The following is a 137,657-nucleotide window of genomic DNA, read 5'->3' on the forward strand; positions in this document are numbered from 1 at the left end:
CAATGAAAACGTTGTACTGTTTTCTTTTTCCTATACTGCAGTGTAAAGTATGGGAGAGAATCAAAGCAGCAATCCCAACCTCCCAATATAATTGCAACAATGCTAAAGTCACTGACCATATGACTTCTCCAACACAGGAGACAAGAAAGGCAGTCGGAACAAGTATAAATGAACAGCAGGTATGAATTATGCAAAGGCAGTAACTTCAAAACTAAACCATATATAAAGCTGACAGGACCCCCATAGAAAGAATCAAAATGTGGCCTCTTAACGGTGTTGGTTAATGTCACCGCAGAACAGAATGGCCTTAGTCCTGGGGCCCACCAAAACCATGTCCTTCTAGCAAGGTACTACACTTGCAATAGGTCTGCAAAGGGGTTTTCTAAGACTACAATATTGATATCCTAAAGGCCATTTACACAGCCCGATTGTTGGGCACGAACATTCGGCCATGTAAAAGGGATAGCAAACAGCTGACATACCAGCGAAAGCTCATTGATAGTTGGTTTTCAGCACACATAAAAATGCTCACCAATCAGCTATACCGTGTGAACGGGAAGATATGCATCAAGCTTTGACGGTAAACGATTACGAACGTTCGATTATTGTGATAGTTCCTCTCCATACTAGTAATTCTGGGCCTATGCAAAAGAAATGTAAATGAGTGCGGATCAACATGCCTTGTCCATTGGCATTCATTACATTGAGCCAAGAATTGGCCCATGTAAAAGGACCCTTAAGATGGGCCATCGAAATGTGATCTGTGGGAATCCAATTCCATCCACCTTCCAGTGAAGGAAATGCACTACAATCGCTGCATCCCTTTTATGGTTTACGGAGCACAGCACCATACGTTTGGTTGTGGAGTGTCGTGGCCGCAAACTATTACAGCTAATTCGTAGTATTGGTTTTCCTCTATTGGGCAGAGGGACATTTTGGGCGGATGTAACCATAACAGTTGCACCCTTATAGCTACACACCTGCTTCCTGTCATTTCACCAAGGTGAAACTGCATGTACAAGCCCAGTACATTAGCACCTGGAGACCCTATTGTTCTGCTTTAGGAATCCGTGGCACTCTGTGTGCAGTCGTATGGTGCCTAAAGGAGAATAGCTCTGTAATATCACATGCGTTGGAACCATTCCATAATTTTACTGTAAGATAGACTACTATGGGTCGGTAGATAACTCCCTTGAGCACATTTTTGACTCAGGTTGTCATCTTTGAAACAATATGCAAAGTTGGGCTGGAATGACTACTCCAAAGATATTAATGTGTAGGAGGAACTTTTGCACAGTAGAAACATAAATTGCTTTTATGGTTTAGGAAAATCCAGGACTGACAAATTCCAATCTGTTGACTACCTTTACTACTTATACAGGGTGTTTGAAAAAGATGGACCCAATTTCAAAGCAAAGTATGCTACAATTGCACAAAAAGTTAAAGATGGTTTAATGAATTATGAATAGAGATGAGCGAGCCTACTCCCTAAGACAGTTACTCGAGCGAACAACGCTCTTCTCGAGTAACTGCTTAGTGATCCGAGCAGGCTTGGGTGGGAGCAGGGGGGGGGCGGAGCGGGAGGAAGAGAGAGAGAGTTCTCTCTCACTCTTCTTCCCGCACCGCTCCGCTCCCCCCAACCCAGCAGAGCCTGCTCGGATCACTAAACAGTTACTCGAGAAGAGCGATGCTAGCTCGAGTAACTATCTTACCGAGTAGGCTCGCTCATCTCTAATTATGAAGTTTTACTGATCATATGTAAATGCTCTATGCACCCTCCGCCTGCTGTATGGACAACATTGACACGACATTTGAATTAGTCCCAAATGCCTCTCGAAATGTCTTCTTCCACTGAGGTCAATGCTGTTGATATTCTTAATTTGAGGTCATCTAGATTAGTCACTAATGGTGGACAAAAACAGGCTGTTCATGTAAGGGGAAGAGCACAAGGCAACCACGCATTTCAGAGGAAAACGTGAAGAATTCAAGAGACTTTGTAGTCTGTGCAAATTCACTAATTGTGCCATCTGAGGGCTTGCAATACCTCATACAACTGTGTGGTGTGTATTAAGGTGACGTTTAATCATGAGGTCATATCAGCTGCAACTGGGACAAGCGCTTCGTGCAAGTGATGAAAGAAATCCTAGTCATGCGATGTTACAGAACATAGAGGATCACAGCTTCTTACCACCTCAATGTTGGATAGGTCTTATGGGACTTGGCGCTAAGTTCTTGGCCCCCAAGATCCCCAGACATTACACCCTGTGACTTTTTTCTTGTAGAGATACGTTAAAATCTGTGTTTCCTCAAACTGTTGGTATAAATGACGAATGCTTCGTCATCGATAGAGAAAGCAAAATGCCTTGTGTTGTGGGGTCGCCATCCTGTGATTGACTGAGGCAAGGGCTGTTTGTGCATTGAGGGAGGCACCTAGTGGTAATCATTTGAAACTCTATCGCCTGCCCCTCCAAGGGATAAGTATTTAATTCATGGGAGGTTCACCGTTGCAGAGATATAGCGATTTCAAATTGGGTTCATCTTTTTGAAACACCTTGCATATCTCTTTAGTATTGGTTTCAACTTGTATTTTATCATAAGTATAAGCAAGACCTAATAGTCCAGCCATTACTCTTCAGTCTACCATCCAGACTGGAGATGCTGTCTCGTCTTCTCTCTCCCAACAAGCTAGAATGAGTTAGGGTCTAACCGGGGCTCATCCCCATTAGCCTAGTTAGCCTAGCATTAACTATTGGCTTTATCTGGGTATTGCCTCAGTGTAGTTTGGGATCCTTCCAGGTCTGATACTCTTTCTATAGCCAGCAAGTTTGTATCTTGAGGTTAGAATAGCACCTTGGAGGTCATATATGAGGGCTCTTAGTTAAAGGCGACCAATTCAAAACATTGGTTATTTGTGGCGCCTTTATACCGATACTAAAGGGCACCTTTAAGTTGTTTATGAGGGCTCTCAGTTATAGGTGACCAATTCATAAATATTTGTTGTTTGGGACGCATCTATATCAATACTGAAGGGCACCTTTAAGTTGTTTATGAGGGCTCTCAGTTATAGGCGACCAATTCATAAATGTTTGTTGTTTGGGACGCATCTATATCGATAGTGAAGGGCACCTTTAAGTTGACGTGTAACAGCCACATGCCTATTTACGGTGATTCTACCGAATTTATTAGATGACAGTCACTTTGTATCTGGGTTCCTGATGAGTCAATATTTGACAGAAACGCGTTGAACCAACTGAACCTACTTTGATTGAACAGTTAGGTTGTTGATCAGTTCTTACTGATTAACAGCATACTAGTCATCGAACCATTCATATTTTTACGGTCTGGGTACTAACCGTAATTGAACCTAACACTAAAGCCCTAACCGACTAATCACAAGTCAGTCATCTGTTGTTAATTAGCCCCTTAAGGTGACCAATATTGGGTCACGAACCCCGAACCACATAATTAAGGGTATATATTGCAATTTCTTCCCCCAATCGGTTTCTGAAAGTGTAACATTACATCCGTTACACTGGCATTAAAGATTCTGGCGGCCAGGAGAATTTTGTAACCCAATACCCCTTTTTCGCTCACCCAGTCGGGTCAAGGGCTGCCACCTAGTGGGCTTTAGCTTTTATCTTCATTTAATCTTGTCCTCTTTTTTGTCCTTTTGTTCCTTGTTGTGTCTGTGAGGCATTACATTTTTAAGAAATTATTTAATAAAAGTTATATTTTAAAGGACCCACACAGTGAATTAATAGTCCAGCCATAGTTCTAAACACAATCAGTGTCAGGACATGCGTACCATAGAAGTAGATTGTACAATTGGAATGGAGCCTTTCAAGAAAGGGGTCCCAACCCTAGTTGGCCCTATTCCTTTGCCATGTCGGTGGCAAAAAGTTGTCCAGAACTCCCCTCTCCAGAGGAACTGCATTATTAGCAAGCAAGTCAGTGGGCATAGCCCCATGGGTCGTAGTAAAGGAAAAACGCTTAGACCTTCTGTCCTGGGTGAAAAAAATCGGCATCATAATGGGGCCCCGAATCTACTGTGTATACCATTGATCGCCAATAACGATCAACCAGTTTGTAGCTCGTTTGTCTAGAAATCAAAAGATTCAATTGGTTTCTCTTGTCTCTCCAGTTCATTCGCATATATACGAGGCCCGGAGACTGTAGTTAATACCGTGTCACAGTGGAAATCAAAGTCGCAGACAGCCTATGTAGACTAAATATAGCTAATCACAGTTTTTGTGCCCCAGGGCCCTGAGAACTGGCAGCGGCTGCAACTTCTATTCCTTCCACAGAATGTCATATATTCTGCCAAGAAATAGTGTGCTTTTGTTGCCACAACAATCAATGTGGAAGTGTAAGCAACACTATTAAGGAGATAGATTACCAGACAGAACTGTGCATTAGAGATGAGCGAACGCGTTCGTCCGAGCTTGATATTCGTGCGAATATTAGGGTGTTCGGGATGTTCGTTATTCGTAACGAACACCATGCGGTGTTCTGGTTACTTTCACTTCCTTCCCTGAGACATTAGCGCGCTTTTCTGGCCAATTGAAAGACAGGGAAGGCATTACAACTTCCCCCTGCAACGTTTAAGCCCTATACCACCCCCCTGCTGTGAGTGGCTGGCGAGATCAGGTGTTCGCCTAATATAAAAGTCGGCCCCTCCCGCGGCTCGCCTCAGATGCGGTGTGAGTTAGATGAGGGACAGTGCTGTTTATACCGGAGCTGCTGTAGGGAAAGAATTGGTAGTTAGTGTAGGCTTCAAGACCCCCCAAAGGTCCTTATTAGGGCCACTGATAGCTGTGTGTTGGCTGCTGTTAGCAGTGGCATTTTTTTTTTCTCAAAATCGGCTCTGCAGAGCGTTGCACCTGGCATTAGGGACAGAAGTGCTGCATAGGCAGGGAGAGTGTTAGGAGTGAGTGTAGCCTTCAAGAACCTCAACGGTCCTTTCTAGGGCCATATTTATCCGTGTGCAGTACTGTCCAGGCTGCTGTTAGCTGTGCTGCATTTTTTTTGGGCTTCTCAAAATCGCCTCTGCAGAGCATTCCACCCTCCATTGATACTGCAGGGAAAGAATTGTATAGGCAGGGCCACAACACAGTTATTATTCATTGAATATACGCAGTGCGGCCTTTTGGTGGAAAAACAAGTGGAAACAAATCTATTTGTCCAGCCTCTGTCCGTCCTTACGGGCGGTGGACACGTGTGAGCTGCGTGAAAAACATTGCTAAATCATACGCACCCAGCTACGCTTTACTGCTGGCTTCGCCATTTGCTTTCCTTAATTGGGAAAAAAATTACCTGCTCTGCCAGAGTTATAATAACTCTGCTACCCTCACATTCTGTGACACATTAGCAGGGACACAGCACAGTTATTAAACTTCTCATGTTCATTGAATATACGCAGTGCTGCCTTTTGGTGGAAAAACAAGTGGAAACAAATCTATTTGTCCAGCCTCTGTCCGTCCTAAGGGCGGTGGACACGTGTGAGCTGCGTGAACAACATTGCTAAATCAGACGCACCCAGCTACGCTTTACTGCTGGCTTCGCCATTTGCTTTCCTTAATTGGGAAAAAAATTACCTGCTCTGCCAGAGTTATAATAACTCTGCTACCCTCACGTTCTGTGACACATTAGCAGGGACACAGCACAGTTATTAAACTTCTCATGTTCATTGAATATACGCAGTGCTGCCTTTTGGTGGAAAAACAAGTGGAAACAAATCTATTTGTCCAGCCTCTGTCCGTCCTTACGGGCGGTGGACACGTGTGAGCTGCGTGAAAAACATTGCTAAATCATACGCACCCAGCTACGCTTTACTGCTGGCTTCGCCATTTGCTGTCCTTAATTGGGAAAAAAATTACCTGCTCTGCCAGAGTTATAATAACTCTGCTACCCTCACGTTCTGTGACACATTAGCAGGGACACAGCACAGTTATTAAACTTCTCATGTTCATTGAATATACGCAGTGCTGCCTTTTGGTGGAAAAACAAGTGGAAACAAATCTATTTGTCCAGCCTCTGTCCGTCCTTACGGGCGGTGGACACGTGTGAGCTGCGTGAAAAACATTGCTAAATCATACGCACCCAGCTACGCTTTACTGCTGGCTTCGCCATTTGCTGTCCTTAATTGGGAAAAAAATTACCTGCTCTGCCAGAGTTATAATAACTCTGCTACCCTCACGTTCTGTGACACATTAGCAGGGACACAGCACAGTTATTAAACTTCTCATGTTCATTGAATATACGCAGTGCTGCCTTTTGGTGGAAAAACAAGTGGAAACAAATCTATTTGTCCAGCCTCTGTCCGTCCTTACGGGTGGTGGACACGTGTGAGCTGCGTGAAAAACATTGCTAAATCATACGCACCCAGCTACGCTTTACTGCTGGCTTCGCCATTTGCTGTCCTTAATTGGGAAAAAAATTACCTGCTCTGCCAGAGTTATAATAACTCTGCTACCCTCACGTTCTGTGACACATTAGCAGGGACACAGCACAGTTATTAAACTTCTCATGTTCATTGAATATACGCAGTGCTGCCTTTTGGTGGAAAAACAAGTGGAAACAAATCTATTTGTCCAGCCTCTGTCCGTCCTTACGGGCGGTGGACACGTGTGAGCTGCGTGAAAAACATTGCTAAATCATACGCACCCAGCTACGCTTTACTGCTGGCTTCGCCATTTGCTTTCCTTAATTGGGAAAAAAATTACCTGCTCTGCCAGAGTTATAATAACTCTGCTACCCTCACGTTCTGTGACACATTAGCAGGGACACAGCACAGTTATTAAACTTAGATTATTCATTCACTAGAGGCAGTGGGGCCTTTCGTTTTCCAAAAAGGGAAAAAATTATATTTGGCCTGCAGTCTTGCGCCAATTTATTTCCTGCCTGTGAAATCAAATCACTGGTAATACAGCATGCTGAGGGGTAGGGGTAGGCCTAGAGGACGTGGACGCGGCCGAGGACGCGGAGGGCCAAGTCAGGGTGTGGGCACAGGCCGAGCTCCTGATCCCGGTGTGTCGCAGCCGACTGCTGCGCGATTAGGAGAGAGGCACGTTTCTGGCGTCCCCACATTCATCGCCCAATTAATGGGTCCACGCGGGAGACGGTTATTAGAAAATGAGCAGTGTGAGCAGGTCCTGTCCTGGATGGCAGAAAGTGCTTCGAGCAACCTATCGTCAACACGCAGTTCTGCGCCGTCCACTGCTGCAAATCCGAATCCTCTGTCTGCTGCTCCTCCTTCCTCCCAGCCTCCTCACTCCACTACAATGACACCTGCTCAGGAGCGGGAACACTCCCAGGAACTGTTCTCGGGCCCCTGCTTAGATTGGGCAGCAGCGGTTCCTCTCCCACCAGAGGAGTTTATCGTCACTGATGCCCAACCATTCGAAAGTTCCCGGGGTCCGAGGGAAGAGGCTGGGGACTTCCGCCAACTGTCTCAACAACTTTCTGTGGGTGAGGAGGACGATGACGATCAGACACAGTTGTCTTGCAGTGAGGTAGTAGTAAGGGCAGTAAGTCCAAGGGAGCAGCGCACAGAGGATTCGGAGGAAGAGCAGCAGGACGATGAGGTGACTGACCCCACCTGGTGTGCAACGCTTACTCAGGAGGACAGGTCTTCAGAGGGGGAGTCAAGGGCATCAGCAGGGCAGGTTGCAAGAGGCAGTGCGGTGGCCAGGGCCAGGGGTAGAGGCAGGGCCAGACCGAATAATCCACCAAGTGTTTCCCAAAGCGCCCCCTCGCGCCATGCCACCCTGCAGAGGCCGAGGTGCTCTAAGGTCTGGCAGTTTTTCACAGAGACGCCTGACGACCGACGAACAGTGGTGTGCAACCTTTGTTGCGCAAAGCTCAGCCGGGGAGCCAACACCAACAGCCTCACCACCACCACCATGCGCAGACATATGATGGCCAAGCACCCCACAAGGTGGGACGAAGGCCGTTCACCGCCTCCGGTTTGCACCCCTGCCTCTCCCCCTGTGCCCCAACCTGCCACTGAGATGCAACCCCCCTCTCAGGACACAGGCACTACCGCCTCATGGCCTGCACCCACACCCTCATCTCCGCTGTCCTCGGCCCCATCCAGCAGTGTAGTTCAGCGCACCGTTCAGCCGTCGCTTGCGCAAGTGTTCGAGCGCAAGCGCAAGTACGCCGCCACGCACCCGCACGCTCAAACGTTAACCGTCCGCATAGCAAAATTCATCAGCCTTGAGATGCTGCCGTATAGGGTTGTGGAAACTGAGTCCTTCAAAAGTATCATGGAGGCGGCGGCCCCGCGCTACTCAGTTCCCAGTCGCCACTACTTTTCCCGATGTGCCGTCCCAGCCCTGCACGACCACGTCTCCCGCAACATTGTGCGCGCCCTCACCAACGCGGTTACTGCCACGGTCCACTTAACTACGGACACGTGGACAAGCACAGGCGGGCAGGGCCACTACATCTCCCTGACGGCACATTGGGTGAATTTAGTGGAGGCTGGGACAGAGTCAGAGCCTGGGACCGCTCACGTCCTACCCACCCCCAGAATTGCGGGCCCCAGCTCGGTGCTGGTATCTGCGGAGGTGTATGCTTCCTCCACTAAAGCACCCTCCTCCTCCTCCTCCTCTGTCTCGCAATCAAGATGTGTTAGCAGCAGCATGTCGCCAGCAGTCGGTGTTGCGCGGTGTGGCAGCACAGCGGTGGGCAAGCGTCAGCAGGCCGTGCTGAAACTACTCAGCTTAGGCGATAAGAGGCACACGGCCCACGAACTGCTGCAGGGTCTGACACAGCAGACCGACCGCTGGCTTGCGCCGCTGAGCCTCCAACCGGGCATGGTCGTGTGTGACAACGGCCGTAACCTGGTGGCGGCTCTGCAGCTCGGCAGCCTCACGCACGTGCCATGCCTGGCCCACGTCTTTAATTTGGTGGTTCAGCGGTTTCTGAAAAGCTACCCACGCTTGTCAGACCTGCTGGTAAAGGCGCGCCGGCTCTGCGCACATTTCCGCAAGTCCCACACGGACGCTGCCACCCTGCGCACCCTGCAACATCACTTTAAGCTGCCAGTGCACCGACTGCTGTGCGACGTGCCCACACGGTGGAACTCTACGCTCCACATGTTGGCCAGGCTCTATGAACAACGTAGAGCTATAGTCGAATACCAACTCCAACATGGGCGGCGCAGTGGGAGTCAGCCTCCTCAATTCCTTTCAGAAGAGTGGGCCTGGTTGGCAGACATCTGCCATGTCCTTGGTAATTTTGAGGAGTCTACCCAGGTGGTGAGCGGCGATGCTACAATCATTAGCGTCACCATTCCTCTGCTATGCATCTTGAGAAATTCCCTGCAAACCATAAAGGCAGCTGCTTTGCGCTCGGAAACGGGGGCGGGGGAAGACAGTATGCCGCTGGATAGTCAGGGCACCCTCCTGTCTATTTCTCAGCGCGTACAGGAGGAGGAGGAGGAGCATGAGGAGGATGAGGAGGAGGGGGAAGAGACAGCTTGGGCCGCTGCTGACGGTACACCGGCTGATTGCCTGTCATCCTTTCAGCGTGTATGGCCTGAGGAGGAGGAGGAGGAGGAGGAGGATCCTGAAAGTGATCTTCCTAGTGAGGACAGCCATGTGTTGCGTACTGGTACCCTGGCACACATGGCTGACTTCGTGTTAGGATGCCTTTCTCGTGACCCTCGCGTTGCACGCATTCTGGCCACGACGGATTACTGGGTGTACACACTGCTCGATCCACGGTATAAGGAGAACCTGCCCACTCTGATTCCCGAAGAGGAAAGGGGTTCGAGAGTGTTGCTATACCACAGGACCCTTGCGGACAAGCTGATGGTAAAATTCCCAGCCGACAGCGCTAGTGGCAGAAGGCGCAGTACCGAGGGCAAGGTAGCAGGGGATGTGCGTAGATCGAGCAGCATGTACATCCCAGGCAGTGCAACAGTCTTTAAGGGCCTGGCCAGCTTTATGGCTCCCCACCAAGACTGTGTCACCGCTCCCCAGTCAAGGCTGAGTCGGTGGGAGCACTGTAAAAGGATGGTGAGGGAGTACGTAGCGGATCGCACGACCATCCTTGGTGACGCCTCTGCCCCCTACAACTACTGGGTGTCGAAGCTGGACATGTGGCCTGAACTAGCGCTGTATGCCCTGGAGGTGCTTGCTTGTCCTGCGGCTAGCGTGTTGTCGGAGAGGGTGTTTAGTGCGGCTGGGGGAATCATCACAGATAAGCGTAGCCGCTTGTCAACCGACAGTGCCGACAGGCTAACACTCATCAAGATGAACAAAGGCTGGATTTCCCCAGACTTCTGTTCTCCACCAGCGGACAGCAGCGATACGTAAGCAATACGTAGGCTGCACCCGCGGATGGAAGCTACGTTCTCTCTCACCATCCAAAACGGGGACATTTCTGCTTCATCAATCTGTGTCTAATATTCCTCCTCCTCCTCCTCCTGCTCCTCCTCCTGAAACCTCACGTAATCACGCTGAACGGGCAATTTTTCTTAGGGCCACAAGGCTCACTCAAATAATTTTTCAGAACAATTTTTATAAGTTTCAATGCGCTTAAAAGCATTGGAACTTTAACTTGAACCAATTTTTCGTTACACTGGGCTGCCTCCAGGCCTAGTTACCACTTAAGCCACATTAACCAAAGCGATTAATGTGTTTCACCTGCCCTCTTGGTTGGCCATGGCCAATTTTTGGGATGTACATTAGTACTGTTGATACAGCAATTTTTGTGGGCCCTCGCCTACAGTGTAATCAAATTAATTTTTAGGCCACCTGCATTACAGCTGACGTTACCTCAGCTGTGTTGGGCAATGCAATGGGATATTTTTGTGTACCGCCGGTGGGTTCCAGGGAGCCACCCATGCTGTAGGTGCACACTGAGTTTTTAATACATCTGTACACTTCTAAAGAACCCGTCTGACTGGGGCATGCAGTGTGGGCCGAAGCCCACCTGTATTACGCACGACATTACTACCTCAGCTGTGTTGGGCAATGCAATGGGATATTTCTATGTACCGCCGGTGGCTTCCTGGCACCCACCCAGGCAGTGGGTCCACAGGGAGTTTAACCTACATGTGTCCACTTGTAAAGAACCCCAGTCTGACTGGGGCATGCAGTGTGGGCCGAAACCCACCTGCATTAAGCACGACATTACTACCTCAGCTGTGTTGGGCAATGCAATGGGATATTTTTGTGTACCGCCGGTGGGTTCCAGGGAGCCACCCATGCTGTAGGTGCACACTGAGTTTTTAATACATCTGTACACTTCTAAAGAACCCGTCTGACTGGGGCATGCAGTGTGGGCCGAAGCCCACCTGTATTACGCACGACATTACTACCTCAGCTGTGTTGGGCAATGCAATGGGATATTTCTATGTACCGCCGGTGGCTTCCTGGCACCCACCCAGGCAGTGGGTCCACAGGGAGTTTAACCTACATGTGTCCACTTGTAAAGAACCCCAGTCTGACTGGGGCATGCAGTGTGGGCCGAAACCCACCTGCATTAACCCTTTCCAGTCCACTGTGTGACCTGTGAAGACATTAGGGTTTAAGGCTGTACAGCTCCGTTGTTGGTAGACGTCCGTCGGGGTTCTCTTACTGTATATTGCCAGCCTCTCTGCTGTCGGAGCCTATCCTACGTGTCAGCTCATGCAGTACTGGCTTTAGCCAGCATATAGCGCCGTTGTATAACAGCAGAAAAAGAGTAAGCCCCCTAGGAAAACCATATACAAATTGGATTGGAAAGGGTTAAGCACAACATTACTACCTCAGCTGTGTTGGGCAATGCAATGGGATATTTCTATGTACCGCCGGTGGCTTCCTGGCACCCACCCAGGCAGTGGGTCCACAGGGAGTTTAACCTACATCTGTACACTTATAAAGAACCCCAGTCAGACTGGGGCATGCAGTGTGGGCCGAAGCCCACCTGCATTAAGCACGACATTACTACCTCAGCTGTGTTGGGCAATGCAATGGGATATTTCTGTGTACCGCCGGTGGGTTCCAGGGAGCCACCCATGCTGTGGGTCCACAGGGACTTCACAATAGGGAGTTGTACCTGCCTGTGTCTATGAATTAAAAAGCCCGGTCTGACTGGGGCATGCAGACACCTTGACAGAATGAATAGTGTGTGGCACATAGGTTCCCCATTGCTATGCCCACGTGTGCAGCTCCTGATGGCGGTGGCACAGGATTCTATTTCTCATTGCTTCTGTACAGCATTGTGGGCTATCGCTCCGCCACTTTTAAAGAGGGTCGCTGCCTAGCCGTGCCAACCTCTGCAGTGTGTGCCTGCGGTCCCTCGTCATGGCAGACGCAATTCTAAATAGACATGAGCGTGGTGTGGCATGAGGGCAGCTGAAGGCTGCCCAGGGACACTTTGGTGTGCGCTGTGGGGGGGGGGGAGGGGGGGCGGTTGGGCAGCATGTAACCCAGGAGAAGTGTCAGTGGAGTGTCATGCAGGCAGTGATTGTGCTTTGTTGGAGGTAGTGTGGTGCTTAGCAAAGGTATGCCATGCTAATGAGGGCTTTTCAGAAGTAAAAGTTGTTGGGAGGGGGGGGGGCCCACTCTTGCCGGTATTGTGGCTTAATAGTGGGACCTGTGAACTTGAGATGCAGCCCAACACGTAGCCCCTCGCCTGCCCTATCCGTTTCTGTGTCATTCCCATCACTTTCTTGAATTGCCCAGATTTTCACACATGAAAACCTTAGCGAGCATCGGCGAAATACAAAAATGTTCTGGTCGCCCATTGACTTCAATGGGGTTCGTTGTTCGAAACGAACCCTCGAGCATCACGGGAAGTTCGTTCCGAATAACGAACACCCGAACATTTTGGTGTTCGCTCATCTCTACTGTGCATCGACCTTTGATAGGTTTATACATATACAGGGTGATCCTAATTCAACTAGAGGCGTTCAGATGTCTCTAGTGACGCCAAATATTGATTCGATTTAGACTTCTCTTCTGTTCTTTCACTTTACATTTTGTTAATTGCTAAAAATAAACTATTAACACTTCTATTTTTGAAAGCATTCTTACTTTACAGCATTTTTTCTGTACTTGCCTAAAACCTTTGCACAATACATTTTTTTTAACATGCCCGTAGACCACAGGTGTCAAACACAAGGCCCGCGTGCCAAATCCGGCCCACCACCTCATTTTCTGTGGCCCGCCGGCTGTGCAGCAAGTTCCCTCACCCTCTGTGCTGCTGTCAGTATGCAAGTATAAAAATGTGCATAAAAAATGCAGAAGTGTCCTTGTGTGCATATGCATATATATATATATATATATATATATATACATATTTATGTGTGTGTGTGTGTGTGTGTTCGTTTAACTGTGAGTGGATGTGTATGTATGTGTTTGTATATATATATATGTGTGTGTGTCTGTGCGTATATATGTAAAATAGTGTGCGTCTGTGTGTATGTATGCATAATAATGTGCTTCTGTGTATATATGCATAATAGTGTGCATCTGTGCATATATACATTAGAGATGAGCGAATCTACTCGGTCCGGGTGTTTTTGAACTCGAGCACCGCTTTTTCCGAGTAACTCACTACTCGGACGAAAAGATTCGGGGGGCGTATAATAGTGTGTGTCTGTGCATGTATGTGTATAATAGTGTGCATCTGTGCTATATGTGTATAATAGTGTGCGTCTGTGCATGTATGTGTATAATAGTGTGCGTCTATGCTATATGTGTAGAACAGTGTGTGTCTGTGTGTATATGTGTAGAATAGTGTGTGCCCGTGCCATATATGTAGAATAGTGTGCGCCTGTGCTATATGTGTAGAATAGTGAGCGCCTTTGCGTGTGTGTGTGAGTATATATATTTATATATATATATGTATATACATATATATGTGTGTGTGTATATATATATATATATATATATATATATATATATGTATAATAGTATGCGCTACTGGCCACTTTGGGGGAGCTTACTACCAATCGGGCCACTATGTGGTTCACTTTTACTATACTGTCTTACAATTAGAATCGGCCCTTTGAAGGCAACCATAGGGCTGATGTGGCCCTCGGTGAAAATGAGTTTGACACCCCTGCCGTAGACTTTTGTAATTAGATATATTATTTCAGTATCAACGTTTTCTCAAATTATCAGTTACTGGAATGATGAGTAACATAATCCAAACTATCTTTCCAGATTTGTTACATTCTCAATTCCCGAAATAGAAATCAAACTTCTGCTGAAGGTGAAAAAAATTTTCAAAATCATCAAGTCCTCATGATAAGAAACTTGATCTATTCCCAAGTGCAATTCACTCCCTGCAACTGAATATTTTCCTCTCCATTGTAGAGAGAAGGAAAACAATTTATCTGTGGCTATAGCAACCCAAGCCTTCTTAGAACCATAGAATGGTAAAGTTGGAAAGTACCTCCAGGGTCATTGGGTCCAACACCCCACTTAATACAGAATTCACACTGTTGGCTAAATGACTGCAAGAGCACTGACGACACGGCTATAGTTGATGTGGCTCGTGGAGAGTGTTTAGACAGGCAGATCGTTGCTATCCCTGATTTCTCATTAAGTGTTTCACATTCTATATGAAGCACTGAGCGTTTACACACAGCGAGAAGTCAGCAATTCAGAGATGATTTTTATGCTGGTTGAAAGTGAGCGATAACAAACAATAAACGAATAGCAAATGATGTTCTGCATGTAGACATAATGAATATCGTGCATTTTTGATTGTTCGAACAGATTTTGCGCAAGAATCATCCCATGTAAATGCCCCCTTAATCATTCCAGACAGATGTCTGTCCAGCCTCTGAAGCTTGAAGACTTCAATTGAAGGAGAACTCACCACCTCCTGTGGTAACCAGTTCCACTCATTGATCACCTTCACTGTCAGGAAGTTTTTTTAAACTACTAACGACCACTTGTCTTAATGTATGTGTGTGAGTGCTTCCGATGCTCTGCCCCCTGATGACGCAATCAAAGGTCCTATAACATATATAAAAAACAGAATCTGACCGACAGAAGAACAGCACAGTTAGGGCTCTTGGTAGGGGAGGACAAAAATAACACTCTGAGAATACAACTAAGCTGTTATTATCTCAGAAGACACAGCTCAGCAGTCCTGACCGAAGACACTGATCTACCTCCACCACAGAGATCCAGTGGGCTGTAGGACATGTGGTGATGTCACTGCTGTGGGAGGAGCCAAGCTGTGTGTGTGATGTGTGGGGTGTAGTAGAGCTGTGTGTGCATGTACTATGTAGCAGAGCTTTGTAGTGCATTGCGCCACCAGAAACACTGGTGCTATAATTTCCTACACAACTCAGCAGTCCTGACAGAACACACTGACCTACTACAGAGATCCAGTAGGCTGAAGGACATGTGGTGATGTCACTGCTGTGGGAGGAGCCAAACTGTGTTTGTCTTTTGTGGTACTCAAGCTACTGTGTGTGTGATGTGCCACCAGAAACACTGCTACTATAATGTCCTAATAATTACTAGTCTAATATCCAATCTGTGCCTCCTCCCTTTCCGTTTCATCCCATTGCTTCTGGTCTTTCCTTGTCCAAATGAGAATAAGGCTGATCCCTCTGCACTGTGACAGCCCTTCAGATATTTGTAGACCGCTATTAAGTCTCCTCCCAGCCTTCTTTTTTGCAAGCTAAACATTCTCAGATCCTTTAACTGTCCCTCATAAAAAAAGATTTGCAGACCACTCAACATCCTTGTTGCAGTTTGTCAATCTGGACTGTGTATTCCAAATGAGATCTTACCAAGTATAAAGGAGGATAATTACTTCATGTGATCTACACCCTATGCTTCCCCTAAGGGCTTATTCACAAGAGTGTATATCGGCCGCCATTTTTACAGCCAGCTGATATATGCTATCATCTGAGCGGTCTTCCCCCTTGCCTCCCTTTCTCTCCTCCCCTCTGGCTGGGGAGCGGAGCTTACCTCTGTCCCCCCCCCCCTCGCTCCCTGGCAAACAGCCAGAGGGTAGGAGAGAGGCAGAGAGCTGGCGAGGCAGAGGAAAGGGGGAAGACAGCTCAGATGGTAACGTATATTTGCTGGCCGTGAAAATGGCAGCCAATATACACTTCTGTGAATAAGCCCTAATGCATCTAAAACTGTGTTTGCCTTTGTTGCTGCTGCATCACACTGTTGACTCATGTTCAGTCTGTGATCTATTAGTATACCCAAGTCTTTTTCACATGTGCTGCTGCTTACCCCAATTCCTCCCATTCTGTATGTGCTTCTTTCATTTTTCTTGCCCAAATATAACACTTTGAATTTATCCCTTTTTAATACCATTCTGTTAGTCACCATCCAATGTTCAAGCTTGTCTTCAAACTTTTTGAATCCTTTCTCTTCTTAGTGTTAGCTATCTCTCCTAGCTTCGGGTCATCGGTAAATGTGAATCCACCTAACAGTTGCCTTGTAGATCCCATATTTGGTCACTTTTCAATAAGTATTGTATGAGATACTTTGTCAAACGCCTTACTTAAGTCAGTATATACTATATCTCCTGCATTTCCCTGATCAATCCAGAGATTTTGTCATACAAGGAAATTAGACTTGTTTGTTACAAACCCATGCTAGCTCTGATTAATTACCCCATTTTTATCCAACTACTTGCATACATGCCATTTAATAATTTGTTCAAAGATCTTTTCCGGTATAGAAGTCTGGCTCACAGGCCTGTAGATTCCTGCATCCACGCTCTTCCCTTTTTTTAAGGATAGGAACAACATTTGCCCTTCTTCAGTCTTCTGGGATTTCTCCTGCTCTCCAGGAATTTTCAAAGATGATGGTGAGTGGTTCAACAATTACCTCTGCTCCTTCAATACTTCTTGGAAATGAAAGAAGTTAACCAGCAAAATGAAGGATGGGTGGTTATAACATCAAGCTGAAGACCAAAGCACAATAGGAAATTAAGTAGGAACATTCTGATTTGCCAAATTTAAATAGAGATACATACAGACTTGGCATAAACTACTTTGAGAAAAGATTGAGGGCCAACCATCAGGTGCATGTCCTCTAACTTTATTTTAAAAAATGACCCTCCCATCCTGGACAAATAAAGATGGCCGCACCAGCTTCTCTGATGCACACTGTGTATTAGTATGCATCATTAGTCTAAAACGCCACCGATTTTGATTAACCAGTGCTATCCAAATGAGCAGCATGTAGTGTCTTAGACTAGCAATGCAAACTAATGCACAGTGTACATCAGGTAGACAAAGAAGCGGTGCAGGCATGTTTGTATGTTCTCTGCTGGATCTCATGGGTCCTGGGATTTTTGGAAGCTCTTCTGTGCTTTGGTGGGCCAGTTCCATCCTAGATACATAAGCATATTGTTTAGGAAACACCAAAGGCTTGGAAAAGGATACAATTAGCTCACTGTGGTCATGATGTTATGATTAAGAACACTGTGTATCTGAAATGTATAAGTATTGTGTTTTTGGCATACTCTGGTTTGTGGTGTTGGATTTTATATCCCTTTAATAAAGCCTTGATTATGAGATCCTGCCGTATTCAACGGCAATTTTTCCATTCTCCGGCCCCAAAGTCTTACAATGTTGATGTAGATGTAATCTAACAAACTGTAGTTGTGGACCTCCTTCATAGAACAATGGTAAAACCAGATGTAGATGTATTTCAAAATGATCAAACTGCTGTATGTTCATAGCATACATACAAAAAGAAACTCATAGGGAAACCTTGCTAAACGCAATACCACTATTCTAGCCTACAAAAATTGGCCAGTTTGACCAGTTTGTAGAATGTCTAAATTCCAACAATTTAAACTTGAGATTCACCTCCACAATTGATGAAACCACCATAGAGTTCTTGGATGTGACAATACAACGTCAGCAAGACAGTTCTATTTCACCCAATCTATATAGAAAACCCACGGCTACTAATAATTTACTCCGCTGGGACAGTTTCCATCCGATCAACCTAAAGAAAGGCATTCCAAAAGGTCAGTTTCTCCGAATTAGGAGAAACTGTTCAGACATAGCATCTTTTGATAACAAAAACAGTAAACTCCGCAGGAGATTTCAACAAAGAAAACATCCTTCTGAATTTTTGGATCAGTCATACAATTTTGCTTGACAGCAGAACCGTGAGATATTATTGATACCGAAGAAACGGGAGGAAGCGCCAAGCATGAGAGTAATTGGCACATACGACACTGCCAACAAGGTGGTCAAAGATATACTAAAAAGATACTAGGAGATTCTGACCAATGATAAAGATCTAAAAACATTGATACCAGAGACGCCATCTATCACCTACAGGCGAGGTATGAATACCAGAGGCCACCTGATAGTCATTTTGTTAAAAAAAAACAAGAAAACTGGTTGACTAAGTTGATACCGGATGGAGCCTTTCCATGCTCCAATTGTGCCGCATGCACTTTTGTTTCAAGAAACAAACAATTTTCATCAAGGAAAACATGGGATAACATACCAAATGAAAAATTTTATCAATTGTACGACCAGGAACATCGTTTATTTGATTACGTGCGTATGTCAAAAACAATATGTAGGAAAAACAATCCAGGAGTTCAGAAGAAGAATTTTAGGACACGTTGGTACAATCAGAAGAAAAGAAAGCACTCCGGTAGCAAACCATGTATGGGAATACCATGAAGGGAACCCAGATTGCTGAAAATTTCAAGGCGTAGAATTGGTGAGGAAGGATCCAAGAGGTGGTAACATCGGCCCTTGGTTATTGCAAAAAGAAGCGGGCTGGATATTCCGCCTAGACACAGTTCAACCTGAGGGTCTAAATGAACAGCTTCTATTTAATTGCTTCCTTTAAACAATCTGCCAGCAAAATACCAGATACGAGTCAAGTAGATGCGATTAACACTAAATTAATAACGACCTATCGTCTTATTCATATAAACAAGTGTTCCTATACTATCAGAAGGAATATGCGCCATTTTTGAAGTATCCATAAAAAGACCCTAGTTCCCATGTGTATAGTATTAACAACTATCTGAAAGCATCCTATCTGTAATGTACTAACTATAAGTATTTAGAAATATGTTCAATCATGCACCTTTAATAATAAATCACCCGAAAACCTTACCTTATTCAAACAATTTTTTATTATCAGCATAGTATATTTTTTGCTCTGGTTGAGAATGACCGTTACCCTGGCAACTGATAATTCAGTCATGATGGAGCACCTACGTCACTATGAGCGACTCCCTCCGGCATTGATACATCCAGTACGTCACAGCTTGTGTCATGCGACCGACGGCGCCTTGACGTGACGGCCCGCATCAGCACGCCGAGCGTCATGCAGGTCACGTGTCGTTCTACCCGGAGCCCGGACCGCCCCCTTACATCAGGGCGGCGCGATACACGCCAGATGATTGGAGGTTGCTCCATCACCTTGGTTGCAGAGCGACGCCAAGACGCTACTACGGGCTCAATATCTGCCTGGTTATGGCTAAATTGTCAATCGGCTATCTGTTATAGGTTTATACTTGCTTGATATTAGCACACATGCGGGGAAATCTTAATATAAAGGTCTGTGAAGTTCTAATATAGTGATATCTTGGCTTGACTCCCTCTAAATGGTTGGTGACAAGGCACTCCCCCCAAATAGGAAGCTATGGGCCTATATACTGTATACTAGGGCTATCCAGGCCACTTCATACCGCCCCGACCTACCATCAAGGCCAGAGGCTATGCCTTTCTAACTACATCTATCTATCACTACCCCTAGAGGCTAGCTTATTGCTCCTGCTATATTAACATCAGGAGAATAGGCTGGCGTATGTTTCAGTCTTACAACCTATCTCCATACTAGTCTATTAGACTTGCTAACTAACCTGGGTAGTGTTACATCCCAATGCAGATACTTGAGTGTGATATGCACCCTATGCACTCCTGTATGTCTTACACTACCGAGCTAATTTCCATACTCTTATGAGCATGAACATCTGTCCACCAAATCTACAATCGGTCTAGATGCTAAATCTAAGCACCGTATTTAGACCTATTGGTGTGACAGCGAGCCTCTACAACAAGTTCAAGCTTGTCAACAATGTCTAAAGGGCATTGACTTGGGCATTATAAGTGACATTGGTCTCACAACTTGATCGATGCGACACTTTTTGCTGCAAATCAGGCATTGTATCAATAGGATAGCATCAATTGGGCGCGACTGTTATTAATTGAGCACCAATACCACTCTCTAGTATGATAACCACTCTGTGTACAATACTCCTGATGATCCGCATAATCCAGCGGGGAAACGCGTTGAGTAATACACACTACAGTAAGAGCAAAAACCACTTGAACAAGTGAATACCTTTGAATTGAAAATACTACCATTCGATATATAAGTGGATATAGAGTTTATCATTACTAAGCATGAACATCTTAAGTAATAAGTGGATACAATCCGGGCTTGAATAGAAAGATAATCTGAGATCACAAATATTAGTGTATACCAATATGAGGTGTCCGATACCAGTTCTGTCCTATCTGCGTAGCAGAGAATAGATAAGAATACATCATTCTCATAAAACATTCAGACACTCTTTGGTAATACACACTAACAGTGTACACTTAATGTATGTTTTGTCCTGTCCGTCAGATATATGTTTCCGAGTATCTACAACACTGGAATCAGGGGCGTAACTAAAGGCTCAGGGGCCCTGATGCAAAAAATGAGCTGGGGCCCCCCCTCTATCTGTATCAGTACCCGTACCCATACCTAAACCATGCTGCACAGAGGCATAACTTGAAGCTCCCGGGCCCCAATGCAAAACCTGTAACAGGGCCCCCAACTATAATGCTTTATTCATAGTACTGGGCTCCCTATATGGAGAAGTGAGGCCTCATGGGCCCCCTAAGGCTCCTGGGCCCGGGTGCAACCGCATCCCCTGCACCCTCTATAGTTACACCCCTGACTGGAATATATGTTAGGTGTATGTGCCCTAGTGATTAAGCTTTTTAACAATAATTTAATAAATTGTGTATTTTAAACTTCAGTCCTTACTGTGAGAAACATCCGCTATATGTGCCCCATCATTAAAACCCCAGAACTATGTGCAAACCAAGAAAATAAGAGAAAACACACATTCCAATAGATATACCTTGTTTTCCTTGTTTTATTAGGTTGGAAATATATTCAAACTGTATCAGTGTATTGCGATTTCCTTATTTGAAACCAATGTATTATTATAGTACAAAAAAAAGTAGATTGTCAAAAACACTAAATCATGACAATTATTTGATCCGTACATTTCAGGTGGCAAAAGGAAAAAAAAATAAAAAATTGTTCGTAATTTTATTTTATTTTTTTAAATTGACAACTATATAAAAAACAAAAAAAACGTACAAAACAAACATTTGTGAACCATAAAAATATAGAATATTGTAACAAGAAATGATTAATTTAGAAAAGAGATACAATGTAACAGAAGTTATGCTACTAATACACCGGCATGCCAAAAATAAACACACTACACATACGGATTTTCTAATGTAAAGGAAAAAAAAATAAAAAAATAAAAAAGTACTATGTTCTATTCAGTGATAAATTACATACAACATAATGGTGCACACTGGGGATACCGATACCCTTTATTACCATACAAGTTTTTGACATTCTCCTTATTTCACAGATTGGGATACATTCCAATGGGATCAAATGAAGATCTTACTAAGGCATCCGACACAATAGTTTTTTTTTTTTTTTTTATCCATGTTTCGACAACATACAGACCCATATTATCCAATGAGGCAGCACAATACTGAGTTTTTTCACGCAGATACGGACGGCATGAAAAAAATCTCATCGCATGTCCTATTCTTGTCCGTATGAAGGATGAGTATTAGGACATTCCAATGTGTTTAACCATCCGTATATTGGACATAACAAGGACAGGTCTCCGTGTGGTTTCGGAGGAGAGTTGCACCTAAGCCTCTCTGGCACATGGTAAATGTCATGGAGGCCTAATGACCTCTTCAAGGGCCATTAAAACTCATCATGTAAATATAATGGGTTCAAAGTGAAAATTGCAATAATCTTCGGAAGCCAAAATTATAAAAATATCAAGTCCAAGAGTGAATTTTTTTTGCGTCTGTATTTAACATATTTACATTTTTCTTGGGTAAATGGTTTTAAGAAAAGTTTGTAAAAGTTCCAGCTTATTAAAACAAGCCAATAATGGTCAATTAACCAGATACTGTCTAGTGTATTCTCTCAGAAGGTATGTCCAGGTCACCATACATGCCAAAAATATACAAAAAAAAGTCCATCACTATCCAAGCGCAGAAACCCACGATCCAAACAAGATGCAATGTGAATAACTATCTGATCCATTAACCCCTTGAGTGGCACGCCCGGAAATTTTCCGTGACGAGCTCCACTGCTCATAGTGACATAGCCCGGAAGATTTCCGGGCTATGTATCACTATGGGAGCTGCAGAGCACAATGCCACAAGCTGTGACAGTGTGCTCTGCCTGCACAGACCCACACACAGCAGTGCAAGGGCATTGAAAAACCAGCAGAAGATATTGCCGGCATATCGGCAATGTCCTGCTTTGTTTACAGGTTGCCATAGAGACCATCGGCTTGTCAGAAGCTAGCCGATGGTCTCTGTGGCAGAGAGAGCTTGGTGTTTGGCTGTCAGAGGACAGCTAGGTACCAGCTCTTAAAGCAGAGATCAGAGAAAACCTCCGATCTCTGCTGTGTTAACCCTTTACATGCTGCAGTCTATGTGACTGCAGCATGTAAAGGGCTGTCACTGCAGCATGTAAAGGGCTGTCACCATCGGACCCCCAGAATGTGATCAGGGGGTCCTGATGGGTCCCTGTGGAAGTCCCCTAAAGGGACAAAAAAAAAAAAAAAAAGTTAAAAAAAAAAAAAAAAAAGTTAAAAAATTATTTTTAAAAAATTATAAAAACACTTGTCTCCCTTTACTTTGTAAAAAATCAAAAATACAATCACACATGTGGTATCCATGCGGCGTAATGACCCAGAGAAGGAAGTTAATACATTATTTAACCCCTTAATGACATGGCCCCTTTTTTTCTTTTTTCCCCCATTTCTTTTTTTCCTCCCTCCTGTTTAAAAAATCACAACTTGTCCCGCAAAAAACAAGCCCTCACATGGCCATGTCAATGGAAAAATGAAAAAGTTATGGCTCTTGAGACGCAACTGCAAAATTAGTTAAAATTCATTGATTGGACCATTTTAAAAAACCTGCCCTGGTGGGCACAACAGGGTGGTAGGAAACCTGCCACTCAAGGGGTTAAAGGGGGAGAAAGCAACAATCAAATTGGACATTTCTAAAATAGTGCAGCAATCTGCGCTACTTCATCCAGGAAACTGCTGGAGGGCATAGTAGAAGCCAGACAGACTCCATTATGGTCAATGGTATCCGTTCGTCCACGTTTATCTCTGGACAGAGGCTTTCATTTTCCAACTCCGTTATGGGAGCAGGAAACCAGAAACCCCAACAGAAGTCCCATGCAAAGTGTGAACCAAGCCTAAGCCAAAAGGCAGGAATGGTTTAGCTGCAAGTAAAATTGTTCAAAGTCAAATTATTAAAAAAGTTGAATTAGAGCAGGGCGACCACACAGAGGAGGGTGCCTCTGCAAGCAAACAAGAAACAGGGCACTTTTATTAAGTGCCTATAAAAAAAAATTGGATGTTTTCCTTTTTTCCGCCCTTTTTAAAATCGAGAAGCTCGTACAGAATAGGAGCCCGTTTCAGAGTCAAAATCCATTTTTAGGAATCTGGAAAGTTTTTGAAAAAGTTATTTAGAAAGTTTTAGGCATTTTAAAATATATTTTCAGACTCCGTTTTGAATAGAAAGGAAGCCCAAAAAGAAGTTGACCCAATCTAGGATGACTATCAATTATTTGCATACTGCTGAGAAACCAGACAGCTAGTATCAACTTCCCTAGCAGCAGCACAATCGGTAAGGCCCCATTCCCACCTTTATCAGGCCTATGGCCGATTTCCATTGCTCAGCGGAACAGAAGTACCCCACCCAGCATAGATTGGAGCCAAATAGATGCATCCAACTTCCAACGCTCCGACCATCATTTTACCAGATGAAACAGGTCTGCATGCTGCACTACTTCACCCGGGATTTGCACCCGAGACTCCGAATGGAACCTCTGAAGCGGATGTGAATGGGGCCTTAATGAAGTAATACTTTGTGTCCCTGGAAAAAATTAGCTGCGGGAGGCCAGAATCAGGCAAACCACACAGCCGCTACTTAGGGCGGATTCACACGGGTGTATTTGCGCATGTTTTTGCATGTACAATACGCAGAAAATAGGACCCATTGATCTTAATGGGTTAGTTCACGTTTCCTTTTTTTTGTACATTTGGTGCAAAAAAGAAGTGCGTGCTGCATTTTTTTTCCCAAAGGTCCCCACTGAAGTGCATGTAATATGCTGCAAAATTCTGTAGGAAACACATCTGTAACTTAGAGTAAGTAACCATTTAATTCAGGGCATGGTTGTGCCCCGTGCGCCAAAAGAAAAAATCTGCCATATGTTACGTAAAGTTGTGCGCAACTGCGCATACGCCCGTGTGAAGCTGCCCTTACTCTGGAAAATAGATGAATTTTTTGAAAGAGGGACCGTTGTGTGGATTTAAGAAAAAATATATATATAAATGCTGGGCAGTGGAGGAAACAAAAAACACAGTATTATTCCCCTATTTTTGGCCCCTGGGACCAAGCTAAATTGCTCCCTTGCCATCCGTGGACAGCCGTCAGGAGTCAGGTGACCACTGTGGATAAATAGAGGCTGCAGCGTACCATATGAACTCCTGGCATCAGCGCTCACATCCTGGGCGCCATGATGCCAGGAGTTTGCTGAGGCCTCATATTAGCCACAGCGGTCATCTGACCTCCGGCGGCCGTCCTGGAGGGGCTGAAGACAGGTGAGTACAATCTTATTTTCTCACATTTTTAGTATAACCACATAACCTCTTTAAGCAGTGCGATCATCATTCCTCCAGACCTATAGACCATTTATGGATGGTTAATCCTAAATTAAACACCTTAATCACGAAGTAGTCTTCAAACAAGACTCTAGTTAGTATTAGCTAATGAGAGACAAATGTATCAGATATTTAGGTCTGCTGGATCTCAATAGTATGGAGCAGGTTCAAAAGAGAGATCATGTTTTACGGCCTCAAATACCAATTCTGGTTCAGGAGAACCAGACAGAAACAGAAAAAAAAATCTATATATTGCTAATCCTGTATTTTCTGTTGCTTACAAAATGCCAACATATGCTACAGAACCGTACAAAGATGGTCATCATTCACACCAATCCTAGTCCTTACTGGACAATCTAATGGACTCGTTAAGGCTAAATTCATAGAAAGTTAATTAACCCCATTATTTTCGTTTTTGTGTAACGAGAACATACGAATCTATGTATATGTTGGCCATTTAGCAGATCTGAACCCATGATCCCGGTACTGCAAGACAACACTGCAATACTACACTGCAATACTACACTACATGGCAGTTGTAGAGCTGGTAGTAGCAACCAGACACACAGATATGGACAGAAAGCTAACTTAAACCGTGATCTGTGCTAGTAGCAGATTTTTCTACAAGGTAATACCCTCGATTAGCTATTCAGATTCCCTCTGGGAAGAAGCATTGACTTTATCCGGTCACACATGCCTAGATGGCTACCCTACCGCTAGTGCAGTAGGGTAGCGATCTTTCGACTACCCCTGAGAAAAGTGAAGCATTGCTTATAGACACAACTTATTGTAAATTTCCCATCAACAAGGCTGACCAGTTATGATCATCAGCCTTCTAAAAGTAAAGGGCAGAGAGCTGTCAGTCATGCTGTGGGCGGGGAGAGGCCTGCCCGGCCGGCTTCCATGACTTGGAGCTCAGCTCAAAGTCAAACTTCAAAGTATGTTTTTTTCTGACATGCCACAGAGTTTCAGAATAAAACCTCCATGGGGGCATACCGGTCCCGGGTTCATGCTGACCGTTGTTCGAGCCGCATGAGCCTGATAACAGAATCCCTTTAAAAGTGTAACTAAACTGTCAAACAACTTTGGAATGTCATAGTGACATGTTAAAAGTTTTGATCTGTGGTAGTCCAAGCGCAGAGACTAAAGCAGTGGAGCAGGAGCGCTCACCTAGGTGCCGCTGAAAAGTCAGTCCGAGTCTGTACACTACTTGCTGATCAAAGTTAAAGGGAAAAACTCGGAAAAACTTGTCTCTTCCTTCATTTCAGGGCTCAGTCACACGGGTGTATTTTGTGTCCACATTAGATTCAAATTTTTTACGGTCCGCATGCACCACCATTAATTTATTTTGATTTAGGGCTTTTTAGGCACGTGAAAAAAAAAATTGCAGCATGCCTTATTGTGGGCGATATGACGGATCAAAATCCCCCATTCAAGTCTATGCATATATACCTACATGTGAATGGACATAGGGCGGATTTGCACACTCTGCACGGAAAGTCTGTAGCATTGACTTCAGCAGCGAATTAAATGATATTCAAAATCTTGTCCAAACGCTGCGGAAAAAACAATCAGCCCAAAACCCACGCAAAAATGGACAGGTGGTGCACAATTAATCTCCGTAGCATGTCAATTTTAGCACCGGACACGCTGCGGAATCAAACTCTTCTGCATTAAAAGCCAAATGAGTTTTGTTGCAGAGTCATGTGCGGAGCTGCTGCAGAATGTCCATCCCGTGGGAACACACTCTTAGAAATCATTGGGGGGCGGCCTTAGCACGTGGAACCTCCCAGCGGTTCAAAACTGGTCATGTCACTAGATGTCAGTTAAGGTTTAGGACCACTATTCCGCCTGACTCCACCATATACAAACATGTTTCTTAATGTGGATGGGGGTTAAGTATACTGCTGCCAGACCCTGCCCAGATTCAAATCAGGCATGTTGAAATCTATCTGGCCCGATTATGCCCCCTTCCCCATCCCGATATCTGCCACCAACACTTGTCCAGTTCAGCCAACATTTATATAAAGTGTAAGGCCAGCATTAAGCGATGTTCACTGTGTGCACACCTGATGCCTGGCAAACTCTGACAAAGAGGTTGTCCAGTTCTAAACTATTGATAGACTATAGCATAGATCATCAATAATAGATTGGTGGGGGGAGTTGTCCAGGATCAGCTTTTTGCCAGACCGATGCGTTTATGTACAGAACCAATTTCTACAGGAAGCAGACAGTGCCGTTCCTGCTGCAGTGGCCTGGCTGGGTATTGCAGGCATTGAAATTAATGGAAACTTTTTAAATACCAAAACTGGCAACTGCTTTAAGAAGAGAGCTGTCCGTTTCCTGCAGAAATCATCGCAGTGCGCAAAGGGCGGGCGAAAGTTGATCAACGGGGTCCCAGGCAGCCATCCCTCATCGATATACTATTCATGGTCTATACTAAGGATAGCCCATCAATAGTTTACGACTTGACACTCCTTTAAAAGGATTCCACATGTTCAGTAAAAAGACAAAAATGATTACTTATGACTACAAAAAGCAAAGAACACCACAAAACTACATTAAAAAAAAAAAAGACAGATGACATGACAGACAAGAGGACACCAGTATTATAAATTGCACATAGTAGGCGGGAGGCCCTGAAGATTCAACTTCTACTACTGTTGATAGGTTTCAAGGTTCCAGGAGTATTTGCCAGTCAGCCAATATGTGAAGTCATAGCAGTTGGGAGTACAGTCAAAGTTGGCTTCCGGGTAAACAAAAGAGAAATTTAGTAAGACAGTAATTCTTTCAATTAACTATTTGTTTAATTTTCTAATAAAAACAATTAGGTGTACAATAAGAAAATCATTTAATAGTCAATATAAAAAATAAAAAAAAAGTTGGGCAACAATTACCCATTCGCAAGGACACAGATGGTGATAGTCAGGTTTAAAAGAAGAAAACACACAATTCGCTTAATTTGGAAAAGCAATTCTACATGTAGATCTATTGTACTGATGGCCAAGGGATGCTACGGGGGGGGGGGGGGGGATGGGTGGGAAGAAAAAAGCAATTTGGGCAATTTGTTGGCAAGAACACAACAACAAAAAATAAAATAAGCCCTTGAGACGGGCGATATATATACTAGACTTTTGAAGTTCATGTAAAAAGACACATCTTTAACTATAAAAAGACAGGAGGTAGGTGGAATGATTTGTTCGATAAATGTCAAAAAAACCTCATTTTCTTTTTGCCAGTAATAAAAAACAAAAACAAAAAAACACATCCTAAAAACCTCTCTGGTACCACCTCCGATCCACATAAACGTATAAAAACATCATAGAGCACATAGTGGCACCTGCTGGCGTCATCTACATCGTATCAGCATTTATAAACAAGTACTACATTACAGAGCCGTTCAATGTAGTGTTCAGAACCTTGCACAAACCCAACAAACGACTTATTTTTAACCAATATACCAAGAAAAAATGTCGACTTTACATCAAATACACATCATAATAAAGCTCGGTACTTCAACTCTGGATTGATACAGGACTTGAGATTGCCTAGGATTGACTTGAGTTTATTGGATTATGCATACCCCCAAAAAACTAATTGACTATTTTAGCTTTAGGGTTTCCAATGTTTCGGATAAGAATTTATATGGCTAGAAAGATAATTGGATTAGGTGATGTGCATCAAGCCAACCAGAGATGGGAAGATGACCCCTAGTGAGACATCGGCCCAACCTCAGACTCGTTGGGGAATAGCTTACCACCACCTTCTTGGCTTTGATTTAAGTTTTTTTTTTTTTTACATAAGAGTCCAACCATTGCTTATTTTGGTTGCCTTAGGACAGAATAAGTAGAAGTTCTTTGGACATAGCATATCTCAAGACAAAAGAAATTTAACACTGGTTCATGGAAAAACTACACGGGGCTTGTAAAAGCCAATAAAACAAAGTCTTGTGAGGTTGTTCAGCCCATTTGAGAAATAAGATGCCTTATTAGACAGGGTTGTAAGAAAAACGGTCGGGGAAGGAAGGAGAGGCGGTGCCACCATATAAGAACTTACATATATGAGTAAATATCTCGTTCTTCCCTGGTAGGGTAGCTAATAATGTCAGTAGAGAGTGGGAAGCACACAGTTACTGCATATTTACAAAGTGGAGTATCTACTTGTAGCATGTATTGCTTAAATTCTTCCCATTCACTTCACATAAAAATACTTAAAAAGAGGCAGCTAGGAAATTCAAAAATGTTGATATCTCAGGCTCTCAAATGGTGGGAAAGAAAAAAAAAAGTGTTTGTAATCAAAGCAGCAATGAGTGAGAAGAAAATACTAGAACGAGAAAAAAATAAAAATAAAAATATTGTAAAATCAGTCTTTGATAGTTTGTCCGGAGCGCAATGCGATAGTCTGACACATGGTCGGGTTAGGTTCGTAAAGTTACAGGCACTCTTGATTGACAAAATCCTCCTTTACAAGATTTTGGAAGCAGTTTTCTAGAGGCCTCTATAACCATGTGAGGAAACTCTCTTTATCCAGTTTCGTGCCTGCAAGGACAGACTCCATGTCATTAAGGATATCAGAACTCAAAGCTTCTTGTAGACTTGGCATTAGTTCCTCTCCTTCTACGTTCATGGCTTCCCCCTCAAGTGTACCAAGGTCCACATTAGTTCCTGGAAGTGCTTCCAAATAGTCAGGGAACCGATTCTGTTGGGAGGGCATACTGCTTTGGTTGATTGCATCACCTGCACAATAAAAAGGAGAGAGTTTTAGGGGGAAATATAATCCTTCAGAGTAATCAAGTGTACAAAAACAGGCAAAACAAAAAGTTGGAGCCACGTCATCACCCCAAGGATGCTCCTAGCAGATGCAACTCGTGTTTTGGTCATTTTATTAACTGGTGACCATTGAGTTAACATTGGCTCCAAGTATGAAGTTGTTTCACAGTAAAGCCAGTCAGATTAATAGTACATTTCTAGGACATGGCATAAAAGGATCAAACACTGAAAATTGTCAATCACTAGGATGGTGGCAGCAGTGCTAAGGAAACACAGTGACACTGTCTCCTATCAATCTTCCCAAGCCTTCTCCGAGAGCCTTTTACAGTCAATGGCCACCCCCAAGTAAGTCAAAAGAATCAGCTGTCACAGTGGTTAGACTATGGGACTGATTGGACATTGATTGTACTTCTGCCATAAGTCAGCCTCTTAAACACTGTCCAAAAAAGCTCCATTACTGGGGTTACATGGAATGAGAAAATGTCTTCTAAAATAGGCTACACACCTGTCAATAGTTTGTGTGTGGTATAAGGGTTCAGAATTATTCACTTCAATGGAACCAAGGTGCAGTATTAGACACAATGGACAAGTGCAGTGCCATTTCTGGAAGAAAGCAGCCATACTTCCCAATCCTGGGCAACTCCTTTAAGAGTTTTTTTGAGAGGTCAAAAGCCATAATGGTTCCCAGTGGATAGGGAGAATACTGGAAGTAATGTTAATGCTGTACACACTACCACCATGTTTGAAAAACAGGTCTAAATGTTACATGGCAAAATCACATACAATCTTATACACTCTGAACGAAAAAAAAAAAATTAAATTTTTGAATGTACCTACAAAAAAAACTGACCTGTGTCCATTTCATCAACGCTGTTAAGGAAATCATCAGGGGTGCGGGGAACACTGTAACTACTCATGCTCAATCCACTGTCCGTACTTTCATCTCTGGAGTGATACGTGCCGCTGCAAAAAGAAAGTTCATGTCACAACTTAAAAAAAAAAAAAAAAAGGGAAAAAAAAAACAAACCCCAAAACAACCAAAATAATTCTGTATATATGGCCTCTAAATAGGCAAGTCCAAAAATAATCCTATGTAAATCAAAAGAAAACCCAGAAAAAAACCAAACAAAAATACAAAAAACACAGCCCTTCCGATAAATCTCCAATAGGATACATAAACATCCAACCTACAGAGTTACATAATCAGTTACTTATTTGGGGGGAGATGGTTGCCATAAACACACCTATTGAGGAAAGGATCGGAACTGTTCATGGTCATTGTTCTGAGCTCTTGAGTGATTCCGGAAGAACACACTGGATTCGGGGTTCCACCATCTTGCTCCATGGTCGGAAGTTGACTACGAAGAGCTAGTTCCTGCAAAGAAGAATAAACCTGTGTACTATTAAATTCAACAACAACATGATTAACTTGCATACAAGTCCGACTTTGAGATGACGCCTATAAAATGGCTTACAGTCTTGCTTTTTTACTTATCTCATCTACATAATCTTTATAGGAATTCACAGTTGGCAGTTCAAAAATGAAGGGTGCGGGGGGGGGGGGGGGCGCACTAAGGCTTATTACAGCATACTAGCTATAGCTATATAAAAAGAACAGTGCCGTAGAGAAATGCATCATCTCCATTTTTGCAATGGGCTCAGGTTTGCAGGCAATTTATGACCTCCGTAGAGGCATAGAAGTTGTGTTGACGTTGCAATTTGAGCCTAAACAGCAGAAAACCAAAAGTTGCTGTGTAAGGGTACTTTTATACGGGCCTATAGATGCCCAAAAGAGGGATTACAAGCGACTGTCTTCCCGTATAAACCTGGAACCAAACAGGCAAGTATGAGAGAGAATCGCTCACTGGTCAGAGCCACTTTTGTCTTCAGCTCACCTAAAAACCAAGCAATTGTTGGCCTGTGTAAACAGGAAGTCGTTCACCTATGAATGACTGCCTGTTTACTCTGAATGGAAGGAAGAAATCTCTACAGCAGTCCGCCTCCATACAGTGAGCGAAAGCACAGGAGTAATAATCACTGGAAGATTTCTTAAGTGCCTGGCAGTTGTCCCGTGTAATTCTCCTTCTATACACCGAAGGAGGACCGCACGAGGAGCGAACGAGGTGGTCACGTCATCAACCAGCTGCCTTGAGCTCATCCAGCCAGGTTAGAAAAAAAAATTAAAACCATTGTGGAGAATCATTCACTTCCCGACGTAAAACACTTTACGATTAGAGATGAGCGAGTATACTCGCTAAGGCACATTACTGGAGCGAGTAGTGCCTTAGCCGAGTATCTCCCCGCTCGTCTCTAAAGATTTGGGGGCCGGCGCGGGTGACAGGCGAGTTGCGGCGGGGAGAGAGAGACCTTCCCTCCGTTCCTCCCCGCTCTCCCCCGCCGCCGGCCCCCGAATCTTTAGAGATGAGTGGAGAGATACTCGGCCCGAGTAATGTGCCGAGCATGTAGTGTGCCTTAGCGAGTATACTCGCTCTTCTCTATTTACGATCAGTCTTCAGATAGAACAATAAGTGAAGGCGCCAACAATGATTTTTAGTCCTACAGAAACTGGACGACAAACGAGAAGCAAGCGATTCTGGTCAGTCGTTGGCTCACGTTAAACATTCCCTCGCCTTCATTTGAACTATTATCGTTCCGTCTAAACGTACCTTAAAAAGTACCCTAACTGTAGCCCTTCTGTTGCCTAAAGTTGCATTGGGAGTTTAGCTATGTTAGCGGATAGCAACCCCCTGCCTTCTGAAAAATCAATTTCATTCACCCGAATGGGGTTGATTTGGAATATCACGCATAGATTTCTGCAATCCCCATTCGGATGAATGTTAGAGTGAATGTACAAGTAGCAGATTTTTGGCCAAAATTTCTGCAACGGCCAAAGTAAAAAAAAAAAAAAAAGGTGAGAAATAATACTATAGAGCTCTATGTCGGGAACGCTAAGACAGACTGGTTTTTCAGCCAGAAACTCGTTAGACTGGAGTGGTTTATTTTTTTGTCTTGATGCATATACTGTACATTGCATAAGAAATCTAGAGAGCCAGCAGACCATAGAAGGGAAGGGGAAGAAAAAAGGAAACATTCTACTTATCCTATAAAGCAGTTGTAAAAAGAAGGTCACAGCGAGAAGATCTCAATAGAGGATGGGAAAGTCAGAGTTCCTCCTAGATCCCTTATCCGCATGGTAATGGGGTAGCATTTTGGTATTAAAACCATAGCCGCAGCATATCCCTGAGGCCATACTGAGAGCTGATGGGGTCACACAGGTTACTCTAATGGCAAGAGGTAGTGCTCTCTGCTTTAGAGAGTCTAAAGGTGCTCATAGATGTAAAGGTCTTTTTATTGACTATTCTCGCCTGATGTTAACAAATACTGATCAAGTATGTAGATTGGTGCCAGTTTGCTCCTTTTGAATGGGCCAAAAATCGCTTCTATGGGGATGAATGATTGCTCGCACCCACAAGGTTGGCTACACATCTCCTTGTTCACATTGGAAGATGCACAGCCAATCAACGAACATTTTTATACTTTATACTGGAAACCAACCAAGGAACGTGCGCTCTCTCAGTCGTCAACTGATCATTGACCCTTATGATAAATGGCCAGATTGTTGGGCAAACGAAAGTGGGGAGACAAGTTTTGCCAGATATCAAGCCGTGTGAAGAAGTGTTAGTGTGTGTGTGGATGGGGTGTCTCACCTCTTCTCTGACAAAAAAAAAATATTGAGGGAAAGAAAAAAAAAATAGGATCGGGCATACTGAAACCCAACATGCCCCATTTTTTTCTCCTTTAACATCCGCAGCCATGCATATGTGGGTGGGGAGGCATAGTAGTTTGGCTAACAGCTATCTTAAGTGTAAGAGCAGCTTTAAAGAAGTCCCTCCATAGAGGGCGAGGGCCACGTGTGTCTGTAATTGGGGTTAGAGTAGAGTTGGGTGTTTAGAGGCAGGATGGAGGTCCTCACCAAATTTTTTGCCCATCAACCTTTATCTGGCCCTGTGGGTAGATCATATTTATCATACATTTGATGTATTAGCTAACATAGTTATATCAGGTCAAAGTTGCACCTGTCAGGATGGGGTTTATTATTCCTTCTTTAATTTTTTTAATTGCAGGTTCATGAATCAAGTAGTTTGTGGAAGATAATACATATCTATCCTCATACCCCAATTCATACGACATGGACCTACAATGTAGAGTTTACCATGAAGACTAGGCGTAAAACCCATTTAACGCCCTACTAAAAGGACACACAAACGATAGGACAAACATATATAGAAAGTAACAAAAGGCTGTTTCTAACCTGTGGCCTCACCTGCCGAAGCAGTTCTTGGTGCTTGAGTCGAAGACGTTCTTTCTCTATCTGAAGCTGTTGCAGTCTTAGCTGCTGTTGATTGCCGCCACCTCCCATGACACCGCTCTGTGGGCTCTGAGGCGCTAGCGGTGGAGGGGATTTCACTGGTGCACTTTGACTTAGTCTCTGCTGGTTCATGGCTGGAAGGGGAAAGAGAAAAAAAGTTCACTTGACCTGGTATAAACCAGTAGTCTAATTTATAGATATTACATGTGCATGGTGTATTATACATAGAGTAATATTATATTCACTGGGGGAAATAAAAGTAAAGAATCGGACAAATCAACACATTTTAGGTGCAACAAAATACCATATGTAATAAATTTCTATAATAAAGGCAACTCAACAAAACTATACACTAGTTTTAATTGTGGGATGTATACCATGGAAGGCTAACTTAAGCTGGCCATAAACTGGACAGACTCGATTTTAATGGGATCAGTTGATGATCTCCTGGGTACTGGGGATCTTCCGAATGTCCCCCCAACAGCATAGGTTTGTGAAAAGAAGGGTACTTTCACATCTAATGGTGTACCGGTGAGGAGTGCCAATCAACAATGCCGGCGTTCTTCTGCCCGGCCTCTACACAAACTGTATTGAACCACTAGGGGATAAATAATCGCTCAATATAATTGTTCCTCCCCATAGAGCAGTCACTGGTCAACTGCACATATTCCCACTTAAAACCAGGAGATATGCAGAAGGACTCATGAGCATAAAAGATCCGATAAGCTGAAGAACAAGTGTTTGCTCATTTGTCTGCTAATTGTTTGTTCTTCGACAAGGCCATAAGAGCAGGCAAACATTCTTATCCAATCTTTGGGCCATGTAAAAAGGCCTTTAATTGTGCATGTTGAGTTTCAACAAGTCCGATCCTTAGACTCTTGTGGGACTTCCTTATCCCCACAAGAACAATTAGTGGCTTCTTCCTCCTCCATCTCATTGAAATAAAATGCAGTGGTCACGACAGAGTTTGAGTTCTGCAACAACTGGAGAGTCACAGTATCAAGAAGCATATGGACCATCTTGGGCATGGTTCACACGCCAACGGCCTCTGGCTCTGTGGATGGAGTGGAACAGAAAACAAGGAAATCGAACAAACACTGGACTCGAGCAATGCCAAATGGAAGCCCGTTGACTAATGGTATCTGTCCAGCTCACAGCATACTGGCCAAAGCTTACCCAGATGAAATAATGCAGCTAGCTACGTTATTTTGTCTGGGACTTTCTGCCGAATGGAGTCTCCGATGTAAATGTGAATGTAGACTTAATTCACACTGAATGGATGGGGACACAATACAGAAATACATAAACTAAATATTGTAAGGAGTATTTCTTCTTTCAACCGAAACGATTTCCTCATGACCTGCAGCCTCATCGCTCACTTCTCCTACAGAAATCCACAGTTACTCATCCATTTCTCATAAGGACAAATGTATTTGGGAATTAAGGGACTCCAGTCATGCATTAGAGGGATCACTTCACCGCCCCCATATAAAGATAGAGAAAGAAATCTCTTTCTATAAAACAATGCTCCGTTTCATGGAGGTGGATCAGCCTGGTTTCTCGCTTGCACTTTTATTTTCACCAGGTCACAGTGACATCAGCGGCCTGAACGCACGCCAAGAGGTAAACAGCTGCCTAACTTGGCAATCTCGGGCTCGGCAAACATCTCATTTTAAGAGGCTTTTTATGATGCCATTTTAATGCGAGACCTTTTCAGTGTTTTTTTTTTTTTTAGATTGAAGTGAAACACAAGCTGAGGAGGCTATGGTTACATCAGAGATTTGCCACAAGTTGGGACAAGACTTAAACCAGTTCAAATAAAACTGGTGGGGGTTTCTCATAGAGATTAAAAGGGTATTCCCAACTATTGCAAACATAGGCTACATATTGTGACCGATGGCCGTCTATCCATCGATGCTCCCTGCTGATCCCTAGCAGTGTTCCCCTCCATCCACTGTGCAGGAACTGGTAACACCACTCCATACAAGGGCATGTGAGTGAAGAAGATAGTTTTCTAGTATTATGGAACCTCCATTCTGAGGACCGGTAGGCCTCCCAGCAGTTGCCCCCACATTAAGAAAATGATAACATCCTAGATGATATACCATCACTGGTAATGCTGGGAAATCCCTTTAAAAAAGCCATTCTTCCAAAGATGGCCATAGATATGTTTGGGTTTGTAAAAGGGACCTGGAAAACCCTCATGTTGAGGTTAGCTAAGATGTAACAGGATGGAACTTTCCCATTTACCATTATTTTAACTGTTGGAACCAGAAATGGGACTACGCTGTAAGCCATGTGATGTCACAGGCCACGGAAGATGCTGTTGCACTTGCCTAAGCACCGTGGCCACTTTAAAACAGCTGATTGGTGGGGGGCACTGAGCTTCGAACCCCCAATGATCTGCTATTGATAACCTATATTAAGGAGAGATAATCAATATCCAAGTCTTGGAAAACCTTTCTAATGGGTGAAATGAGACCGATCACACTACCAAACTGGCTAGTCATTTATTAGGTAGACCTGGCGAACCACACATACAAGAGCCATCAATTGAAGTCTTGTGCACTAGACAACAATCTTCCCTGCCCTCAGGCTCAGGACCTTTAGATAAATGGGGGGGGGGGGGGGGGGGGGGGGATGAGCAAACAATTGGAGATGATAAACCTCCAAACATGCTTGCTCCTCTGTTCCCACAATATCTGCCATTGGAAGTTAGTTCAAGGGGTATTGCCAAAACCGATTCTATCAATGATGCATAAATAGGTGAGGTTTGATTGGTGGGGGTCTCACCGCTAAATCTGAAAATGGGGGTTTTGTAACCCCCCCTCCTACTTACTGGGGCTCACAGTCCAAGTTCCCCCTACTAGCATGTTTTCGAAGTGTGCGAGGAAAACTGAGTACTTGGAGGAAACCCACGAAAATACGGGGAGAATAATAGAATTACAACAGGTTATAATCATTAATAACTTCAGAAGGGTCAGTGATCTAGGTAATTTTGCCGATTTCCAGATTGGAGTCGGGATGGACCTTTTTCTCCCTTTAACCCTTTCCAATCCAATTTGTATCCTGGTTTTCCTAGGGGGCTTACTCTTTTTCTGCCGTTATACAACGGCGCCATCTGCTGGCTAAAGCCAGTACTGCATGAGGTGACACGTTGGATGGGCTCTGACAGCAGAGAGGCTGGCAATATACAGTAAGAGAACCCCGACGGATGTCTTCCGACATCGGAGCTGTACAGCCTTAAATCATAATGTCTTTAGACGTCAGACAGTGGATTGAAAAGGGTTAACGGGGGAAATTGGCTTCTACCTCATTGGGTTTTTTTTGCCTCTCTGGATAAACACTGGGAGGTGATAGGCTGAACATGTGTATTTTTTCGGCCCAACATACTATATTAGAACATACAAAGTCCTCCAACACAGCTTTACAGGGTACATTTTATATATCCGTTGCATGCCTTACATTACTAGTTCTCATCGATCTATTAAACGTCCTTTACTAGAAGACAGAGTACCCCTTTAAATGACCAAATACGGCACCAACGCATAACTGGACTTCCAGATGCAATTTTTTTGTTATTTTTGAGTTTCATAACAGTACACCATGCAGAGGCAAAAAAGTTTTTTGGACCCTCCGGTATTATTCTATAGGTTGCAAAAATCGATCCAGCTTGACAGTCCACAACCTGGGAAGCAAGAATAAACTTTGTAAAAGATTTTTAAAAGTTACTAGAAGTTCCCGTTTCCTGGAAAATCCCGCTGCCTTTTGCTCAGAACACGTTAAAAAGTAAATAAGTCAATTTCATATTATTATAAGCCGGGGTTTAGTCTGTTTCCTGTCAGGTTCCCATAGCCCAGCAAATCTGGAAAGCATTTGATTGGCATATGAAGCTGTACCCAGGCAGCTCAGACCTCACAGGCAGACAAACAAAAAAACTTTGTTCTGGTAAAGAGGGGAAATCAGGATATGGGGGCGGGAGGGGAGAGGAGGGGGATTAGATTTTCTTGAGCAAAATATACAAAATAAAGACAACCCACTAATTAAAGCATCTACCTCATGGCAAACATTCTGCACCTAGACAAAAGAATGGAAGGAGGGGGAGTGCAAGTGATAATTAATGCCTACAGTATAGCAAACAGTAATTAAGATCACAAGATAATGAGATGTTAGCAGAAGGGCTGCAGGGAACACACACAAGAGGCACCAAATTCTTCACAAATCTTACTCAAGGGGAAATAGGCCACAAAAGTTGGAAAGGCTGGGAAATGCATTACCGATCCAGCTGCCCTCTGCAGAAAACGTGCCACTTACAGTGGCCTGTACGCCGCCAACCGTGGCCTTAAAAAGGACAACTACCATGCGAATAGTCACCGGAAAGAAAGTGGTTAGCGCAAAAATGACTGTTTGCTGCTTGCTCATTTTCACGCTCGCTCAAGCGCACACCCTCCTGTAAAGTCGCTGAAAGACACACCAGACAATAGTTACAGTATGTTCAGATGTGGATGTTTTACTCATGGATTTTGCCTCTAAAAATCACGGCACCGTGTAAACACAGCCTTACGGAGTCCGGTGTAATCTGTGCACAAAAACTTTCCATTAAACACATAATTCACAGAGTACCAAGTTTTCAGGCTACATTCCCACCAGCGCTACAACATTTCATTATTCGGCTCCGATCTCAGACTGGGCAAAAGAACAAAAGAAAAGGGAAGTGTTGAATCCAGTGCCGAACCGACCACACTGACTACAATTGACTGGACCGTCAAATGTCACAAAATCCCCGATTATTCTGCTACAACAGTACCCCATAAAAAGGGAAGCGTCATGGGCACAACCCCCTTTAAACACACCCCGTATGGGCATGAGGGTGTTGTAGAGGAGGGTCGAGAGCCACTGAATGGCCTCCATATAATATGACATGTCAAGCGAGAGAAGGCTTCTCTAGCAAAGTCAGCCGCATCCCGGAAGCCAGACTGGAGAAATGGCTTCACTATAAGGCCTCATGTCCACGGGCAAAAGAAGAATTAAAATTCGCAGCGGATCACCCGAACACGGATCCGCATCCCATAGGGATGCATTGACCACCCGCGGTAGATAAATACCCGCGGATGGTCAATAAAAGTGATTTTTTTTAAAAATGGAGCCTGAAAAAATCTGGACCATGCTCCATTTTCGTGCGGGTATCCCGCGGGGACGGCTCTCACGGGCTTCTATTGAAGCCTACGGAAGCCATCCGGATCCGCGGGAGACAAAATTCGGAATTTACTCACCCGCTCCGGTTCTTCTCTTCGCCGCGGCTCCATCTTCTCTCCGTCGCGGCTGGATCTTTTTTCTTCGGGCCGGCGCATTCGCGGGGCACGTCACCGACGTGCCCTGCGCATCCGCCGGGCCGAAGAAAGAAGATCCGGCCGCGACGCAGAGAACGTGACGCCGCGGCGAAGGGAAGATCCGGAGCGTGCGAGAGGTAAGTTTATTCTTATTTTCAGCACTCATGTCCGCGGGGCAGGAGGGACCTGCTGCGGATTCTACATCTAGAATCTGTAGCGGGCCTGATTTTCCCCGTGGACACGAGGCCTAAAAGGGCTGGCCTTGGATGAGACACAGTATATAACGAAACCAGTAGAGTAGCCACAAATACTAATTTTACGTCACAATTTTGATATTTTTTCTGCTTCGAAGCGTCAATCATTTTTATAAAAAGTGACATGAAGCGCACCCATATTGTATGGCACTGCAGGAGGTCGTGAAAGGTCCCGACTGTTGGGCGATGTAGTGTGCTTTCGATTGTCCAAAGTTCCATATCAGCCCTCTGAAGCCCATGGTTTGTCCCCGCTTTCCTTAGAGGACATGTAAAAATGTAGTGGCCACCTGTCAGCCAATAGGAAAAATAAACGGTAAGATGGCAACCCCCCCCCCACGTAGTATATATTCCCCAGTTGCTTCCATTTGGGCCTCCTTTTCTAGTTACCTGGGCTCTGGAGGTGTCTGTTCCCACTCTGCCTCCCCACCTTTTTAGTGGAATGTTAGTTTAATCTTTAAGGGCCCCTAACACTTGGCCGCAACAGCAGCGTTCATGCAGATTGTGGCAGTTAACCCCTTAAAGCCCCAAATGGAGTTTAGGGGTGACGAACGACCCCCACGCGATGAGATCACGAGTTGTCCCTAGGGCTGACATATATTTCTCCCTAATAAGACAGGCCTGTGGCCTGTCTTAATAGAACACTATCGAAGTTATATGGTAGGAGTGATCACATAAAAGCAAGTGCAAGTTCCCTACAGGGACTAAAAAAAATAATTATATATAGATCAGAATAAAAAATAAAGGCTATTAGTTTCAAAACGGTTTCCAAATTTAGAATGTGAAAAATTTTTGGTATCGCCGCATCCATAAACGTCCGATCTAACATAACGCATTATTTATCCCACACAGTCAAAACAGTCAGACAAAAAAAAAAAAAAAAGCTCACAATGCCAGACATACTGAACCACAGAATAAAGCTACCATGCCATTCTAGCTGCAGTCTGTACACCATAGAAACAAGACCCCCAAAGACAGCAAATATACTTTTTCACAATTCACTTCACTTACAAGTATTTCATATGGCACAATAAATAGTAGAATTAAAAAATACAACTTGTCCAACAAAAAACAAGCTCTCAGACATCTACAGCAACAAGATTTTGTGAAAGATGAGAGGGAAACCAAAAATGGCAGGCAAAAAAAGAAAAAAAAAATGACCGTGTCCTAAGAGGTTATTGTTTATAATTTATGTAGTGTTTTTGTTTTTACACCCCATGTCACAGTAAGGATTAAAATCTGCCACAGTCATTGGGGGTTCGTTGGCCTTGGCAGACTCCTGCCAGGCAAGTCCACCTAGTGCTTCGACCCAGGGGAAACTTGGTAAAGCTATGAACATTACGTTTAAAGAAAGTTGTTGATTAATAAAGCTGTGGCTGAGATGGGATGCAATTGGATCTTCTTCAGATGTGAGGACAATCAATTTAAACGTTTTCATTCAAAGACTGCTAGAAAAGCTTCAACAGTGGGCGGCGACTAACAGAACGGTATTTAACAAAGAGAAATGCAAACTTCTACATCTGGGCAATAAAAATGAAGAAAGCACATACAGAATGGGAGGAATTGGGCTAAGCAGCAGCACATGTGAAGAGACTTGGGTATACTAATAGATCATAGACTGAACATGAGTCAACAATGTGATGCAGCAGCCAAAAGGCAAACACAATTCTGGGATGTATTAAGAGAAGCATAGAGTCTAGATCTACTCTTCCTTAGTCAGACCTCATCTAGAATACGGTGTCCAGTTCTGGGCCCCCCACTTTAAAAAAAGACAGACAAACTGGAGCAAGTTCAGAGAAGAGTTACCAAGATGGTGAGCGGTCTGCAAATCATGTCCTATGAGGAACGGTTAAAGGATCTGGGAATGTGTAGCTTGCAAAAAATAAGGCTGAGAGGAGACTTAATAGCTGTCTACAAATATCTGAAAGCTGTCGCAGTGCAGAGGGATCAGCCCTATTCTCATTTGTACAAGACTAGAAGCAATGGGATGAAACGGAAAGGGAAGAGACACAGATTGGACCCGATGGCCCTGGAGGTCCCTTCCAACTCTACCATTCTATGATAAGAACTACGAGGAATTGAAAAGTACATTCAAAAGCTGCAGAACTTTTCACCGATACAATCATTAAGCTTTATCTACAAAACACTGGAAAAAACTGATCAATTCCAATTCACTGCCACATGAAGGCCGTTTTAAAAACACGGGGTATGGAGGATTACATTTTTTCAGTAATCAAGCTGTCACATTACAATGACCAATGAGGTCACTGCAGCAAAGGCTGCCATAAAGGAGACACACTGCCTAAAGCTGCTCAAGGGCAATGGTGAAGCAGAATAGAACAAGGATGAGTTCGCCTCTGCACTGGAGGCTCCATTCGGAGCTTCTGGTGTCGATCTGGCATACAATCCCGGATGAAATAGCGCAGCATGCAATAAGATTTCCCTGAGGACACAGCTTTACTAACTTCCATCTGGCATTGATGGACAAAAACACACACAAGCACGCCAATGCTCAGGAATACATATAAGAACCATATGATAAATAGGCATGACACTTAAAGGGGTTGTCCGCGCACTGAAAATGAAAACCCCGGCACAGAAGAGATGGTGGAAAATATAAGAGCAGCTTCTCCACAGACACGACGGCGCTATAGGCTCCGGGAGCAGAATGTTAAATACATGTTAGAAAATGCTAGGATTTCCTATTCTGTAACTAGATAAAAAGCAATATAGACAACGGACAAACCCTTTAACAAGCTGCTGTATTTTCTCTGCTGATACAAGTACCATTGCAAGGAAGATCAATAGTGAAATCTTCACTTCACTTGCTGTTCAAACACCATAGCCGAATGCCTTTCATATTTGGAGTGACTGAAACGCTGGCATTCTAGAAGACAATTGCCCTTTTATTCGCAGCAGATGAGGTTTCAAAAGAGGATTAGACAGAAATCTGAGTTCAGTGCTTCGGGGAAGGTATAAACCAGCGGCGCAATGACCAGCCTTACAGCATCCACAGAATGTATATCATCTATATACCTGCCAAGACTATAGGAGGCTATGGAAGTAAAATAGATCTTAAGGTGAATGGAAGCAAATGACCCCAGTATCCATTTCAAAGGGGTTTTCAGAGAATGTAAAAAATTGTATAAGCAGCAAAAATCATGCTAAAATAAAAAAAACAAAAAATAAAAATATTCATGTGTTAAATCCTCCCGTGATGATGGTCTCTGCTAGGCTTCATTTACTTTGCTGCGACTACACAGTGGATGACGTGCCCATATATCCACGTAGCAAGAAAAAAAAAAAAAAAAAGACTGTGCGGACCATCGACGCGGCTGTTGAATTAACAGGCATTTTGTTTTTGGATAAATATTTTTGCAGAATTCCTGACTCCTACATTCTCGCAAAACCCCTATAAATAACAGCTCTCATATCACAGCTCATATCACATAGCACAAGATTGTATATAGCCAGAGTAGGGCAGTCTTGTGGAAGTCTATGGGGGCAGACAAAAATGGTCAGGATGTTCGAAAACAATCATGGAGATATTCTCCCACAAGTGTCCATACCTCTGTGATATGGTACCATGCAGTACTGGAAGTTCTTACAGCTTATCAGAAAGCTGCTAACCAAGTTCTAACCCAAGTGGTATTAATATTAAGCATATTACCCATGATACTAGTGCACAATAATATTTAAAGGGGTTGTCTGGGATTAGGATATTGATGGCATTCCTAAATCACTCGAATGGAATTGAACTGCTGACAGACCACGTGACCAATGAACATTGCGTCAGTGGCCTGAGAAAAGGCTGAGGTGCTCGAATCCTAGGTGCAACATCATATCTGTAAGGAAAAAAGGAAACTCCTTTACACCAAGAGCTTGATCAAAAAGTGCCTATACACAGATGTAGATTGGTCAAACTTACCAATTTCAGCTGGACCACAGTTCATTTAATGTATATGGGGGGCTACCAACTCTCCCTCCCCAGAGGATGTAGAGGGAGATAAGGATTAGGCAGTGGATTTCCACTGCCCGATCCTTTTGTTCTCCGAGTTGTAAACCCTGCCAGGTGTTTGCCAGAGGCTCTCTCTATATTGAAATGATATGCAAACGCAACTGTTCTGCATATGCATGGGGATACTCTTTGAGATAGCAGTTTGCTTTTTTGGCCTACAACTACCTAATGCATATGGTCAGCCTAAGGCTTCGAGGCGGTTCAGCAGTGTTTAAATAGTAGACAGAAGATATTCAAGTCAACTTCACTTAAATGGAGCAGGCTAACGATTTATCAGAATTTATTTCTACTCTATATGCAAACAAGTCATAATGGCTACTAGCTGTCCGCAACATAAAGGTTGTCCACACGAGTCGACCCTACGAAGCCCAAGGAGCACATCAACGTTTGCACTACATTATCGCGCTCCTAAAAAGTTGCGCTATGAACATTACTAAAAACGTTGATGCAAAAGCTAATATAGAAAGTTCTTACCGAAACGTGGGTCTAGCCACGATGTGGACTTGTTTTTATGATTTATGTAGTAGACTTCCCCTTCAGGAGTAAGGGACTGCTCCCACCCGTCTGGAAGTGGACCTACAACAAAAAGTTTAAAAATAGATTTTAAAGCTTAAATCTTTATTAATATTGGGACAGGGACGAACAATATCTACTAATCCATAATAACCTAAATATTCTAAAAAGTTCCTTCAAAACTTCCCGATGCCAAAATGGACTTACAGGGAAGCCGAACGTCTTTTGTATGAACACAAGTATTACTTATCTTATCTCTAGTTATTATACTTCAACTTATGAAAAGGATATTGAATCACAAAGATTTTCCAAGTATTGATTGAGGGAAGCCCAAGAGAAATCTAATAGAAACAAAGGTCAGATAACGCTGTAGGTTTACAGCAGTTTTTTGGTAGCCATTATGTTGGTACACTGCAAATGATCCGGAGAAAGGCGCATGTGCAGCTTCCATTGGGTAAAAAAAAACATCAAAAAGTTGTTGGGGTTCAGCAAAGCAAATGTGAAAATTGAAGGTAACAAATTTTTGTTACAGGAAGTACAAGCGAACAGTCCATTAATTAAGGTGTGTATAGTGGTAAATGTTCCATAAAGATTACAGTTGAAATCATTATTCAACTCCTATTGCAAATTAGATTTAACAAGCTTCTAAACCTTCAAAAAATAAAAAAAATAAAAAGACAGAATGTAAATAGCGCAGCACAACTTATCTAAAAAGTGGTTTCCAATCATAAGAGCACACATTTTCAAAAACAAGTGTTGTCTCGAACACACCTGATGTAACCATTCAAGGGCTGCTTTTATTGTATCAGGTGTACTTGAGTTAAAACATATCAGATACCTGAACTGGCTTGGACTTTGCTGACTGACATTTGATTACGTTAGAAACATGGCCAAGTCAAGAGAGTGGTCCTAAAAGCTAAAGGGGTATTCCAGCGAGTCAAAGTAAAAGTTATATGCTTCATAAGGTGGTAACACGTCATTTTGCAATATAATATGATAACTGGTTTTACAAAGCTGCAAAGATATTGATTTACAGGTAGTTTTCACAGCTAAACTCCAAGACAAACTTCTCTACTGACAAAAAAAAAAATAAAAAATCAGCTCCGAAAGGCTCAAGTCATTTTGTGATTCTATTCTGTGAAACAAAACTACAGTGTGTATCTGGAAGAAGAATGAGGCAGATATTGTGAAGAACCCCTTGCCTATAGTGAAGCATGGCGGTGGCTCGGTGATGCACTGAGGCTGCTCTGTGTCCTCTGAGACTAGAAACCTGTAGTGTGTAAAGGGCAATATGGATTCAATCAAGTATCAGGAAAACCAAGAGAATGTGTCATGCCTTCTGTGAAGATTTGACGTCATTGGACCTTCCAACAGGGCAATGATCCCAAGCATACCTCAAAGTCCACCAAGGCTTGGTTTCAGAAGTCCTGGAAGGTTCAGGTGTGGTCGTCACAGCTGTCTGACTTGAAGCCCATAGAAAATCTTTGGTGGGTTGCGAAGAAGGTGGTTGCAGCACACAAACCCAGGAATATCAGTGACCCAGAGGCCATTGCCCCTGAAAACTGGGGTAAGACTCCTGAGGTACATTGTGAGAAGCCGCCATCTGGCGATGCATCACGATGGCAGACGGTCATAACAGCAAATGCTGCTCTAAGTACTGAAGACGTTTGTCATAAACGAGGCAAATAATTCTGAGATTGCGGGAGTCATTAAAAATAGCAAGTGTTGAATGTGAAGAAAACACTTGTTATACTAGTTGTGTTGAGCCATTTAAAATTTTTCTGGTTTAATTTTTTTTTTGCAAATAGCTGAAAGTTTGTAAATTTGACAATTAAAATAAAATAAATCTTGTTATTTGTATAGCGCCAACTTATTACGCAGCGCTTTCAGGTAATTTTTTTATTTATCACCCCACCAAGCTGGGTTCTCATTTTACCGACCTCGGAAGGATGGAAGGCTCGAGTTGACCCTGAGCCGGCTACCTGAACCATTTGGGATTTGAACTTGCAACCTTCAGGTCGTGAGCGAGAGCTTACACTCTGCGCCACATGAGGCTCATCATTACACCTAATTTGCAATGTGGGGGGGTGTTAAAAATTTTGATTGCAGCTTTAAGATAGTGCACCTAGTGGACCAACCAAAGGCTTCTCTGCCATAGCAGCTTGTCACTCGTGTAACACAAGCCGTGAATCTGGTTTTCAAGAGTTCAACGAAACAAAAAATTATTGCTTAAGATTGTGTGGAAAATATTTTACTCCATGTCATCATTGTACCAGAAACATCGCCTTCTCAGGACAAAGTCATGGAACAAACGTTTTAGCGCCCAGCGTCAACTTCAAAAAGACACCATAAAAGCAAAGCATTGTAAAATCCCTCTTGGATTGTATTCAGACAGGTCAATTAGTGAGTGCCTGAATAGAACCCATCAATGGGTTCATGCTGCCCGAACCAAAGGGAACATGAATCCGGGATCCCAGGGCATGCGTTTAGCTGAAACACCGTGGCGTTTCAGAATTAAAAAACACACTTTAAAGTTTGATTTGCAATAGAGTCAAAGAGGTGGCCCGCGCAGACTTCTTCCTGCCAACATCACGTAGACAGAGCACTCTCTCTATACACAAAAGGAGAGTGCGCTAAACTTCAAAGTGTGATAACTCTAAAATGCCAGATAGTTTCAGAAAACTCCATATACAGCAATGGGTCTATGTGGTTTGGGCAGCATGAACCCAGTCTGAATACAGCCTCAGAACACACATCCAAAATGGTTCTTCCAACACAAAAGAGACAGGGGTATTTCCAATCTGTATTATAGAATGTCACTAGGGTATGCCAGAACTTTATGATCAATGAAGGTCTGACCAGCAAGGGGCATCAAACCCAGCCAACCACTAAAACAGAGACAAATTTTCATAGTCCACAACCCAAGGAGCAGCAATAGTAGTTCTATCTCTACTGCTTAGGCCCCATTCAGTTGGCCAGCAAGCATTTAGCATCCATAGGACTCCGCTTCCCTGCACGGTTCAAAAGACCCAAAACAAAGAGCGCTGTAGAGCCACAAGGTGATTCAAGTTCGGTTCACTTAAACTGCAGAGTTCCAGGTTTATCAATCTCAACACAGGTGTGAATAGCCATTGCATTACAGCCGTATGGTTAATGGCAATTACTCTTGTTGGAGCTCTAAAGAGAAGTTCCAGGGAACCAAGAGCAAGATGACTTGGCACGACTTACACCCACCATGTTCTTCAATCCTTTTCGAATGAATTAAGGTGCAGCATTAGAGAAGCATGGCAGCTTTTTCCATAGACAACGTACGCTTGAGGGCTCCAGAGTTATTGGGGCTCAGTGTCATTCAAGTCAATGGAGCAGAGCCCCAAAATCAGACAATGTATGGACGGGTGCACTGCAGTTCGTAGTGGAAAGCAGCCATGTTTTTCTAATTCTGTACAACCCTTTGTTTTTGTAAAAACATCTAGGATCATACCTCCAACACGGCTGCTCTAAATGGCTCCATAAGTTAGCAGTGGTTCATCTACCCCTACTCCAGGTTTAATATAATTTTCCTTAAAGGGAATCAGTCACCTACTTTTAGCCCTATAAGCTAAAAGTAAGTGACCCGCTAAGCTTATGGGCTAAAAGTAAGTGACCCGCTAAGCTTATGGGCTAAAAGTAGGTGACCCGCTGAGTCTGGGGATGTGTTAAACTTACCTTCCCCGTCGTTGCTGCCCCACCTCCATGTTGTCAGTGCTGAAAGCTGCCGCTCAATGTATTGAATTCCTTTCTAATTTTATAATGGGCGGACTTCTTAGCAGCGCTGTTCAATACACTGAATAGCGGCTTCTAGTGCCGACACTGGGAAAGCGATGGGGAAGGCAAGTAGGACACTTCCATCCACAGACTCAGCAGGTCCCCTACTTTCAGCCAATAAGCTTAAAAAACCGTGTTGGCTCGCTGGCTTCTCGTCCTGTGTAAACGCTCCCCACTCAGCACTTCCCATAGGAGGTGAAGAGCTGAGCGAGAAGCGGACGACAAGATCACGAGTCGGCGGCAAGTCTTTCAGTTAAAGCGTTCTGCACAAGCGCCGAAGACCTTAGCAGTTAAATCAGCGCTCGTGCATTTGTTTAAAAGACTGTCGGCCCATGTGAAAGGGCCTAAAGTGACCTTTTAATCATCCCTACTCAGTTTATTTAACAGGGCAAGGAGAAGAGACCGTGATCAGCCATCCTTGGCTTCTCCTCTTCCTCTTAAATAGCGAGTGTGTGGTTGATAACCGATGAAGCACTGGGAGCTTTACAAAAGGTAGTAAGAACCAGGAGGTAAAAGACATCACCAAATGGAAATAGTCAGGAAAAGGATATATGTGGGATTGATCTTATCCTCCAAGTACGCCCATAGGGTCGTATTTACAGTAAACATTTTCAGCCCTGTAGATCAGATAAAGCAGCTGAAGGAAAAACACCAGGAAATATGTCCACCTCATTAGACATGCTAGTTATTAAAACGTAGGACAATACAATACTAGATGTTGTTGGAGATTTAAAGGGTACCTTAACTTTTTAGATGCCTTTTCAGACTGCACTGTCATGTGCATGAGAAGTAGTTATTGACCATAATATGACTTGTATCCTGCCTTCCCACCCCCTCCCCCATTTCTCTCTCTGCAGGGTGTATTGCTGAGTCAATTCTCTTAGAACTGGTAGGAGAAGCCTGCGGCTGTGCTGTGTTCTATAGCTTGTGCATAGACCGGCAGATTCTGGTCTGTTACACACACACACACACACACACACACACACACACACACACGGAGGATGTACAGCAGTACTGAGCAGTGGAGATGCGATTTCAGTAGTTAAAACACAGTAAACAGTCACTATTAGCTGCAGGTCCTATTTCTGAGAGTCTCTCCTTCTCTCCCCTCCTATATGCTCTATGAGCAATATGACTCCTCTAGTTCCTGTTCTGCAGTGGTTCTGTCTCCAGTGACACACTTAACAGTGGAGGTAGTGGACAGCCAGGAAGGGAGACCCCTAGTGGACAGCACAGTTATTTGTCAACACAAAGAGGTCACTGTAGGTTAGTAGAGTTAATCCCATTTATGCTAGTTATCACACTGGCTACATACAAGTTGTATGAAACGTTGTTGACCTTTTAAGGCCATTTATGTTTTCTAGGACTAAACTACTAATAGCGGTCTACGGAATGAGCATTCGCCAAACACCTAATTTCTAAAGTTACCTTTAAATGGGGTGATTGTCGAGTGTTAAAGAGTCCGACAACCATCCCGCCATCTATCTCTCTTGTGCTTTCACAAATAAGCAATAATCCTTTAATAAAAGAAGGCGAAGTGCCGAGATATCTGCGGGCCACCAGCCTCCATTCATCACAAACAGGCAGTCGTTCATAAATTTTAATCCAAGAGGAGAGATTAATTAAGGATGTGTTCCAGGTAGCAATGGCGATTATGGTGTTGCTGGTCCAAATACCGTCAGTAATGGGGCATAGCAATGCTTGACCATGAAAAGGAGAAAAATGGCAGACTGTGGGCGCTACCCTAGTAATGTAAGCAGTATTACGGTGAAGGAATTATCCCAAACATTTTTATTAGTTAATTAGTAACTAGCACAGTTACATGTTTCGAGGATGCAGCCCCTTCTTCAGAAAAGCTTGAAAAGGGTACTAGTAAAATAGATTGCTAATAAAAAAGGTAGGAAGAACAACTTAAGATTGACTAAAAATAGTTAAAAAAAAAAGGTAAAAATTAGGAACAATGATAAATAAATGTTTGCCTGTCTGGGGGGGGGGGCGGGGGGGGATATACAATACGTTCATAGAATAGCAGTTAAATCTAAAAAAAAAAAATTTTCAATAGAGATTAAAATACATAGTACTCCATTAACTGATAAGGAAGACTTGGGTTAATCCTTTCGCTACGAGGGTAGTGCCTACAGTCCGTCATCTTTCTCCTCCTCAAGATCAAGCGTTACGAATGACTTGCTATTTATACGGCTGATAGTCACTTGGCTCTTGGGTAAAAACAAAGCAAAAGCCACTCTGGTAAGTGAGCCGTTTCTCGCTCAGTGCCGTGTCTACACGGAACAACTGATCGCCCGAAATTGCTGTTTTCAGCTATTTGGGCGATAATCGCCCCATGTCAAACGGTATCTGAAGGCCACATTAAGATGCACAAATTCCATGACATTATACAATAGATCACAGCTTGATGCCAAATGGCTCTGCTACAATTAAAAGTCATCAATCCCCAACGAAATGTAGACTTCGGAAACCCCAACATACCTGTTGGGTTTATGAGGTTCTGCTGCACTGCAGGACTGGTAGGAGCAGTAACATTCATCTGAGAAAGCATAGCCTTCCGTGGATCCTGCCATGTGGTCGTTTGTTCAATATGGCTGCAAGAAAAGAACAGACTATGTGTGAAAAAGAAGCCTGAAAAACAAGACCCAAAAACACAAAAAGATATCAAACACACAATTATAAGAGACAACTGCATATACAATTTGGCATCTGCAGAAACAGGATTGCAATGCTTAGCCAATATCTGGTAAATGGGGCAATAAAGCAGCAAAATGATGGGCAAGGGTGCAGTTTTCTTTTTTCTTCCGGAGAGGAAAGCGAATGGATCCTATTGGGTCCGTTTAGCGCTGTTCAGTTCCATCCTAAAACGGAGCCGCTTGGCCATGGGGATTCCCCTTTCCTGCTTCCCGAATGAACCAGGGAAACAGAACCCCGAGCACAAATGTGAAGCCACCGTACGCATGATTCCAAGGGGTTGTCCAGAATCTGTGCTCTTCCACATGGAACGATCATCGTTCAAGTAATCGTTGGATCGTGTGAAATTGAATAATGATCATTCAAACACGGACAACGATTGAAAGACGAATGATAATGTGTTCACTTATCGTTCCATGTTCATTGTATGCAGGCATAATACCAGTTGTTGTTTTCCCAGTTTTGTGTTTAAAAAAAAAAAAAAAAAAAAAAAAGTCGTTCGCAGACCCAGGATGAGCAATATTACTCTCCTGACAGGCCAACGAATGATAAAAAAATGTTAATTGTCTGCATGTAATTGAACGTCATTTGAAAGCAAGTGACTGGTCATCATTTGCTTGTTCCAACGATTAACAGCTAGCTCTGTGAAAGAGGACCCTTAGAAAAACATGGCTCCCTCCTGAAACGGCGTCACACCTGTCCATGGGTTGTGTCTCCAATTGCAGCGTCGCTGCATCAAAGTGAATGGAGCAGAGTTATACCACCAGACCGGTCCTGTTTTTGAAAGTAAGCAGCCATGTTTTTCTAACCCTCCTTTAAAGCCAACAATGACTTATCAAGCCATGGTACGGTTTAGATCTAAGAGCAAAATAAAAAAAGTCAAATTGAAAAAAAAGGTTTAAAAAAACTTTTGCATGGGCCAAAATCTAATTCTTAGCTTTAAAAGAATCCTGTAAGAACATTCATTGCTGCTTGAAGCCAAGTCAGCATGAAATCCCACCAGATATCCACAGTACAGAAGACTATGTTCAACTCAAACGCTGCCGCGTTTCAAGCAAAGCAATTTACGAAGCGTGAAAGAACGGCGAGAAGAGTCATTGGGTGGCTTCCTTCCAGAGTCTTCTCGCACAGATCGGCGATTTATTAGCCCCCACCAAGCTGGGTACTCATTTTAACAGGATGGAAGTCTAAGTCAACCTTGAGCTACCTGAACCACTCAGGGATTGAACTCGCAACCTTCAGGTCGTGAGCGAGGGATTAGGACTGCATTTCTGCTGACTTAACACACTGCACCACACATTGCACTTTGTACTGAGGGTGCATGTTGGCATTTCATGCAGCTTGTGGTTTGGGCGGCGTGAACGTTAGACAGGTTCCCTTTAAGACTTGCAAACATTAAAATCCGCTAGCTTACGATAAGTAAATATTCTTGTGAGCCATTTTTCTTGTGTTGTCACATTTTACAGTTGCATCAGTGCAGAATTATAAACATGGATAGAAACTAGATTCTGTTCCGTACCAGTCTGTACTATCCACCAGAGGGAAAAACAAATAAAAACAGCCTGTTCAGCGCACAGGCAGCACAACATTAAGCGTTTATTTACAGTCATAAAAGGCAGACTAGATGAAAGGGAAAAAATAAAGTCAAGGTCCGGCCCTCTTCCCCAAAACAGTCCCACTCTTGTTCATGGACCGCGTTTGTTATTGCAGCTTAGCTTCATTTAATTTGATGGGGATTGGCTCCAGTACCAGAGAGAATCCATGGTCAAAAGCTGTGCTGTTTCTGGAAAAACTAAAAAAAAAAAGTCAGACCCATTTTGCAATTTTTTTAATTTATTTTTTGTTTTATTTTTCAACAGTACACCAAACACACAGCACATCAAGTACACCACAGCAAGTGATAGCTTATCACAAACATAAACTGGGAGCCCCACAGTCTGCAGACCAAAGGGGTTGCTGTGAGGAAGAGGAGGGTGAGGGTCACCTTATCACGATGGTATAAAATTTTAATATTTTAATTTCTTTTCTAATGTCTGTTCCTTTAAAAGTGGGCAGGCTATCGTAGGTGGTTTGCCCAGAAGCAGATAGATTTGGGCACCATTTTTGTGGAGATGGCGCTCAGTTTGGGCGAGCATCATGCAGAAGAAGCACGACACATCGACCAGGCTCCAGAAAGGGTCCAGTGAGAAGTGACTGACACCACTGCCAGGAATCAAAGGCATTGTCTAGTCAACAAGTCAGAAATAATGAGTGTGGGAGTAAGAAAAAGATATTCTGTATATTGTCCACTTTCTCCAGAACCGACTCTACGAGCCACGTCCAACAGAGGGAAAAAAAAAAAAGGAGTTGCTATCGTTTCTCTATAAAGTGCTTGAGAGCACAGAGTTTATTAAAGTTCAGTTTCGAGTTAGAATGAGCTGCGAGAATGAAAATTACTCAGCCTCATGGAAGCCAAGAGTCGCGTCCTGCATTTGGAGTTTTGCCAGACAATACCAGACTGGTTTCAGGAGTGGCGGATATCTTCAAAGTCTTCCTATGGTAACAACCGAGTCCCAGGAGTCGTCAGCAAGAAGCTCCAACTTGTCCGTTTTATTGCCGATTGCAGTTAACATCTCTGCCCAAGTCCCCTATGGTCCATGCCTGCTAATAGCAGAAGTCTTCCCTTCGCCCTGGTCATTCCTACACTGCAGTACCAGTTTACTCCTGCGGACGGCGCTCCTGGCCATGCACCATTTAATGACGTACAGAATACATTGCAATGATGGGAATACCCCTCTAATGTTTCATCCTTGAAACTAATTCCTTGTCTTCACCATGAACTGAAGACAAGTTGCCACATGGCTGCGACTAGTAAACCCACCGGACAGGCTAAAATACCTACAATGATAAATGTCCATCAGTTGGCAGGACTTTCTGGGGCTGACAAGGTTGTGCTGGTGAATTAGCCCAGTGCTGCCCTTAGCCTAAATGGCGCCCTGTGCAGAATGCTTCCCCCACACTGATAGGCAGTCTGCTTGTATTCTGCTTGTGCAAGCTTTCAAAATAAATACGGCACCAGAACTAAGCTCGGGTCACAAATACAACACCAGAACCAAGCTCATAACACGAACCTAGCTTCACAACCAAAGTTCGTAACAAGTACAGTAGCAGAACTAAGTGATCATGTTGCAGGGCAACAGTGGAGCCTTGGGAGATCAGAGGGTGAGGAGTCCGAGCCAGGAGAAAGAGGATTCATGTAGCTACACTAAGACACTGCCTCGCGGAGGAAGATCACATGACCAAGCAGAATTAATGGTATCAATCTCCCCCAGTCTATATTCGCCTGGTGCTACCCAAGCTGGTGGCTACCACCCTGAACGAGTGTGGGTTGCATGCACCAGGCCGGCCATGCAAAAGTGTCACAACTATGAGCTTTCTCTGCTATACATCTGTGTATTCTGTATCACGTACTATATTCACATATGGGTGAAGCTGAACCAGGCTTGACACTTGGCAGAATTGCAAACTGTGGTTTTCCTCAGACTGCCGGCAACACTACACCATTACATGGACTCTAAGACCCATCGATGGAGTAGTCAACGGAAAAATGACCTTTACTACAATTGTACACAATCAATAATGGGATTAGGTACTAAATAGTGCATTTTTGGATAAGCATTCTAATAGGTTACAGGCAGATGTAACACTCCTCCTGCCCGGGTTCATTTCACCTTCCCAGGTTAAGAAAACATTGCAGATAATTACAAAATTCTAAATTTCGCTGGAAATGACATCAAGTTACAGAGCCGCGTAAACCGGTCTTGTCTTATGGAACCATGAGTCATAAAGACCATGCACAACTCAAACAGCCTCCTTGTTAAAGATGCGAAGAGCGAGGCACCTAGACTTGAAGGTACACTAAAACTGTCGATATTTGCTTAGCAAATAAAGGCTTGCTTATCCCAGTCATCGCTTGTGGGACAAAGCCGCACTGTGAAGACGTAGAACTAAACATATGGAGTAAACATGGCGCATAGAAGCTCAGTGTGCTCACAAACCACCTCCGCTGACCATGGGATCTTCAGAGACCTGTACACTTGATTTGGAGAGATATTCCATTCCCGGCACTCCACAATGGAGTCTTCTGACAGAACTAACTCAGCCCGACTCAGGAAACGTTTGGCTTGAGGCGTAAATGTCCAGAAGCAAGGTACCATAACTATGTAACCTATTCCATTTATGAAAATCCACAGTGAAGATTGCATGATGAGGAGAGGGTCTCAGAAAATCGTTTTAGGTTTCAATAGAACCAGTCATGTAGACCATGGTGTCCTATGTACCGGCAGCATGTTATAGAGCAGGAGGAGCTGAGCAGAGCGGTGTATATACACATTTTTTATTTTTGCAAGAAAAGATTCAGCATTACTTGAATTTGTATGGGAGAGGTGTAGTGTCTCCTTAAGGAGAGCATCCAAAAAGTGTGTGGAAATACCTAGGGGGTGAGTGGTTCGGGGGGCATAGTCTCTCCCCAAGGAGAGCACCCACGTAAAAACACCTAAGAGGTGAGTGAGGAGACGTTTACGCCCATGCACGCTCCTCTGGGTAATTTATGCAAATAAGGAAGATAGAACTATACCTCTGCAGCGCCACCTATTGGATAGCAGCATTCCTTCTAATCTATGCAAGACTCTTTATACAGGTCTTTATAACAATGATTGGGAATAGGAAACCAAAGCAGAAAACCATACACAGACAGCTGTTTTAGAGTGTTTGCCCATTTGAATCTGGTGGTTCGGGGCTTACGAGTTCAGCAGGCAGTCCTGCCCCGTGATTGACAGCGCTCTCTGTATGTAGACGGATGAGGAAAGCCATAATTGAGGCTCGTTTTAGATGGGACGACTTGTCTGGTACAGATGCTCCACAGGTCTTACCAGTGATGATCGTTCCTGGACGATTATTTCTAGTGAATGGAGGGTAATAAATGGCTGAGCCAATTTTGTAACTCTTCTAGGAAGGGATATAGGATCAGATATGTTGGAATACCGCTCCTCCTCTCACACGGTTCTCTAAAGTTTAGGGAGGTATTCCAGTACCCTCTTGCGCTCTCATAGGGAGAAAAAAAAAACCATTTGGGTGGCCATGGTGGATTAATATTTGCAGTGACTATCAGCACCAGTTAGCTACGACTTCAGCATGCCCACAGGCGGATTATTCAGCAACAAGTCCAGTGTCCGAATTCGCTTGCTAATCCGCAGCAATACCCACATATGCAATATGCAAATTTGGTTATGGATTTCATGCGTATTTCACCAGTTTTCAGCTTTCCAAGTTGAGGGCTGCAAACCCACAGCAGAAGTTGACACACTGCTGATATAAAAGTCTGTACCCGCAGGTCAATTTCCGCAGAGAAAAAAAAAATCTGGCATCAAGTGGGGAAGTTACTAAACGGTTTTTCTTACATATTTTTGAAAAAAAAAAATTGGCTCATCCAAGAGCAAATTACTGTGTGTCCATAAAAAAAAAAAAAAAAGTTAGCTATTTAGTCAAATAACCTTGCACATAACTTAAAGTTCATGCTGGAAAAATCATAATCAGCGTGAAGGACCACAAGCTGATATTGTAAGAATCTCTTAGGAGCCATTTACTGCGCAATTCATGACACAATGTTCCACACGACTTTTATTGCCCTCTTGGGCCGCCCTTCTTTCCCCCCATCACCATAGGCAAAAAATATAGGTCTCCAAACTTATTGAGGGTACAGCATGGACCCATAGCAACCTACCATATTATGAATCCATAATACGACTATGTGCATGGGACAGCAGCCATGGCCCTTCTCCGAAGGACAGTAAGAACCCATCAATTCCTTCTTAAAGAACTTGAGGTAGTGGAGAAAAATTCTAGGGGTGCTAAAGAAGGTCCAGTGTGGAGCAGAAATGAATCCTTTATTGAAATACAGCCAATATGTTTGTGTCGGATCACTTACATTGGCCAGAAGAAGGTACCGATCCGGCACAGAAACCAGTTGCCTAGATTGAAGTGAAATATTAACTTCCGCTCCACACTGGACCTCTTTTAGCGCCCCTGGATTTTTTTTCTCCATTTCATCAAGTTCCTACATGGAGTCCCTCAAGGTTTCGTGATCCTTGGCCGCACTTCTACAAGTTGTACTACTGCACAACCGGTGCCCACGTTTTATCTATATAACTGCCGATCCCTCTGTACTATGGAGCATTGTTTTGTCTACTTTCTTCTTGATTTAGGAATCCTTCCATGAACATCTTACTCCTTAAGACTATCCACACCCCTGATCCACCCGGAGTGTTTTGGGAGTGTTGGATAAAACCAGACAACTTCCATAGAAACATTGAAAGAACATGGAAACTCCAAGCAGATGTTGACCTTGTGGGTCTTGATACCAGAACTTCAAGACAAAAACCAAATGAGCTTGATAAAGACCGTTACAAAACTTTATTTCCTCACGCATACAAATCGTTGTTTATATGTTCTTTAACACGAACTGCGTCAGTGCGATTAGGAGAAGCGGGATTGAGCAGCAAAGTCGAAGGGGAGATGGAAAAAAAAAAGGTGACTTAGGGAATCCCACGTTTCTGGTCATTCCGGCACTCACTTAAAGAGCATTTCCCCAGAGGCACTGACTCAGCAATTGCTTACATAAAGCGAACCATTTGCTCCTTGTTGCTTTCTTTTCTGCTTTGTTGAACAAAGGCTGTGCCGACCTCCCTGCTGCTATTAGAGCACAAGAGGAACAGCTCTCCTTTTGAGAGGCCCCCTGTGAAGGTCATATACACTAACTCCAAAAGCCTTGATGCCTGACTTCCTCGTGACGCCAGTGTATGGATTCCCTGCCGTTTAACAGAACTCCCACTACACTTCCCTGCCAATAGTGGGACTGGTAATGGAAAGAGACAAAAGACCCTTTAGGCAAAGGGGTGGGAAAAAAACTGGGATGAGATAATCTGCTCTCTGCACACAACTAAGTGACAAGGCTTCATCTTACAGACCACAATGAGCTCTGAAGTTGTACATTTACTGGGAGGGCACATCATACCAGTCTACAAAGTCTACAGATTAGCCTAATTAAAGAGGCCACCCAAAATACACGACCCAAAAAAAAAAGTGTCATCTGTTTATTCAATTTCCTGAAATTAGACAATTAGATTATGGGATCTTTGCATCAGTCTTATTTTGAGGGTATAATCCTAAAATGCCACCATCACTTACTGACGGGTAGGAGTTCAATTCCTGGGACTCACCCACCCCAAAATTAAGGAAACTACATCTGCTTTTGACCTTTCTTTGCAGGGTTGCCTTCTACGGCGCAGAGGACTCCAATAAACCCCATTAGTAGAGAGTAGTCGTCCCTCGACTTCACCATCATCAGATTGTCAGACACTTTTGTGAGGGCGGTTTCGGTCGAATGGAGGGGGCGGAAACCGGACTGGAGGGGGTTGAGGAAAGGGTTGTCAGAGAGAAAGCGAGTAAGGCAGGAGTAGACCAGGCGTTCAAGTAGTTTGAAGATAAAGGGGAGACTAGAGATAGATCGATAGTTGGGAGCATCAGTCGGGTCAAAGATCGGTTTCTTTAGAAGAGGGGATATGATGGAATGTTTGAAAGAGGAGGGGAAAATACCAGAGGACAGGGAAATGTTGAAGATCATGGTGAAGTGAGTGATGACCGCTGGGGAGAGGGACCGGAGGTGGTGTGAGGGGAGAGGGTCACTAGCGCAGTGGGTGGGGCAAGCGGCGGAAAGCAGACTAGAGACTTCTTCCTCTTTTTGAGTACAACTATTGGAATGGCAGCTACCCTAGGAGTCAGACGCTGACCTTTTAACAGCTGTATGTACATGGTTATTCTGGTTTTGCTTACATCCCTATTCGTTATACAAGGTCTGCTAAAAGGTCAACAATTCGAATATGTGGCGCTGTGGAAGATTATTCCATCATTCATTTGCATGGTGCTCAATAAAATCAAAAGGGGTCGTCATACAATGTATGGATGTGTTGAGCTCTTCAGATTGACATGATACTTGTAGCTTCTCTCAATTCTAGCCGATACAAAAGGATCCCGACTAGGACATCCCTCTTATCTTAAAATCCATATTTTACAACAGGTTTCAGAAACAAGACAACCCAGTTAGGACCTATTTGCTTGCCACATGTATTGAGACGTGAAGATGTAAAGACATAAGCATCATGTGTGCCGTCATCAGTACCAGTCACACAATCTTAATTATTCCCTGCATTACATTAGAAGTGGACATATCCAGGGAATTACTTTAGTTGCTTTTAAATGGTTCCAGAGAATTCAACAGTGGTGTGGAAGGGGGTTAGTCACTTCTTTTAGAACCTTTTACCGAAAGGTTTTCAAGGACAGTCTGGAAAACTTTCCATGGAGTTCCCGGAACAGAAATCTGGCAGAAAAAGCTGAGGGTTCATCTACTTCTAGGGGCGCTCTATTTGGTTGAGTAACGAATATGGAAATTGCTTGGCCTCCACTGTAGCCATAGGACTGGAGGAGCATAAGCTGTACCACTCAACCCCACGTACAAGCAAACCAAAAACACAAAACACTTTTCACATGCACAAAAACTGGAGATGGGGACACAAAGGATAAACAGAACATACCCACGCATTTGTGAAGCCACGTGCATATTGAAATAATTTACATAAAGGTCAGCTACTATTAATATATTCATTTGGCGTTTAGTTAACTGGAACAAAGTCATCAAAATTAAACCAGTAGAAGACTAGGGGGAAAAAAAAAAAAAAGACAAAAAACACATTACATTAGGCAATTCTGTCCAACAGACTTTCATGACTCCTAAATACTTAACGCCTCTCATCTTGGTGGCAAAGTGTCCTTCAGTAAAGTTTAGTGTTTTTCAGGCAGATCCTCAGGACAGGTCATCAATATATGATTCACATGGACCCGCCATTTGGGATCGCCGGCTAACTGCAGATTGCCCAGATCAATGCAGTTATGCCGAATGTCATCATCGTTGGAAGCGTCAGAAAACTTCCCTCAAACTGAAATTGATGGGATTCCTGCCTTCTATTCCAGCTCTAACACAGAGAGTGGATGTAGAAGTGTAAGTGCCGGATGTGTAATAAGAGGCTGCACTGACAGCAGACTGCTTAAAGATAGGTCATCAATAAAATTTGCCTGGAACATCCCCTTTAAACATGGTTTCAAACTTTTTCGGTAATTTTTTGAATGAAGCCACCAAAATACAATTTTTCTCCCAAAGAGAGCTGGCAGGCCCAATGCACATAAGAAAACGGCCGGCTGCACACGGACCATCCGCAGTACAGAAGACGGAAGAAAACGACAGGTACGTGGGGTCACCAGCCGGGCACAGGGTCGGATTCCACTGCGGGATCCGGAATCCGACCCGTACATGTGTGTAGCCAGCATATGTATACAAGGACACTTCCATTAGCATTGTCGGTCTTGGTTTACATAGCCACCAGTTCTACTCATCAGACTATTGTAGATCCATCAATATACCCAGTAAAGTAGTCATGATATCTGCCTGCCTACTAAGGAGGACTTTGAATATTTAGGATGGCAGTAGCATGCCACCAATATAGGTAGACCAAGCGACTGCTATTGGGTCCATGGGAAAGGAGATGCTGGGACTAAATGGGCCCCACCCCTTGTCCCACTGCACATTCCCCTACAGGTTCCACTGAATTGACAGCATGATTTCAATGTATGCCTCTAGGAGGTGTGCGTAAGGGTGCACTTAAACTAATTTTTCAGCACTCACCTATATAAACTATGGCGGTACTAAATAGCCAAAGGCCCCCCAAAATTTGTAGCTGATGCCAAACTTTTGGGTTGTTTTCTATTCATATACATAGAAACGTATGACCAGACCAATACAATTAAAAAAATTGCCCGTGCTAGGTTGTCTGTCACCAATATGTCCTAGGCACATTTTTGTTGTTTATTTTCCCCCCTTTTCTTTTACATTACAGTAGACATCGAATTTAATTATATCCGAAATGAGAACCTTACAACTTGTGGCAATGTCTGGAAACAAAGATTAATCTGCGCAACATTAAAATGCTAGAACAGCACGGCTGGGAGTGACACTCATTGAAAGCAGGTTGGCAGATGGGATTTATGTCCCATTGACAAATCCCACGTTATTGTGTTGGGGATATTTACAGGGTCACATGCAATGGAATACTCAAGTTTGTAAAAACCTCCATGGTTAATTGACTCCACACATCATGCTGTATTGTTCTATTTAATCCTTGCAAAGGCTGATGTCCTAAGAATCACAAAACCAAAAAGTTGTACTATGTACTAGTAAAGTAAACATATAGTCATGCCCATGTTAGCCGCCATAAGAGAGCAACCAGAGGTGGAAAGGGGGATGTAAAACAAATACAGCGCAATATATCTTTCCCTTTAGGCAAAACGGATATATTCCAAAATGATTTTAAAAAAAATGTTAAAAAAAGGGTTCTAGATCCCAAAAAATGTGCATTCGCAATGGAAGTATCAAGGGGTGAAGACCCTCCTCCAATCCATGATACATTTTAACGTGGAAGCTGATGACATCCGTAAAGTGCAATTCTATCTGAAACCTTGACTGCACGAGGGTCTCCGTTTTGTAAGGAGCTGTAATAGGGCTGCCATAGAGGTGCTCTACTCTACTTGGTTTCAAGATTCTATACAAGATAGACAAAAAAAAATTAAATCATGGCATGGTCTATCACATGGGATATGCATGGAGGTATTCTGCCCCAAATCTACTACTACTAGAAGGCAATACCTCCGTACGTACAGCACCCAACGGAGCCCCTAATGGTAGAGGCTACGCAGCTTCATACTAGGGCTGTCCAACAGCCATTCACTGCTGTACAGGCTACGTGCATGCAACCACTCCATGTGTATGACCTATAAGACTCATAGCCTGAAATAACTCACCAGGACGCACATGCTTGAATATCAAGAAAAGTAAGATTATGCCAACAGCCATGACAGTACAAATCAAATCCAACAATAAAGAAATCGAAGCAGTTGAAGACTTCATTTTCCTCGGCATTGCAAGGAAATGCTGGTTAGTCAAACACAATCCTCTTACCAATCACAACTTACGGCTGTGAAAGTTGGACATGCTTATCAATAGTCACGACTTACATCCAACCCTCATGGAAGAGCCCTTCCTATACAGTTTTCATCTTGGGTCCTATGGATTAATGGAATTGTACTGCACTCCTGCAGATTGGAAATAGTTCTGTTAGGTTTGTTGAGGCAAGTGGTTGTGTTTTTTGGGGTTTGTTTGGTTTTTTTGAGTGGGCACCACTAAACCTACTATATTTTTTTTTAAATTTCAATTCTCAAGAAATTCCTGAGATAAATCAATCCTGCATTTCTTCCTTCGTTAATAATGATCCGTCTGTAGCATAAGAAGCTCCAATCAAGGATTATTTCAACAAGACAAGTAACTATGCCTCAATCAACACCACATTATCAAACTAGATTAGAAGTTCACCTCTCTGACCCTCCAGTGGCTTAATCTTCCCTTTGATGGGAACAGGAGGGCTATTACTGTTTACCATTTATTGTGCACACAAATGGCCCAAAGGAGACTGCTTTTTTTGGTGGAACAAAAGGGAAGTTTAAGAGTGGAGGAAGAGGTCAACTGTCCTACAGAACTCCGCCAAGACACCTAAATTGTTTTTTGGAATTCTTGCAGGACAAAAACCTAAAGAGATGAAAATATATGGGTATACATTGGTGCACACCTAACAGGAGACCTAAAAAGTTAGATGGTGTTAATGGAATGTTTAAACCAAATGTCCATCAACACTGTACAATTATAGGTTTAGGTTATGCCAAGAGTGTTATGTGCTTATGGTTACTAGCATAATGGTAGGTCAAAGTATGGATTTCTTAAAAAAGCTTTACTGATCAAGGTAATGGGGGGGGGGGGGCATTCTTAAACTGGCCATACTTCAGATTGAGGCCATATGTACAGTATTCGGCAAGAGTGCATGTGATCTAAATGGGAAAAGCCGCTAAGACAACTCCAGTAGCTCTCCCCAACAAAAGAATTGGACATATTGAAATCCAACTGCCCGATCCTTCTTTCTCCAGACATCTGCTTTCAAAGGAGGAGTCAGGAGGCGTTCCATACTCATTAGATGGTCGGCAAGTCTTCCTGTAATTGTCAAGTTTGGATGACATTGGTCTAATGTGTATCACCAGCTTTTGGGTTTGTACAACACTTAAGAGTTCTCTCTAGGTCAATCTGCAACTGTTTCGAAACCTCCCACTTGGGTCCTAGGCGTTACTAGCATTACTTAAGAGCTCTTTAACAGTACCCCTCACAGTTTAAGGTCTCAGAGCCTTGTCCATAAAAGTTATGTGGAGGTGGCTTCATAATATGGTGCTGTAGGCAGTCCTTGTGCCACCATTATGAGCTTTCAAACTATGGAGGTAGCCTGCCGAAGAATAGCTCCAACCGTTCTGTGAACTCAAACGTATAGATGTGCAGTCTGGCCACACAAAAGTCTGCAGGTGCCGTATTATGGCTTCATCTGAGGAGGTAAAGAGCCATAATAAGTTTATGTTCTCGAGGCCTAAGGCTGGATTCCCACAGACTGCAGCACTGGAAACCCTATGGGGATCCAAATTTGGTTCAGTAGAACTGGATTAGGTCTGAGTCTTGCAGCTGTCATCCAGATGGCCATATTACGGCCATGTGGAACCAGTTAAGTGTACTGTGGTCAGGTGGGAGTAGGCCATGTCTAACATTTCAGTGGATTTTCTCATTCAGCAAAACCGGTGGTTCATACATCGGGCTCATTTATTTGACACTTTTCAGCTTCAACACGAAAAGGCTTCCTCTGTCTTGTATTATGAGGTCTATTTCTACATTTTCCATTGTAAGCATGTTACCGGTAAACGTCTATCATAGTGTCAGAATTTTGGATGCAGTCTATAATGCATGCCCAAATATTGCATGTTAGCTACCTTAAATCTATAAATGCATTACATTACAAAAAGTATCCCAAAAGTAATCACTACCATAAGCAGATTTACAATCCATCTCCGAACACTCTACCAAGTACATTGTATCCGAACAACCTGATAAGAACAGAACAGCCATGGAAGGAGTAAAAAAAAAAAAAAAAAAAAATCCCAAAAAGATACGCTGGTTAAGCTGAAGGGGTCTGTAAATCCTTAGACTTAAACAATATGGATCATATGTAATTACATCTTCTAAAGCACTCACATTTCATCTTCCAAGAAGTCAGGAATTAGGCTAGAGAGACTTTGCAAAGAAGGTAAAAGAAGGAAAAACAGTTCTGGATGAGTCATTGACTGACTAAGGATCATCAAGTACCACAGGCCTGATCCCTGGGGATGACTCCAGTTTGACTCACATTTCAGGATAAACAAACTTAGGAGGGGGGATATTTGCCGTTTGGAAGGTGATTGATGGACACTTTTACTGCCAATTTCACGTCTGAAATGGAAGTGCTCGCTAGACTCCAGATAAGATCAAAAGGACACAGTGCAAACAAAAAGCAGAGTTACCCTTCCGAAAATACAGCGTGACACGGATTAAGCAGGTCAGTAAGTACAGCAGATTTATATACAGTAAAACCATGCAAATCTAAAAAAGAATGTTAGAAGCTCCAGTCTAATGGCAATGGACCAGAGGCCTGAATTATTGGATCAAGAGCCGTCATTACTTTCAGATCTACATGCAGGGTGGCAGGAAGAAGTTGCCAGGCACAAGCTCTATGTGTATATTAGGTGCCAGTTAATCACTGCAGGCAGCCATTCTTCCAGCGCGCTTGCATCTGGACCCCACACATTCACTCGGTAATTGACTTTTGTATAAGCAGAGCTTACAGGATCAATACGGAATACAGTCTGTTATCTTTCCCTGTTCAAAGTTTTTATTTCGACAGGACAGGAAGTGGAAAAACTGGAAGATTTCAAGATTGACACCTGCAACTTGTCACAATGACAAAACGCAAAGCACGGTTAGCCACATGACACAGGGCTCCTGCCCATCATCATCCGTGGTACTGCCTCCTTTGACTCTAGGTGGTATAACCTCGTCGAAGCTCTTAAATCACTTGAAAATTGTAGGGGGGTAGCGATAGGCCTGGAGTTCAGATTTGTAAAGTTTAGTTTAACAATGGGCCACAAACGTAAAACATGAAGTTTTGTAAAAGCAGTGCCAGTTACCATTGGCACTGTGTGCAGAAGATCAAGTAGTGGAGTGGGTGGTTCTGCTACGATGGGGAACCAGAAGCTGGGACTCCCATGGGAGGCACGGAAAGAAAGAGTAAGGATAGGCCAGTCAATACTCAGTACCCAGGCAATAGGTCTGGAGACTGTATATCGTTCCAGGAGTAACGGGTCAACACTGCAACAGTTCCAGACAGTTCTAATAATCATTTGAAGGTATAGCACTCGAGAAGTCATTTCGCACCAAGTCAAGTACATCTCTCGTGATCGAGCACATTGCCGACCGTATGATGCCCAGCCGTACTGGCTATGGGAAAGATTGGAGGAGAAGGCTTGGCTCCTGATTCATCACTCGGTTAAACATATTGCTGGGGGCTTGACAGCTGCCCAAGAGGAGCCTACCTTGCTGGCAGCTGCTGGAATAGCACCTGCGCCCATTCTGCACACCCCGGTCATCCACAAACTCATCTAAAGACTGTAATAACGCAAGCTGCACACATAGTAGCTCGGCCAACAACTATTCCTCCTGACTCCCTCCCATACACATAATGCTCAACTCAGGCGATCATACAAGAGTTTTGAATGGAGAAAAGGCCGCGACAGCCTCTTCAATCAGCTGGTCGGTGTGGTTCCACCATTCGGGATGCTCACCAATCAACTATTGATGACTTCTTCTCAGGATAGGTCATCAATAGTTGAGTCCTAGAAAACCCTTTAATCTAATATGTACGGCCACCGTAAGCCGCATGTATCCTAAATAGATAAAAGGAAGCAACTTTGCAAATTCACTTAAATAGGTCTCAAATGTTGGACCCCAGCAGATCCGGGTCAAAATCTTAACCAACCATGCGTTTTTCTGGTCTGGAATTTCAACGTACTCTTAAGGCCTCGTTCACACGGGCGACATGACATCACCGCAAGAAAATCACAGCGATATCGCATTGCTGGTCCGTGCAATATCACTGCGGTTTCTTGACGTGATTATAACGCTACAAAGACGCATGTTGTGCTACAGAGCCGTGGGGGGGGGGGGGGGGGGCTTGAAATATAACCCCTAACCTAAAAATAAGCCATAGCTGAAGAAAAAAAAAAAAAGTTATCACCTTAGAAGCGCTGTCCGTGGCTCCGCTGGTGCTTCTCCCCAGTTCCTTGGCACTGGTAGTCTTCTTCTCTTCTGATCAGGGATTGAAAAATTCCCACCTTCTGGAAGCGCTGGCTGTGTTTGACTGTCACTTAGCCAATCACAGTGAGCACTCGATGATTGGCTGTGATTGGTTCATCGAGCGCTGGCTGTGATTGGCTAAGCGTTAGCCAATCACAGCCAGCGCTTCCAAGAGGTGGGGATTTTTCAATCCACGGCCAGAAGATGATGAAGAGAAACAGTGCCGGGACCCGGGGAGAAGACGCAGCTGGGCTGACGCGCTTTTAAGGTGATGTATATTTTTTTTAAAGTTTTTCCTGCAGCTAGGGCTTGGGTTATGGCTTTGACAGTAGAATTTCCTACTGTCAAAGTTGCACCGCACCAGAGAGGAAGGCTCCATGGGAAAACATGGGCTACAAAACCTCACGAGTCGCGGGCATATAGCCAGACCCGCAAGGTTTTTGTGCCTGGTTGTTGCATGCTACAAAACATCTAATGTGTGAAGTAACCCATAGGAAAGCATGGGCGTCACGTACATGCGATTTGTAGCATTGTAGCAGCGCAACTTTGTCGCCCGTGTAAATGAGTCCTAAAGCGAATCTGTCAGCTACATTTAGCCTTATAAACTAAGCTTAGGGGCTGAAAATAGCTGACCCACCGAGTCTGGGGAAGCAAGTTTTACACTTGCCTTCTCCACTGTTCCCTTAGTGTTAGTGCTGAACACCGCCGCTGTTAACCCTTTGAATTCCTTTAATTCTGCCAGCAGGATTTAAAATGCACCAATTAAGAGCTTGGGGGTGGTCCCGGATCTCCACCAACGATCAGACCACGGGGCGCCATTCGGATGCCATGGCAGCCGGGGGGGACCTTCTGTAAGCCACTAGGGCAGCCATTACAGATTGCCTATTAAGTCAGACACGTGATGTGGCTTGATAGATTGCCTGTCAGGTCAAGGTATAATGTAATACTATGGTAGTAAATCATGCTGCAGGAGCAATTAAACCATTGCAAGCTTTTGTCCCCTATGTCGGTTAAAAAATAAAAAAAATTGTTTAAAAAAGTTTTATTAAATTTATTTAACAAAACAAAAAAGGTAATAGGTTTAAATAAAATCCTTTTGCTAGATTTATAATAAAAAAAATTAAAAAAAAAAAAAAAACGAAATAAAATAAAACCAAACACATACTTGGAATCGCTGCATCCGTAAAAGTCTGATCTATAAAAATAATGTATTATTTACTCCGCATGGTAGATGTAGTCAGGGAAAATAAAAAAAAAAAAAAAAAAAAAACATAACAGAATTATGATTTTTTGCTCACCCAATCTCCAAGAAAAAAATGGAATAAAAAAGCAAAATAAAAAAAAAAAAAAAAAGGTTAACAATGGAGAGTAGAGGATGATGATTGGATATTAAAAATTGAAAAATATAACGCTAAACTTTTTGGACTCTACAGGTAATTGGGAAAAAACCTTTTCAGTTTGTATAGTTTTAAACAGGAAGTATTCTGTAAACACAAAGCTTCCCAACCGTAACACTGATACAAACACACATTCTACTAATTACTGCGGTCATGGTGACTTCTGGACAGATTTACCAAGATCATATCAGGAAACGAGCAGTCACAATGTTCTAGATCCTGGGAAAGCCAAGAATACTGGACCTGCACCACGCAATTAAAAGATGTCACGAGGTCGGCAGAGACGGGGATAAAAAAAAACCTCACAGATGACCGTGAAACCTTACAAGCTAGCTAATAGCTTATCAGATGGGCAGTGTATCATAGGGCCCCAGCTCTAAACTCAACAGCTATATCAAACAGTATAGGCATATCTCTTTGCAGGAAAATGCCATTGGAGACATTGGAACTGGTCCGCATAGACAGTGCAAGTTGTAGGGTAATAGGCACATCACTTATATGGGTCACTCCATGACTCTACCCATGAGACTCCATCATGTATGACTTGTTCCAATCAAGTCCAAATGAAATCACACAAATTCTTTTGTTGCTTCTGATTGGCTATGAGGGCATAGACTAATAGTATTGAAAGGCTTTGGAAACATTTGTGCAAAAGAAATCTTACTAAGCTTCTGCAGAAAAAAAATTATGCATTTGTTTATTTTTTTTTTGTATTGAGTTTTCCTTCTCATGCATTTAGAAAGCCTCATACTTGGTTTGCATGCTTTCCTACATTCGAGGTTCTATCTCGGGGGTGTTCGCAGCACTGATCAGGTGGTATCACTCATAATTGTGCACACGCTCCGCTACCTCTTTCAGAGGCTGTGTAGCATAACCACACCCACTCAGTACTACACAGCTATCAGTCCATCAGCTCTCTCAGTTGTTGTTGGTCCCATTCCACATCACTGCTAATAAGAACCAAAAATTCATCTGGAGTGAATTACAGCCCTCTGTAATAGTAGCTTTCTCTGGTCTCTATCCTTCTGATCTTCTCCACCATCCCCCGGCAATGTCATACAGCCCTCTGTTATAGTAGCTTTCTCCGGTCTCTATCCTCCTGATCTCCTTTACTATCCCCCTGGCACTGTCATACAGTCCTCTGTAATAGCTCAGTGGGAAGGCAGTGAATGCACATATTCCAAAAACTTTGATATTGCCTGATAGGCTAAAAAGAAAAAAAAAAAAAGAAGTTTCCATTCATCTCAATAGTTAAAGAACCACAAAAATATATACAATTCAAATAGACATATTTGCATTTATAAATATAGGTAAAAGTTGCCTGAAGGCGGAACTGTGCAGGTTATAAGGTGTATTTAAAAGTTTCCATGGCAGAGTCCGATTCCTCCGGCACATACCCCAGGCTGCAGCATCCCACACCGCTGAGGTTGTATTTCCATTATACGGTACGGCAACAATCCGATTTCCTCTTGTCGTAGATAACTTGCCCCTATTAACTACACCGACACCGCAGACTTCTCGCCGAGCCAGGAAGGGTTAATCCGCCGGGCAGGTCAGCATGTGATCCCAGCAGGGAGAGATTTAAAAAGCAGCCTTTATTTTGCTTAACAACCTAGTTTATATCCAGGCCTTTTCTCAATCAGGTCTGATCCCTCACAGCCAGCAGTCCATTCAATCATTTACTTAGGATGTCTGCTGGGGAACAAACGCTCCCGCTCATGCATCCCGCTCTGCCAGACTTGTGTGTACTTTACAGTCTCAGGCCCCTCATTGTTCTGGGTGAAACATGAGCCCTTAATAAGGAAAGCGGGCCGTGCCAGCAGATACGGGGAGGAAAGGATCAATATGTGCACTTTTACAGGTAGTTAAAGGCGGCTCTGTTAGGTGGAGGAAACAGCGAAAAGTTCAGGCAAGCCGCAAGTGTACCCCTCCGGAGGGGCGCTGCACCAAAAGTCAGAAGATGCCTAGAAAAGGATTCAGCGACTCCTCTCGCTGAGGCTACTTTCACACGGGCAATCGCCATTTTCTTGCGGCAAAATCGCGGCCAAAAAAATTGCTTTCTTGTTCACGTAATTTTTGGCTGTCAGCAATTTTTTTTTTTTTTTTAATCGCAATAGTCAATCGGATTTTTTTAATGTTAAAAACATAAGGGAAAAAGAAAAAAAAATAAATAAAAAATTCGCAGATTTCAGAAGATTAGAGCATGCCACAACTATTTGTTCTTCCAACATCGCAGATGGGAAGGAAACCATTGCAAATCATTGGTTTCCTAATTTGCTTTTTTACCGTCTCTCGCATCAGGCGCAAATCACTTGATTTTCTTGCCCGTGAAACCACCCTTAGGGCTTATTTGCATGGATGTTTAGCGGGCGGGTTTTCATGTCTGGCCGATATATGCTGCCCCTCCCTACAAGGGGAGGAGGCAGAGCTAATGGGCCGAGATCCCAATTCCCTCATGGGAGGGGCAGAGCTTAGCTACGCCTCATCCTACCCCTCCCATTGCAAACAGTGGCAGGGGTCAGGGGATCAGCACACTAGCTCCCGCCCCATCTCCTCCCCTTACAGAGAGGGGCAGCGTATATCGGCCGGGCGTGAAAACCCAACCGATGTACGTCCATGTGAATAAGCCCTGAGATTGCATGCAGATGAGCAAGCTTTGTACGTTGCGAGACGAACGCGCACTGCAGTGGACCCAGTTTTCAATGGGTCCATTTACATGTACAATGGATAGAACATGCTGTGATTTTTTTAATTTTTCTGCGAGGCCGCAGAAATCTCACCCATTCGAAACCAAAAAAATATGAAAATCGTATCACATTCACATGTACACGTTGCAATGCAATTTTACATTTTTCCTATTGAAAATACGTGCAATTTTCGCGCTATACGATTTTTTTGCAAATCGCACCACCCTCGCCGTGAGCCTCACAAGTTTGTAAGAGCAATATCTGCCTGAATTTCTCTGACCGATATGAGGCTCGCCCATGTGAATGCACCCGTAGGCTAGTTTTACACGGGCGAGTGGGATACCGCTGCAAGAAAATCGCAGTAATATCGCATTTTGTACTTTAGGTGTTTGAGAGTCAGCGATGCTTTTTCCTAAAAATAATCTCGCATCACTTGCGATTATCTTGCGCAAAAGACAACAAGGAGTTACAAATGTTAAAAAACGCATTGCACGAAGATCGCACGTTTAATGTGTTGTGATCCGATATTTTGAAGGTAGGAAAAACATCGCACATGTGAAGGAAGACATTAAAATACACGGGCTTCATAATACAGCAATTTCACGCACTAACATCGCCAGAAAATCGCGTGCTTTTATCGCCCGTGCGAATCCGGCTTTATAGGTATAAAATATGCTGCAACTTCACAAGTAAGCAAGTACCGCAGTAAAGCGGCCTACAGAATTACAGATTTACAATTCCCATCTTGATGAGGAACGGTTTCTTGTTGGAGAGATGCAGCTGGCTACAGAAACTTCTTTTCCAGCAATGCTCGATGGGAAAAAAATATGCAAATCAGTCATTTTCCTTTTGAAGGAGAGCTCCCTCTTACCAGCCAACCAGTACCCCGCGCTCTGTACTGATATGAGGCTAAACCGATTGGGTCTTTTTTCCTTTTGGAGGAGTTCCTGGTTTGGCTGGTAGGAGCGTTTTTCTTCCCTTTAAGTTGGTCATACATTAGGGATATCGATCGGCCTCGATCGTTCACAGAATAGTCCCACCAGCTACAGTAAATATCGAAACCTGTCCCAAATGCATGGACAGCTTAAAGGAAGTCTGTCGCCTACTTTTAGTCCTATAAGCCAAGCTTATGGGCTGAGAGTAGGTGACCCGCTAAGTCCATGGATGTGGTATACTTACCTCCCCCACCGTTCCCCCAGTGTCGGCGCTTAAAGCTGCAGCTCGATGCATTGAGTGGTGCTGCTAAGTAGTCCGCCCATTATAAAATTACCACTGGCGGACTACTTAGTGCATCACTCAATGCATGGAGCAGTGCTCACACCGGGGAACCTTGGGTAAGGTACGTCTAACACTTACATCCACAGACTCGGCGGGTCACCTACTCTCAGCCCATCAGCTTAGCTCATAGGACTAAAAGTAGGCAAGTCTGTTTAAAGTTAAAAAAAAAAAAAAAAAAGCCTATGCTTAAAATTCTGTCCCTATCTGGCGCTAGAGCCCCATTCATTGCACGCCAGACCTGGAAGAAGCTGGTAGTGGTCACAAGCACAATGGACAGCATGTGACCGCTACTAGCTTCTTCTGGGTTTGGCACAGAAGTGAACAGGGCTCCTGCTCTGGACAGATGGGGTGGGGAGAAGGACACAAAGGGGCAAGTTTTAGCTTATTTCTTTATTTTATACCCAATTTCACAGATTTTCACAGCAGGCTACGATCGGCTGATCATACCATAACATTTTTCCAGAAAGCCAGATCTCATCTTTGGCAGACTACAGTCTGTCAGTGGCCATTGAACGAGCGTTTGTTAATTTTGCAGCCGATGGTCACCCAAAAAGGATAATAAAATTGACCTTCTTGGTCGACCATTCTCTCAAGCGTATGGCCAGCTTTACAGAACGGTTAGGCCCCCTGTCCACGGCATTGCCATGGAAAGCGCCGGCCCCTGTCCACGAGCGGAGAATCATTGCAATTCTCCGCTTGCGGCGGGCAATTCGCAGCATGCTGCGAATCGCCCCGATTCTCCGCGGTCAGCCTATTAGATAGGGCTGACCGGCGGAGATTCGGCGGCAGCTCCTGGGGCGGAGCTTCGCCGCAGGATACCGCATCGCCCGTGGACTGCTGGCCTTGATTTGTACCAGCTGCAATTCATTAAAGGGGTTGTACCAAAATAAAATTTTATCATCACCTATCCATCTCGAGAAAAGGGGTCCTATGTCCCTCTCTCACCCATTCACTGCATGGAACGGCTCCGCACATATACAGCCACCACTCCATTCCACCTCCATGCCAATGCGGGTGGACACAGCAAGCATGAAGTGAGCAGGAGAGTGGGCACAAGCTCCTTATTATTAGGTTTGGTGGGGTTTTTTCAGTAAAATCCCCATTGATAAAGACTTGTCTATGGATAGGAAATAAAATTCTATTTTGGTGCAACCCCTTTAATGAAAATCCATTATCACAAACTCTCCCAACACAATGGGGAGCAATAGAGGGGCACTATAGAGAAAATAAAATAAGATTGCCTATTTACAAGACAGCAGGAATCAGGAGAGTAGAGCAGTTGTCAATTGAAAGTGATCAATAAATGTGAGCATTTTAGTAAGCCCACCACACAAGCAAAACCATTCAGTTGTCTGCCTCTGGAATTTTCATCATAGTCTATGGCGATTCCACTTTGGCAAATGTAATCATAAAAGTTGTATGAGGGTACCAATTGTTGCATAATCACAGGCCCACCAGGGACTATAATTAAGTATCAAACAAGAACAACCGATTCGGCTTATTTCAACTACATTGAAACAAATGCGGTATGGAAAGACTTTTAGGCTTTGTCAACTTTACCTACACAGCATCCCTCAACTGGAGAAAAGGCTTGGTACCATGTTTGCCAGTAGAACAAAGAGTTATCGCTCTTCAATAGGGCAAACAAGACAATTTTTTAGATATAATGCATTTTAACAGCTAACAAAAATGATGAAGTTGGCAGTGCAAGCTTTTGAGGCTACTCAGGCCTCTTCATCAGTCTGATAAACTTTGAAAAAAGTTATTGCTCTCAGTAACAAAAAAAGAATCTTGTAGATCTGATGCCTTTTTACAGCTAGCAGAAAAGGTTTCTAGAGCAGATTTTTGAGGCTAACCCACCCTCTTCATAGGGTAGTATAACAATTTTGTTATACCAGCTTGATGAAGAGGGTGGAGTAGCCTTAAAAGCTTGCACCATTTTTGCTAGCGGTTAAAAGGCATCAGATCTACAAGATTATTATTACTTTTTTCCTCTTGCTGAGAGCAATAAAAACTTTTTTCAGCTGCCAGCTGAATTCTATGGAGGATGCCAGGATACATCTGAAACAGGCTGGAATGATAGCGTAATATAAAACAGGTGTGTATCTATTATTTCGAGAAGAGTACCTGCAACTTCAGAAAACTTTTGACATGCAAGAGACCTGTTAAACATATTGATCAGCGGAGGTGCCACTACTGAGACAGCCGCTGATGGCTAGAACGATGGGGCTGTAGTGCTCACCCAAGCGCTATGCCCCCTCGGCTATGTTCGCTTTCATAGGAGGTGTATAGAGAGCTTTGACTTCTAGTTCTAATTAAGTATGCACATGACCATCCCATATTATATCTTTTCAAGGCGGCAACTTCCCTCTGTTAGGAAACAAAATAATTGCCCCAGCTCCACCCATTGCATGACTGAAGAGTGCTAAACTGGAGGCTCCTAGGCCCAATGAATACTAGGGCCACCCTAAACTTTCACACTCATTCCTGTCCAGGATAAATATATAGTATTAATTAGCATTACTACATTGTAGTGCAATCATAATATCCATTACACCTCCGTCACTGCCATCATCCTCTTATGTATCTTTTAGGCCCAACCTAGACCGGTACTAGTAGAAGTCTAAAGACTATGCAAAAAATACAACTATATATAGTATCTGCAGAAATCTTAAGTTACTTTAGATAATGACTCACTTCAGAAAATATCTTTGTCCTGATGGAGTTTTGGCCATCTCCCATCCCGGAGGCAGGGGGACGTCGTCTGGTATTTCAAAAGACGATTGCCGAAGATGCTGATTTGGAGCGTTTGGTCCTGGAGCATTAACCACTCCTGGTGGAGAAAGTGCACCTGGTGAGACGGCGCCAAGCTGCAGAGAGGCCGGAGAGGAGTGAGCGCGCACATGCTGAGGAGTCAGCGCCCCCGCAGATCCACCGTCCGTGCTGGCCTGTGAGGAGGCAAAGGTGTTACTCTTAAGAAACTGAATGCGGAATTATTTAGTATACAAAAAAAAGAAAATGCATTTTACCAATTAACCATGTTACCAGCTAATTAACATAGTCCAGGATTAGGGTAGTTTGTCCTTTGGCCAGCTACACCAAGTGTGGAGAACATAATGGGCTCTACTCTACATAAGGTCCTCTGTAGAGGCGTAACTAAAGGCAAAAGTTCAGCATGGGCCGACCCACAACTTTCCTTGGCAATGTTGGATCTCTTAAGGAGCCCACCAATGCAACACAAGCTCCCGGGGATATTGATAGAATCTTATAGGTGACCCCAATGCAAAAATCGGTAACTTAGCCCAACAATCATCTATGTGCCATTTATAACACTGGTGTCTTCTTGTAGGATAGAGGCCGTTGGGTCCCGTAAGACTCAAGGCCCAATAGCGACTGCTACCTCTACACTTCCTACAGCTACGCCCTGGTAATATGAACCACATATATGGTCAAGTTCAACATCAGTTCAACATGGCTGCCTTCTTCTAGAGCGGAGATACAGTTCCAGATCTAGCCCATGTACAAGGAAGATTCTGTTTCTGCAAAACAGCAGCCATGTTGTCCTACTTTCATACAAGCCCTTAGAACTTGACAGGTCACAGATGCACGGTAGACGTTTTCATCAATGGGGTTCTACGAGTTCCTTGGAACAAAAGACCCCTTTAGATGGGAGATCCCTGCACCACCGATGACCTCCAAGATAAATATTGGATGTGCTCCCAAAAACTTGAATGTGTATGTGAGCACAGACACCCAACAATGAAAACCATGTCTGTGGGGTGAAGAGTTTTACAAAATCAAAAAGGAACGCTTTAAGGCAGGGCTAAATTATTTAATTTTTTTACTACAGTAAGCAAATTCCCCTTAACATTGCTTCCCGATGCTCGCATCACGGCACGGTAAGCTCACTTTCACAAGGCAGTACTTGGGTCAGTATTTTGTATCAGCATTGTCCAAACGGAGAAAATCTATGGTTTAAATATTTGTACGACTTCTGTATTTTATCCTCATGCATAAACGAGGGATTTCTAAATTAAATTTTAAATGCTGGCAGGAGATTGCGAATTCAATGGTTTCTCCATGCGGATCATCCGCACAGGAGGAGGTGGGACGCAAGCGCAATGGTGCCTTCCCGCATCCTCCCTGCCTGAGAAGTATCCGACTACAAATCCGCAACCCATCCACAATCTGAATGTGGCTCAAACTCTTCCATAGAGATCAATAGAGCCCGTCCACGCAGAATCCACGCTAAATGGAGCATGCTGCGAATTATTTTTCGCTTGCGGAATCCACAAATCAATTCTGCATGTGTGCGGGGAGCTGAGGACACTACATGCTTTCCTGTGGGTGACTTGAACAGTGAACCTCCCACCCAAGTGCAGATGGCGGATTCCACAATTTGATTCCGCCTGTGTGCGTGAGGCCTAAAGCAGGTACATGCGAATGCCGGTTGGGCACAGGGTCGGATTCCGTTGATCATCAGACCACAGGCGTCCTTTAACACGGGTCGACAGGCCGTCCCAAGCGATCCGTGTAAGAGGATGATCATGGCTCAGCGAATGGAGGCGTAGCTGACCGGAGATTGTTACGGACTGCCCGCCTCCATTCATAGTAAACAGGCAGTTGTTCGTAGACTTCCTGGTTACATGGGCCGATCTAGTCTAGTTTTTATGCACGTATTCACTGAACGACAAGAGAACGAATTATTCTTCATCGCTCAGTCGGGGCATGGATTTAGCCGGAACGACAGTCTTTGAGATTCTCGTTAGATATGGGAATCTAAACAAATTTATCCATGTAAAAGGGCCCCAAGAAAGCCGGAGAGTATTCTGATCCAGTTGGCCTCATTGACCCCCTACATAGCCAATCTCCAGCCCAAAATAGCTGGCAATACAAAGCTGAAGCAACTGAGGCCATGCTCACATCGGCAAACGTTCCGTTCGGAACCTCCATGACCAATTTCTACCAATGGCAGATAGCAACACTGAACAAGACATCATAAGACTGATCTATTCGGCTCAGGGATTCAGTTTTCCTGCTTTCTAACAGAGCAGGAAGACAGAATCCATATTGCAAGCATGAATAAGCCCTAAGGGTCCTTTTACACAGAATGATTAACCATTGGAATCAGCGAACGATGACAACATAATTTGCTTTCGAATGAGGTCCGTTTACACGCGCAGATAATAATTTGCTTTTTTTTTTTCCAGTCCCTAGTTGGTTTGTCAGAGGAGTAATATTGCCCAATCCCGGGTCTGCAAATAACAACCTTTACACCCAGACCCACCGGCCTTTAGCTACGCGCCTGGATAGAAGATAACCCATTTAAATCCTTTCATGACCAAGAGTCATTCCTACAGGATCACCAAACTAAACCGAAAATAGGTCTATAACAAAATGCCCTCGTAATGACGCTGCTCATCTATTCCCATTGCTGTACGTCAGTAATAAGTAATACTCCATACTAATCAACACAATGCAAGCCGCGCTATCAAACAGGAAACTGCACCAAAGGGAAGGAAGCAAGCTGAAGGTACCAGCGGGAGATCGAATCCTGGCCACCATCTGGGAAAATATAAGGATTCACATAAACGGATTACTCAGAAAAAGCTCAGGTGAGAAAATCAAATGTAATCCAATATGGACTACACAAAGGTAACAGATCATCTGAAACCCTGTTATAGGCTTGGGCCCCGCGGTGAAACCATAGAGTCAAGGGAAAGGGATAGAGTTAAGGGAAAAGGGAAAATGTGACCCAATGTCACCCAATCCAAAATTTTTGGACAAGCAGCTTAGATGTGTCAAAAAGTGGCCCTAGTATGTGTCCTTGACTTGGACCCCTGGCACTTAGGTAGGGGTCCAATGGGCTTAGGGACACTACTACGCTGCCTACCATCAATTAAAAACATGTTTCACTGGTGACCCAGCTTCCTCAGGGGTGGGGCAAATGGAAATCACCAGTATTGTGGGCAGCTCGATCCTTCATTTTATCTTTAGATGACGTTTTTCTTCCAACTTGGAGTCTTAGATTTGTATTGAACCTGCAGCTGTAAGGCTCCTCCAATTGTGCAGTCAAAGTTATGTAGAGTAGATGCCAACAGGCAAGTGATGGAGATAAGCGTTGTCCATAAACTACTGGCATCCTGTGGCTGGTGTACGGGTGGAGGGGGTAGGATCCCTGCCAAGTGCTCTGTCTAATACAGAGCAGGCATGTACTGTCGGTAGTAGAATAAATTATTTTGCAGGCCTCGCTAAGATGATGATGGTGGTGGCCAGTCTTGACCTGCTTGTGTCAAACAGCCGGTTCAGTTAAGGTTCAGAATGATGGAAGAAGTGCTCATCAGAGCCCTCTCCCTTTAGGTCTGTTGCAGTGTCTACCTCTATGTGGGAACTAACTGGTTCCAGAATTGGTAGTTCCTACCCAATGCAACCAAGATGGCGTCAACAGGTCCCAGTTTTTTGATGGCAAGAACAGTCAAATGCAGAAAATGCCATTAAATACGAGAAACCATGATGGAAACCTGCCTGACCCCAGCAGAATAATAGGGTTTGCAAGAACGTATCTATTTGTAAAGTATCCTTCATAAACAGAAGCCATGAGGTTTGTGTGAACAGAGTCCAAGACTCGGGGCCAGTTGACACACAATGGAATTGCTGCAGAGCTTAAGCTGTGGAATACGAGCAAAGATTCTGCAGCAATGTACAGTATAATGGAATGGAATGGGATTGAACAAACTCCATCCACTTACAGTGGAAATGTTCTGCAGCGACAGTTCGGTATACGGCGGATCTGAAAATCTGCAGCATGCGCCATTTATATATTCTAAGGCAAGGAGTGAATTCCACAGTGAAAATCTGCACCCGGATTTTGGTGCCGATTTTGTCCGATCGTACCACGATAGCTTAAAGGGTTTTACTGGAGTGTTAAGTGGTAGGGGCCGACGACTGGAAACACAATGAATATCTAGAACAGGTGACCCTACTGAACGCCACCTAGTTAACACTAATCCAGTGGATAAGAGATAGCTGGAAGGCCTCTCAAAAATGGGGATGGATACGATTTTGTTGACTTTAGGCCACCTGTAGACAGTTTGCGCGGTGCTGCATAAGCGGCGTATAGTTTTATCGTGAACTGCCACCGCAGCATTGCTTGAGTAGGTGAAGCACATCGAAATGATGATTTCTTCCGTTTGACAGGCAAAACACGAAATCACAAAACCACGTCAATCCGTGTACGGGCAGACTTGGGAACCACTTTCAATCTTCATAGTCCATAATATAATGTTCATTAAAGGGGTATTTCCATCTAAGACTTTTATAGGATATCCACAAGATAAAAGTGATAGATGTGGGCATCCCTCTTTGGGACTTGCATCTTAAGAACTGGTCCACCGTGGACAATCAGAAACCGGACAGCTGGGTTAAAGCGGTAGACACAAGACCCCTGTTCTCCCCGTAGGTGTGGGACCCAGAAAGCTGCATCACAGGTCTTCAGTCACGCAATCCTCCTGTGTCAGACACTGAGCGACACAAGTCATCACTAGCCGGAGGGACGGAGTAAATGTTGGAAAGAAGAGATCCATCAAAACTTGCCTTTTTGCAGCCTGTGGTACCTGAAAGCTTCAAGCTTGATTCCCAAAGCTCAAGCCTAGATAAGTCCTTAGGAAACCGGGAGAAGAATCCCTGCAACTCTACATTACAGGATCAGAGCCTAGTATCACCAGGTGGGCACAGTGTAGTTTTTGGCAGTCGCTGCGTGGTGCCCTGGGCTCATACTGGCCGTAGATGGAATAACTGCAGAATAATGAAGAAGTGGGCCAATATTTTGAACTCATAACCACTTTCTGTAAAGGGAACCCATCACATTGAAAATATAGTCTAACCTGAGAGCATCACACATAGTGCTGAGCAGAGTGTTAAACAGTTCAAGTAGAACTACTAATTTATTCATTTAAATCCCTTCTCGTCTTTAACCCCTTGAGGACCAAGCGCTATGAATTTACGGCGCTGGATCCTGGGCTTTAATCCCGCCTGATGGCAGAAATACGGCGTGGAATTAAAGCCTCTGGTGCTGCAATCAAGAATGACCAGGTTAGGTTCTCAGCTGTTAGACACAGACAAGGACCCAGAGGAAAAGTGTTTTTTTAACCACTTCTCCTTTCCTGGGTACATAGCGCTTAATGAGCACTATGTACTAAGAAGTGAAAGTGTTTCTTCCACTACGTGAGCCGTCGATCACGTGACCGCCAGATGATTCCTGTCACAGCAGAGCTGCAGGGTGCTAGCAGACCCCGATCAGCTCTATTAATGACTATTGTCACTACAGGGGATGTTTTCCTTGTAACTGGGGCTCCTATAGATGTGGCTCTTATGCATGTCCCAGCTACAGTGGAAAAATGTAATATACCAAAAAAAAAAAAAAACCCATGTGAATGTCCCCCAGAGGTCTTCTATAATGTCATGGGGAACACAGATGGTTTAAAAAAAAACAAAAAAAACTTAGAATAAAATAAAAATATATGTATAAAAAAGAAAATAACCCGAAGTCACCGCCAACCAAATTTCTTTTACCCCATGTTCATGAAGTTTGTTAAAAAATCTGCAAGCCTGGATTGGGAGAAAAAAAAACCTTGGCAGCAAAGCCATTCCAGGTGAAGATACAGCGAGACGGCTGGGAACCCACTTTCTTACCCACCAGATTGGAATCTCCCGCAGTTTTTTTTTCAGACACATACAGGAATGATTAGAAAACATCAAGTATCCATCATACTTTTATTGTAGTTTTTATTCTTTTGCAGCTATATCTTCTAGGGAAACTCTGACCGGATTCCACGGCCCAACAGAATTCAGTGGAACAACCAATGATTCGTAGTCCCCAACGGAGATGAGCCATCAGCAATGACCAAGCTGAAGCGTCAACGCTCTTGTGGAAACCAGCAGTCGATTTCTACATTAGGCACTACGTTCCCTTCATATTCTGGAAAGTCATAAGGCTCTATGAACCAAGAATTTCAGAACGGTGAAGGTGAAACGGCAGGCGGGTGCGAAGCCACCTTAGCCCCAAGCAACCGATGTGTGACGTCTGCCAAGGAAGTACCTGAGGAACCTCAATTTTCACCCTTGATCCCTCTAAGGAACAGGGTCTTTGCTGCAGGGTCCCAAACCATCACGCACAATGATAGCCCTGGTGGTATGGTGGCTGACACTGCGCAAGGCCAAGGCGTGGTACCCTACAGTGGGCACAGGAGTATAATTGCTTGGCAGGCAATGTTCAAGGCTGACAGCACAAGGGTGGTAACAAAGTCCAGGCAGAAGGTCAGGAAAGCTGGCGAGTATTAGCAAAGTATCAGAACCGAGGTCAGGGAGCACAGATGTCAGCAGCAGAGAATCAGCAATGGTTTCCCCTAGGACAGTTAATCACTGGGGATCTGCCACTCGAGATCCCAGTGATCAGCTGATCGCCCGGAACGTTGTCAGTTCAGAGGAGATGGGAGCGCAAGTGCCATAGCTGGCTTCACTCCCACTGAAATCAATTTGAGCAGAAACCTCCTATTACACTTCCGCGTCCAACCCCGGTGTCTGAGGCAGAAGTGACGGAGGTGTAATAAGAGGCTTCAGCTTCCATTGATTTCAACTGGAGTGAAACCAGTATGGCACTTTTGCTCCCAACACAAATGGCAATATCTGGCTCTGCTGCACTGACAGGGGGCTGGGCGATCAGCTGAACACTGGGATCCCTTGGCAATTAAAGTGGATGTCCAGCTGTGAGCTATTTATGGCCTACCCTTAGGATAAGTCATCAGTAGTAGATTGACAGGCGGGCCCAGGCAGAGGGCCCCAGCCAATCAGCAGTTTGCCAGGCAGACATGCCGATGTACGCAGCAGATTTACACAGGAAGCAGACAGCTCTGTTCTTAATGTAGTGGTCAGGCTTGGTATTGCAGTTTACAACTGGACAACCTCTAACTATTGATGATCTATCCTAAAAACATGTCATTAACAGATTTTACCTTGAAAACCCCTTCAAGAAAGGCATCAAGGTGGGTCATGAGATGTCTGGGTGGGCTTTATGGAGGAGACAATGAGTGTGGGACTCATTATTTCTGCATTTGAAAACACCTTAAGGGTACATCCACACCTTGTGGAAATGCCGCACCAAATTCCGTGGCACAAACTATATCAAAATCTGCACCCTTGGTGCAGAATTTGACACGGATCTGCAGCAGCAGTCACCCCTTTAATTGAAAGTGTGAAGTCAGCTGCAGATCCAGAGCAAAACCTGTCAAAACCCATGTCAAACGGTGCAGGTTTTGATGTGAAACTGTACCAAAATCCACAGCGCAAAATATGCTGTGGATTTTGGCGCAGATCTGCACCAAAATACGCCACGTACGTATGTACCCTTAATGACGCCCATATGCCTTAAAAGGCGATATAGAAAGGACTTATTCTTTTTCGTGAGAAAAGCCTTTTAATATGAATCAACTGCCCAACACTTGATACAGAACTGCCAGCAATGAATCAACCGGATGTACCATAATGGTGTCATTGAATGCAATCAATTGTTTCCTGTTATCAGCCAAAAGCGATGTTCTTCAGTGACAACATCTAAAAAACCATCTGCCCCCGTGATCACTACACTAGGTCAAATTGTAAGAACATCCAGGTACATTTATGTACATAAGCGATACGGATATTCGTAGCGGCGTTCTATCTTTTAGGTTCAGTGGTCCTTTAAATACTCTGACACTAACATTACTTTTTAAGCATCTCTAAAAGTTTTGATTAAAATCTAGCTTGGAAAGCAAAACGTGGATGAAAGTTACGCCATTGCTAATGAATACTGTGACTACTTCTGGAAATGTCCTGCAGTAGATTAAAGTTGTATTTATCCATGAGAAGGGGCTTTAACAAGCGCTGGGTGCGATGACAAATCACGGCTCGGCTTTTGTAGCGCTGAGCCTGGGTGGCCACAGTAGAGGAAAAGTTTTGTGCGATGACCAAGTTGGGGGGGGGGGGGGGGGGGGGGTTTGTTCCTTCCTCCACAAACAGTAGTGTACAAGTCTGCGAGGCAAACACATGCAGCAGAGTGGAGCTCGCATAGAAATAACTGAAGTGAAGGCAGTAGCTGCACAAAGGAAAGGGTTAATGACAAACTCAGCTCTGCTCCGCTTCGTGTGTCCGCAGAGAACGCAACGAAAATATCCCCTCAGTTGCATTTATTTTTAAAGTCTGGCTGTAACAGGAGAGACGTCCTAATTCCAGACTAGCACTTCCCTTCAAGTCCTGGAAACATTCCTATACTTCCATGTTCTTTTAAATGGCTGGCCCCTCCCCCCTGGATGAGTTCCCTCCTGCGTTCCACCCTGGGGCCAACAACGGGAAAACCAGCAACCAGCCAGTACAAAACAATTGCAGCGATTTTTTTTCTTATTTTAATCAATTCCCTTGAAAAGATACAAAGTAACAAAAACATTTCCATGTGATCTAATGAAAGGTAACAAACTGACACACAAGGTCCGCGGTGACGTAAATATTTACAACGTGGTCACAATGTTGCCTTTCCAGTTAGTAAACGGCAAACTTTCTACAATACAAGTGAACTGCGAGTAAAAAGGGGCAGTGAGAGTATTAGGAGGGGGACATAAACTACTAGTGAGCCAGTTCTTGTATGAACTAGCGAGTGACGTCAAAGTTCGCTCTCGGGCAGCTTGCTTATACAGGCAGATCCATCGTCGCTCGTTCAAACGCGAATCGTTCAGTCTTTCACCTTGGCTGTCTAAGTGAGTGAGAGGGACTGAATGAACGCCATTTAAACGGAGCGATTAGTTAACGAGCCAATGATGATTTTTTTGCCTGGCGGAAATCTCGCAGTCATTCGCTGCGGCCAATCCGCAAGATTTCCACCGGGAATACGTCCCATGTGACCCCAGACAAAGGGAGGTCACTGAACTATCCGCTTCATCAGTGACGCGCAATATCCTTATCGTCGCTCACTTTGCTCATTTGCATTTGGCAATCATCATAGCAGGCACAATCAGATGGATCTCAGTGATAGCGGCCGCGGGCAAGGGTGCTATTACACAAGTTCACACAAACTGCGCAAAGCTTACGTGCCCAGAGAACAGAACTCCATGGGTTCATTCACATGTGCGTACTTTTACTACACATTTTGGAAGTGCCGAAAAAGGCAACATGTTGATTTTCATGTGCATTTGCGCACCAAAAGGTTCCGATAGAAGATAATGGGAAGTGCGCAATTCCGTTGGAAAAAAAAACCGCACACACATCTGGAACGCAGACTAATCAGCTATTTCAATCAGTGCGTCTTTGTTTGCCAAGTGCCACTGAACACGCAAAAAGGTACAGTAAGATACATGCAAAAAGCTTCGTTCAGTGCACAAAGAAATTGTACTCGCACAAATGCGCATACGCTTATTTGCGAGGGGCCTTAGGTTCTGCTTAAAGCTGCCGAACGAGCACATGACGCCAGTTAGATCGTTCGCTCGGGCAGTCTGTTTATACATCGTCGCTCGTTAAATGAAAATCGTTCAGTCGTTCTCATTTGCTGTATAAGTGACCGAGAATGACAGAACAATCGGTTCTCAAACTACAAGTGAACGAGCCAACGATGGCTTTAATGCCTGTAAAATATGAACCAGAAGCAAACGAGTTTTTGCTCATTTGAGCAGTTTTTTTTAAAACAATCATCATCATTCTGTGTGGAAGGGCCGCTGCCGGCCCTAGAGGACACTTGCAATGCAAAACAGTCAAGTAATTCTAAAATGCAAGTCCATGTGCGGCCCGGAAATAAGCAATAAAACACAAATCTTAAAGGGGTTGTCCGGGGTTAGAAAAACACAGCTACATACTACCACACAGCGCCACCCTTGTCCGTGGGTTGTGTGTGGTATTACAGCTCAGCTCCCAATCACTTCAATGGAGTTGAGCTGCAATACCATACAAAGCAGTCATATTTTTGTAACCCTTTCCCACAGCAGATAAGGGGACTTTTACAAGAGACGACTGTCGGGTACTTAAAGAGGTTTTCCAAAGGGGGGGGGGGGGAATAAAAAAAAATGACACACACACACACACACACACACCTCTCCGCTGCCATGCTGCTCCCACACAGCTCTGTGCTTCTGTTTACTTCAGCGGTCATGTCGGAAGCGTACAGGCATATCATCGGCGACATCCTGAAAACCTGCTGGGGCCTTCTACAAGCTAGCCAATGTGACAGGTCTACAGGATGTCAGCAGACAGAAGAGGTCATGGCACCTGACAGCAAAAACAGCGGTCTGGCCCTACAGCAAGTATACTGATTTTATATTTTTACAAAAGGATCTTCCCATGGCAGAACACAAAAGAGCGGATTCTCACCCTTCCCCAATGGCGGCTCTGGGTCTTTTCTCTGATGTCATCATTGCAGGCTGCAGCCAGTCCGCACCGCCCCCGGCAACCTGCTGCTGCAGCCAGTCCGCGCCGCCCCCGGCAACCTGCAGCTGCAGCCAGTCCGCGCCGCCCCCGGCAACCTGCAGCTGCAGCCAGTCCGCGCCGCCCCCGGCAACCTGCAGCTGCAGCCAGTCCGCGCCGCCCCCGGCAACCTGCAGCTGCAGCCAGTCCGCGCCGCCCCCGGCAACCTGCTGCTGCAGCCAGTCCGCGCCGCCCCCGGCAACCTGCTGCTGCAGCCAGTCCGCGCCGCCCCCGGCAACCTGCTGCTGCAGCCAGTCCGCGCCGCCCCCGGCAACCTGCTGCTGCAGCCAGTCCGCGCCGCCCCCGGCAACCTGCTGCTGCAGCCAGTCCGCGCCGCCCCCGGCAACCTGCTGCTGCAGCCAGTCCGCGCCGCCCCCGGCAACCTGCTGCTGCAGCCAGTCCGCGCCGCCCCCGGCAACCTGCTGCTGCAGCCAGTCCGCGCCGCCCCCGGCAACCTGCTGCTGCAGCCAGTCCGCGCCGCCCCCGGCAACCTGCTGCTGCAGCCAGTCCGCGCCGCCCCCGGCAACCTGCTGCTGCAGCCAGTCCGCGCCGCCCCCGGCAACCTGCTGCTGCAGCCAGTCCGCGCCGCCCCCGGCAACCTGCTGCTGCAGCCAGTCCGCGCCGCCCCCGGCAACCTGCTGCTGCAGCCAATGTCATAGAGCTCAGTGAAGATCACCGAGCTCTGTCATTAGCTGCAGCAGCAGATTTACGGGACGTCACTGACCCTACAGTGGAGGACGAGCAGCTATATATTATGTTTTTCCATGGGGGATCTGCTTGAAGAAAAAAAAATTCTTAGACTACCACTTTAAGTGCTTAGCAAGAGTTACATAGTGAATGAAGGTGAAGCGCGCTGGAGATCTCTTCCAGCCTCCTGCTTCTATTCACTGTGCACAGCCAAACATGAGCGACTACCTATTAAAACTGAGCGAGAAGTTGAAACAAAGCGCCTTTACACGGGACAACCAGTCAAATCGTATGCTTGAGATTTTCGGCTGAAAGTTGGCACGTGTAAAAGTATCTCAACACTTGAGTAAAAGTGCCCTAAGGCTACAGCAGATTTTAGGGTTGCGTGCGGTCCATGTAAATCCATGAGGCTCACCCTATGAAGCTAAACACACGGATGTTTTATCAGGCTGATCCATGGTCCAATACAAAAAAAGAACTCATGTCATATCCCATATCTGTCCGCTTCATGGATGAGAAATGGGACATGTTAATCCTTGTGAATGTTCCAAGTATATTGGACTGGTGTCCATGTGCTGTCTGATGGAAGTTGGGCGCTCGAGTCTCACAGACACAAACTCGAAGTTTTGGCTAGCGTTCACCTCCGAGCCTAAAAGGGCGCCATTACATGAGTGTTGGCGGCGGCAGGGCACTAAATGAAAAATTGATTGCAATTTTCTATTGAATGGCAGGCTCCATCTGGACTTGTCACTTCAGCCTGCCAATTACCAGCAAATCACAGCAGTGTAATAGTGCCCGGATAAATTGCTCGTAACGAGAAATCGTCGCTTGTTCACTAGCATTACACAATCAGGAGTATTTTCTGTAGTGGTCGCTCTTGTTTCTTCACCCCGCTGGTATATCATCATTAGCACGCTCCCTCTGTACATGAGAGGATGGGTTGCTTACAGGTGATATTTTTGTCCACGTAAGAGACGCGAAGAGCGACAAACGAGTGAATTATTATTGTCTCATTTGGACGCTGGATATATTCACACTGGGCAATAAATGGGAACGAAGAACCAAACGATCCTCATCCCGTATAATAGACACCTAAAGCTGGTTATACATATTAATGTGGTCAAGAACTGCCAATTCTAGTGGGTTCAACGACCTTTCCCCAACGGCAGATGTTGGGTGAACGAAGGATCATGCAGTTAGGTTTGAACATGTTTGACCCTGTTGACCTTAGGGAGATAAGGCCACACCATAGGCTTACTCCCCTCATCACGTTGAGAGCAAGCGTGTATATAGAGATAGGGGGAGATAGTTGTTGGCCAAATGGGTGTTCATCGACCACCATCTACACTACATAAATCTGATGAAGTTGTCATTATGCTGTAAAACTCGGCATGCAGTTCCATCTCAGGCAGATAGGCATAGGATATAGAGTTGTGGGGTGATTAGATGAACGGTCTTGTCACCAGAGGCCCCCCGACAGACCACCAGTAGAGAGGATCATCTGATTGTCCATCAAGCACAAGCAACTCCAACTGTTTCGTTGACCGTCATCCAGAGACGGGTGGCACCATCGTTACAGGGGCTTGTCTGATGGACATTAGGCCACCCATTATGTGTACTGCCTGTGACACCCACCGCCTGTTTGCAGTAGTGTAATGAATGATGAAATTGGATGCTATGGAGCGGAAGCGGCGTGATTTTTCATGGGCTTTTTTGCATGCGTGAATATGCAGTGTATTAAATATATTTATTTACGTGGCCACAATATTCACACAAGAGTAAGCACAAGCCCTAATTGTTTTGTGCGAGACTCACACAAGAGTAGGACATGCAAACTTGAACCATCAGTAACAAGGGGGCGCCCTCTACATCTAGAGGAAAGAAGGTTTCTACATGACATAGAAGAGGGTTCTTTACCGTAAGAGCAGTGAGACTACGGAACTCTACTTGAGGATGTGGTGATGGAGAACTCGATAAAAGAGTACATGAGGGGCCTGGATGGCTTTCTTCAGTGTAACTATATTACATGTTATAGTCACCGATTACTTCAGAAGGGTCGGCCATCCGGGGATTATTCCAATTACCAGATTGGAGTCGGGAATTTTTTTTCCTTAAAAATGGGGAAAAATTGGCTTCTACCTCACTGGGGTTTTTTTTGCTTTCTTCTGGATCAACATTGGGGAGGAGGAGTAATAGGCTGAACTGGACGGACATGTCTTTTTTCGGTCTTGCCTACTATGTAACTTAGGCTGGGTGCACATGAGCGGATTTAAAAATTGAAGAATCCATGATTGTCACCTGCACAGGCGATATGCGGTATTCCGCACACATTGAAAGAATAGAACACGTGCCGATAGTAATTGTGATTTCAGCGAACGGATTTAAAGATCGCAGCATGTTCTATTTTGCAACGGGATCCACATGGCCAACTTTCATTGAAGTCGCCTCATCCGCGGCCCATCCGCAATTGGCATTGCAGATAGGCCGCAGGTATGCTCATCAGTACCTAGAAACAGCAGGGGTAAGAAAGGATTTTTTTTTTAAATCTGTACTGCGCATGACCGAGGGTGAACGTACGGAGGGTCAGCGGCTGCGATCAGAGGCCGATTCCACTGCGGGCTCTCGCATGCAGAATCCGACCCATACATGTGCTGCAGGCCTAAGCGAAAGATCCCTAATGTGCATGAACCCATTCAAATAAATGTTTTTTTCCCATGCGCGTTCCATCCGTATTGCAATCGGTTGGGAATTGTGCGGATATTCCCCCGTGTGAATTAAGTCCTAATGCATACTATAAAATGGCATGTGTCCGGAAATGGGCTCAACGAAGCCATAAACAAGATATAACTGGAGTTTGAGAAGTAGCAGCCCATGTATACCAGATCCTTAGGGGGCCGAAAAGGTGGCATGTGCAAGGAATCAGTATGGTGGCACACAGACTCCCTATAGGTCTGTGCTATGGTACTGCGGACTATATAATAAAATATTATCCGCAGTACATATATACACACATACCACAATGTTGTGCTTTATTGAGTCACCGTATCATCCCCTAAAGGCAATCCTCTAGGACAGAACGTCTGCCACTGCTGCATACCATCGCCTTGTAAAATTGAAGGTACAGTATGGGCGCCATATTACTGACCCATACCCACATCCATCAGGAAGACTGCATGAGACTCCAACCACCACTTAAGGCCACTTTACATGGGATGGCTATTGGACACCTATGCGACCAAGGACTAAGGCTGCTATGCTCTTGCACAGGCGCAGTGGTCACTTAGAGAATGAAGGACGAGCGGCTGGAGATCTCTTCTGGCCGTCCGTCTCCATTCACAGCAAACAGGCAGACATTCATATATAAACTGCCTGTTTACTAGAGCCGGTAGTCGCTTGGTTTATGGGAGAGTTGAAACTCAAGAGACTCACAAGTAAGGGACTGATCACTCAGCACCCTGTTGGTTCCTACATATACACGGGACGGCCATCGCCCGACTTCAGCTTCCAACGAGTATTGAAGTGATAATCGCCCCTGTAACGGTACCTTCAGTGACGTTCTTACCGAACGATAAAATGTACTGCATTCCTTCATTACGCGACTGACAGCCAATGGCTGACCAGCGTGGCAACTATGGATGGTATGTCCTTGTCCGGCTATGAACCTATAGCTAGTCCTAATGAAAATTAAATGGGCCCAAAGAGAACTCCTTTATAAAATGTAGCACCGTACACAAGGGGTTAGTGCATTAAAGGGGTTTTAGGGCAGGAAATGGAGTTAAAGGGGTTCTTTGCGAGTTTTGGAACTTTTACTATTGATTAGCTATCTGCAGGATCGTTGATCGGCAGGGATCAGCTGATCGCCTGGCCTGCTGTCAGCACTGTCTTATCACAGCTGCCCCGTTTGGTACTACAGGCATAACAGTCCCATCCCCCCCCCCCCCCCCCCCCCCAAAAAAATCAATTGAAACTGTGCATGTAGTTCCAAACGGGGCCGCTGAAGAGTTGACAGCGCCAACTGCTTCCCAGGCTGTCTGCACTGACAGCAAGCCTATTAATGTTGTGTGTTAAACAAAACGCTGTATGTTCAATTTTGACCTGTGTTCACGGAACAAAACGGCCCAATAAAGTGTATGGGTGCGTAAAACAAACCAGCAACCGGATTCACAGCATATTTTTGGGCATCCACTATCACTCTGTATGCCTCTGCTCCATTGGCCATTATTGACTCCTTCCAGCAGTTGATGACGACCCCATGTAGCGCTAGATGGGGCCATCTTCAGCTGTCGGAAGGAGCCGAAAACGTCCGACAGAGCAGGAGCCCTCCAGAGTGAAAAGGCAGATACTCTAAGTGGCCCTGGTTCCAAAGGAGCTGTGGTACCCATGAGCAGTTGATGGTGCATGTTGCCAGTCACAGGCTTCGGTGAACGGCATTTGACCAAAGCAGCTTCCAGAATTGGAGCACAGGGGCTTCTGCACTGGATGTGGGCCATTTAATGGAGAAGAATAGGACTCATTTCTGTATTTAACACCATTTCCTGTCCTCTAATACCACTTTAACCAATATATTCCCAATATTTGGTATTTTCTCAGCGCTTCTGTACACGATTCATCCATCAACTTCAAAATGAAAACCAGATTGCACTGCACCACTATGATTGCACTGCACCACTATGATTGCACTGCACCACTATAATTGCACTGCACCACTATGAGGGTTGCTATAGAAGCATTTCTAGGAACATTTGTTAGAACTGTTCCTGGGAAGAACAGTCTCTAACTGCCCCCTCCCCACGTTATATCACCTTATTTATAGAACTGGTGTCCTCTTATGTAGCCAGGAGGCCCCTTTAGGCACCAGGAGCGACTGCTAACTCTGCATCCCGTACAATTAGACCCCAATCTCAAATTATGATATTAATATCGTAGATTATGCGATCATATGTCCGGCCATAATAAGTACAGGACATTGAAGTGAAGACTTTGGAGCAGCGTCGCCACTCCAATTATCCATTTTTTTTAACACCAATTTGTGGGGGTTTAAAAAAAAATTGGGGGTTCCACAAGTGCCAAAAAGTTTCTTCTATTAGACGCATTTCAGTGCCTGACACATCCGCCTCCCTCTGTCTCCAGCAGAGCCTGCTCGCCCAATTCCGAATTGCAAACCAATACCCGGCGTATAGCCCAGACTCAGCAAAGTCCACAACGAAAACAAACAAGTCCTACTATCCCCGCTACATACGATATGCATTAAAACTAGGCAAGCAAAAGAAGAAGGAAAAAAAAAAAAAAGTACAAGGATAAGACTAGACTGAAGGAGGAGGCGGCACAGTCCAGCGCTCAAAGGGTTACATCTTCAAGGCTGAGCTAAAAGATCAGAGGCAGCTGGAGAACAACCATATAAAGCTATTAATAAATGACTTCCAGATCACCATTACTACACAGGACCCACAGTGTACAGCCGAGCCGCTCTCCTCCCCCACACCCTGACTCTCAGATGTGGGAGTGAACAGGACTCGACATGCAGCTTCTCCACCCCCCACCGCCGCACTCACTGCCTTTGGCTACAAAGTTGGAAAAGAAGGGGAAAAAAAAAAAAGTTGCACTGACCCCAGAGAAAGGCAGAGATTGCACAGCGCAGGCCATAGATACAAAGATGGATAAGATGGCCAACGATGCAACGCCTATACATTAATGGAACGTTCACCTGCGAACCAGTACGTTGGATTGCAACATCTGAACAGATCAGCAAGAAGTGAGAAACAAGTGGTTAAAAAAAAGTTTCATCCCCATAGGAGTAGTCTGCAATCAGCGAGACTCCAGCTACTATGAAATTACAACTCCCAGGACGTTGCAATAGACACAAAACCTGCTGTGACTTGTAGTTTCACAACTACTGGTAGTATAGATCAATGTAAGGGGGGGGGGCGACTTATTTATGCCTGGTGTAACTTTTCTGTCTTGTTTATATACAAAAGTTGCATAAAAAGTATCAAGAAGAAAAAAAAAGTTGCATAAAAAGTATCCAAGAATAAAAAGCTGCAAACAGTATATAAAAAAAAAAAAAGTTCATTAAAAAGTTACTAGTATCAAGGCCTGCTGTGACTAGTTGTACAACTAGTATAGATCGAAGCTGAGGAGTCACCTATTTGTATCTGATGTAGCTTTCCAGTCTTATTTATAAACAAAAGTTACCAAAAGCTACAAAGTGTATTAAAAAAAAGTTACAAAGAGTAAATCCGTGGCAATACGAAATGCCCCAATGCTGGCACTACCCACTATGCCCATACATACAGGCCTCTGCACAGTATAGGAATGCGCTGCAGCTGAGATTGTGGATCTATATGGGCAACTGAGTCCCTATAATGCCACTGTGATCATCAGTGTGGGATTGCAGGGTGCACAAACATATTACAACCCCTCCCCCACCTGACTGGTCTGCACTGATTTATGAAGGAGGGGGCAATATCATATACCAATCTGTGCAACTGGCACTGTGCAGCCAAGCATATACTGCTAATCTAGAGCCCCCCTACTCTAGTGAAGCCCTCCAGATACTCATATACCCCCTACAGCCCCGCTAATCCCCCAGTTTGAGCAGAGTACAGCGCCCCCATCAGGCTGCTTCACTCAACTGCACTCACTCATCATTTTCCAATCCCCTCCGCCATCAGTCCCCCCCCCCCCAGTTCCTCTCACTAACACCCCATGTCCGATCAGAGCCCCCCATCCAGTCCCTTTAACCCCTCCGTACCTGGCGGGAGTGGGACTTGGGCTCCGGCTGCTTGAAGAAGGAGTCGGGCAGCTTCCTCATCCTCATGGGCAGAGTTTGGGGCACGTTGGCGGTTTTGGGGTTCATGACCGCATTAAACAGCGCCTCCAGATCGGTCTCCGAGTCCCCCCGCACATGAACGATCTGGTGGCCGGCCGGTGGGGGCTGCGGGGCGGCCGAGGGGTTCTGCTGCTGCTGGGCTGCGGTGTCCATGGCGGTGCTGATAACGGGCTGCAGTGAGGGCTGGCGGCGATCACAGTGCGCGGCTCATGTCCCGCTGCGGCCCGCTCACTCTCTCCCGCTCCGTCCAACAACCAGAAAACTTTCCTCACATCCCGCTGGGACCGCAAAACTTTTTCCCTGGACACGTGATCAACCACAGGCCACGCCCACAGCCTGGACGGGGACTCTGCTGGTAACCCCGCCCCTCACACTCCTGTATAGGACGGAGGAGGATGAGGGGCACCGGAGAGAGGGGGATCACCTGCACGGGGGCTCTATCCACTATCACCGGGAACTAGCGCCATGTCTGTATGGACTGCCAAGGAGATCCTGCTGCAGACTGCATGGCTATACATCCTACACTATGTAGGCTCTTATGGATTCTATACCATGGAGCCCATAGAGTCCTCTAGATTCTGTACTATAGAGCCCATGGATTCTATACCGTGGAGCCCATAGCTTCCTATGGATTCTATACCGTGGAGCCCATAGGTTCCTATGGATTCTATACCGTGGAGCCCATAGGTTCCTATGGATTCTATACCGTGGAGCCCATGGGTTCCTATGGATTCTATACAGTGGAGCCCATAGCTTTCTATGGATTCTATACCGTGGAGCCCATGGCTTCCTATGGATTCTATACCGTGGGGCCCATGGGTTCCTGTGGATTCTATACCGTGGAGCCCATAGCTTCCTATGGATTCTATACCGTGGAGCCCATAGCTTCCTATGGATTCTATACCGTGGAGCCCATGGCTTCCTATGGATTCTATACCGTGGGGCCCATGGGTTCCTGTGGATTCTATACCGTGGAGCCCATAGCTTCCTATGGATTCTATACCGTGGAGCCCATAGCTTCCTATGGATTCTATACCGTGGAGCCCATAGCTTCCTATGGATTCTATACCGTGGAGCCCATGGCTTCCTATGGATTCTATACCGTGGAGCCCATGGGTTCCTGTGGATTCTATACCGTGGAGCCCATAGCTTCCTATGGATTCTATACCGTGGAGCCCATAGCTTCCTATGGATTCTATACCGTGGGGCCCATAGCTTCCTATGGATTTTATACCGTGGAGCCCATAGCTTCCTATGGATTCTATACCGTGGAGCCCATAGCTTCCTATGGATTCTATACCGTGGAGCCCATGGCTTCCTATGGATTCTATACCGTGGAGCCCATAGCTTCCTATGGATTCTATACTGTGGAGCCCATGGCTTCCTATGGATTCTATACCGTGGAGCTCATGGCTTCCTATGGATTCTATACCGTGGAGCCCATGGGTTCCTATGGATTCTATACCGTGGAGCCCATGGGTTCATGTCGATTCTATACCGTGGAGCCCATGGGTTCATGTGGATTCTATACCGTGGAGCCCATGGGTTTCTGTGGATTCTATACCGTGGAGCCCATGGGTTCCTGTCGATTCTATACCCTGGAGCCCATGGGTTCCTATGGATTCTATACCGTGGAGCCTATGGGTTCCTATGGATTCTATACCGTGGAGCGCATGGGTTCCTATGGATTCTATACCGTGGAGCCCATGGATTCCTATGGATTCTATACCGTGGAGCCCATAGCTTCCTATGGATTCTATACCGTGGGGCCCATAGCTTCCTATGGATTCTATACCGTGGAGCCCATAGCTTCCTATGGATTCTATACCGTGGAGCCCATAGCTTCCTATGGATTCTATACCGTGGAGCCCATAGCTTCCTATGGATTCTATACCGTGGAGCCCATGGCTTCCTATGGATTCTATACCGTGGAGCCCATGGCTTCCTATGGATTCTATACCGTGGAGCTCATGGCTTCCTATGGATTCTATACCGTGGAGCCCATGGGTTCCTATGGATTCTATACCGTGGAGCCCATGGGTTCATGTGGATTCTATACCGTGGAGCCCATGGGTTCATGTGGATTCTATACCGTGGAGCCCATGGGTTTCTGTGGATTCTATACCGTGGAGCCCATGGGTTCCTGTCGATTCTATACCCTGGAGCCCATGGGTTCCTATGGATTCTATACCGTGGAGCCTATGGGTTCCTATGGATTCTATACCGTGGAGCCCATGGGTTCCTATGGATTCTATACCGTGGAGCCCATGGATTCCTATGGATTCTATACCGTGGAGCCCATGGGTTCCTATGGATTCTATACCGTGGAGCCCATGGGTTCCTATGGATTCTATACCGTGGAGCCCATGGGTTCCTATGGATTCTATACCGTGGAGCCCATGGGTTCCTATGGATTCTATACCGTGGAGCCCATAGTAACATAGTATGAAGACAATGTCCATCTAGTTTGCCCCCCCCTCCCTCCCCCGTTGATCCAGAGGAAGGCAAAAAAAAAATGAGGCAAAAGCTAATTAGCCCATTTGGGGGGAAAAATTCCTTCCCGACTCCATAATCGCAGTCAGAATAATCCCTGGATCAACGTTTTGATAGTTCCCACCTGACTCTAAGACCCGGATCAACAACCCGCTGGTTATTTAATGTCTATATCCTGTAATACCATAGCACTCTAGAAACTGATCTTGTTCCCTCTTTAGGCTGTCTGTCCATGGGCGTAGCGATATCCCGCCGAGCTGCTACCCGGGAGTAGGAGAGAGGTGGCTGTTCTCCACACTGAGCCTATCTGACAGGCTCACCACGGAGAATCACGGCAAATCGCAGCATGCTGCGGTTTGCCGCCCGTGAGCAGAGAATCGCTGTGATTCTCTGCTGGTGGGCAGGGGGCTGCGCTTTGCATAGCAACGCTATGGAAAACGTTCACTGCGTTCCCCGTGGCCGGATTATCCCCAAAGGGACAAAAGGTTTCAATAAAGACTTATGAAAAACCTTGTGAACCCTCCATGCAGCTGGCAAGTCCAGTTCATAGGCGAGATGATTCCCTACATGTGTGACAACAAAGGGCCCTACGTAACGCGGCCCCCGCTTCAATGACGGGACCTTTAATTTGAGATTTTTCGAAGACAGGTATACCTTATGTCCCAACCTGTAAGGTTCAGATACTGACAGACTCCTCCCACTACGCAACTGCATACGAGCCGCCATTGCCTCCAAGTTCCTCTGCACGTCCCTCCATACTCCCTGCAGCGCATCAGTGGTGACGTCAGCTGCAGGACAGACAGATGGAGTAGGAATCGCTGTAAGGAAGCGAGGATGCTGACCGTATACACAAAAGAACGGAGACGCCCCAGTGGAAGAACAAGTGCGGTTATTTAGCGCAAACTCTGCCAACGGCAGGAACTCTGCTAAAAAAAAAAGCTCATCAGTGGGCAAACAACTACAAATATTGCACTAAATCCTGGTTCTTCCGCTCAGTCTGACCATTGGTTTGTGGGTGGAATGCTGACGAGCAGGAAAGCGACGTTCCTAGGTTTCTGCAGAAGGCTCGCCAAAACTGCGCAACAAACTGAACCCCGCGATCAGATACAATGTTTTCGGGAACCCCATGAAGACAAATGATCTCTTTTATGAAAATCTTGGAAAATTCTATCGCGGTAGGTAACTTCTTTGACGCCACAAAATGCGCCATCTTAGAGAACTGGTCAACAACCACTAAGAGTGGTGAACTTCTGAGACTCAGGGCTCCCACACACTTGTGTTTTTTGTTAACGCGATTGTCAATGGGACTTTCTAATGTTAAAAACGCAACGCACCGAAAACGCAAGTTAACATTAACATTAGAAAGTCCCATTGACAATAGCGTTAACAAAAAACACAAATGCAAGTGTGTGGGAGCCCTCAGGTAGATCGGTGATATAACCCCTTAGTGACGGCGCTATCGTAAAACTACGTCCTGCTGTTGCAGGACGTGTATGGAGGGAGATAGCGGTGCTATCTCCCTCCATAGAGTGCGGGCGTAAGCTGTTTATTACAGCTGACACCCGCGGGCAATAGCCGCGCTCGGCCGTTTGGCCGAACGCAGCTATTAACCCTTTAAATGCCACTGTCAATTCTGACAGCAGCATTTAAATCCCCCGAACGCTGTTCGGGGGTCCCACACGCCCCCCCCTGCGGTGAGATCGGGGGAGCCGTGCAGGTGTCATGGCAGCCGGGGGCCTAATGAATGGCCCCAGGGCTGCCTTAACAGACTGCCTATCAAGCCATCCACACAGGGTGGCTTGATTGACTGCCTGTCAAAAAGCAGTATGACGTAATGCTATAGCATTACGTCATACTGCAGGAGTGATCAAAGCATCGCATGTTAAAGTCCCCCAGGGGGACTTCAAAGTAAAGTAAAAAAAAAAATCAATAAAGTTTTTTTAACTGTTAAAAAAAAAAGTTATAAAAGTTTAAATCACCCCCCTTTTGCCAAATCTATTATTAAAAAATCTAAATCATAAAATAAAAATATGTATTTGATATCGCCGCGTCCGTAAAAGTCCGATCTATCAAACTAGTGCATTATTTTTTCTGCATGGTGAACGTCGTCCGAAAAAAAAATAAAGAACGCCAGAAATACACTTTTTTAGTTACCCTGTCTCCCAGAAAAAACGCAATAAAAAGCGATCAAAAAGTCGTATGTATTCCAAATTAATACTATCGGAAACTACAGGACATCCCGCAAAAAATGAGCCCTCGCTCAACTACGTCGACGGAAAAATAAAAAAGTTATTGCGCGCACAAAATGACTGCAGAAAATAATTGAAAAAAATTAAATATCTTAAAAAAAAATACAAGTACTACAGAAAAACAAAACTATACAAGTTTGGTATCGTAGTAATCGTACTGACCCATAGAATAAAAATATCAGGTCGTTTTTGTTGCAGTTTGTGCGCCGTAGAAACAGGACGCACCGAAAGATGGCGGAATGTCGTTTTTGTTTTCCATTTCTCTCCGCTTAGAATTTTTTAAAAGTTTTTCAGTAAATTATATGGTACAATAAATAGTGCCATTAAAAAAAACAACTCATCCCGCTAAAATCAAGCCCTCATACAGCGACGTCGATGGATAAATAAAGGAACTACGATTTTTTAAAAGGGAGTAGGAAAAAACAAAAATGAAAAAAAGCAAAAAAGCTCCGTCACTAAGGGGATAATCTATCGATAACTGCGTCCACGAATGAGAAGGTACCAGTAATGGTCTCAGAGGGCCCACCGGAGGACGCCACCGCCTTTTATTGCATGCACACACCAAGCATCCCTTAACAAAGTCATTAGCAATATGATATTATGAAGGATCAAATTAGCTTAGTATTAACTTTGATTATAATATGAGTTTTTAATAGGGTAATACAATGTTAGAATCAGTGTAGTAGGATATAGATAATATTTTAGTATAGATATGTAGGCCATTTGTGCGTAATACACATTGTAATGTATTTTATGTGATTCAACGCTGCGTCCCAGAGTGAAACGCACTCGTTCGATCTGCATCAAGACATGCGTGATGACGTAGAAACGCTATGTAATTTCCCGGAGCCCCGGGACCACGTGACGTGGGGATGGAGGTTAGGACGTGCTGACACGGAACGTTGTGACGCGTCCCGCCACACGTGATAACGCCATCCAGGACTTCACAACGGAGTGACGTGCATCCAGACGGGATGACGTCCCACGTTGGGTTTAACGGAGTCGCACTGCATGACGATGAGAGTGCGCCGATTACCTACCACTCCCCCCAAGGGGATTTGGAACAACAAACACCGGGTTTGGACAGGTAAAACCTCTATATATATCTACCATTTCTAATGCTTCTATGACTTGATAAGGGTACACATTGTACCGAAACGCGTTGTTATACGATTGTTTGGTGGACTTGTCATACCAATTTGTGGGTGACTGGTTATACCATTGTCTGGTTGATTTCAAATAAATATAAAAGGAGAAATTCTGGACTGAAGGATTAATCTTTGGCGGCTGCTAAGATCTGTTGGAACTAGGAGGGGGAACATTGGAAATCATAACCCCCTCCTTCAAAGTAAGTCTCCTTTTGAAGGAATATTCACACCATGTCATTATAAATAGGTTCTGTTAGCGCAGGAAGGATTTTTATACTTAACGAATATTTCTTTGCTTAACAAAGCCGCGGATCTCCTGAGACATGCCCGGCCACCGGAAGTGTCTAGAACAAAGATCCAGAGTCCCCTGAACCCCCGGATGACCTGCGAAAACCGACGAGTGAGATTCTTCAATGACTCTGAGACGTCTCTGGCAAAAGCCATCTGCCCTCCGGCACCCCAGAAGGGGCGTCCTGCTGACAGTTCTGTAGTTGAGGGACGAAGTTAAATTCTACAGCTGCCACCACCACCCCAGGTGTCAAGATATTTTCGGGAGTCAGTCTCACTTTCTGGCGCCCCCAAACTCCGTGACAGGGTGTCCAACTTCACGTTCTTCTCTCCCGGGATATATGTCACGGCAAAATTAAGCCCGGCAAAAAATAAAGCCCACCAGGCCTGCCGAGCTGTGAGTCTTTTAGCATTGGCGAGATATACTAGGTTCTTGTGATCAGTGTACATGGTAATGGGGTGTCTAGCCCCTTCAAGATGGTGTCGCCACTCTTCTAGAGCCCACTTGATGGCCAATAACTCACGGTTCGCCACGTTGTACTTAGGTTCCGCCGAATTAAACGTCCGTGAGAAGAACACACATGGACTATACCTGGCTCTCCCGCTGACCTCCTGAGACAATACCGCCCCTGCCCCCACCTCGGACGCATCGACTTCAATAAAAAACAGTTGCCACGCATCCGGCTGTACTATCACCGGGGCAGTAGAAAACGCCCTTTTTAGACGACTAGAAGCCTCTAGGGCCCCTGGTGACCATCTTACCAATTTGGCCCCCTTCTTGGTAAGATTGGTCAGGGGTTGGGCAATAACTGAGTAATGTCTGATGAATTTTTTTTTTTCGGTCCATGGCATTTTTATTTCAATAACACCGCATGCTTTGGATACAACATCTTTTCTGTTTTTTTTCTCATAGAACTTTCTGCTCTGTAGAGCTTGATATAGTACAGCATCATGGAGCTCTGGGTCAGATGGAGAAGAAAAGGAAAGATAATGGGGTCTATTTATGAAACTGTCAAAAAGAAAATCTGCCTTTGTTGCTTATAGCAACCAATCACAGCGCAGCTTTCATTTCTTGCACGGCTCTTGAAAAACCAGATCTGTTGCTATGGATGACAAATACAGATTTTCTTTAGACAGTTTCACAAATTTTCCCCATTGCCTATAAGAAGACATCAGTGGATGTAAATTTTTATTCTGCCTCTGTGTTTGATTAGTATTGGAGTATAGTTTATAACGAGATGATGGGTGTTACCATTCTTGACTTACCACACTTGTCAGGCATTGCCATTCCTCTTGCCCTGCATGCCGGGCTCAGTCTACCCCGTGCCATACTGCCTCCGCTTACTCTCTGCTCTCAGCCCATAGGGTGTGAGTGTCCATCCCTCCTCTTACAGGGCCAGTACGCGTGTCCATATCAGGTCTTCCACCAACCACCAGCAACTTCCTGTTATATTAAGCATCTTCTCCCCATGGAGGATGCCTAAGGAATCGGTTTGCATCAGCCATTGGTGAAAACTTGGGTACCTCAGTTTTTGTGACCCCAGATAGCCCAAAGTCAAATCAGTGTGTGGCAAGGTAGATCCACATCCATCTGTCTGCCAGGTACAATGTATATAGTGAGGGCTAACCTTTCTTGGTAATTTATCTCTGTACTGCGCTTGGTTCTGGTACTGTATCTATGTCATGAACTTAGTTCTGATATTAATGACAGTACAATCATATATAATATATTTGGAGTATTGCAATTGTTTTATTTGACTACTAGTTTGGAAGATATGTTATTCAGCTAATTAGGGAACCTGTTGTTAAAAAAACGGAACCCTATACCTGTTTGTACAGGGTGTTTCAAAAGTGTGGGAACACCCATGTAGAATGAAAACTGTTGGCAGATGAGGATCCAATTTTGTATACAAGCTGTGGAGGAAGCAGAAAACTTGTTAGGCCATGTTGCCAACATGACGGCCATTTTGAATACCGCCATATTGGATTTAACTCTAATTTTTCAAATAGGAAGGTAGGTGTGTGTTCTATCAAACTGGCAGAGAACTGCACCAAATAATGGTGTGCTTCATTTTAACATAACTTTATTAATTCTCATGGCTGCACGGTGATTTTTCTTCATCACAGGCAATGTGAATGATGGCGTTGGTGAATGAAGCACATATGTCATCACTGCAGACTGCAACCAACATCACCCAAACAGGCTACATTCCCATCAGTGCCATTGCCAAACTTCTTGCCAAATCTGCTTTATCACTGAACAGCACCTGATAGGGAAATTAGGGATTATCTGAAGTTGGTATGTCACCCATTCGGCAAATTCTATCCGACATCTGGATCGTCCATTCTCCAAATTCTATCGTCCTCCGTCAGGTGTTGCTGCATCCGCAATTTTTAAGGACACCTGTTATGCATCGGCAAAATTTGCTGTATGGAGGTAAGGCTAACCCCACATTCTTGAGAGAGACGATGATTGCTACATTGTGGGCTCCTGCTGAATGAGGCCAGCGGTTGCTGTTGCTACATCCATGGCGGTTTTTGGTCATCCATCTTTTGGTTTATTGGCAACAGAAGCTGTTTCAAGAATTTGGCAAGAGGTTTGGCCACTGCACTGTGCGTAATGGGAGGTTTGGTTGGGTGGTGTTGGTTGAAATCTTCTAGAATGACACGTGGCCCTCGTTCACTTGACACAGGGATGATCAGAATACGTTCTGCTTGAGATAACGCCATTACGCCAACCTTCAAATTGTCTGTAATGAAGAAAAATCAATGAACTAATAAAGTTATGTTAAAATGAAGCACACACATGTTTTTCTGGTGAAAATTTATGCCAGTTTGATATATTGTACACCTACCTTCCCACTGGAAAAATTAAAGTTGGATCCAAGAAGGCAGCATTCAAAATGGCCGTCATGTTGGTAATAAGACCTAAAAGGCCATTCCCCTACAGCTTTTCTACCCAACTGTTTTCGTTCTATGTGGGTATTTCCATACTTTTGAGACACTCTTGTATATAATTGGAATATAGGCGATGTCGGAGTGTGGGACCCTGATATTTGAACGTCAGTCTTCGTTGGAGGACTGGCAACTACTGGACTTCGGAACAGTTTGGCCTGACCAGGAGCGGCACCCACGTTTGTCTTACTTCTATAGTGCAGTTAGTTTTGTTTATAAGACTATGTTCTGCGTCCTTCTGTGTGGTCACTGATAATATTTGATCAGTCGCTTGTTCCTTTACGACATGTTGACTATAAACTTAACGTTGATTATCTGTACCCTGACCCTTATACGGTCCGTCTACATCAGTGCTTCACTATGTTATTTTAGTCTCCACCTCTCATTGCCAGCAAAGGATTCACTGAATGAAACTGCTGTAAAAAGTGATCATTTGAAAAAAGTGGACTATAATGTCGGGAATCTATTGTCGGGAAATGAAACTCTAACAATAGGCTGATGCTATCTCTTCCATAGATAGAATCATAGAATGGTAGAGTTGGAAGGGACCTCCAGGGTCATCGGGTCCAACCCCCTGCTCAGTGCAGGATTTACTAAATCATCACAGACAAATATTTGTCCAGCCTTTGTTTGAACACTTCCATTGAAGGAGAACTCCCCACCTCCCGTGGTAACCTGTTCCACTTATTGATCACCCTCAATGTCTAATATCTAATCTGTGTCTCCTCCCTTTCAGTTTTATCCCATTGCTTCTAATCTTTCCTTGTACAAATGAGAATATGGCTGATCCCTCTGCACTGTGACAGCCCTTCAGATATTTGTAGACAGCTATTAAGTCTCCTCTCAGCCTTCTTTTTTGAAAGCTAAACAATCCCAGATCCTTTAACCATTCTTCATAGGACATGATTTGCAGACCGCTCACCATCTTGGTAACTCTTCTCTGAACTTGCTCCAGTTTGTCTATATCTTTTTTAAAGTGGGGTGCCCAGAACTGGACACAGTATTCCAGATGAGGTCTGACTAAGGAAGAGTAGAGGGGGATAATTACCTCACGTGATCTAGACTCTATGCTTCTCTTAATACATGCCAGAATTGTGTTTCCCTTTTTGGCTGCTGCATCACATTGTTGACTCATGTTCAGTTTATAATCTATTAGTATACCCAAGTCTTTTTCACATGTGCTGGTGCTTAGCCCAATTCCTCCCATTCTGTATGTGTTTCTTAATTTTTCTTGCCCAGATGTAGGACTTTGCATTTCTTTTTGTTAAATCCCATTCTGTTAGTCGCCGCCCACTGTTCAAGCTTTTCTAGATCTTTTTAAATACTCTCTCTCTCTTCCCTAGTGTTAGCTAATCCTCCTAGCTTTGTGTCATCCGCAAATTTGATCAGTTTCCTATCAATTCCCTTCTCCAGATCATTTATAAAAATGTTTTGGGGCAGCCATCATTTCATTATCGTCACTGGCAGGATTACAATGAAAGGTAATGCCCCTTTTACATGGGCCGATTCTCATTTGCCCCAGCAAAGGAGCTGGAGGCATCATCACCAGCTCGTTAGCACTTGGGCAACCTTGTTTAGACTGCACAATTCTTGTTGAAAATCGTCCAGTTCTCGCTCACTTGTCCTTCAGGGTTCTACATTCCTATGTGAAGCATTGAACAATAAGTGTTTAAACTGCCCAACAAGTGAACGAGCCGAAGCGCATGATTCTAGTTCGCCGCTCAATGCGTTTAAATTGAACAATTATTGTTCTGTTTTGCTTGTTTGAACGATTTTCTGAACAATAATCATTCAGTCTATATGCAGCATAAAAAAATCACAGAAAGCGGCCATATACTGATATACTAATAATAAGAGGTAAAACACTACCTATCCCTGAACATGCAGACTGCTAAATGGAGGAGCAATAGCAGAGGTGAAGGTGCTGATGAACAACCACTCACACACCTTCCTTATATTGTGGGGGAGGAGGGGGGACCGCTTAATACTATTCTTGCAAAACAACCAGGCATATACAGGGTGCTAGGCAGCCCTCTGGATTGAAACATGGCGTCATTAATACCGTGTTTCCCTGAAAATAAAACCCTGTCTTATATTATTTTTTGCCCCCAAAAGAGGCACTGAGTCTTATTTTTGGGGAATGTCTTATTTTACTTACCTAGTAGGCTCAGTACACATCCCTCCTGCTGCAGTCCTCGGCCACCAACAGAAGATCACTTCCTGGTTATGGGATTCATAAATCCTGCTTCCAGGAAGCGATGGCTCTGATTGGTTCTGGAGTGCTGCTCAGCCGATTAATGCATTGCTCGATGAACGAATGCGATGGCTATGATTGGTTCTTCGACCAATGCATTGATTGGCTGAGCAGCAGTCGAAGAACCAATCACAACCATCGTGTTGTGGAAGTGGGATTTATGAATTGGCCAATCAATGCCGCCCCCACAACGCGACGGCTGTGATTCGTTCTTCGACCACTGCTCAGCCAATCTATGCAGTGGTCGAAGAACCAATCACAACCGTCGCGTTGTGGAGGTGGCATTTAGGAATTGAATGAGCCGCAGCATTGATTGGCCAATTCTTAAACCCCGCCTCCACAATGCGACGGCTGTGATTGGTTCTTCGACCACTGCTCAGCCAATCAGTCGTCGCGTTGTGGAGGCAGCATTTATGAATCCTTTAACCCAGAAGTGATCTTCTGTCGGCGGTCGAGCACTGCAAGAAGCGCGGCAAAGATCTGGAGAGCAGTGGGAGGGACGTGGACCAAGCCTGCTAGGTAATATATTCCTTTCTTTTTTATTGTAACACAGCTAGGGTTAATTTTTGGCTTATATCTCAAACCTCCCCAAAAAATCAGGGTAGGGCTTATTTTTGGGTAGGTCTTATTTTCAGAGAAACGCTGTAGGTTGTAAGCCTGCATGGTGCACTACATGTACCATGAGGCCTGATACTCTGTATATGCTTTATCAATGTGCAAGTATAGTACTAAGCAGCCACCTTAATATAAGGAAGATTTGCGAGTGGTTGTTCATCAGTACCTTAACCTGTGCTATTGCTCCTCCATATAGCAGTTTGGCTGTCTGCATGTTGAAGGATGGGGTGTTTTGACCTGCCCTCTTATTAGTATGTCAGTAAATATACGGCCGCTTTCTGTGTGATTTTCGTTTGTTTTTTGTCTGTTTTTATTTTCCCTTTCTGTGATTTTTGATTGATGTTAGTGTTGGAACTCGCAAGGAAACAAGGACCCTTGATGAGGGCTTGTGAGCTTGTGTATTTTGACCAAAATATTAACCAATCCTCATATTTATCAGCAACATGCAGTGTGGCTTTAAACGCTGGGGGAGCTCAGGATGTCAGTGTAATTCACCTATGGGGTGCAGGGAAGCCCACTGGATTGAAACATGGCATCATTAATAGGTTGTAAACCTTCATTGTGTACTACATGTTTGTATGGAGCAGGGCCGGTAGCCAAGCCTGCTCCATACATTGCAGGTGCCAGCTGTTTCTGATAGCTGACACCTGTCCGCAACAGCCACGCTCAGCATTCACGCTGATCTTGGCTGCTAACCTTTTAAATGCCACTGTCAATTCATGAGGTGATGGTCGTTGTCATGGCAGCTGGGGGGCCTTCTGAAGGCTCTCAGGGCTGCCATGTATTTCTGTCTATTAAAATGTGTCTGTGGCCTGTCTTAATAAAATGCCAGCAGAAATACCATATACTACAATTTGGAGGTATTGCAGTATATGATATAAGTGATTAGACAATCAAAAGTTCAATACGGGACCAAAAAAAAGTTAAAATAAGTGGTGAAAAAAGTTTTTGATTATTCTGAAAAATAAAGGATACTAAAAGTTAAAAATACTCACCCAGCTGGCGCCGTCAGGGTCCACTCCACTGCTCTCCAGGCAGGCTGCCGGACACTTGACAAGCCAACAAAGCATCTTGTTATGTTCGTGTGGGCAACTGAGCAGCTGGCCCACACGAACGTTACCAAGAAGGATAAGGGACACCAGGTGAACTACCACAGATTAGTACCTCTCCCTATCTTCTACTAGGGTTAGACACAGACCTACCTGAGCGAGGACATTGCTCCAATAAATGGTGGCCCAGCAGTCCTCGGATCTGGGCCCTTGCTGCTCCTAGGAACTCACCCTGGATAGGACTCATACACATGCCACCACCGACAGGAACAACTGGATAGAGTAAGCTGACAAAGCCATAATCACACCATACAGCAGCCAATATTCAAACACTAGCAACAGATGTTAATGCTATAAATGCCAGGTATTAGGTGACAGTTTGATCAAAATATGGAAGCTAGCAGGCCACGTCGTGGCTCCTGGCTATACCGCTAGTCCCTACACTAACAACAAGTCCAGCGACACAATCAAACACAAAACTAATTTTTCTTATAGCCACCACACATGGAAGCTGTTCACACGACAGAGAGAGAGAGAATGAGAACAGAGACGGCTGACCACACCCACACCAGGGAAGATAGCTTTATGTATACTGACCTAGAGTGATTGGTTGGCTGAAGACACACATGTCCAGCCAGCACAATCTCCCACAGGTCTCAGGAGACAGATGTGACGCATCTATAGCTAGTGACTGGGATTGAAATCCCTGCCTCCCAGCGAGAGATTCCTCGGATTGGTTCAGGAGCGCCGGCTCCGCCAATCACAGTCGGGGTTCGATGCACCAATCACAGCCATTAAATGAATGACTGTGATTGGTGCATTCAGCGCTGGCTGTGATTGGCTGAGCCTGCTGACACTCAGCGGGCTCAGACAATCAGAGCAATCTTCAAACCCCGTCACTGGCGCAAAAGATCATCTGTTGGCAATGACAAGTGCTGAGAGCTCTGGAGAGCAGCTGCAGGGACCTGGATAGCACCTGCTAGGTGTGTATTGATTTTTTTTTTCAGCATCCTTGGCTGCGTCTTCAGCTGGCCTGAAAAGACAGCCAAGATGTTGTCAAAAATGCATGCCAGCACTTCTGAAATCGCAGTAAACACAGCATTGAAAAACACCTGTGTGAGGGAGGCCCAAGTCTTTTTTATGATCGCAGAGACTTTCTTTATTCCTTATTGACTTCAATACCAATTTCTCATTTGGATTGTGGGACCCTTTTGTTGCTATCTGAGACACTGGATATCCTGTGAGACGTGGGGATTTATAAACTAAGAGCCTGCCAGGACTTCAGGCGTTGGCGGGTCGGCCTCTAAACTGGGGTCTCCCCGCTTGTGCCAGGTGAGTCCTCCTTCTTCTTCCTCATCAAGGCTGGAGGTCCTCTGTTTGTTATTTAACTATTGTGTGCTCTATGTTGCTCTTGGTTTTGGCCGGGATAACAGATATCCTGAGATATTGCTCACAGGTAGAGAAGCTAGCCTAGAGTATTTAAATTAGACCAAGTGAGGACCTAGTGTAGAGGGATTGCTCTCTATGAGGAGGACTTTGAAGGCATTCTCTAAGACTCCTCAAAGTAGATAGATCTATTTCAATCTATCTATTAAGATTATTAGATCTCTGGGAAACTTCTATCCTATACTTGCAAAAGAAATGATAGAATAACTGGGTTTAAACCAGGTTGTTGTAGACAGTAAACTATCAGATGTCCACTTCAAAGGTTCAGTAAGGTTTAGGTTCCTGATGAGTCGCTAAAACAACAACAACGTGTTGAACCAAATACAGAACCAAGTAGTTTCTAAGAACCAGAGGTTAATCTATGAAAAAGTATGATTTAGCTAAGGGTACCTCAGTCTAGAATTAGAACATCACTAGCGTACTTCAGGAATAATCTAGAAGGAGTAAAGGAGAAATATTGAGTCTGGATTTTGTCAAACCTGGAGTCTATTACCTACTTACTGGGAATGGTTGGACTCGAAAAGGGGTATCTTGATTGGTATGCACAAAACTATTTAGGATCTGAAACCCCGAATGCGTAACCAAGTCCAGATTCACATACTTTTATCCCTATTGGGAAATTTTAGGTGTACTAGTGACAATGCTACCACCACTCATACACAATTTACACCCAATGTATAAAAGCATGCAAATGGGGTATAGAATAGCTATCTAACCAAGTGGGTGATCTTTTCAAATAACTCCTATACCACCAGGCTAAGATGATAGATAAGCTTACCCACGAGTTATAGAGCTATACCTGCTGTAGACCCTTATGCGCGGGTCGAACAAAGGGAGTGAATAACCCTGGTCCTGCTATACCATCACAAGGATAGGGACTCATTCTGGTTTAACCAACACACAATGTCAGGTGCTTTGGTCTGATTCTGCACCATTGGTGATTAAGGACCACAGAATCAATATAGGGGGGTGGGAAATGTATTTACTCTTAGGAGGAATTCGTTTTATATTGAGCCCATAATTTTACCTAAGAATCAAAAAAAAGTGAAGTTTTAGCAGTCAATTCAGTGAAAAAGTTTTCGGAATTATACTTGATTCCTCTGCCTCGGTGACGTACTTATTGCTGTACAATGACTGGATTAGAGCCCCCCGGGCCTTTCACACTTGAAGCTTATAGAAATTCTCCCCGAGACCCCGGAGTGCAGCATAAAATCACATAACAATTTTTCTGTGGACCACTTTCAGTGGGAATCCACATTAGATGGGAAATCCAGCGATCTGAGGGACTTCCAATGAGGTTGGGTCATCAGTGGTAGACTAGCCAGGGCCAGGATGTAGAGTGGAGTTTATACCAACAATGGCGTGATCGAGGATAACATCCAGCAAAAGGGGATCTGGTGGCCGTAGACAACCAAAACAGGTCAGAGGAGTAGGTCAGGAATCATAGATGGACTGATTTTAGATAGATAATTAGTTGAAGCCATGATATTCTATAGAAGCATTGCAGTAGAACTGAGATCCAGCCACGTCTGGCTGTCAGAGGTCCGATCTCTGGGTTTTTGTTGAAAGATAAAGTGTGAACTTTCAGAAAGTTTTCCCATGTCGCACCGAATTAGTATAACTAGTGCTAAGATGATAATCTCTCTTGAGAGCAAAAAGGGGAAAACGGTTTGCCAAGATATATTGCGGTGAGTCATACAATAAACATAAAACACTTGGATCGGGTCCATAACAAACAGGAACACTTTTACTTTCATATTATTCTTATCCTTCAAGAAGTTCATAAGATATCCTGACTTTTTAAGGCTCGTTTTTATCAAGCAATCACTTGGCATTATCTGTATATAGTTTAATATGTTGATGTGGATATGAAATTTTGTCAACACTTCTGATAATCATTGATTATAGTGGCTTAGAGAAGAATAAAATGGGCCCTGGTGGTATAGGGTTTTATTCATCCATCATGAATAAGAGGTTAGTAGATATGTTGTATGGATTAATATGTAATATCCCTGGAGGATAAGAGGCTGCTATTAGATCTGTAGCATAATAAATAATATCCCCGGTAGATAAGAGGCGAATGTTCATGTGTTAATAAATAAAACCCCTGCAGGACTAGAGGTTAATAAATCTATATAAATTATATCCCTGCGTGATAAGAGGATAATAAATCTAGCTTATTTAGGGGGTCAATATATAAAACTTAGAAGGATAGGAGGTTAATAACGCCACATCCCTGTAGGTTAATAAATAATATCCCTGGAGGAAAAGAGGTAATTCTATCAGTGGTCTTTGTGTTAATAAATAATATACACAGGGGGTAGGAGGTTAACAGACCTTCGCTCTATGGGTTAATGAATAATATCAATGGAGTAAAAGAGGTTTATATATCTGTGGTTAGTGGGGGGTAATCCATGAACAAGGCAGGATACCGGGCATCGCAAATGTAACATACGCTGCTTATCTGGACAAGCAAAATCACCCATTGTACCAGTAAGGGGTCAGTTATGGCATTTTTCTGATTTTTTTAGTTTCTGCTTGACCTCATCCTTGTCTAATCCCCTGTACTGTTAGTCACCTTTGTACCAATTCTCTGCCTAGATCTATGTTACGGCGTGGATTCTACCTGGTGATGAAGTCGTTCTGCAGGAATATCAGCCACAGCGGACAGGAAACGTCTTGTAGTTGCTGCAAATTATATGGAGATCCTGACATCTTCTGACCAGCTGACAGGAAGGGTTCATCAATTCATGCTGCTTGTGCCAAATCCTGACCCTTCATCAGTACAGTGCAACAGAAATCTAGCTTAATCGCTGGCAATGTTTCAGTTATCCAATTTTTGTGTTCTTTTGTCCACTAGAGTCTCGCCTCTCTGTTTCTCTTAGACAGCGCTGGAACTGGTCATCTACTGTTATAGCCTCTCCGTACTGAGGAACAACAAGCTGTGCGTTCCGGCACCTTAGTTGGAGTGCCGGTGTTGCATTTCATACAGTTTGATTCATTGTGAAACGCCTGTCCATCAGAATGATTCTTGACACCCCTCTGTGACCCTTTCTTCAACGAGTTGCTTACATCCACAGTATCCCCTTTCGCAGAATATTTTACCTCGATCACACCATTCTCTGTACACTCTACACTCCGTTGCTCAAGAAAACCCCATGTGGTTGGCAGTGACATCCTGGCCCCAGCTAGTCCAGTACTGATGACCAGGCCTTGATTTTTATGCTGCACCCCATAGTCATGGGGAGAATTTCCATACAAGGAAGCTTCTACCGTATTAACATTTCTATATTAAGTCCTAAAGTGGCCATTACTGCGAACAATCAACTCCATAGAGATCTGTAACCGATAATCCTAGAGCTGTTTTCTATTGAAGTAAAGGTACACCTTAAACTGTCAGTGAGACTGTGGAGAATTATATATAAGCGAAGACCCTCACCAATCATTAGAATGAAGAGGACGTGGTACCTTACTGGGCACAGTGCTTACAGTCAAATGTCATAGATTTCTATATCTCTGAGCGAGAGAAGCTTTTTACATGGAACAGTTATGGTTCAGTTAATTGTTGGATCATGCTAAACTGAATGATGATCGTCAGAGACATAACTTGAAGCTCCTGGGCCCCATTTCGAAGTCTGTAACAGGGCCCCCAACTATAATGCTTCATTCATAGTACTGGGCTCCCTACATGGATTAGAGAGGCCATATGGGCCCCCTAAGGCTCGTGGGCCCGGGTGCAACCGCATCCCCAGCATCCTCTATAGTTACACCAGTGATAATCGTCACTGCCAAAGATTGAATGACAAACGATAATTTGTTCTCTTATTGCTAATCCTTGGTTTTATGCAGAATTAAAAACCAAATTACACCCGACGGGTAAAACTACAGCTTGACCGGTTGACTTGTCCAGGTTTTTGTTTCAAAAATGTTTGATTTGTTTAAAGTCTAAGCAATGAATCTCATGATTTTCCTACCCTATTTGCCTACAAGAATATATTGCCTTGATCCTATGTTAATCCTAATATTAGTTTATTATAATAATAAGTAAAAATATTGTTTAAAAAAAAAAACGACAATGGACTCGTGTGAAGAAGAATTTGTTCACGTATGAACAACTGCCTGTTTATTCTAAATTGCGGCGGGTGGCCGGAAGAGTCACTCATGTGTTCTACCTCCATTCACTGGGCAACTATTGCTCATGTGTGAAAGCACAGGAATGATAATCTTTGGGATGACTGAGCACTTGAGCGCTTCACAATCATCCCATGTAATAGGAACCTTAGAATTATGAGGCCCCCATAAGAAAAGCAAACTATGGTCTTCCATCTGGTGCTGGCTAAACTGCAAAGGGCCCTTGCTTGGCCTTCACTCCCTTCCCAATCCCATCCGGATTCGGAGGACCCATCATCAGTTTAGGGAAAGAATATCCATATCCAGTTTTAGTTACATCCTAAACTAAGTTGTTATTGTGCATACAGGTCTTATGATACATTTTAATAGGTTATTTGCAAATAACTCCATAAGAATTGTTCCTAACAACAAGCTCCAATCAACTTCAAATAGGGTTGGTGTCTTCTGCTGCATCACCTGGGCTCAATATTGTGTCAGAACTTGGGTCCATCGGATGATCCACTGGTGACCCGGTCCACCGCTGTCTCTGTGGTACATACAATATCGTTGGCTGTTATGTTCATGAGAGTTACTGTAACTTCCAAGTCATATCATTTTGTGTCCCACTCTAAATGGTGGAACTGTAATATACATTGACATCTTATTGCTTTACTTAGAGAACATCTCGACATGACTCATAGACATGGAGTTAAAGTTGCATCACTCTGACCTTCCTTCAAGTGAACATTGGGATGTACTCTTTAAATGAAGATCTGATCATTGTAGGAAAAACGAACAAATCAATATGTGTATCCACCGGGCCATTGAAAGTTCCCATCAGACTGCCGTTCTTCTAATGTAGCATTCAGGACATCCCACAAAACACTAAAGAAGTATAGGAGTAAACATTGAGCTTCTCTCCAGGAGATTAGACTGCTCCACAAACATCATGTTGATTTAATGGGCTATATATTGTGTTAGAGGAGGTAAAAAACCTGGGAAAGATAAACGGATTGTTGTCTCCCGTTGTCTTTCCCAGCAATCCTCAAATCTGAGATGGGTGTCTGGTCCTGAAGTCCCGAGAATAAAACAGGAAAAGATGATTGGTAGATAAACATTACAAACTGTGATCCTCTGTAAGCTGTGTCAACACCACAATATAGACACATACCTTATAATTTATTTACCTGGGGTAGAATTTCTGGCAATCCACCGTGTTGACACTGACAACTTCAGCCCAAGAGCCTACAAGATGCTACCAAGGATTTTTGTGTCTGGCAGTTATGCAACTCACACTCTAAAACAATGTGACCCTGGTGACTGTGACTTCTGGATCCCCGGCTGATATGGCCAAATACAATTTAGTATTACATGGTGTGCACAGGTTGTCAATATAATTCAGTTCCAACAATTCAGATTTTTTTTTCTAAAATTTTACTGTGATGTTTAAAAAAAAAAAAAAAAAAGTTAAATTGCATTACAAGTTTTTGAATTGTAAATTGTAAAAACAAAAAGAACGCGTCAAACATGTCTTTTTTGGTGCATTGCTGTCATCTTCCCAACCAGCCCCTGTGGGACTTAAGTCCTTCTTGTTTGGACATGTGTATTGACTGTCTGGACTGGGCAGGCAGATCGTATGATTTATGACTTTTGCTCATTCCTGGGCAAATCCTACAACAGAGTCTGTTCTAATTTTCGTTTGCTTGTGGGAAGCTTTTCTGTATCCTGGTCACAGTATAAAAAAAACATTCTGAGAAAATGCCTCAGCCATGCCACTGATGGAAGAAAAATGTCTCAGCCATGCCACCAATGGATCAAAATGTCTCAGCCATGCCCCCAATGGATCAAAATGTCTCAGCCATGCCACCAATGGATCAAAATATCTCAGCCATGCCACTACAAACCAAAAATGTCTCAAGCTTGCCAACGATGGAAAAAAAATATTTCAGCCAAGCTAAATGTGATTGTTCTCCGTAAGAGAAACCAAGTAATCTTGTAGATCTGATACCTTGTAATAGCTAACAAAAATACATGATGTTAAAGCAAGCTTTCGAAACCTACTCAGGGTTCTTCCTCAGGCTTAAATGAAATAGATCAGAAGAGACATCAGAAGGTGTCCTCAAACTGGCTAACACGGTACCAAACATTTTTTATTTTATGTACAAGCCAAAAGCAAAAAAAAGTTTGGTACCGTATCAACCAGTAGAGTAAAAAGTGAAACCAAATAATCTTGTAGATATGATACCTTTTAATAGCTAACAAAAAAAGTACATGATGTTACAGCAAGTTTTTGAATCTATCCATGATTCTCAGTAGCCTAATGAAGAATCGTGAATAGATTTAAAAGCTTGCACTAACATAATGTATTTTTGTTGGCCATTAGAAGGTATCATATCTACAAGATTACTTGGTTTAACTTTCAAGCCACAAATGTCTGAATTTTAGAATGTGACTACAACCCAGACTTGACCCCTAAAGTTTGCCATGTACATACATACATTAACTGTAAAATGTATTTAGTGTTTACTTAATACTTAATGGGGTTGACCACCTTTTTACCATCCATTCATGTAAAAAAAGTCCCTTAACATCAAGCTGATCACAAATGCTCTATATGCATCCCCAGCAATCAGCTATAATAGGTACAGGAACCATAGCAGCAAATGTTCAATTTACCTACAGCGCCACTACAGGATAATTGATCATATCCTTGCAGCAACTCCCTGCTCTGGCTATTTGATGTAGGTCCCAAATAAGGTCAGGCCCTGTATTAACTAATAATGCTCAAATGTGTTTTCTAAACTGGTCAAGATTTCATCTTCTTCAGATCGAAATGTCAGATAGTCAATGCAATAGTTTTCCCAGTCAATTTAAAGGGGTTGTCCCGAGAAAGCAAGTGGGGTTATGCACTTCTGTATGGCCATATTAATGCACTTTGTAATGTACATTGTGCATTAAATATTGGCCATACAGAAGTTATACACTTACCCCTCCGGTGCTGGCGTCCCCGTCTCCATGGCGCCGACTAAAGCTGCCTTCTCCCTGGATTAGATGCGCTTGCGCTGTCTGCCCTCTTCTGTCCGGCTCTGGCGTGCTCGCGCTGCAGAGGTCTTCTGCGAATGCACGATGTATATTACAAAGTGCATTAATATGGCCATACAGAAGTGCTTAACCCCACTTGCTTTCGCGAGACAACCCCTTTAAGGCTGCAGAAGTTGGATATTGAAGAAAACAGACTGGAGGAAACTCCTACGAATTTCTTGGACCGCCAAGATCATGAACAAAACAGTCCTAGACCGCATTATGCCAAAGTTTTCATTGGAGGGCATCATTACAAAACAGAGACTCTCATACTTCGGCCACATGATGTGAGCTAATTCATTAGAAATGCCAATAATGCTTGGAAAGAAGACCTGGCCACCAAAGAACGCGCTGGATTGGTACTATCAAAGTTGACATCAACATGCAAATGATCGAACTGAGAGAAGCCGTACAAAACAGTATTGGAGAGGGCTGATCCGTAAAGTGTCCGAGAGTCACCCCCCGACTAAGATAGATAGAAACTGGACAATCCCTTTAAATATCAAACCCTAAGGTAGCCTCTTACTATTCCTGCTCACTGTCCTGCTCCTGCTTGGAACCCCATTTAGCAAGCTTCAATAGAGTTAGCAGTAGTCCTTATGGTCCTTTTTCATGGTCTAAATTCTCGACCTGATATAACAAGTGCCAATCGACACACAGATCAATCAGCGCACGTTGAATTTCCCTTTATATGGACTGAGAATCGGCTTATGGGGATGAGTAATATCTCATAGGATCCTTTGCCCCCATTTTGCTGGCTGTGCATCTCCCTGTTCACAGGCGGGATTTCCCGCCAGTCTGCATTTCTATGCTCGCATGAACAAGCTGATCAAGTTTTTGCTCATTTGTTGACCGCTGATTCCTTTATGCAGCCCAACTGTCATTCGGAGGAATGCTGGATAGTCATTCCATGTAAAAGGACCATAAGTAAAAGATATTCAAAAACACTGGTGCAGATTTCTCACACGTGAGTTCTCACACGCCGGATTCCCGGCGGAAATCTCGCGGTTTGGCCGCAGCGAAAAACCGTGAGAATTCCGCCGGGAATCCGCTGCTTCAAAACCCACAGCACTTAGCTGTGGATTTTGAAGCGGCCTGGTCGCGCGCTTTTCCACTGCGGACGGCGCTCCCATAGAGGAGAGCACGGCCGCAGTGGAAGAAGAAAAAAAATGAACATGCTGCGGCCGGCAAATCAGCGCTACAGCGCCGGTTTCTGACGACTTTGCTGCGGCGGATTCACTGTCTCGTGTGGACGAGGTTTCTGAGAAATCCCGTCCACATGGCTGGCTAGTCCTGGGATTAGCGGCCGCAAGCAGATTTGCGCGGTGAAATTATGGGCGGAATTTCCGCGGCAAATCCGCCCAGTGTAAACCCAGCCTAAAGGTTTTACCCCATTGGTTTTGCAACGTTAATGTATATGCCCTATGAACAAACCCTAACCGTTACAGAGTGTAAATTTTGTTCATGTTGTTACCCCTTTCTAGTGACACCAGTCTCTTTTCTTACTAAGCTACAGCCTCTTGTCGAGAGCGATACACTAGATTATCCTATACACTGTGATTATAATGGATGGGGCATTATGTGCCCGAAATGCATCAAATGAACTCTGACCTCTCCTTTACCCCCCACATCCAATCTCTGGCCCAAACATACCACCTGCACCTCAGAAATATTGCTAAAATATGGCCGTTCCTCACCACGGACACGCTAAAGACACTCCTGGTCGCCCTCATCCACTCCCGACTTGACTGCTGCAACTCTCTACTCATCGGCCTTCCCCACATCAGATTTGCTTCACTCTAATCCATACTAAATGCGGCAGCTAGGCTCATTTTTCTATCCCGCCATTTCTCAGATGCCTCTGTACTATGCCAGTCCCTGCATTGGCTGCCCATCCAAATAGTAAAATAATGAACTTGTCCAAAATGAAACATTTTTTCTAGCCCCCTTTAGGATGCGGCCGAGCAAATATCTACTCCCACACCCTTACAAAAGGTACATGGAGTGAAGAGGTATCAGGGCGTACATGTCACAACCACATGACAACAGTCTTATTGCAGGTTCTTTCCTCACCTGCGTCTCAGCCCGGTGGTCATGTGAACCAGACCTGGGTAAGACCCTGGTCACGACCCTCAGTTTTGGCAGAATCAGTCCTCATACAGGTGTCAGTGTTCCCGTTTTCGCTAGCAGAACACCATCCAAGTGAATGGCGGGTCAAGCGTCTTGCAGAATTTCTCTCTCCAATCTCGCAAGAGGATAATCTCCTCTGACCTAGCGCCATTTTCATAAAGTAATACAACCTGATTACATCAAATTGAAATACAAACAGTTAAGGCCCTCACTTCACCCATAGTAACAAGGAGCTCGAGCACCCCATTACAAGTGTGCCAAAACGGCAACTTTTGATTGCAAAATTCTGGCATCCAGGATATAGTAAATAGGCCACAAAATCATTTCCACCACCCTGACATAGCCCAAACTGTAACAATGTTATTCTCTAATGTAAGGCCCCCATACACATTAGAGTTTAGTTGTCCAAATCCACCGATAATGACAGGACCGGGCAACTCTCTAAAGTATATGGGGACAGCTCAGCTCTCTCGAACAAATGATCTAAGGTTAAAGAATGATCAGGGATGTTGAATTTCAATACCTGATCCTTTTATTCCCCGGGAGATAAGCTACCACCAGAGCGATGGCCTAGCCGAATGTTTCTGTGTATGGAGCAGTTGGGGTAGTTAGCTGTCAGGCGAACAATCAATCCTCCAACACTTGTTGAGGGTCTATGGACAGGTTTACTTTTATAGAAGAGAAGAGTCAAGCTCCTGTCTGTAGAGATGAACGAGCATACTCGCTAAGGACAATTATTCGAGCGAGCATTGTCCTTAGCGAGTACCTGCCCGCTCGGAAGAAAAGATTCGGGTGCCGGCGGGGGGCGGGGAGCGGCAGGGGAGAGCAGGGTGGAACAGAGGGGAGATCTCTCTCGCCCTCTCCCCCCCCCCCCCCCGCTCCCTCCTGTTCAATCCTGCAACTCACCTCTCACCTGCGCCGACACCCAAATCTTTTCTTCTGAGCGGGCAGGTACTCGCTAAGGACAATACTCGTTCGAGTAATTGTCCTTAGGCAGTATACTCGCTCATCTCTAACTGTTTGTCATCTTTCCTGTAGACCTCATTGCCTGCAGAAAGTACAATAGCGTTAAAAAATAGCAGTGTGTTTGGAAATAAAAACAAATAACTTAAAGGAGATGTCCCGAGGCAGCAAGTGGGTCTATACACTTCTGTATGGCCATAATAATGCACTTTGTAATATACATTGTGCATTAATTATGAGCCATACAGAAGTTATAAAAAGTTTTATACTTACCTGCTCCGTTGCTAGCGTCCTCGTCTCCATGGAGCCGACTAATTTTTGGCCTCCGATGGCCAAATTAGCCGCGCTTGCGCAGTCCGGGTCTTCAGCAGTCTTCTATGGAGCCGCTCGTGCCAGAGAGCGGCTCCGTGTAGCTCCGCCCCGTCACGTGCCGATTCCAGCCAATCAGGAGGCTGGAATCGGCAGTGGACCGCACAGAAGAGCTGCGGTCCACGAAGGTAGAAGATCCCGGCGGCCATCTTCAGCAGGTGAGTATGAAGACGCCGGACCGCCGGGATTCAGGTAAGCGCTGTGCGGGTGGTTTTTTTAACCCCTGCATCGGGGTTGTCTCGCGCCGAACGGGGGGGGGGTTAAAAAAAAAAAAAACCCGTTTCGGCGCGGGACATCTCCTTTAATTCCATAAATGCAAATGCACCCAAAATACGACACATTCAATTCCAAACAGTAACAAAAAGTATCTAGTTTGTGTTAATCCTTTACAGAAAGTAAAGAAAGAAGAATTTTTGGCTGTTCATAAGACATGGCATTTTTCTATAAAAACTCAAAGATGTAATGTATAAACTGAAAAAAATGTTTAGGATTTCACTTTATTTCGAATTACTGATCTAGTGTTTAGTGTCATAACCATTGCTTCAGAGAAGTGCTTGTCATCTTTATTGCATGGAGTCCAGCAACTTCTGGCACCTCTAAAAAGATATTCTAGTCCAGTTAGAGTGTACTATATGCCACAGTTCTGTATTTTTGGTTTTGCCTCATTTTTGTTGTCTTCTGAGTTCAGGGGATTGGATTCGCCACTCCATTACCTCAATCCTGTTTGTCTGTAGCCAAGATGTGGGTCATTGTCATGTCGAAATACTCATTTTAAGGGCAGTTCTTCTTCTGCATAAGACAACATGATCCCTCATATGTGATAAATAGGCCCAACACCAGGGTGTGAGAAACATCCCCATATCATGACTTTTGCATCACCATGCTATACTGTCTTCACAGTGTACTGTTGTTTTAATTCAGTGCTCAGGGGTCATCTGACATACTGTCTGCGGCCACTGGACTCAAAAAGAACAATTTTGCTTTCATTAATCCACAAAATGTAGCACCATTTCTCTTGGGCCAGTCCATACCTTGCTCTGCAAATTTTAACCCATTCAAGACACGTCTTTTTTTTAACTTGGCAGGGAGTTCTTGCTGGTAACTTGGATTCAATTAATCGTTGTTGCGGTGGTTCTGGGATTTCTGCCATGCTGATAGTCTGGTGCAGGTTTTGCCGGTGGTTCTGCATCTTCTGGCCCTGGTGGGTATGGTATTAGGTGAGACATGCTTAACCGCACTTAAGGGTAATTGTCACGGCTATTTAGTCTGACTGATGCTGGACTGAATTGCCGTTGGATCTTCAGTCTAGCTCTGTCTGTGGTTTCAGTCACAGCTTGCTCCTGGATCACCCATTTGCCTGCTGCATCTAAGCTGAGTTTGTGTTTCTTTTCTATTGTGTTTCTTATGTTTCCCCTGTCTAACGTAGGGTTAACTAAGGTACGAGGTCAGGTACGTCCTTGTCAGGGTGAATTGCCTTCGTGTAGGCAGACCCCCGTCCCTGAAGTTTTTTAGATAGGGAAAGAGTTGCCATGTTTTTGTTTATTATTGTTTTGATGCAGCTTGTGTGTTTATTGTGTGAGATCTGTGGGTTACAGATCCAGCATGTCCTGGGTGGACATGACAATCGTCTTCTGAATGTAGCAGTACTCGCTGGTAAGTTCAGATCTTCTTTGATCTTTCTGGAGGTGATCATTGGCTGAGTCTTTGCCATTTTGGCTATTCTTCCATGTCTTTCAGGTTTGGCTTGCCACATTTGAGATCATTTTCGTTGAGCAGCCTATAATTAACTGCAATTCTCTATATGCATTTCCCTCTCCAAACAACTTTTTAATCAAAGTACGTTCTTCATCAGAACTATGACCTATTTTAACCAGTATGATAAGGGGCCAGTATGATCTGCCCCAAGATCATGATCGGCTGACGTGTCGTAGTCGCTGTGGGGCCTATCTGAATGTCAGAATGCAGAGTCATCCACGGGGACCCTGGCATCTACGTCATCCACCCAGCTCGCAAATGGTTTCTCAGCCACCATCTTGTCTCCAGCTCTGTTTAACCAGTTCTTTTTCCAGTACTCATCACCACGAGAAGCCTCAGAGCTCACATCAATTGGTAACTTTAACAGACTGTATTGTGGTACTTTGTTTCTCTCTAAGCGCTAGCATGAAACACTTAGTGGAGCTCAGAAGATACTCTCTTGCCTCACTTACTGCTCAGCTTTAGGCTTCTGCAGACTCTGTGGACTCGCGCTAACTCAGGCAGGTCTGGGTCACTTTCTCTTCGCCAGAGGGCACACCCTGGTTAGCAGGGTAACAGGGACTTTTTGGCATGTTGTGCCAGAAATTGCTTGCTCCACCCACTGCCCAGAGGGTTCAGTCTTAAAACAGAACGTTTCCATCAAATAGAAAATAAAGTGACAGTACATGCAATATAAACAATATACATATAATATCTAAGGGCTATGTGCCACCCTCTTATATTCCCACCCTTTTAGCCATCCAGTTCCAGGCCAGATCAAAAGCCACATAACTGCTAAAACTGTAGAACATGGTGTAACACCATGAGTCCCAATATCTTTTTCGCCAAGCTTGCATTCTAGGACTGTAGTGGCTATGGTCACTATGAACAGTTAAAACTGGGGTGAAAAGTCCTTGAACGGAAGACCTCGGGTGGAGCTACAGTACTTCTTCTTGAGCCCCCCCGCTAGAGTCTCAGGTTGGGCCGGGAACGAGTAATGATGTTGGGCAGCCATCCAACGAACTGCATGCCAGCCTGGTGGTTGCTGCTGGGATGGCATCCTGGGCCCCGCATATTGAGTCTTATAATCCAAGTCAGTCCTAACTGGGTACTGCCCTCCTGGTTCATCTGATACGTAACAGCTGCGGCCAAGGCTTTCTGAACCACCTTCACAACTGTATAATAAACTTTTTAGCCTACACATAAGTTACACATTTCATGGGGCAAGTTGGGGCAGTCCAAAGACAGCTGATTCACAACTATCCCAAAACTGCACATTTGGTGATGCTCTGTCCTGGTGTAGGCCTCCAACTTGTGCTGTTCCTCTTGGTCTACGTGGGACCGACTCAGCGCTGTATTTTGCACAACAGCCTCCTCATCCCACACTGTAAACGATCTCTGGGATGGTGGGATACAAAAGTTCGATGGGGACACTTGTTGGGCCTTTGGCTCAACTGGGAGTAACCATCTCTAGTCTGCTGTCATGTTGGGTCCCTGATCCCTCCTGTGGATCCTGTTCGTGGTACCAAGTTGATAAAGGGGGCACTACGGCAGAGTCCTCCATCCCAGGATCGTAATCGGCTAAGGGGTCACAGGCCTACCTGGATCTCAACATGCAGAGTTCTCCATGGGGAACTTTCTGTTCATCTCATCTGCCCAGCTCAAAAAACGGTTGGCACACTCGGTGGAGCATTGTACCAGACACGGGTTGCCTCACCCAGTGCCTAGAGGGTACAGTCTTAAAACAGAATGTTTCCATCAAATGGAACTTATAATGACAGTACATGCAATATAAATAATATATACATAATATCCAGGGGCCATGTGCCACCCTCTTATAAGTTTCAGAAGGAAATGCACTATAACCGACATGTGCAACATGTGACACCCTCCTTAAATAAGGACCTAAAATAGCACCTGCTAAATAAGGGCCTAAATTAACACCTGTAATTCCACAGAATTAATGACTTCACCAATTGAACTCCTCTCTGCTTTTATTTTGAAAACTCCCATTTCAATTAATGATTCAATTATTCAGAATCAGTTGCATGGACGCCCTAATTGTGGAGTCTGTTTTTTCTACTACTCGCCTACACTTACAAGTAAATGACTTGCTGTGCAGAAATATCACTTCCACCAAGGACAGTGATTTAGCAGGTTAAGGATGCTGGACTGCATTTTAACACTACTGTATTATGGGATGATTCACAAGTAACCTCCACTGAGGGTCCCTATAGGGACCTTTCACATGGGGCAGAATTAGTCCATGCGGACATGTCCGTGTCACAGTGTTATCCCTTTGGAGCTTGAGTTCCGCACCTATTAAAATTTGCATGTCTTTACTTCAAAACCAAAAGATTAAATTCCGCAGGGAAAAGTTTTCTGCTGCGGAGTTAAGGACGTCTTGGGGAACTGTTGCTGCAGATTTCTAACATACAGGAGATGTCATTCCAAAATCAAAGTCTGCAGAAAAAACTGCAAGAAATTCTACAAGATGTTCCGCAGAAAGCATTCCGCAGGTAAACTAATAGACAGAGTGAACGATGGCAGAGTCGTTTGCTTTAAAATGATATCCGATAGTCATTCAATCATTGGCCGTGTAAACACTGAACGATTATAATCCTTATAATTATTAGAGATGAGCGAGCGTACTTGCTAAGGCAAATTACTCGAGCGAGTATTGCCATTTTCGAGTACATGCCCGCTTTTGCCAAAAGATTCGGGGGCCGGCGGGGGTGAGCGGTGAGCTGCGGGAGTGAGCAGGGGGCAGCGGGGGGGAGAGAGAGAGATCTCCCTCCCGTTCCTCCCCGCTCTCCCCCGCCGCCCCCTGCCCCCCGAATCTTTTGGCACGAGCGGGCATGTACTCAAAAATGGCAATACTCGCTCGAGTAATTTGCCTTAGCGAGTACGCTCACTCATCTCTAATAATTATCCTTCAAATTCGCACAATGCGACGATTTTTTTGGACGCTAATCGTTCTGTGTAAATCCTATTAGATCTTATTGATGATATTTTCTATGAATACAATGAGAACAATAAAATTGATGATGCAATTAAATGTGGGTGTGCACACATTCTGTACAGAAGGGGAGGGGCCCCGAAATTATTTTCTCCGATGAGTCTAAAATACCATGACCTAATAAGGTCGGGGGGCGCAAACAGGAGTACCGATGAGGAGTGCACTGCCACACAATACTAAATATACAGGGAGTCCACAGAAATACCTATCATGGGGCTATAGAGCCCTTTTCACCATCACTCAAGGGTATGTGTGTGGGGCCGCTTGTTCCATCAAGGGGAATCGATTTAAGACAAATTTGCATAACAAATGATTTCTGACTGTAATGCTGCGTTCAAACGTAACGATTAGTGTACGAAAATTGTTAAAATTAGAGATGAGCGAACGTACTTGTTAAGGGCGATTTCGCAATCGAGCATCGCTATTTTCGAGTAACTGACTACTCGGGTGAAAAGATTCGGGGGACGCCGGGGGTGTGCGGGGGGTTGCAGAGAGGAGTGGGGGGGGGGGGGGAGAGAGAGCTTCCCCCTGTTCCCCACTGCTACTCCCCGCTCCACCACGCCGCCCCCAGCGCCCCCCGAATCTTTTCACCCGAATAGCCAGGTACTCGAAAATAGCGATGCTCGATTGCGAAATCGCCCTTAACGAGTACGTTCGCTCATCTCTAGTTAAAATAAGGAAAGTAAATGTAATTGTTCGGTATAAACGTGAGCCAATGACCAAACAACGAACAAGAATCGTTCACCTTCTGTTTATCGTTCCGTTCCAGCCAAGATAAAAATCATCGTTGGCTCGTTCACGTATCGTTGCGTTTAGACACTGCCCACTCAGCGTTAGGAATGTGGCGCATGTAACGAGAAGAGAACGATTCTCAACGATGATCTGCATGTCTAAACAGGCTGCACAAGTGCGAAGGAGCTAGAGGTGACGTCACTGGTTCGTTCAAACAAGAGTCGGCTTGTCTAAAAGGGGCATAAAGGTTGAAGATAAATGCAGGACCTGAAACAGAAAGGGGAACTTTATTATCCTACAGAAAATATTCAAAATGACCGCCATCGGCCGCCATACAATGATGTAAACGGTTGAATGTGGCAGAATGTATGGCATGTAGCATTTCTGGGGTCACCTTTTCACCGCCATAAGTATTCGTCTTTCTTGTTCGCCAACATCGTGAGATGCGGTGAACTCATACGTATCTCCAGGGATTAGGTGGCACCCCATCGTGTTGGCACCAAAGCCATTCATTGACATTATGCCAATGGCAAGTCATGGAACTATTTGTGCAGCATCTTTGTGAACTTGCCATGCTAGAAAGATCTCTTTTGCCCGTGTATAGGTATATCTATGGACACCCTGTATACTGAATGACCAGTTTATTAGAGGCACCCATCTAGTAGTGTGTTGGAACTTCTTGGACTTTCAGAAGCACAGCCATTTGGCATAGCCTACTGTCCAAGTATCAGAGAACTCAGGATGTGCCTAGAAAACATTCCCTACAGCATTACCCCACCAGCCTGAACTGTTGGCACCTGACAGGAACGGATCATTGACTCATGCTGCTTGTGCCAAATTTTGACTTCCAATTACTGGATTCATCTGACCAGGAGATGTTTTGTCCACTGCTCATTGATCCAATTTTTGTGTTAATTTGCCTTTTTGTTCCTCTTAGACATTAATAGCATGGAACTGGTTGTCTGTTGTTATAGTCCATTTGGTCTAAGGAATGACGACTTGTGCATTCAGATACGTTACTTAGAGCACTCGGCATGACTGTGTGTTGCCTGTTTTGGTGACAAGTTGTTTCCATCCACAGGTTCCCCTTTTGCTGGATGTTTTTCCTCGATCACACCATTTTTGGTATGCTCCCCACACTGCTGCACAAGAAAACCCCACAAGGTTGGCAGTACAATCCTGGCTTCATTGGAAGTCGCTCACGTCACTGCATTTTCCTACTGTAATGTGGGAATGGATCCATAGAAAACTTCAATGTGATTTTATGCTACATTCTGGGGTCACAGCTTTAATTTCCGGGAAAGCTCTATCCGTAAAATGGGCGGTGAAGTGGCCACTGAGTGTATATCTAACACCGCCCTGAGCCCCAGCGTGGTATTCCTTCCCATCAATAGTTTCTTACAAACAAATGGACATATATATATATATATATATATATATATATATAGGCGATAGCCCTCAGTGACTGACTCACTCACTCACTCACTCGCCACTAATCCTCTAACTTCCCGGTGTCGTACAAACATTAGATTTGGCACAGCCATTTTTTAGGTCCTAAATAGGAAAAGTAAAGGGGTCACAACTCGATTATTCAATGCTAAGTGCAAAAGTAAGTGCACCCCTATGTAATGTACCTAATCTAATTCTCTAACTTCCCGGTGTTGTACAAACATGAAATTTGGCGCAACTACTCTTTAGGTCCTACATAGGAAAAGTAAAGGGGGTCACAACTTGATTATTCAATGCTAAGTGCAAAAAGTATTGGCACCCCTGTGTAAGGTACCTAATCTAATTCTCTAACTTCCAATATTGTACAAACATGAAATTTGGCACAACCATTCTTTAGGTTCTAAATAGGAAAAGTAAAGGGGTCACAACTTGATTATTCAATGCTAAGTGTAAAAGTAAGTGCAATGTACCTAATATAATTCACTAACTTCTTAGTTTCACACAAACTTGAAGTTAAGTGGTAAATAGAATTAGATAATGAGGTTGCAACCCCTTTACTTTTCCTAAATGCAATAGTAAGTGACCCCCTATGTAATGTACCAAATCTAATTCTCTAACTTCCTAGTGTCATACAAACATGACATTTGGCCCAACCATTCTATAGGTCCTAAATAAGAAAAGTAAAGGAGTCACAACTCGATTATTCAATTCTAAGTGCAAAAGTAAGTGATCCCCTATGTAATCTTACTAACACCTATCTGAACCACACAAACATGAAATGACCATTCTTTACATCCTAATAGGAAAAGTAAAGGGGTGCATATACTGAGGAGAATCTACCTCACCTCTATGAGTATATACAGAGGAGGATCTAAAGCTCCTCTATGTGTATATACTGAGGAGAATCTACCTCACCTTTATGTGTATATACTGAGGGGAATCTAACTGACCTCTGTGTGTATATACTGAAAAGCTGTAAAGTACATAAGGAAGCGGCCATGGACTGCAGGGATGGAGCATGTCTTTAAGGCTAAGAAGGGGCTGCAACCTCCAGTCTGGGGTTAAATTTGAATAAAAGCATGTCCTTTAAAGGTAAAAAGTAAGGAGAGTAGGAGGGGTGGCACATTCTGCAGAGGGACATCAGTACATGCAGTCTGAGGAGAATCTAACGCTCCTCTATGTGTATATATATTTTATTTCTCGCTTCCTCTGATGTAACCACAACATTTTCCATGTGAACAACAGATAAACACCTGTACCAAATTAACTTGGGCAAAGCCGGGTATATCAGCTAGGTTATAAATATAGAGAAGTTGTTTGACTGCAGTTACTGAAAAAAAATGGAAAATATAATTCCCACTACTTTCACACTTTCTAGTGGGAATCCTGTTTACTGCCACATATATGCGAGAGCGGATTTATGGTACATGGGATGTGCAGAAAATGTTCTTGAGCAATCTTAACAAGGTAAACTGGGAGAGGTTGTACGCGCCATTTCCTGGAAAGATGTAATTAGATGTTTGCCAGGCACTGCAAAGGTTCTTAGATGAGACAGACAGAAAACAACTGTAAATCATTGAGACCAAACACAAGATAACAAAAGCCCTAAAGAGATAAGTCAGAATCACTCAAGACAACAAGAGCCCCCATGGGTGTAGTAGACAAAAGGGAAGGAAGCTCCAGTCAGCACAGAGCTCACTTCCATGCTGGGCTGTGATATCTCGGCTCTTTTTAGGACATCTTAGGGTGCTTTTAGATGGAACGATTATTGTTCAAAAAATAGTTTGAACAAGTGAAAGTGAATGCTAATCATTCAGTCTGAACATGAGCCAATAACTGAAAAGCGAATGAGAATTGTTCACTTTTTATTCGGCGTTCCTTTCATTCAGGCATAAAAACCATCGTCGGCTCGTTCGCTTATCGTTCGGTTTAAGCCGCGCTCGTTCAGTCCCTCTGAGTCACTTATACTGCGAATGTGAAAGACTGAATGATTCTGAATGATTCTCGTTTGAATGAGCCAACGATGCTTCTACCTGTCTACAACAGGCAGACGAGTGCGAATGAGTTTTAGGGGTGATGTCACTCGCTCATTCAAACAAGAATTGGCTTGCCTAAAAAGGACCTTAAAAAGGAGTTTACCACTATACTTACTGGTTAAAATCTATACTGAAATAGATTTCTGATTCTGTACTTTTAGGGTATATTTACACATTGTGGAAATGCTGCAGTGGAAAATATCCATTACAAATTCCGCAGCATTTTCGCATCCAAAACAGCGTTAAAATCCGCACTATCAGAGCAGATATTGACTTGAAATCAGCTACGCTTCCACAGCTGATTTCAGAAGTTACCGCACTCACCTCACCTGCAAAAGTCTTTGCGCCCTTCGCGCTTCCTTCACTCAGCGGCCTCTAGTGGACACGCTGATGCCACTTCTGCATCACTTGACCAGTGGCGCTGCGATCACTAGAGGTCACCGGGTGAAGCAAGCGCGAAGGAGGTCAGGTGAGAGCGGTATCTTCTGAAATCAGCTGCAAAAGTGTAGCTGATTTCAAGTCAAACTCTGTACCGATAAACCTCTGATCCCATCAGGTCTATAGTAGAGTCTATCTTAATTTTCCAACATAAGCACACCAATATGTAAAGCAATAAGTACAGCCTTACTCCCACCACCCCTTCCAAACTTTTTCTTATGCGTTTTCCCTACCTACTTTGTCTTTCCCCAACTGTTATTTTTCTTTCTGGTCTACTCCGGTTTATACTATTTTATTTTATCAGGGGTTAAAATTAACGAAAAAAATAGAACTTTGTATCAAAACTGATGCGCACAAACAATTATGTGACCGAAGCCAGCGTCACGGCTGAAGAAAATGCTACTAGCGGCGTTTATCAGCCCAAAGGGTTCGGTTACACGGGCGCTGCCCGCTATCATCTGTAAAAGCTGTGACAGAGGAGAACGATGTTCGCCCATTGAATTCAATGGAGCCGGCAATACAGCCGGCTCCATTGAAAGCAATGGGCTGCCGGCAAGCGCTGTCGTAATTTTCGGGGAAGGGCTTCAAATATAAGCCCTCCCGATAACCATCCAAAAAAAGTGTAAAAAAAAAATATATATATATACCCACCTTTATTGCAGCTGCCGGAGATCAGCCGCTTCCAGCCGGCTCTTCTCCTGAACTGCTTTCTGTAGTATTCAGCAGGCGGGGATTTTAAATCCCCGCCTGCTCAATGGGCTGCCTCTGATTGGTCTCAGCCCTCAGCTAATCAGAGGCAGCTCTCACTCACCCATTCATGAATTCATGAATGGGTGAGTGAGTGCTGCCTCTGATTGGCTGAGCACTCTCAGCTATTGAATAACAGCTGAGAGCTGCCTCTGATTGGTCACAGTGCTCAGCAATCCGTTTATATTAACTTGCAGCACACTTCTGGATATTTAAACCCGTCAGCCAGAGACTACCAAGTCTATGGAATGCACGCCACAATGAAGGGGTCAGAGCCGTCAGAGCCCCAAATAGTCGATCCAATTTACAGCAAATAGAGAGGCAGCATCCCAGGCGTCTTTAGCAAAAAGTGACAATTTATTCTTCCATATAACTGCTACGTTTCGACCCTCTTGGGGTCTTTATCAAGCATAAAAGTATACAGTTTATCACACCCACATATAACACAAATGCACAAAGACCACCACCAATCACAATTACAGCTACACATGTGTATGTAATATTCATTACCTCAAGGCTCAACCTTCTAGTCCGGTAAATTTCCATCCGGAACATAGGACTCGTTCCTCCGGCTGTCCCCATATCTGATCTGAGCTCAGCTCATGTCCGGCGTTCATCCCGCTCTACTGCGCATGCGCGGGATGTCAGAGGCGCTGCGAGAATCTTACTTCCGCCCTCTGTGTGCTGGGACTGCCCTGGGCTGCTGATTCTGCGCGAGACTAGCCCCAGCTCTCGCGATATCTCGCTCCCCAGGGCAATAACCTCTTCTGTAACAATCCACCTCACTCCTATCACTCCACAAACAACCTCCATCAGCGCAATCGTCCGTGAGGGAGGGGGAGAAGTTAGTACTCCCAATAGTAAAGGAGTTATAGGTTAAAGGGGTTGTCCCGCGAAAGTAAGTGGGGTTATACACTTCTGTATGGCCATATTAATGCACTTTGTAATATACATCGTGCATTAAATATGAGCCATACAGAAGTTATTCACTTACCTGCTCCATTGCTAGCGTCCTCGTCTCCATGGTTCCGTCTAAATTCGCTGGCAGCTTGCTTTTTTAGACGCGCTTGCGCAGTCCGTTCTTCTCCTTTCAGCACGAGCCGCTTCAGTGTGCTCCCCGCTACAGCTCTTCTGCGCATGTGCAGACGAGCTGTCACTGCTCGGGAGCGCGCTGGAGCGGCCATTCTGTACCATCCTCTGTTAGAGGAAGGTGCAGAGCCGCCCAGCTGTCCCAAGAAGCCGCCCAGCTGTCCCGCCGTCCTGCCGTCCTGCCGCCCTGGTAAGTGATGGGCCGGGGGGGGGGGGGTGCCGCTGTGCCGGGGGGGCTGCCGCTGTGCCGGGGGGGCTGCCGCCGGGCCGGGGGGGGGCTGCCGCCGAGCCGGGGGGGTTGCTGCTGTGCCGGGGGGGCTGCCGCTGGGCCGGGGGGGCTGCCGCTGGGCCGGCGGGGCCTTCGTCTGTTGTCAGGGGTCTAGCGCTGGTTACCTGCTGCCTGGCGGTGGGTGACTGTGTGCCGTGGTCGGCCGCTTTCAATCCAGGGGTCCGGTCGGCGGCTGCGGGGCGTCTGGTTGTCAGGGAGACACAGCTGGTAGCGTCTCGGGAGCGCGCACGTCGGGCTACAGCAAGCGATGGGAAAAGAGCCGGCGGCCATCTTGGGAAAATTTTTATAAGTTGCTGAAACGCTGGAACTGTAAGTACAAACCAGCTAGAAAAGTCATTTACGGGGGGCTTAGTAATGTATGCTTAATAAGGGGGACTGGGCAAAAAAAAAATTCACTGCTTCCTCGAGACAACCCCTTTAATTTGTTATATATATATATATGTCTACAAATCAAGGATATATTTGTCCCAAATAATCCAGCTCCCCAGCAGGAGAGCAGCTTGTTACAACCAAATGTTCAAAGTAATATTTTCATCAGAAAAGACACCAATCGTATGCTCTCTGCTCATTTAAATTTATCCCCTATCCAACATACAAAGGGTCTGGCCGTAATTGAACGATTTTTACAAAGGATGGATCTGGCTCCGGACTGCGCCGCTTTTGCCCTGTCGTTGCTGGAGTACATCCTCATCAATAACTATTTTAGTTTTGGGGGGGTGTACTACCGGCAGCGACAGGGCACTGCAATGGGCGCGAATGTCGCGCCAACGTACGCGAACGCTTATATGAGGGCCTTTGAGGAAGAACTACTACGTACATTGCAACTTTGGCCATTAGTCAGGAAATGGTACAGATATATTGATGATATCTTCCTGATATGGACTGGTAATAACGAACAGCTTCAAAAATTCTGTACAGAAATTAATAACCTGGATAGTGATCTAAAGTTTACTGCGAGTCATTCACTTACCAACATCCAATTCTTGGATGTTATGGTTATTTATTCGTGAAAACAACAGATCGAAATAACCTTCTTAGGTTTGAGAGCAATCACCCGAAAAGGACCCTTGAATCTCTCCCCCGGAGTCAACTCCTAAGGGTACGAAAAATAACTGACGATGAATTTATTGATGTACGTCTACAACAGATGGCAAAAAAATTCTTAGATAGAGGGTATCCTAAACCCCTAGTCAATAAAACGGTAGACAAAATTAAAGCGACACCAAGATCAGAGAAACGTAAAATCAAGAGCCGTCGGGAAAACGATAGAATTCCCTTAATTTCCACCTTTGGCCCTAAAAGTGAGAATGTCAGAAAAATAATTCAAAAACATTGGCCAATTGTTGAGAGAGGATGTGACATCAAAGAACTTTCATCACCTCCAATTATGGCCTATCGTAGAGGCCGGAATCTGAGGGACCATTTAGTGAAACCTTTTATACCACAAAAAGAAAATCAGACTCAACAACTGCTAGCGCCAACGAAAGAAGGCAACTTTCCATGCTTGTCATGTGCATGCTGTGGAAATTTGGCAAAAGGTGATGAATTCTCACACCCCCAGACAGGAAAGAAATTTAAAATCAAGGGGAGATTTTCCTGCCGGTCAACATACGTAGTGTACCTGATTACCTGCCCATGCGGGTTGGGTTACGTGGGGCATACCACTAGAGAGGTCCGGGAAAGGATCAATGAACATAAAAGTACGATTCGGACAAATAATAAGGAACTTCCCGTGCCAAAACACTTCTTCGAATACAAACACTCGGTAAGCCAATTGAGGTTTAGGGTGATTGACTCAGTCCCACCTCTTGATAGAGGTGGTGATAGAATACGTCTGCTGCAGAAGTGTGAACTTCGTTGGATTTTTTTATTGGACACAATGACACCAAAAGGCTTGAACCTGGATTATGATTACATGCCACATATTTAATCTCTGTTATGTCACTGATTAGGAATATGGGACAGTGGATACCTATATAACATCTACCACTCTACCATTTGGTTTTTCTGAATTTTCTCTGTATTAATTTTAATTGATATTTTTTATTTATTACAGACTACACGTGGTATAATACCGAGGCTCCCTTCATTCGTCCCCAATATATTGGATAAAACAGGAACGTTTGTACGGCTTTCCCCATACATTGACAGAAAATGAGAAAGAAATGAAAAAGACAAACTATGGACATGTACTTGAAAAATTAATGATTGATTGAGCTGGCAGGGATAATGGATGTATTTTCTCCTATTAGACACTTCATTGGAGTCAATTTGATATTCCCCTTTAAATAATACAATAAGCCATATGGCGATATACCTTGCTTAATAAGATATAATGATGTGATATAAAGTGTGAAGATCCCTGTAAGCAATAAATTTAAATGAGCAGAGAGCATATGATTGGTGTCTTTTCTGATGAAAATATTACTTTGAACATTTGGTTGTAACAAGGTGCTCTCCTGCTGGGGAGCTGGATTATTTGGGACAAATATATCCTTGATTTGTAGACATATATATATATATATATATATATATATATATATATATATATATATATATATAACAAATTAACCTATAACTCCTTTACTATTGGGAGTACTAACTTCTCCCCCCTCCCTCATGGAGGTTGTTTGTGGAGTGATAGGAGGGAGGTGGATTGTTACAGAAGAGGTTATTGCCCTGGGGAGCGAGATATCGCGAGAGCTGGGGCTAGTCTCGCGCAGAATCAGCAGCCCAGAGCAGTCCCAGCACACAGAGGGCGGAAGTAAGATTCTCGCAGCGCCTCTGACATCCCGCGCATGCGCAGTAGAGCGGGATGAACGCCGGACATGAGCTGAGCTCAGATCAGATATGGGGACAGCCGGAGGAACGAGTCCTATGTTCCGGATGGAAATTTACCGGACTAGAAGGTTGAGCCTTGAGGTAATGAATATTACATACACATGTGTAGCTGTAATTGTGATTGGTGGTGGTCTCTGTGCACTTGTGTTATATGTGGGTGTGATAAACTGTATACTTTTATGCTTGATAAAGACCCCAAGAGGGTCGAAACGTAGCAGTTATATGGAAGAATAAATTGTCACTTTTTGCTAAAGACGCCTGGGATGCTGCCTCTCTATTTGCTGTAAATTGGTCACAGTGCTCAGCCAATCAGAGGCAGCACTCACTCACCCATTCATGAATTCAGCTTTTCACATTTTCCTTTTTTCCTCCCTATTTTCAAAAAATCATAGCTCTTTTATTTTTCGGATAACATATCAACATAAGTGTTTGTTTTCTTGTGAGATGAGTTGTACTTTTTAATTCTAGCATTTATTCCAACATTATATAGTTATTAATGTAGTACTGCAAAAAAAATAAAATACCTGCAAATTTGCTTTCTAATGCCTTCTTTTGACACCCCATGATTTTTAACCTTTTTTGTTGACCGGGTTGTGTGAGGGTTCGTTTTTTCGCACAGTGACTTGTAGTTTTTACTGATACTATTTTGGGTGCATAGGACTTTAGAATTGCTTTTTATTCAATGTTTTTTTTGGATATGAGGTGAACAAAAAAATTGCAATATTGGCATTACATATATTTTTTTTCTGCTGGCGTTCACTGTGCGGGATTAATAACGTGATATTGCAATAATCTGGACTTTTTCAGTGATACCAAATTTTAACTTTTCTTTTTTTTTTTAAACTTTTACTACCTTTTATTTTTCGTGATAATTAAGATTTTTTTTTAAACTTATTTTACAGGGTTTTTTTTAGTCCCCACAGGGAACTTGTGATCAATTCACTGATCATGCAGTACAATACATTATTATAGTTTTACATTACACTGCATTCTAACAGGCAGTCTATCAAGACAGATCACAAGCACATGTTGATAGGCAATCATTCACAGTAGCCCTGGTGGTCTTCAGAAGGCCCCAGACTGCCAAGACAAGTGAACAGAGTTCTGGAGGTTTGAACGCCAATTGAGGCATTTAAAGGGTTAACAGACGAGATCAGCATGAATGCTGATCGCAGCTGTTGCTAGCAGGTGTCAGCTGTCAAAGATAGCTGATACCTGCCATATATATAATGGGCTCAGATTATGAGTCTGCTCTAGAGATGAGCGAACGTGCTCGGTCCCGCCCCTTTTTCGCCTGAATACCGCGATTTTTGAGTACTTCACTACTCGGGTGAAAAGTACTCGGGTGCGCCGGGGGGCGGGGAGAGGCGTGGCGGCGTGGGGGGTAGCAGCGGGGAACAGGGGGGAGCCCTCTCTCTTCCCCCCCCCCACTCCCCGCTGCAACCCCCCGCGCCGCCACGGCAACCCCCGAATTTTTTCGCCCGAGTACGGAAGTACTCGAAAATCGCGGTATTCGGGCGAAAAAGGGGCGTGGCCGAGCACGTTCGCTCATCTCTAGTCTGCTCCATACACTGACACCCGACGTGGGCCGTACATGCAAGGCGCATGTCAGGAAGGCGTTAGTACCTGGGTAAAGTCATAAAATGACCTACTGCTTGGGCATACTTTGTGATGTGTGTAGAGTCTATTAAGCTGTCCATGTCATGTATCATCCGTATTGTGATCCTAGGTTTTTCATCTTCAACTTTATAGTAGAGGTGCTACCTTTCATTGTGATTTTGCGATTTGATAATCATGAGCTCACCCCTGACCCCAGTCTACATAGGGCAAACTGAATTCAACTATCATCAGGGCTCAGTGGCTGGTGCGCATATTGGGGTATAGCTAGAGTCCTATGGGCCCCGGGGCAAATTTTGGACCTGGGCACCCCCTGTCAGCCTGTTGCTTGAATGCATGGGTCCCAGTGGCGTAATCCCATCCCACCCCCTTCAAAAAAAATGAGGCCAATTATATCTGTGTATCCCATGTACATAGACCCCTAAACATGATAATCTGCCAGATGGTTAAAATGTCTGCCTTGTTGCTCGACATAGTAATAGTACCCCCCTTGTGTACCACACAGTAATAGTGCCTTCATTGTGCCCCATTCAGTAACTGTTCCCCATTCAATAATTGTAACCACTACTTGTCTTAATTCAATTATAGGCCCTCATTGTGCCCCATTCAGTAACAGTACCACCAGGAATAGTGCACACTTTGTGCTCATTCAGTAATCCTTTGTGCCCCATTCAGTAATAGTACACCTTTTGTGCCCCAGTCAATCGTAGTACCTCAATTAGGCCCTCGTTCACTTATAGTGAGCCTTTTGTGCCAATGGAAAAAAAAATAAACTCACATGAGCTCATTCCCACGTTGCGCAGTCAGGTCCTCTTCCCGCAGTCTGTGATGTCATCGGCTGGAGGCCAGCTTATTCAATGCTTCTTGTCCAATAGAGGTGGCGGGGCCAGGAGCAAAAGCATTGTCTCCAAGTGCCAGAGCTATCTTAACCTGGGGAGCCCATTCAGGGGTGGAACAATCTGGTTCTCATTGTGTGATATCAATTGTATCTGTGTCTTTAAGATGCATATGCAATTGATTAGGACAGCAAAACTGCAAGAAGCGGAGTGCTTCCTGTTCCGCTACTTTGCTCTTTTTCTGTCATGCAAGTGGCGCTATGGTGTCATTGTGCTGCCTGCGTTGTTGCGCACGATCCTGGCCAAAAGAGGCCGAGACAGAAAATAAAGGACACCGTTGGAGCTAGGTGGAGGTGAGTTTATTATTTTAGATAATTGCTGGAGTACAGGCTTTACAAATTGCTCAGAGGGCACAGTGTGGCTTTATTAATTACCTGGGGCACAGTGGCACCTATAAATGACTCAGGAGCACAGCGGGGCCTATAAATGACCCTGGAGACATAGTGGGATATAAAAAAATTACTAAGGGTGCAGGGCATATAAATAATGGGGCCCACTGTGACTCTGTTACCCAATAGCCCACGTCAACCTGCTTTGCACTAATGTATAATATCCAAGTCCCTTCTAGATTTCCAGTAATGAGATAAGTTCTCAGCAAGGAACTTATTCAGAACCTGTGCTGGTTGCCATAGCACTTATAGCAAGAAAAATAGTGTCTTGAATTCTTAAAAGCCGAAACAGTACCGAAATGGAACAATAGCAGAGTCTGTGAGCGACTGCGGATTGTGTCAGGGAACACAAGAAGATAAATAAACCTTCACAGATCCAGAAGCGGGCAGGCCCGTGCTTGTCTGCATCATCGGGACGGCCCTGGCCTCCCATTATCCTTCATTTGCAGCTCAGGTTTGAAATAGTGTTCTAGCAGGGGGTAAACATTACACAGGCTTCTTTGTGTATGAAACCATTCAGGAGGAAATGTTGACATTGCTTTACTTTACTATTATCAGGGTTTTTATGATTTTGTCTTCAAACGATAATTCCAATAATAATCTCAGCCATCTTCTGTTGACAGATCCCTTGTTCCCTTTGCCTCCTTCCCCCAAAACCTTGCTAAATGTGGGTGAGGTTTGAGAAGTTGTTAGGAAACTTGCGGATCAGCCATTAGCACAACTGCCAGATTAAGGGTGGCCTGACACATTAGGTTCAGATCTCGTTATTGGCTCTGTCCAGGGGTCCCATGAGGGTTTCCATTTAAAATCCCCAAAACAGAACCCCTGGGCAGAGCCTGGAAGGAACTTATCTCGACCATTATTGAATAGGAGAGCAATAGGTCAGTTTCGGCAGGTTACCTTTCATTTGCAGCATTTCCCTTTCCAAAAAGAGGATTCATTGCAGGAGTTACTGCTGATCACATCTTGTATCCAAGTTAGAGATGGTAGAAAAGGGTACTAGAGCCTTTATGCCCGCCCATATCACACCTTGTATCCAAGCTAGAGGCGGAACAACAGGGTACTAGAGCCTCCATGCCCACCCTATCATATCTTGCATCCAAGCTAGAGGCGGTACAACAGGGTAATAGTGCCTCCATGCCCACCATATCATATCTTGTATCCAAGCTAGAGGCGGTACAGCAGGGTACTAGAGCCTCCATGCCTGCCTGTATCATATCTTGTATCCAAGCTAGAGGCGGTAAAACAGGGTACTAGAGCCTCCATGCCAGCCTGTATCACATCTTGTATCCAAGCTAGAGGCGGTACAACAGGGTACTAGAGCCTCCATGCCCACCGTATCATATCTTGTATCCAAGCTAGAGGCGGTACAACAGGGTAATAGTGCCTCCATGCCCACCGTATCATATCTTGTATCCAAGCTAGAGGCGGTAAAACAGGGTACTAGAGTCTCCATGCCCACCTGTATCACATCTTGTATCCAAGCTAGAGGCATTACAACAGGGTACTAGAGCCTCCATGCCCACCGTAACACATCTTGTATCCAAGCTAGAGGCGGTACAACAGGGTACTAGAGCCTCCATGCCCACCTGTATCACATCTTGTATCCAAGCTAGAGGTGGTACAATGGGGTGCCACCCCTCATATCACATCTTGTATCCAAGCTAGAGGTGGTACAACGGGGTACTAGAGCCTCCATGCCCACCTGTATCACATCTTGCATCCAAGTTAGAGGTGGTACAACAGGGTACTAGAGCCTCCATGCCCACCTGTATCACATCTTGTATCCAAGTTAGAGGTGGTACAACAGGGTACTAGAGCCTCCATGCCCACCCGTATCACATCTTGTATCCAAGTTAGAGGCGGTACAACAGGGTACTAGAGCCTCCATTACCGCCCGTATCACATCTTGTATCCAAGCTAGAGGTGGTACAACAGGGTACTAGAGCCTCCATTACCGCCCGTATCACATCTTGTATCCAAGCTAGAGGTGGTACAACAGGATACTAGAGCCTCCCTACAAGTGTTTAGTTTTCCACAATAAATGATCCTTTTGCTCTGATATTGTGATCACTTACTTATATTAATGTTACAATCACACAGAGAAAGTTTCATTCCATTCCATCAACTCCTTTTAACCGCTTGATTTTCTTTTAATGGGTGTATATTCTACTCCTTTACCAGTGACACTGTCTCATAACACAAAAGACCTAGCGGTTTTTCTGCACAAACACATATTGGCTTTCCCATCTTTCATTAATCTGCCATCCTTCTGCATCAATTTTTCTCTTGTTGGACATTTCGGGACTCAAATTGTTCCACCAGAGATGTTATGTTGTGCAACCTGGTAAAAGACCAGGTTAGATAATACCCAGCTCCTTCCATCTCTTTAGCACCGAGCTATGCCCCAAATAATGCCTCCTTCGGTGCCCTGCATAGTAAGAGTCGATTGGAGGAATGGGTAAGTGGATTGCGTGAGAGTGGGTAGGTAGTTCCTCCATTAGGTAATTTTCCCACTATTAGGTAAATGCCCCCTAGTTAGGTAATCACCACCCCAGAAAGTAGATAATTTCCCCCCATTAATTAGGTGCTCCCAGTAGGCAGGTAATTCCACCCCCCATTACATAGGTGCCCCCAGTAGGGAGGTAGTTCCCCCAGTAGGTGCTCCTAAGAAGCAGGTAATTTCTCCCAGTTGATAAACAGCCATACCTATGAAGCAATAGGGGGTTTTGTATGTGAAAAATTACCAAATTA

The 137,657-nt window shown here is 44.4% G+C and overlaps 1 protein-coding gene across 5 annotated transcripts; it reads right to left on the minus strand.

The window, feature by feature from the left end:
- Positions 1-21,096: 21,096 nt before the first annotated feature.
- Positions 21,097-92,772, minus strand: YAP1 (Yes1 associated transcriptional regulator). Of its 5 annotated transcripts, none has more exons than XM_066586479.1 (8): positions 92,400-92,772; positions 74,183-74,433; positions 50,520-50,632; positions 44,190-44,291; positions 34,072-34,250; positions 30,992-31,122; positions 30,598-30,710; positions 21,097-29,714 (listed from the first exon to the last, which is right to left on the minus strand). In XM_066586479.1, the coding sequence occupies exons 1-8, from the start codon at positions 92,628-92,630 to the stop codon at positions 29,476-29,478; spliced, it is 1,359 nt and encodes a 452-aa protein (XP_066442576.1). In that variant the 5' UTR covers positions 92,631-92,772; the 3' UTR covers positions 21,097-29,475. The 5 variants fall into 5 exon arrangements, with proteins under 5 accessions (XP_066442576.1, XP_066442566.1, XP_066442593.1 ...); XM_066586469.1 differs by having other exon boundaries at positions 34,060-34,250; XM_066586503.1 differs by having other exon boundaries at positions 29,629-29,714; positions 30,585-30,710; positions 34,060-34,250.
- Between the last annotated feature and the right edge of the window lie 44,885 nt (positions 92,773-137,657).

Source organism: Eleutherodactylus coqui, chromosome 1 (assembly GCF_035609145.1).
Source record: "Eleutherodactylus coqui strain aEleCoq1 chromosome 1, aEleCoq1.hap1, whole genome shotgun sequence".
NCBI lineage: Eukaryota > Metazoa > Chordata > Amphibia > Anura > Eleutherodactylidae > Eleutherodactylus > Eleutherodactylus coqui.

Bases quoted from the DNA above. Each gene is read 5' to 3' on its own strand.
- YAP1 (XM_066586469.1), bottom strand. From the start codon at position 92,630: ATGGACACCGCAGCCCAGCAGCAGCAGAACCCCTCGGCCGCCCCGCAG. The intron at 44,292-50,519 runs GTATGTTGGGGT...TTTTTGTTGTAG, and splicing joins GAACCTCATAAACCCAACAG to GTCCACTTCCAGACGGGTGG. The intron at 29,715-30,597 runs GTCAGTTTTTTT...TTTATTGTGCAG, and splicing joins CGTTGATGAAATGGACACAG to GTGATGCAATCAACCAAAGC.